This window comes from Bubalus kerabau, chromosome 18 (genome assembly GCF_029407905.1).
Source record: "Bubalus kerabau isolate K-KA32 ecotype Philippines breed swamp buffalo chromosome 18, PCC_UOA_SB_1v2, whole genome shotgun sequence".
NCBI lineage: Eukaryota > Metazoa > Chordata > Mammalia > Artiodactyla > Bovidae > Bubalus > Bubalus kerabau.
In genome coordinates, this window is record NC_073641.1 from 73,289,435 (window position 1) to 73,405,707 (window position 116,273).

A 116,273-nucleotide genomic window follows, 5' to 3' on the forward strand; every position below is an offset into this window, starting at 1 on the left:
GAGGGGGTGGGAGCTGATGTTTAAGGGAGACAAGTTCAGTTTTGCAGTATGAGAAAGTCCCAGATATGGAGATGGTGGTAGTGGCTACTTAACCACGCGTTTATGTGAATGAACACGGCAGAGTATTTGTGGGGCCCCGCCCAGCAGGGGGCTTCCCTGGGGGCTCAGATGGTGAAGGGTCTGATAGTCTTTCTCCTCCAGTGAGGGCTGCTCACCCCAGTCCACGCTGGAGCCCCACCCAGCCCTGTCTAGCTCGCTGTCCCGGCAGCGGTCCAAGCCGGCTCTGGTCCTCCTTCCCGCTGTCACGCGGGCAGGATGGTGCGGCTCCCTCTGGCCTCCCCGCCTCGCGCAGCCCACCACAAGGGCCCACTCGCTGGTCGCTGTTGGCAGGGCTTGTGCGTTGCTTGCAGTGGACCAGCCTGGCCTGCTGCTGGAACACCTGGGTGTCTCTGGGCTCAATGGTGCTATGGGATCTCTGGGCGGTGACAGAGAGTGGTTTGCACACCTGCCCGTCAGGTAGCCCCATGCCCCTCCCTCGCACGCCTGGTGCCTGCCCTTCTGCCTGGAGGTCCTTCCAGGGTCCGCACAGGCCTGGGTTGGCTGCCCAGCCCGTGGCTGCCATGGGCTCTGCACCCACTTTCCCGCCCCAGCCGTGTCTGTGAAGCACAGTGGTGGTCACTGTCCCCAGTGACCACTTAGGGTCCTCTCATGAAAAGTGTCCCAGGTCATGACTGAGTCCCCAGCCTCCACTCCTGTGTGAGCTTCCTAGGAGGCTCAGCAGTAAAGGACCCGCAGGTCCGTGCAGGAGACACAGGAGATATTGGTTTGAACCCCGAGTCGGGAAGACCCTGGAGGAGGTCATGGCAGCCCACTCCAGTATTCTGGCCTGGGGAATCCTGTGGACAGCCCATGTGGTCACAGAGTCCAATACGACTAAGCATGTCTGTGTTTTCCAGCCTTGAGCTCAGGCTGCAGGCCTGGGGCCTCTCTGATGGTGAGCCCCGGAGCTACCCCACGGGGTGTCCTGGGAGCCTGCCGGGTGGCCAGGCTGCCTGCAGCCCTGAGGGAACCCATGGCACTCTGAGGGGTGAGACGGGAGCCTGGTCACCGTGCCAACAGGAAGGCCCTGAGGGGACCCTAGTGCTGCGCGTGGAACCCGACGCCCTTTAGGAGGACTGCTGTTGGAACCCCCTGCACGCAGGGCCCGGGATGGAGGACCGAGCAGCAAAGGGGAGCCGCTGGGCCTGAAGGGAGGTCAGGGGCTCCAGAGTTTGAAGCTGGCACTCCTGTCAAGCTCCCCAGCCTCACACCCCATCCTGGCACTGGAGGCTGGTGCCGGCCCACCCGGGAACTCCCCTGAGAGTCCGGCAAGGGCGGCTGTGCCCTGACCTCGCCCCAAGCCCTCCCGGGCCTGGGCTGGGGGTTGGTGGACGTGCAGGGGGCTGGGGGCTGCCCGGAGATGGCAAAGGGGGGCAGGGGGGCGAGAGCCTGGGTTGAGAGCCCCGAGGCCCTGAGCGTCGCCTCTGCTCCTGGTGGCCGGCCCGAGGGTGAGACGAGACGGGAGCTGCAGACCGGGTTGGATGCGAGGTGGCGTCACACATGGGCATGGCCGAGGGTGGGGGCTACTCCCAGGGTCCCTGCGGGGCTGACAGCCCTCAGGGGGTCGGAGTCTGGGGTGATGAGGGCTCCGGGCTTCAAGGCCCCTCTGGGGCCCCAGGACAGGGTTGGGCGGGGCCCACAGTGACCTCAGGACTGGCCTTTGCACCCCCGGGTCCCACTGCTTGAAAAGCGCCGTGTTGTCAGAGGTGCGACCCTCAGCGTCATGGTGAGACTTGGAGCATCCTGTGGATCGGGCAGGACTTCTTCGAGCTTGCCTGGGACCTCTTAGCTCCTGTCTGCAGTCTGAGGTCCAGACGAGCGTCTGTGCTTTCCCAGGGAGGGTCTCACAGGCTAGATCTGGTTTCACAAAAGAGTGGCGGGGCCGGCCTGCTGAACCAGGTGTCACATGCGGCCCCGGCCTCCCGGGACCCTCCCGAGGTGGGCAGTGGCCACCCCCTTTGAGAGCGCTGCAGCCCCTCTCCTTTTTGGAGAATTACAGCCATGGGGGCCGTGGTCCCTGGGGCTCCGGGCATCTGGGACCCTCCCTCTCTGCCCCCTGGCAGATCTCGGCCCTGACCCTCTTCCCAATAAACCCGCTGGAACGACCCCCAGAAATGGCCGGCATCTTCGGGGGTTTCAGCTCAGTTCAGCCCCATCCCGGCCTGTTTTGGGCCGTGTCCCACCCAGTCCCATCTCCGCCCAGGCCCACCCTTTCCCGGTGGGGGGATCCCCATCTCAGGGTCCGTCACACCCAGAGTGGCCTTCCGAGGCCCTGACTGGCGGCTGAGCTTGTCCAGTCGTCCGAATGTCCTGCGGGCGGAGGGCCAAGAATCCCGTGGGGCCCGGCCAGGCCCGGTGTTTCTCTTTGCTGCCCCCATCCCTTCTCTGCAGGGTTTGGAAAGCTCTTTGCAAAGTCCTCAGATTACAGGGCCGAGTTTCTCAGGGTGGGGACGCCGCTCTCTCATCAGGGGCTCTGGGTCCCCTTGGTGGAACGTGGGCAGGAACCGGGAACCCGAGGCTGTGCTCCCCCTACCCCACCCGCGTCCCACCCTGGCCGGAGCCCGTGAGGACTGTTCCCAGAGCTGACGGCGAACGTTTGTTCGAGATTCATTGAAAAGAGGCTACTTGTGGAGTTAGAGGACAGGATGTGTCTCGGGCTTTAAAAGAAGTGGGAAGCCCTCGGTTGTTCTAATTCGGGAGTCCTGGGGGTGAGGTCGCAATAAGGGTGAGGAGGGTACTCCCCACCGGTGTGAGGGCCCCCCAGCCTAGGGTGCAGGAGGTGAGACACCCTGCCGGCCCCGTGGGGGTCTCCCGGATGGTCTGCCCTGCGACTGGCTCCCAGCCTCCAGCGCTCAGGCCCTGGGCTTCCTTTCCTCCGCCCCGCCAGGTCTCGGGGGTCTGCTGGTCTTCAGCACCACCCGCCAGGGACTTTGCAGGGAGGTGCCACCCGCTGCTGCGTGCGCCCTGTTCCCGGAGGCCGAGGGCAGGGTGGGCGGGCCTGGGACATCCAGGCACCAGGATGAGCCGGCCACTCAGCCAGAAGGCAGCTGACGTCCTCAGCAGGGACAGGCGGGGCGGGCCTCCCCAGGGACACAGAGGGCGTGGAGACAGCGTCCAGGGTCCTGCAAGGCCTCTTGGAAACAGGCGCGTCTGCTGTCTGCTCCGTTGTCTCACTGGACATCTGGCTGATTCACAAAGTTGTGTGGTTTCAGGTGCTCAGCAAAGCGGTTCAGTTACACACACACATTCTTTCTCAGATTTTTTCCCTTATGGTGTATTACAAGACGCTGAGCAGAGTTCCCTGTGCTATGTAAGTAGGTCCTTGATGTTTGTCTCTTTTACATATAGTGAAAAAAGGAAATCTATTTACCGAGAGCTCTAAAGCTATCTTAGTTTGAAAAAATCCCAAACCGACAGGAACTTGCAAGGACCCACATGTGCCCCTGTGCGGTCCCTGCCCGCCGCACGCCCCCCCACCCCCACCCCGCTTCAGCCCTTTCACCTGGAAAGAGGGCTGGGTTTTGTTTGCTTCTCAGGTGGCAACAACGTGATTCAGGAGCCAGGCATTGTTCCATGGGACCCAGAGCCAGCTGGGGCCAGGGCACTGGCCCAGGCTTCGAAATGCAGGGCTCCTGAGTGGGCCGGACTTGGGTCCCCCAGGGGGAGCTCCCAGGTGGGGGGCCTGGACTTGGGGTCACAGTGTGTGGGGGGGCTGGATGCAGGGTCACCAACAAAGGCTTCTGCAGACTCAGCACCGACTGCCACCCCGAGTTACTGCCGCCTGTAGGCATGGGTTGGGGGGTAGGTTTTATTGGCAGGGCCCTGAGGGCAGGAGGCCTGCCAGCCTCCTCACAGCCCGGGCTGGTCTCAGCTCATGGTGGCCCCGGGAGCTTGCCAGGAGGTCCACCCCTCGGTTTTGCAGATGAGGAAACTGAGGCCAGAGATTGCTGGCAGGGGCTGGGGTCGGCCCTTGGGTTTGCCGCTCTCTCCGGGCGGGGAACTTGCTGTCTGGAGGAGGCCCCGGGCTGGCTTGGTGTGTGTGTTGTGGGGGGGTCCCAGGCCTCAGGCAGGGGCGACCCCTCTCTGAGCCACGGTGTGCAGGGTCCTCGTGGGTGGCAGGAGAGGGTCTGTTGCCCCCACCCCTCAGGCCCGCATCCGTGGTGTCATCTTCCCCAGGGAGCTGGCCCTTCCCAGAGAATGTCTGGGGACCCTCCCTGACCTGCAGCGGGGTGGACAGCCACCCAGCACCATCTGCAGCCCGGAGCTTGAGCCTCGGCTTGGCTTTTTCGTGTCGAGTCCTCTCCTTCTCCTCAATCACTAAATACGTCGAAGGTCACCTCGAGGAGTCATGGCCTTTGTGTTTGGGGGCCTTGTTGTAACTGTTTGCCCAGTTTTGGAGGCACACTGGCTGACAGCGTTGTCCCAGTAGGGACTCCGCTCCTAGGGAGCAGAGACGAACGAGGAAGTGCATTTGGAAGCCCGCTGACACTGAAAAAGGCCGGCCTCTGCCATCTGACACGCCGGCCCCTTCCACAGGCCTGCAGAGCCCCCTCTGCACAGGCTGGGCTGCGGGGGTGGCCGGGTCAGCTGCACCCCTCCTCAGAGGGCTGGTGCCGGGTAGGGGTGGGAGACAGGGGAGCCTTCCCAGTGGGCCCAGCGATCCGGGGCTGGGGTGGGACTCTAGGCTGCCTCACTGCTTCTCTCGTCTTCCATAGGGATCGGCTTTTCTGGGCCTGGCTCTCTGCGGTTTGGTTGTTGACAAGAACCCAAGGCAGGGGAATGCACAGCCAGATGCCTGAACAGAGATCAAGATAAAGCCTCCAGGCTAAGGCCCGTAGCAACTCCAGGCCTCAGTAAACAACCCGCCTGCTGTGCAGGAGACCTGGGTTCAACCCCTGGGTCAGAAGGTCCCCTGGACGAGGGCATGGCAACTCACTCTGGTATTCTTGCCTGGAAAATCCCATAAGGTCCCTAGCAAAGAGTCAGACAAGACTGATCAAGTAACACTTTCACTTTCCTGCTGGAGGCCAGGAGCAACCCCAGGCCTTTTCAAACAGGATCTGGGCCTGCTTGACCCACTACAGTGCCCCGACCTCGCTGCCCACACCACCTACATTTCACCTCATTTTTGTAAAAACCTTTCTGGGGTGACCCACTGCATCCAGCAGCTGCAACTCTTTGAACTCATTTCTCTTCGATGGACTTTCAGCCGTTGCCAGATTTCCTGTGTCTTTAAGAGACTACAGGGTGCTTGGAGGCCACCTGGTAGGTGGCACCCTGGGCCTGGCGGCCCACCTGTGCCCTTCATGCCCTAGCTTCCCTTTCCCAGGGGCCTCCCCAGACCACACCGCCAGGGTCCGGCAGGGCGGGCTCCCTGAGCCGGCAGGGATGGGCCTGGGGCCCCGGTGGGCAGGTGCCCCTTGGCAGAGCGCCTGGCGACCTGTGTCCTGCTTGTGTCCCTTGCAGACTGAGCCCTCTGCTCGCGGGGAAGTGCTTCCCTAAACCGAGGTCTGGGTGAGTCAGGCAGCGGGGAGGGGAGACGCCCTCTCGGGTGAGGGGGCAGTGAGGCCGGAAGGGGTCCAGCTTCGGGCAGCGGGCTGGCAGCGAGGGCGCTGAGCGGGCAGAGGCCTGCGCCGGACATTGGCAAAGCGGGCAGCTCCGGAACCGAAAGTCAGCCCCTGGGGCGGGGCGGGGCGGGCCGGGGGTCCGGAGGCGGCGGCGGCCCCCGCGCGCGGGCCGGGGGAGGGTTCTGGGTGGAGGGCGCCCGGCGTGGCTCCGGGCACACAACTTCGCCGGGGCCGGCGGGCCGGCAGGTGCGGTCACGTGGGGGGGGCGGGCTGGGGGCGGGCCGCGCGGACCCCGCCCCTGCGCCCTGGTCCGGCCGCGTCGGCTGGAGCGGGCGGAGCCGCGCCCGGGCGCGCGGAGCCGAGCGGGGAGCGTAGAGTGGCCGGATCTCCGGGCTCGCCATGCCCACCAACTTCACCGTGGTGCCCGTGGAGGCGCGGGCGGACGGCGCCCAGGAGGAGGCGGCGGAGCCGAACGAGGCGCCAGGCCCGCCCGAGGGCGGCGAGCCCGACTGCCCGAGCCTGGGTGAGCGCGGCCGCACCTGCCCGCGGGACAAAGGCGGAGGCCCGGCTGCGCGGGTCGGCGGGCGGGTGGGGGAGGCCGGGGCCGGAGGGGAGGGCGTCTCGGGAGGAGGGGCGGCCGCGGGGCGGGGAGGCGGACGGCGCGCCGAGAAGGGCCGTGGGGCTGCTCTCCGCCCCGCTCCCGGGCCCCGCCGGTTCCTCTCACTCCTCGCTAGTTCCACCACTTTGCCTGCCCCTGCGGTTCTCCTCTCGCCGCCCCGTCTCCTGCCTGCCGCGGCCCCCTCCCCGAGCTTCGTAGTGGGGGCGCAGGGCGAAGGCTTCAGGGACCGTGGGCTCGCGTATGCCGCGCCCCCATGTCCCTCCCCTACGCCGCCCCGGCCCGGGACGCAGAAAGCACCTTTTCCCCCAACTTGGGGAGGGGTCGTGAGGAGGTGCGAGATGCCCTAGGTAGCTGTGGAGACGGAGGAGGGTCTCTTCGAGAGCGTCCCCAGGCCCCCCAGGTGACCTGGTGTGACCTCCACCCCCGGAGAGGCCGAGGGGGGCGGAGTGCCTGCTTGCTTCCTTCCCGGCCGCCTCTGCTCCACTGCGCTCCGCTCGCTCTGGGGCAAAGGGCCGCCAGGCAGATAAGCTGCCGGGAGGACCGGCCCACTGCCCTGTGGGGTCCTGCGCTGGAAGGACAGCAGGTCCCTGCTGGGCGGGGAAAGACCGCCATCGCCCCCCACAGAGCTGCTCAGACCCGGGTCCTCCTGCCCCTGTGTTTCTGGAGCCCGGAGGTCTCTGGCACTTTCACTTTCTCTGTGGGTGGGGATCCCCAGCCTGCTTCTCCATCACTGGGGCTCCAGGCCCCGACTTCCCTACAGCTGGTGGGTGGATCACCCGAGGGCGCCGCCTCATCTCTGGGCTCAGCACCCTGTCGAAGTTGGGGTTACTGCACCATCGGGGAGCAGTAGCATCCTGTGACCAGGCAGGGAAGACGGTGACGCCAGGGCAGGCGACAGGTCCTTTGAGCTGCCTCCAGGAAAAGAGGCCGGGTACCTCCTGGGGCTGTGCACCATCCCGGCCAATGAGGGCGGCTCCGCAGGGTCCTGCCCCCTCCCTCAGGGTCTGCCTGCTTTCCTCTGCGCAGGGGTATGGGACTGGGCAGGGCTCCAGCGGCCTGCAGGCGGGACTTGCAGGTAGAGTCCCTGAGCCCAGCCTCCCCAACTGCGGCTCCGGCTAGGGGGCCAGCGGCCTTCCCAGGTGAGCTGCACCTCCCTGGCCCCCAGGAGCCATCGGGTCCTCAGGGGACCCTTGCCGCCCCCCAGGAGGGTGCCCCCCCACCCGCTGGCCCCTTCTCAGGCGGGACTCAGTGGCTGTCTGCAGACCTGGGCGTGGCTGCAGGGGCCCGTGAGCCCCCTGCCCACCCTCGGTCTGAGGCTCCTACTTTCTCTGCCAAGCCCACTTCAGCCTCTGCCTTGGGCTTGTCCAGAATCACGTTTGCTTGCGTGTTCAGAGGCAGGGGCCCCAGCAAACACCACGTGTGGGCATCTCGCGTGCCTGTCGACAAGCCCTCCAGGGTCTGAGCTGACCCTGGCCTTGAACGAGCTGGCACAGGACTGAGCCCGGGGCTTCTCTGTCCTTCACTCGCGTTGCCTTGGAGGAACGGCAGCAGGGGCCTTGGTTCGCTGGGCAGAGCCCCTGTGGCTCTGCAGGCAGGCATGCTGTTGCCTTTCGGAGACTGCTCGAAGCCGTCAGCCCACAGTGGTGCCCAGAGAGGCCTTGTGATGGCCAAGGCATGGCCAGTGTGATGGGGCGGCCGGGAAGCAGCTCACGTTCTGCTGTTGAGGGGCCCACCCTGCAGCAGGGAACTGCTGGTGGAGCCCCTCGCAGACCCGTGTGCGGGCTCCTTGCCCCCTTGGCCCAGCCTAGGGCCGTGCCTACTCATCACAGGGTCGCTGAAGATCCTTCCCGACTCTGTGACTGGCCCTTGAACCCCTGAGGAGGCGCCTGGCTTTCCAGCTGAGCCTCCTGACGGTGCTGGTGAGACAAGCTCAGGGAGGCCTTCCCGAGCTGGAGCAGGCTGGAAATTGAGGGCTGGGGGAGGATTGCCCCCGGAGGGGCCGGGCTCACTTCTGCGCCTACTTGGCTGACGCGGCCGTGGGACCAGCCCGAGTCTGCCCACCCGAGCCCGCGGGCCTGGCGCGTGAGCCCGTGACACGTGGAGGCCGGCCCAGGCTGCCTTTGCTTCCTGCGCTCCCCTCGCTGCCCTGCACTCCGGGCCAGGCCTGCGTGGGGCCCTGCGGTCAGCGTGTGAAGCCAGGGCCCGCTTCCTGGCCGTCCGAGGCCCGGGCCTCACTGGGGTGTGGTGACCGACACCCGAGTCTTGACCTTGTGCTGCTGCTGCCGTGACCTTGGCTGAGTCGGGTTGGCAGGCCTGGGCTTTAGAGCTGGGGGGAGGCCTGAGGGCGGGGGGGGCGTCCAATGTTTGGGAGGTGTTGTGTGCGCCCCCCGCATATTCGCCGGACCCCACCAGCCCCCACAGAGGGGGTCCTGCCCGTCTCCCCCCAGACTCTCCCCTCCCCCAGCTCCGCTCTCACTTCCCTTTCCTTCCTGGCTCTTCCTCTTTGGATGCCTTTCCTGTGGTTTCTTGCTCTGTGGCTCAAGCCCTGAGGGTCACCTGGGGGCTTCCTTGACTTCTGCGAAGACAGCCCGAGCTGCCGACCCTGGAAGCCCTGGGGGCATCATCTTGGGTCCTGCTGGGACTGAGGGGTCTGGGGAGCAGGCTCTGTGCTGCCCGTTTCCCCGTGTGGCCGTAGCCCTCCAGGGGCTGCTCCCACGGGCTGACTAGGTGAAGGACGTGAGCTCAGCCGCAGGGGCCTGAGATGAGCCTGTGGGTCCTGTCCCGCGGGTCAGGCGTGTGGCCTTGCCCCGTCGCCGGGCTCCAGGAAGGAAGGGCTGCGGACGCTGAGCAGGAAGGGCTGACCCGGGCCGTGTCCGGCACCCCCGCCGTGGGAATCTCTGTGGGCGGTCTGGGCTCTGGACCTCACTCAGGGAGTCTGTGATGCTGGATGGAGGGGGTGGGAGGGCCAGATTCCATCTTTAAAGGCGCAGGACAGCCCAGGCCTGGATGCTCACGGGGCGGGCGGCCTGCATCCTGGCCTCCCCGTGCCTGTCGAGGTTCTGAGGCCACCTCCAGGCCACGGGTCCTTTTCTTGGAAACCGGGAGAAGCGTTCTGAGTTTCCCTGCCGAGCCCTGCAGACCTGCGTGTGTGCGTGTCTGTGTCTGTGCGTGTCTGTGTGTGTCTGTGTCTCTGTGTGTGTGTCTTGTGCGTGTCTGTGTCTGTGCGTGTCTGTGTGGGTCTTGTGTGTGTCTGTGTGTGTCTTTGCATGTCTGTGCGTGCCTGTTTGTGTCTGTGCGTGTCATGTTTGTGTGTCTTGTGCATGTCTGTGTCTCTGTGTGTGTGTGTGTCTGTGTCTGTGTGTGTCTGTGTGTCTTGTGCATGTCTGTGTCTGTGTGTGTCTGTGTCTGTGTGTGTCTCTGTGTGTGTGTGTCTGTCTGTGTCTGTCTATGTCTGTGTGTGTCTGTGCGTGTCTGTGTGTGTCTGTGTGTCTTGTGTGTGTCTGTGTCTGTGCATATCTGTGTCTGTGTGTGTCTGTGCGTGTCTGTCTGTGTCTGTGTGTGTCTGCGTGTGTGTGTGAATGTGTCTGTGTCTGTGCATGTCTGTGTGTATGTGTCTTGTGCGTGTCTGTGCGTGTCTGTGTGTGTCTGTGTGTGTCTGTGCGTGTCTGGGGCGCTGGTTGGAGCACTGCCCTGTGTGTAGGTCCCTGGCAGCCCTGGGCAGAGGGGCGCCTGTGTGCTCCATGGGCTCCATCAGGGAAGAAGGGGCCCTGGAGGCCAGCGGGGCATGTGTGTGGAGGGGCCTCTGTGCCCAGGCCGGGCTCGCCACCCCTCTGCCCCTCACCTGGGTGGGGCAGTGGGCTGGGCTGAAGGGACCCACTGCTGCTCCAACCCCGGGGGCCTGCTGCTTGGTGGCGCCCCGAGACCTGTTGGAGAGCGGGGTCCCCTTCTCACCTTGGGACTGGAGGGGACTCAAGTAATTGACTCTAAATGTCTGCTGTTTTCCCAGGTGGCGCTAGTGGTAAGGGAAAGATAGGAAAGGAAGAGAAGTTGCTATGTCGTGTCCGACTCTGTGATCCCAGGGACTGCAGCCCGCCAGGCTCCTTTGTCCACAGAATTCTCCAGGCAAGAATCCTGGAGTTGGTTGCCATGCCCTCCTCCAGGGGATCTTCCCGACGTAGGGACTGAACCCAGGTCTCCTGCATTGGAGGCAGATTCTTTACTGTCTGAGCCACCAGGGAGTTCAGTGGTAAAGGACCAGCCTGCAATGCAGGAGACACAAGACGCTCAGGTTCGATTCCTGAGTCGGGAAGATCCCCTGAAGGAGAAAATGGCAACCCATGCCAGTATTCCTGGCTGGAGAATGCCATGGACAGAGGAGCCTGGCAGGCTATGGTCCACAGGGTCACAAAGAGTCTGGCGCAGCTGAGCACACCACATCCCCTGCGTGGAGGCAGGCGGTGGGCTGGTAAGCGCTGCCTGGAGGAGCAGGGAATGGGGGAGACTCACTGCGCCGCTGGAGGCCGGGCGGGGACGGTGATGAGCTGTGGGCCCGTCAGGGCCGTGGCCCCAGGTCTGGATCCGCTGCAGCTCAGGGCGCCGCAGGCTGCGCAGCAGCGCCTGGGGCGGCCAGAGGTGTCCGCCAGGCCGGACACGGTGGGTGAGGGGCTGCCCTCCACATCTTGCCTCCCGGAGAACCTGTTCGTGGGGATGGGGCTCTGCCCAGCGGCCATAGTCGCGAGCCGACCCTGGCAGGTCCTGGTGCCTGGCCGGGTGACCCTTGGGTCGGCCTGCACTGCTGCGCGGGGGGATTGCGGCCTCGTGCGGGGCTATCTTTCCCGGGCCCGTGGTCAGGCTCAGGCTGGGAATCGGAGGCACAGGCTGGGGGTGGACGTGTGCCGCCGGCCGTCCCCAGGGTCTCCATCCCCAGCCGCACGTGCGGGAGGCTTCAGGGCAGAGGCTCTGTCTGGCGGTGAGCATGGGCTGGGGTCTCTGCAGCCACTGCCTTCTGCTCGAGGGGGAAGACCCCCCAGCCTGGGGCCCATGAGACGGAGGCCAGGCCAGGTCTGGGGCCTGGCGGGAGTGGACGGCGCCCAGGCATGGCAGCTGGGCCTGGGGCCTTGCGGGCTGCGGCGGGCGGCCACCGTGGGCTGCCTGCTCGGGGGGCCTGGGGCAGCGCTGTCTGCAGAGAGAGCAGAGCATGAAGGGTTAACACGTTTCTTTCATGAGAAAGCGGGCGCCCCCCCGAGAGCCAGGCCTGGTCTGTGCAGATAAGCTGTGCTGCAGTGGGACCAGCCCAGGAATGAGACGCCCTGGCTCCCCCATCCATGGCCGCTCCCCCATCCACGGCGGCCCGCGCTGTGCTGGGCCCGGAGCCCGCTGCAAGGAGCCCCAGTGAGTGCCCCGTCCAGGTGCCCTTGTGGCTGGTGGGGGTGGGGTCTGCAGCCCCCGGAAGGTGGGTGGGAGCTGTCAGTGCGGGGTCTTGCCCGGGGCCTCAGGCGTCTGCGCGGGCCAGCTGCCTGCGTCCCTGCTTGGGCCCAGAGGCGGGGCCCCGCTGCGCGTTCGTTTCCTCTTTTTGGGGTGCTTTCTATTGAGGACAGAGCTGGGGGGATGTAAGCTCCGTTTCTGAGCTTCACATGGCCGGGGTGGGACCTGTGACCCTGCGCGAGTTTCCTGGGCTTAGGTTGTCCTTGGGCCGTGTGCTGGGAGGGGAGCCAGACGGGCCTGCGGGCCTGTGGTTGCCCCTTGCAGCCAGGCTGCCCGCTTCTGCCCTGCCTGCGGCTGCTCTGCAGCCAGGCCTGTCTGGGATCTGCACGCGGTTAGCATACGGCTGTCCCCCAGGGTACCGTCTCTAAGGTGTTCCCCGGAGTGGGCTGTCCCCTGGGGGTCAGGAGGCCCCTCAGAGACCCCGCATCTTGCTGAGGCTTCTCACCCTGCCTGCTCTCCTGCTCTGGAGCCGGCCTGTCCCAGAGGTGGCCCTTGGGTCAGGCCCCGTCCTCAGGAGGCTCGCGGGATGGGACGGCCCCTGGGGAGGGATTGTGTGGGGCCAGCATCAGAGGACAGGAGCCCCAGGTGGCTCTTGGGTTTCCTCCTCTCTCTGAGTGGGGTCTTGACCACAGCCAGATGGAGCCTGAGCTGGTAACGGGAGCCGCCTCGGGAGGCCGCTAGGGTGCCCAACTCCCGCCTTGGGCCCTGGCTGGGCTGGCCCTGTGCCCCACCTAGGCTGGGATCACAGCCGCGGGTCCCCGAGAAAGGAGTGGCCGGAGAGGGCGTGGCACCCACGTGATGGAGGGGTGGCGGGGAGCCATGCTCCCTGAGTCCACCGGCGGCCCTCACCACCCGGCGCAGGGTCGTGTCCAGATGGGAGGAAAGTCCCTGGAACACACTCTGTTCTGGAGGGCCCAGCTGTGCCCCGTCCCACACGCGTGTGCTGACCATGCGTCTGTGCATACCCCGGGTGTCTGGCTGCTCCTCTGTGTTGGCGCCTCTCGGTAGCCAAGACGCCCAGAGCCGCCCCGTCTCAGCAGGGGGTGTCTGCGGCCCGACTGTTGGGGTGGCCGTGGCCTCGGTCCTCCCGCCCCGGAGCCTTCCTGAGTCTTTCTCTGAGTCCACCCCGTCCTTCGTGTTTTGAGGAGCACCTTTGTCCCTGGGCTCTGTGGGACAGTGTGGGAGGCGGCGGTGGCGGGTTAGAGGGCGGTGAGCGGGACACAGCTGGGCCGGTGGGCCTTGCCCCGTGGCCCTGCTGCCTGCTGTGTGTTTTGGCTCATTCCTGGTCGTGCCAGGGTGCTGGTGGCGGGATGCCCTCGGGAATGAGTGTCCTTTCACGAGGGCTCTTTGGAGGTGCCATGAGCTGGCCCTGCCCGCCTCTCCACGCCGAGCTCCCCTGCCCGCCAGGCACTGGCTCCGGGCGGCCAGCCAGATGCCAGGCACACGCCTGTCGAGGGCGCTCCCAGGTGGGGGCAGGGTGCCAGGCCCGCTTCCCGCCCTGCACCGTGGCCCAGGGTGGGACGATGCTGCCTGTAGCTCTGGCAGGGGGGCTGTGTTGGTGGTGGGGTCAGCTCGGGGTGGGGCAGAAGGGCTGGGTGCACAGGACAGAGACAGAATTTGCCAACCTGGGGGTCACCCGGCCAGGCCCCTGGCAAATGGCGTCTCGGCATCTGGTCCTCCCTGAGATGGCACGGGGGCCTCGCAGGCCAAGAGTGAGGGTCAGGGAGACCCGCGGAGGCTCTGGTGCTCCGGGCCCGTCCACCCCGCGGAGGCTCTGGGGTTTGGGGCCCATCCCCCGGAGGAGGCTCTGGGGGCTCGGGGCTTGTCCCCCCCGCAGAGGGTCTGCGGGGCTTGGAGCCCATCCACCTGCCGCCCCCCTCGTGGCTCCTAGCTGTGGGCTGGAGCGTCCATCTCCCACCGGAGCCCCAGGTGGGAAGGCTGGCCGGCCCTCCAGGAGCAGACGCTGGGGGAGATTCCTGTGCCGGAGGCGGTGTCGGCTGGAGGGCTGTGGGTGGCTCTTGGCCTCTGCTTTCCTCTCAGCGTTTCCTCTGTCTTTGCTGCAGGACGAGTTACTGTTTCAGCCCCAGACTTGCTGTGAGAGCAGCGGAGCCCCCGGGCTCGAATGGTTCCGTTTCTCCGGCCTGATCGCAGGGCGCTCCTTCTCAGCCCTTGGCCCTCGGGGCGTGCACTGGCGGCCAGGCCCTGGATTTCAGATCCAGCGTCACTCCTGGCCCCAGAGCGTGGAGGGCAGGGGGCGCTCATTAACTCGGTGTCGAGAGACCTAAAACCCCTGGTTCCAGCCTGGGTGACGTGGAGGAGAGCCCGCCGTGGGGGCCGTGGCCGTACGGGGAGCCCAGGGAGTAGCCGGTCGGGCTCAGCACAAGGTTGGCAGGTGGGGCTGCTGTCCTGGAGGTGCCCTGCGCCCCCGGGAGGGCCGGGTGCCCCCTGTGCAGGCCGCCCATGCTTGGTGGCAGGAGGGGGCTGTCGTGGGCCAGCTGACCCTCAGGAGCGCCTCTGGCCCTGAGCCTTGGGGCCTTTCCCGAGACTCGTGCTGAACCCCAAACACGGAGGCGGAGGAGCTGCTGCCCTCGGGGCCTCGGCGGGCAGGGCTCTGACCGAGGCTCTGCCCCAGCCTGGTCCCGGCCACCCCCCACGCCCCGCGGAAGGCCCTGCTGTGTTCATGACAGGGACGCCCAGTCTCCTCCAGGGAGCAGGAGCCAGAGTGCCGTGCAGACTTCCCGCCCCGGGTCCGGAGCCCTGCGTTCCACGTGTCCCTGGTCCCCACTCACGTTTACTGATTCGGGATTCAGTTTGCATCTCATGGAGCCATCAGTGGGGCATCAAAACTGCTGAGGGGAAACCAGATGCAGGGCAAGTGGAAAGGGTGGAGGCCGCGGGGTGGGTCAGCATGCAGGGTGAGCCCCAGCGGTGGCACGCTGGGGGCTTCTGAGGGGGCCCCGCCTGTGAACTGAGGCAGGCTGTGCAGGTGAGGGGGAACGGACAGACGGAGGGGCCAGCTCTGCTGGGGGCGGTGGGGGTCCACCCCACAGTCTCCAGGCCATTCTGTGATTAGACGTCTGACGTGAGCCTGGCCTGCCCGTTAGAGCAGGTTAACCCGTGGGGCTGCCTGTCCTGAGCGCCCCGGCCTGGGGACGGCAGGGTGGGGCCTGCCCTCCCAGCCGGCCTGGCCCCAGACACCTGATCTGCATCAGGGGTGCCCTTGTCACATAGCCTGAAGGCTGCTGGGCCCTCGGGGGCACCGGGGGCCCCGCCCCAGGAGGATGGATGCTTCAGGGCCCCTGGGATTCCCTCTGCTTGGGCTGGTCCTGGGTCCCTGTCATCATGAACAAGCAGAGTGAGCACGGGGCTGCAAGCCCGGAGCGGGGTCCGGGCCCCAGGAGGACCCCCGCCCTTCAGAGCCCCCATGTGAACGGAGGGCTCAGGCTCTGGAGGTCTTCGTGCCAGGGACTCCTTTGTGCACACAGGAGTTGTACCCTGCTGCTCCCTTGAGAGATGAAAGTGGACGCTGTCCAGAAGTGAGAGTGATTAAGGGTGACGGGTGTTTCCGTTTTGTGGAAACACAGGTGACCCCTCAGGTGGAAACATTGGATTTTTCCTTTAATTACAACCCTGATCTCTGTGCGTGGGTGTTCTGTGTTTTTTATTTTGGCCGTGCTGGGTCTTTGTTGCTGCCTGGGCCTTCTCTGTTGCAGCGAACAGTGGCTTCTCATTGTGGCGGCTCCTCTTGCTGCGGACCACAGGCTCCAGGGCCACGCGCTTGGCTGCTCCAGGGCACGTGGGGTCCCCCCCAGCCCAGGGCTGGAACCCGTGTCTCCTGCTTGGCAGGTGGCTCCTCACCCCTGGGCCACCAGGGGAGCCAGGAAGCACTCTTTGATCTTTAGTCAGGAGTCTCGGCTGGAGCAGGTTGAGGAGGAGAAGGCTGCCCCCGGCCCGGTCCAGGCCCCCCACCCGTGGCCGCCCCTTGCTTGGGAAGGCGCTTGTCCCCACGTGTGCGTCTCCGTGGTGCTGGGCCCGAGCCCCGGGGAAGCCTCGAGGGCTGACTCCCCGCCCATGTCTCCAGGAGGGGAGGCAGGCGAGTCTTGGTTGAAGGATGAGCTGTGAAGATGGTGGTCCCCCGTGGGAACCGAGGCTTGTGGTGTGCTGGGGGCGGCCTCCAGGCCCGGGGTTTATGGAGACGCTTGAGGGGTGTGCTGCTGTGTCTGTGGCGCGTTTTGTGTGTGCCCCGTGTCCTCTGTGCTCATTGCACGTGATGTCTACACCGTGCTCAGAAGCCGCAGGTGGGAAGGCAGAGGCCCCCTGGGCGCCGGGCTTCCAGCGTGCAGGCCCTGCCTGCAGCATGCAGCCCGTCCTGGCCTAGGGGGGTGTTCGCGGCGCCGTCTCCCAGTCTCCACGTCGTCCTGTGTAGCTACCTCATCCGCCTGACCCGGGTCCGTACACCTAGTGGTGGCCTGTCCCGTGCCCCGGCCCCTTCTGTTCCCTTCCGGCCTCTGGTCTCAGAGCCCCTCGGTCTGGGGGACGGGTGGGCTGTCCCAGCTCCCGATCGAGGTCGCCGCTTGCTTTCCCAGCCGTGCCTGGGGCTAACCCCACTGCAGGTGCCCAGCCACCCTGTGCCCAAGGGCGTTCAGGCCGACCCGCCAGAGGCCCCCCCGACCACAGGCTGTGCTTCCAAGGTGGGGGCTGGGGTGGGCGCCCCAGGGCTTTTGTGCTGAGCAGAGCGGAGGCCCTGCCCACGCCAGCCACTTCTCCCGGATGAGAAATACAAGACCCAGGCGGGGGCCGTGACTTTGTGCAAGGTCGGGCAGACGGGGAACCCGACACCCCTCCGGGGGCAGCCGGTGCGGCTGGAGCCGGCGCCCGGGGCTGGGCCGGCCTGCGTGTCCTCCAGCGTCCCGTCCGCAGACAACTCTCTGCAACTTCCGTTTACGCCAGAGCCCCAGTCGGAAATGCCGGCCTCTCGTTACCAGAAAAAGGATTGTTATTACCAGAAAAGCACGGTCGTGGGGACGGGAAAGGACGCTGAGTGACCGGCGGGAAGGAGACAGGGAGGGGCTGGCGCTGCCCAGACGCCCACTGAGCAGGGAGGGGTGCTCGGGCACGGATTCTCGCCCAGGTGAGGGCAGTTGAAGGCAGCTGTGTTTCTTAAAGGGCTTCCCAGGTGGTGCGAGTGGCAGAGAGCCTGCCAGTGCGGGAGACGTAAGACACACAGGTCCGACCCTTAAGTCGGGAAGACACCCTGGGGGAGGAAATGGGGTCCACAGAGGTGTGTTGTGGGCTTTGTTTTGACCTCACGCCAGAACCTCGGCTTCAGAGAACACACTCGAGCGCAGGATAGTGTGTTCCCCTGGCGCTGGCCCTCCCGTCCCGTGCTCCCCAGTGCCCCTCCTCGCGCGCTGCCCCATCTGCCGAGAGCAGGCGGCCGGTGTTGTGCCATCTGCGTCTCCCGGAACAGGCGCGTTTCCTCCCGCGAGCCCTGCGGCCCAGTCACCAGCACCGAGACCTGCAGTGAGTGCAGGTCTTGGGTTTCGCCATCAGCCCAACAACATCTTTCGTGGAAAGTGCCGGCTATGCTCTGCACCCTGACGCCCCATCTCCGTCTTCTTTCTCCCCCCTTCCGGAACCTTCCGGAGCCTTCTGGAGCCAGCCTGTGTCCCCCGTGGCTTCTCTCCTGAGGAGGGTGGTCCCCACTTGGCTTTCAGCTCATGTTGGGGCTCAGGAGCCCCAGCAGGCGCGCCCTCTCCTGGGTGTCGTCAGCCCGTGACCCTCACGTTCACCTGACCTTGGTTTGCTGGGTGGTCGGCTCGTCCGGACACCACCCCTGCCGTGTGGGCAGCTGGCGGGGCCGTGGACAGCCCTGTCCCTGCCTCCAGCTCTCAAGTGTGCTCCTAGCGTCTGCTGGCAATTCCCCCCTGCAAGCACTGACCCCCATCTCTGGGCCCCGTGGGCCTGTGCGCCCACGGTGGTCCCCGGGGCTAGGCAGCGGGCAGTGCGGGTCCATCCAGCAGGGGCCAGGGCTCTGCCCGCTGAGTGCTTTCATGGGCTGAGCCCTGGGAAGCTTCTGGGAGGGGGCTGGGAGGCCTGGGAGTTGGGGCGTGGAGCTGAGTGGGGCCTCTGGATTTTGGGGGGCTCGGCAGGGGGCAACCCCTGGGCCCCAGCAGCTACTGTTTGTCTTGTGGCGAGGTGTGGAGACATGGATGGATGGAACACGCTCGCCCTGTGCGTCTGGGCTGGGCTTTTTCTCGGGACTTGGGGGTCACCCATGAGTCACCCCCCACCCCCCAACAGGGCCTGGTGAGTGGGTGATTCTCTGCCATGGCCATGCTTGGGGCTGGCCCGGGGCCTGAGAGAAGCCTGCTTTGGGTGCCTTTTCCCCGTGTCCTCGCTCAGTTCTTTCAGTAGGGCCAGGTCTGTCGCAGAAGGCCCATGGGTGGCGCTGACGTGCAGGAGGCCCCAGCCGCTCCCCTAGCTCACCTGCGTCCTGGGCGGCACCCAGAGCGGCGTTGACCTTGAGCCAGGGCTGTGCTTAGAGCGGTGCCCACCTGGTTTTTCTGCTTACGTTGCACTGGAGCACACGGTCACGCTGTGTCTGAGGGTCGGGCTGACCCATTATTGCTCTGTGGACGGCTGATGCCAGAGGTCTCCATACACTCGCGCTGGGGTTGGTGGCCCAGGCCTTCCCGACAGGAACAGCTACAGGGACGGCAGGGCCGCGGTGGGCCACCTGCCTGCGGGTGCTCCGTGTGGGCTCCGGGCCCCTCACAGGGCGGGGCTCCCAGCGGGCGGGGTCCCCAGGCCCGGGGGTCAGAGGCGCTGTCAGGGCAGAGCCTCCTTACAAAGGCCGGTCCCCACTGACGCTCAAGGCCAGGCTGGCGGGAGCCGCTGGTGATGAGATACTTGTCCTGAGGGGCCTGTGATGCTGGAGCCGGACCCCAGGCTCTTGGACCCAGTGCTGCCCTCAGCCTTGTCTCTGCCTGGCGCCTTCGCCTGGACGGGTCACCGAGGGCATGAGGGCCAGGTCGAGAGGGGCCGCTTCTCTTGTCCCGCCCCCACCCCCACCCCTCCCCGGGACTCCCGCCCCATCTCACTGAGCCCCGCCCCGTCTGACCTCACCCTCGCCATGTCTGACCCAGCCCCGCCCCGTCTGGCCTGGCCCCTCCCTGTCTGACCTGGCCCCGCCCCATCTCACTGAGCCCCGCCCCATCTGACCTGGCCCCTCCCTGTCTGACCGAGCCCCGCCCCGTCTGACCTGGCCCCGCCCCATCTCACTGAGCCCCGCCCCGTCTGACCGCGCCCCGCCCCGCAGGAGACGGACACCCCAGGGAGAGCAGCCCATTCATCAGCCATGGGGAGGCGGACACAGAGAGCGTCTACGAAGGGAAGAACATGGCGCTGTTTGAGGTGAACCTCACTTCCCCCTCTAAGCAGGTGGCAGGAGGAACCGTAAGAGAGGCCCACTCCCGGCCTCACGGTGAACGGAGGGTCCCAGCTGAGGCCTCAGGGAGCCCCTCGGAGGGGCTGGACCCGGGCCACTTGGGAGCTCTGACCTCGAACCCCTGACCCCTGGGCTGTGTCCACAGCCCCCTGCCCATTTTGGATATGTTGGCCTCTGGGCACACGGAACGGGGACACCCCCCAGGTGGTTGATCTGGTCAGTTGGGTGATATCTCTGGGGTGGGGATGGGTAACTGACTCTATGTCTCGGCCCCAAAACAGGAGGAGATGGACAGTAACCCCATGGTGTCCTCACTGCTCAACAAGCTGGCCAACTACACCAACCTCAGCCAGGGCGTGGTGGAGCATGAGGAAGCAGAGGACAGCCGGCGGCGCCAGGCCAAGGTGAGCCTCACCCCGGGCCCCAGGCCCTTGGGCCCCCCGGCTCGCAACCACCCCCACCCAGCCCAAGGTGCCCCCTCCCCCTGGGCCCCAGGCCCCCAGGCCAAGGTGAGCCCCACCCCAGGCCCAAGGCCCCCAGACCAAGGTGCCCCCTCCCCTGGGCCCCCTGGCCTGCGACTGCCCCCTGCCCCGGCCCCCAGGCCAAGGTGCCCCCCACCCTGGGCCCCAGGCCCTTGGGCCCCCCGGCTCGCAACCAACCCCCACCCTGGCCCCCAGCCCAAGGTGCCCCCTCCCCCTGGGCCCCAGGCCCCCAGGCCAAGGTGAGCCCCACCCCGGGCCCCAGGCCCCCAGACCAAGGTGCTCCCAAACCCCGGGCCCCCGCCCCCCGCGTCCCCCACCTGGCTCCCAGGCCAAGGTGACCCCCTACCTGCGACCGCCCCCTGGGACCCCAGGCCAAGGTGCCCCCCACCTTGCAACTACCACCCCCAGCCCTCAGGCCCCCAGGCCAAAGTGCCCCCCACCCTGGGCCCCCCACTCCCTGGGTCGTCATGGGCCCTATCCCGCTCCCACCTTCCCAGGGGCCTTATTTCTGAGCATTGTCTCTGGGACTCTCTCCCAAGATGAGCCGAGCTGCCTGCGGGTCCCCGCGGAGGCCCTGTGTGCACAGGGGAGATCGTGGACTCGTGTCCCGGGCAGGTGGCCCCGGCCTCCGTCCCCCGGGGGCTGGGAGCAGGTGCTGCAGGCTGCCTGGGACCCTCTGCATGATGTGTGGCCGGGTGGGCGGGTTTGCCAGACGCCCCAGCCACCCCACCGAAGACTGAGCGTGGGTCCCTCCAACTGAGGGGCACTGAGCTGGGGCATCCATCCCCCGAAGATGCCTTCTCCAGGGTCCAGGCGCCTCTCATGTCCTGGGCCTGGGGACCACTCGGGTTGAGCCTTCAAAGCGGCCTCTTTTGCAGTGCTGGGGGCCCTGAGTGGCCTTTCAGGACCGGGCTCTCCTCAGCTGCTGGCCCTGGCTGGGCTGGGGGCTAGCCTTGCATCACCCTTTCGTTTGCTGCCAGGCCGTGAACCCCCAGTCCCCCCAGATTCCCCCCATAACCACTTTGATTGTCACACGCCGACACTCGGGGTCTAGGCTGTGGGGCCGTCCCAGCTGAGCCCGCCCGGCATCTGACCCACCTCCCCGGCCATCGGTGCCCCCCAGAGTCAACTCCTGGGTCATCTGCTCTGTAGGCATTCCTGTGTCGCCCACCCAGTCTTCCCCAGAAGCCCCCCCCCGGCTTCCTTTGAGGGGGTGTCTTGGGGCTGGACTGTGTCTCCCCAGTCTCCATGAGATGCCCCGTTTCAAGCAGCCTGACCCCTTTCACGGGAAGTGTTTTTGCAAGCCGGTCCTCCAGATTTTTCCCTCTTGCTCACCTGAGTTTAAGCTGCTCCCCCTGTTAAACATTCTCTTGTCTTCTCGGCCAGGTGACCCCAGATCCCGAGTGGGCCACCTGACGCTGGGGTCTCGTCGGCTGTTGGCAGGACAGGCTGGGCCCCAGCCCTGACACTGGGGTCTCGCCGGCCGTCAGCAGGACGGGCTGGCTCCCGGCCCTGTTTTCTGGGTGGCTTCCTGGACCATGGTCCGTGCGGGGTCCCGGCCATTCGCATCACGTGCCCTCTTGGGGTTACCTCTTGGCGGGGCGACCCCTCTACCAAGCCGTGTCTGGGACCCATGCGGACGGGACCCTTGGGAAGGGGTGGCCTGCAGGCGGCACATGCCCCCCACACCCTTGCAGGTCCCCCCCTTGCTGGACGTCCACCTCGTGGTCAGGACCCGGCGGGTGCCTGTCGTGGTTTAGGCCCTGGTGGCTAGTGCCTGGTCCTTCCCCCGACCTCTCTTCCTCCAAGTCGGGGTCTCCTGAGGACCAGGGTGCAGGCATGCTGGGCTATCTCCCCACCTTCTCATGGCACCCCTAGGAGAGGAGGGTGGAGCCTGCCCCCGCCCCTGCTCTGGGTTCTGTCTGAGCCCTAGGCGTCCTCTACCTCCCTGGGGCTTGCAGTCCTGGGGCCCGGGGCATGCACGCGGCTCCTGGGCTGAGGGGAGCCGGCCCGGCCCTTTCAGCCTCTCCGTGTCTTCCCGTCCCCCGGCCTCCCTGTGGTCCCGGGGCCCGGGTGTGCATGCGACTCCCGCCCGGCCCTCACGGCACCCGCTGTCTTGCAGAGCCCCGGCATGGGCACCTTCATCGGCGTCTACCTGCCCTGCCTGCAGAACATCCTGGGCGTGATCCTCTTCCTGCGCCTCACGTGGATCGTGGGCGCGGCCGGCGTGCTGGAGTCTTTCCTGATCGTGTCCATGTGCTGCACCTGCGTGAGTGGGGGCGTCGGGGCCCTGTGAGGGTGCACCCACTTTCGCCTGTGCGTGGGGCAGGGGGCTGGCCGTCAGGGTCCACCCGTTGGGACCCCAGCCTCGCCCGTGGGCAGGTCGGCCCTTGGCTGCTGACTGGTGGGCAGGGCTGGGGGCTGGCGGGGTCTCCACAGAAGCAGGGTGAGTGAGTGTCCCTGGACGGTCACCGCTGCCGGCCGGCCTGCGCTTGCAGCGGCTCCCCTGCCCACCGGGGGCTTCTGGGCATTTCCCGGGGCTCCCACTGGAAGGAGAGGCCTACTGGTGACGTATTCAGATCCGGGTGCACCAGGCCCTCTCAAGTGGCCTCTGGCTCCTGCCCTGCCCCTCCCTCCATTCCTGTGGCGAGGAGGGCCATTCAGCCGCCCTGACCGCAAGCGCCACCAGCCCGAGAGGGCAGCGGGCAGATGAGCAGGGCCCCCGGCCGCCCCGCGGCGGTGGGGTCGCGCCGTGCTGTTCTGCACTTAGTGCCCCTGGGAGCATCTTTGGAAGAATTTCCCCCAAAACCCACGAAAGCAGGAGACGGAGCAGGGCCTTGTGAGCCGGAATCGCGCCCGGCAGGACCCGGCCAGCGGGTCGCTGAGGCCTCATGCCTCCCTGGGGCTCTTCCGTCGGGTTTTCAGGTTGTGAAGTGATTGCCCTGCAGCCCGCAGGTGTGGCCACTTCCCTGTGCAGGTGGTGGGGCTGGAGGCAGCCCGCCCTGGATAGGCTCCCATGGTCCTCCGCCCCACGGTCGGGGGTGCGCAGACAGGGTCCTGGGCACGTCACAGGAGGTGTGCCTCCATGGGGTTCCCCTGCGTCCCCCCAGGAGATGAGCATCTCGATGGGGCCTCTTGCCTCCCACAGGGAGTGGGCACCCACTAGAAACCAGCCCTTCAGTGCAGGAGGGCCTTGAGCTGGGGGACCCCTGGGTGATCCCAGGAGCTTGACATTGGAGGTCAAGTAGTCAAGGTCCCGAGTGCTCCAGCCACGCGGCCGCCCGGCCCCTCTGTGGTCAGAAGCTGGGAGCTGGCCTGTAGGCAGCCCTGCGCGGGCCTGGCGCCGTCTGCATGCTGAGGTGGCTGTTGGAAACCCTGCGTCTTCTGAGAGGCCCCCTGTTTATCCTCAGACGATGCTGACCGCCATCTCCATGAGTGCGATCGCGACCAACGGCGTGGTCCCAGGTAGGGGAGCTGCGGGCAGCTGGGCATGGCGGGGCGGGGCTGCGTGGCTCCGTGGTGGACAGGGCTGCGTGGCCACTTCCTGTGACCTTTGCCTGCACCCCGGGTGGCCTCGGGCTTCCCAGGTGGCTCAGTGGTGAAGAATCCGTCTGCAGTGCAGGAGACCCGGGTTGGATCCCTGGGTGGGAAGATCCCTGGAGGAGGGAATGGCAGCCCCCTCCAGTCTTCTTGCCTGGAGAATCCCGTGGACAGAGGAGCCTGGTGGCCTGCCGTCTATGGGGTTGCAAAGCGTCAGACATGACCGAGGGACTGAAGCACCCTCACCACCGGGTGGCCTCGGGGCAGCAGAGAGCGGTCCCGGGGTGGGAGGGAGCCTGTGTCCTGAGGGGCAGACGGCAGGGAGCTCGCCCTCCAGGGGCCCTGTGGGCAGAGACCCTGCGGTTGAACAGGGAGCCCCCCACCCACCATGTCCCCACCCCTGGGCGCGTCGGGGCTTCTGTGAGGCCAGGTGGGGTGTGTACCTGCGGTTCATCCCCTGGAGCCTGCACACCCAGGGTCCCTGTGAGACTGGGTTTCTCCTCCGAGACACCTCTGTGGCACTTGCCGTCGTGTGCCCGCTGCCGCCCCTGGGTGGGGCTGGCGCCTCACAAGCTGTGGCGTCTCTTTGGCCCTGGATTCTGGCTGCCCACAGATTGGGTTCTCTTCCCAAGGCGAGTCATTGCCAGGACTAATCCACCAAAGTGCCGTGGGGCTGGGGGAGGTGGCCGGGGGGTCCCAGGAGGGCCTTGTGGTCAGCCCCCCGATGGGCCCGCCGCTCTTCAGGAGGGGGTGCGCCTTCAGGTGTCCTCCAGCTGCCCCTTGCCACGCACGGTCCCTGGTTGATGTCCGAGTGGGGTCTCAGCCCGCTAGCAGGAGGACCAGGGACGGGCTGGCAAGCTGGCCGCCCCCACGCCCTGAGGTGAGACGTGGAGCCGGTGACTCAGTTTCCTAAATGTTCTCGGGCGAAGTTAAAAGAACGCAGGTGTCGGCCGTCGTGGTCTCGGCCCTGGGCCCTGACCTCCTGCTTGGAGCTGCACCTCCTCAGTCATGGTGTCCAAAGTCGGCCGCCCGCTGGGAGGAGGTGCTGGTGGATACCAGGCGGGTTCCCTGCCCGCCTCCTCGCGCCCCGTTCCGGGGATGAGCCCGCCTGCCCTGGGAGGCTGGTATTCTCGGTCGGTGGTGCGTGTGTAACCTGCCATGTCCCGTTCGGCGTGTCTTGCAGCGGGCGGCTCATACTACATGATATCGCGGTCTCTGGGGCCGGAGTTCGGGGGCGCCGTGGGCCTCTGCTTCTACCTGGGCACCACGTTTGCAGGGGCCATGTACATTTTGGGGACCATTGAGATTTTTTTGGTAAGTGCTTTGTTTCGGGCCGGGTTCCTTTGTCCAGCACATTGGTGGCCATCTGATGCCCCTGTTTGGTGACCCGAGGGTCTGTCCCAGCAGCATCTGCGGGTGTGGGGGCTCATGGGGTGGGGGGGACACCCAGCGCAGAGCCCCTGAGAAGGCCCTCTGGGAGGCACTGGCGCCCCGGCCCCTCCCTGTTCCTGGGGGTCCCCTTGGCAGGGCGGGTGCCCCTCCCTGCTCCCAGGGGTCCCCTTGGCAGGGCGGGCGGCCTTCCCGACCTGGTCCTGTGCCCTGCGCCCTGCAGACCTACATCTCGCCCGGCGCAGCCATTGTGCACCCCGAGGGCGCGGGGGGCGAGGCCGCGGCCCTGCTGCACAACATGCGTGTGTACGGGACCTGCACGCTGGCCCTCATGGCCACGGTGGTCTTCGTGGGCGTCAAGTACGTGAACAAGCTGGCCCTGGTGTTCCTGGCCTGCGTGGTGCTCTCCATCCTCGCCATCTACGCCGGCGTCATCAAGACCGCCTTCGACCCGCCCGACATCCCGTGAGTCCTCCGCCAGGTCCTGGGGCTGTACCCACTGAGCGTGTCGGCCGGGCTGGGGACCAGGCCGTGTCCACAGCCGTCGGCACTCTGGCTGGGTTGAGGACGGGCTGGCAGGCCTGGGACCCGTCTGGCAGCACCGCGCTGCTCCCGGCCGAGGCCTGTCCTCACCGGAGCCCCTGAGCAGGCTCCTTCCTTGTCCCCTTCGGGATTGAAGGCGGCGGCCCTGGTCACCGAGCGAGCGAGCCCCAGTGCCGCCCACACGGGGCTGGTCCAGGGGGCGCCTGGTCGGGGAGGCACTGGCCCTGAGTCCCCCCCCCCGGCTCCTGTGCGCCGCTGTGCACCCGTGGGTGAGCTGTTTGCGCCACGTCAGACGCCCCAGAGCAGAGGGTCACGAGACAGACCGGGGTGTCCCACTCGTGGACGCAGCTCCTCCCCAGAGACCCCTGAGCCACACTTGGTTACACAGAGGGACAGTGGGCAGAGGCTTTTCACTGCCCGCCCCTACCAGGGTCTGTCTGCTGGGGAACCGCACGCTGTCCCGACGTGGCTTCGACGTCTGTGCCAAAGTCTACACCGCCAACAACGGCTCAGTGACCACCGCGCTCTGGAGCATCTTCTGCAACGGCTCCATGGACAGCGCTTCCTGCGACCAGTACTTTCTCCACAACAACGTCACCGAGATCCAAGGCATCCCGGGCGTGGCCAGCGGTGTCCTCCTGGGTGAGTGTCCCCCTCCGTGAGTGAGTGTCCCTCCCTGGTGAGTGTCCCCCTCCGTGAGTGAGTGTCCCTCCCTGGTGAGTGTCCCTCCCTGGTGAGTGTCCCCTCCTGGTGAGTGTCCCTCCCTGGTGAGTGTCCCCTCCTGGTGAGTGTCCCTCCCTGGTGAGTGTCCCCTCCTGGTGAGTGTCCCCTCCCGTGAGTGTCCCTCCCTGGTGAGTGTCCCCTCCTGGTGAGTGTCCCCTCCCGTGAGTGAGTGTCCCTCCCTGGTGAGTGTCCCTCCCTGGTGAGTGTCCCCTCCTGGTGAGTGTCCCTCCCTGGTGAGTGTCCCTCTCTGGTGAGTGGCCCCCCCTGGCGAGTGTCCCTTCCTGGTGAGTATCCCCTCCCGGTGAGTGTCCCCTTCTGGGTGAAAGTGCCCCCCAGGTGAGTGTCCGTCCCCTGGGTGAGCATCCCTTCCCTGGGTAAGTGTCCAGTACGTCTCTGCTGGCTGGGCATCCACTCCCACTCCTTGGGACCCTGTCCTTCTGTCCTGCTGGTGGCCGTGTGACTACATCCCCGGTTGCTGACCCTCTGGGCCCCCCGGGTTGGTGTTCCCAAGCTTAGACGCCCGGTGCGCCGTGGAGGGGCAGGCCAGGCCCTGGGCTTGCGGGGCAGCCGTCTGGGGTTAAAGGGGAGGTGGCGGTGGCCGGCAGGTAGCATGTCGGTGCGCGGCTGCCGTCCGCGATGGGCGTCTTCCTCAGACTCCAGCACTGAAGCCTTTGCTTCGGCCGTCAGGAGACATCATTTTCTCTGGGCTCAGTTGCTCCGAGTCCACATCCCTGTCCAGGCGGGGTCAGCTGAGCCCTGGGCGGGTACCGGGGTCTCGTGAGCCGCCCTTGCCCCTGCAGACAACCTGTGGAGCATGTATGCAGACAAGGGGGCGTTCGTGGAGAAGAAGGGGGTGCCCTCAGTGGCCGTGCCAGAGGAAGCCCGAGCCCGCGGGTTGCCCTACGTGCTAACTGACATCATGACCTACTTCACCATGCTGGTCGGCATCTACTTCCCGTCCGTGACCGGTGAGGCCCGGGTCCGGGGAGTCCAGTACACACCCCGCCCCACTGAGTGGGGGGCCTGGGAGGCTGTGTGGCGTCAGGCAGGTTCGTCCACGCTCTCCTGAGAGGCCAGGTTATTCAGAGAAGCCCTGTGACCGTGGCGTCAGCCGTGGATGTGACGGCTGTCGGAGGCTGCTGTCCTTGTGTGCATGAGAGAGTCTGCTGACCTTCCTGGAGGGACTGGGGTGCAGGCTAGGCCCCACGCCCGTGCGCGTGTGTACACACACACACACACACACACACACACACGTCCATAGGCTCACGTGTGCGTACACGCATGCACACCTGCTCCTAGGAAGCCCTCAGCCTGGCTGTGGTCCCCTGGCCCCCCAGCCGACCGAGCAGCCCGTGGTTGCGTGTCGGTCCCCGCTGCTCCAGGCTCCCTAGAGCCTGTCCACACACACTGGGGAGGCCGGCCTGCCGGGGGCCGCTCCCCTCCTGCCCGTGGCTCAGAGCTGGGGGAGGACAGACATGTCTCTAGCCTCCTCGTGGAAGTGGGTCATGTCTCACTTAGGCGGTAGTTGGGGTGGGGTCCAGCCCCTTGGGGGTCTTTCTCCTGTATTCCTGTCTCCCCGCCTGTTGGTGATGAGGGCATAGGAGCCTCCCCTGTGGGTGTGGGTGTTTCCACGCCCCGTGGCACCACGCCCACGGGCTCTGCTCAGGCCACGCCTGGGACAGATCACAGGCGCTAACAGATGTGTCTCCATGAGGATGTGCTCTGAGCTCAGATGGACTTACTCAGAGTTTATGTGCTGGATAGAGCGATGGGGGTGGAGGCGGAGGCTGCTCCCTGCGGGGGGTGGGGGGGCTGAGGCTGGGCCACGTGCTGACCCAGGCCTGGCCCGGGGGTGAGTCAGCGTTTGGCAGCGGCCTCCCAGGACTTTCTCACTCCTGGCTGCGGGGATTGATGGCGTTCAGGGGACGAGGGCCGAGCTGGATGCTCGCAGAGGCTGACTCGGGCACTGACGCCCGGGGCTGAGCCGTGCTCTGTTCTCTGCTGTGACTTGGTTCGTGGCTGGGCGGCTGATCCTGCGGACACTGTGGGGGACCTCAGGGTGTCCACCCATGTGCCCTGGCAGTCCCATGGCATATGGTGAGGTCCAGCCCGGTCTGTGAGGCCCAGCGTGCCGACAGCGGCCCTGTGCAGCCTGGGGTCTCCTGCGTGTTGTGAGGGAGCCCCCCTGCCTCCCACCGTGCTCAGACTCTGCCCGACGGGGCTGGGCGGGCACCGTCTCCCAGGTGTGCCCGGGGACCATCACCACCCTCTGTTTCCACAGGCATCATGGCGGGCTCAAACCGGTCCGGGGACCTCAGGGATGCGCAGAAGTCCATCCCCACCGGGACCATCCTGGCCATCGTGACCACGTCTTTCATTTGTATCCTTGGGAGCCCAGTGTGGGGGCCCAGTGTGGGAGGGTGGGTGGCTGTACCGTCCTCTGCTTGTGGCTGGGCCCTTGGGGCCTCCTCCATGTGCCCCCCACCCCCTCCTCTAGGTGGCCTCGGGTGGCCCTGACCACACGCCCGCTGTCAGAGGGGCCGGGCCGGCCTCTCCCTGACTCCTGGACTCCAGCATGGGTTGGTTGAACAGTGTGGCTTTGCCTGAGAACCAACCGCATGTAGTGAGCACTTAGCTCCATGACGCATGATCACATGCAGCTACGTGTGTGCTCACACCACGCTTTTGTCCAGCGGGGGTCCCTGGCGTCGCCATGCTCCCGTTTCTCCCCGAGTTCACCCCTTCCCAGCCGGCGAGGGTTCCCACTTGGTCCCAGCAGTGGTCACGCCGAGGGCCAGGCCTGTCCCGACTGACCCGAGGTATCCCGTCCAGGGGGCCGCGACCTGAGCGGGGGTGGGCAGGCGGGGGCTGGTGTGAGCCGGCCTGTGGCCAGTGTGTTCTGCCCGCTGCGCCCTTGACCCCGGCTTCAGACCTGTCCTGCATTGTGCTTTTCGGGGCCTGCATCGAAGGTGTGATCTTGCGAGATAAGTACGTTTCGTTCACGGCTTCCAGGAGCTCCTGGGCCAGCGCTGGTTTCTTTGATGACTAGCATTGAGACTGGGGAGGGCAGGGTGTCCAGCCTCGCGTGTCAGGGTGTCCCAGCGGTCGGCGTGCTGGGGTCGGGCCCGTGTATCCCTCCTGTACTGGAGCCTGGAGCCCGCACCACGACCCTGGGCCCCGGGAGAGCTGGGTGCAGGGGCTCTGGGGGGCTGTCACTCCCTCTCGGTGGGTGGGAGTCAGTCTCTGTCCTCAGCCGCCCTCTGGAAGCTTGCGCCCCGCCCCGCACCCCCCCAGGTTCGGGGAGGCCCTGCAGGGGAACCTCGTCATTGGTATGCTGGCCTGGCCGTCTCCCTGGGTCATCGTCATCGGCTCCTTCTTCTCCACCTGCGGGGCCGGCCTGCAGAGCCTGACCGGGGCCCCGCGGCTGCTGCAGGCCATCGCCCGGGACTCCATCGTCCCCTTCCTGCAGGTGAGTGCCCCCCATCACGTGTGTGAGACCCCCGGGAAGCCTGCCTCTGAGGGCCCGGGGTCTGCCCCCGAGCGTGAGCGTCGTGATCAAAGGCTGGGGGGGGCGCAGGTCCCCGCCTCCAGCCTGGCCACCCCGCCCTGAGCCTGTGCTCTTGTCTCGCTCTGCGTCTACCTCGAACTCTGGGTTTCCCGTCCCGGACCATGTGCGGGAAGGAGGCAGGGGCAAAGCTTCCTCCCGGGAGCCATGGTCCCCATGGGCCCTCCCAGGCTGTGCCCCCAGCCGGCACTTGACGGGAGCCCCGGGCTCCGCGCTCTGGCCTCTCCTCCTGGCTGTGGCTGGGTGGGGTCCATTCTAGTGTTGCAGCCCCGAGGCCTCCTTTGAGCTGAACACAAGCATCTCAGCCTCTTGCCCACACGTGAGCGTTCTTCCGGCACCCACCCCCTTCTCCGGGCAGGTGTTCGGCCACGGGAAGGCCAATGGGGAGCCCACGTGGGCCCTGCTGCTCACGGCACTCATCTGCGAGACAGGCATTCTCATCGCCTCCCTGGACAGCGTGGCCCCCATCCTGTCCATGTGAGTGGCCGCGGGGGGCTCCTGTTCATGGGGGCGCAGACAAGGCTGGGAGGACCTCCCGGGACCCAGCCCGGCCCTCACGGGGGTGGTGGTCGCAACTGGGAGGACCCCCGGGACCTGGCCCGGCCCTCACGGGGGTGGTGGCCACAGCTGGGAGGACCCCCGGGACTCGGCCCTCATGCTGCCGCTCGTGCCCCAGGTTTTTCCTCATGTGCTACATGTTCGTGAACCTGGCCTGCGCCCTGCAGACACTGCTCCGCACACCCAGCTGGCGCCCGCGCTTCAAGTACTACCACTGGTGAGCATGCGGAGCTGCTCCTGCCATCCCGGGGCGTGCTGGGGGCAGCCCTGCCAGGGCCCCAGCCATCCTTCCTGGACCAGGGGTCTCCCAGCCCTGGGGCCCCCCGCCCTTCCTGGACCGGCCGTTCCCCAGCCCCGGGGCCCCCCCACCCTTCCTGGACCGGGGGTCTCCCAGCCCTGGGGCCCCCCGCCCTTCCTGGACTGGGGGTCTCCCAGCCCCGGGGCCCCACCACCCTTCCTGGACCTGCCATTCCCCAGCCCCGGGGCCGCTTCAGCCCTCGGGACGGCCCGGGTGGACGTGCCTCAGCCGGCACCAAGGCTCGGGTCCTTCTGCTGGGGTGGGGGAGGCCTGCAGGGCGGCTGCTCCAGCGCTGGCTGGGGTTCGGGTGGCGAGTGTAGCCCCGCTGCTGCCCCCAGGACGCTGTCCTTCCTGGGCATGAGCCTGTGCTTTGCGCTGATGTTCGTCTGCTCCTGGTACTACGCGCTGTGCGCCATGCTCATCGCCGGCTGCATCTACAAATACATCGAGTACCGCGGGTGAGAGGGGGCCGCACGCCCTTCAAGTCCGCTCCGTGTCTGCTACGACCTGTCGTTGGGTTTGTCTGTGTCCCAATGTAGAAGCCAGGCTGTTTTAGCAGTGTGTCTGTGAGCTGTGAGATCCGTCTGATGACGGCCCTGACGTGTGGTGGATTATAACGTTTCTAAAGGGTTCCCTGTGAGATCCTGAGCAACGGGTGGGTCACTTGCATCTCAGAGCCCCAGGTCCATCACGGGGGCATTTTCCCTGGACACCCTGGCCCCGTCCGGGAGCAGAGGCCTTGGGGAGGTGGGACCTGGGGGCTTCTTGGGCTTGAGGCGACGAGAGGGCTCTGGGGGTGCAGCCTGAAGGCCCCATCCAGCTCTTCCAAGCTTGGAGGGAGGGTCTGGGGGCCTCGACCGCTGCCGCAGCCCCCTGCCCCGCCCGCCCTGTTGGCAGCCCCGTGACTCCCACGCTGGCACCAGTGCTGCTCCCGCACCCCCATTCTGCACAGGTCGTCCCCCGCGTCCTGCTGCCCCATTCCTGCCCAGCCCAGGAAGCCCCCCCGTTTGCCACAGAAGCACCGAGAGACCCCCACGGCCCCGGGCTGGCTGACTGTGGGTCCACCTGGGTGTGCTGGGGGCCGGGCCTCATCCCTGTGCGCCTCCCCCGCAGGGCCGAGAAGGAGTGGGGTGACGGCATCCGCGGGCTGTCGCTGAACGCCGCCCGCTACGCCCTGCTGCACGTGGAGCACGGCCCGCTGCACACCAAGAACTGGAGGTGAGCCGGCCCATGCCCTGTCCTGAGGTCAGGCCTCACGGAGGGAAGGGGTGCACCTCCCCCATTAGAGGCGGTGGTTCCCGAGCGCCAGGACCACTCACCTGACCATGTTCCCCATCCTGAGGTCTGGCCTCACGGAGGGAAGGGGTACCCCCTCCCTTTAGGGGCAGTGAGACCGGGAGCCGGGACCACTCAGCCTGCCGCTCAGCTCGGGTCTGATCTCTGGTCGGGGCGTTGGGTGCAGGGGGTGAGCAGAGCTAGATGGGGCCCCACCATGGATGGAGGGGGCCTGCCCGCCTCCCCACTCCTGGGAGGAACTGCCCCCTGGAACCTGGGCTCTCCCTGGTTGGTGCTGCGATGCTGCGGTAACGCCTCCCCGCCCCCCAGGCCCCAGGTGCTGGTCCTGCTGAACCTGGATGCCGAGCAGCGCGTGAAGCACCCCCGCCTGCTCTCCTTCACCTCACAGCTCAAGGCTGGCAAGGGCCTGACCATCGTGGGCTCTGTGCTGGAGGGCACCTTCCTGGACAAGCACGTGGAGGCTCAGCAGGCCGAGGAGGTGGGCTGCCTGGCGTGGGGGGAGTGGGCGGCCCCACCAGTGTTTCTACGGACGACTGCCACCATCCCTTGGGTTGTTCTGTTCTTGTTTCCAAGCAGGTGTGGTGTCTGAGTTTGAACAGGCAGGGAGGGAACCATTGAGACTTAGAGTACACACCCTGAGGCCTTGGGCGGGGCCAGGCCACGGCTCTGAGGGGCTGGGCAGGGCAGAGGGTAGGGCCGAACGCTGCTCCCAGGGCAGGACTCCGAGTGGGCAAGACCGGCTCGAGTTCCCTCTGTTCCGCTTCAGGGCCCATTCAGAGGGGGCCACTGGGGCCGTCCAGCACTCTGTCCTCCGACTTTGACTCAGATGGGCGCAGCCCAGCCGCAAGGTGTGGGCCACCGTGGGCGCCCTTGTTTGCTGTCCCCACGTGTGGGCTGCCTGGTGGGTCTGGCTTAGCCCTGCCGTCCCTGTGTTTATAAACCAGGCTGCGCTCGGAGGTCCTCCAGAGTGCCTGGGGCGACCCAGCCTCTCGGAGGGTCGCAGCCCATGTATCTTGAGGCGTCCGCCCCCTTCCTCAGCGGTGGGACAGGCACCCGCACAGGGACCCCCCGGGGGCCTGCGCCTCGACGCAGGCTGCTGGGGGCACGGCGAGGCCTCTTCCTTGTCTGCAGGGGCTCCAGCTGTCCTCTCTGGGGTCATCGTGACCCAGGGGTTGGACACGGCAGCTGTTGGTGTGAGCTGTGCGTGTAGACGCCACGGTCATGGCTGTGACCTTGGGCATGACACCAAAGTCATGGCCGTGAGCCTGGGTCATGGCCGTGGGCTGTGGGTGCAGACACCAGGGTCGTGGCCGTGGGCCGTGGGTGTGCACCCCTGGGTCATCTGTGACTTTGGGTTAGACACTGAGTTTGTGGCTGTGACCCTGGGTCATGGTCGTGGGCCATGGGTGTGGACTGGGGTCGTGGCCGTGGGCCATGGCCGTGGGCCGTGGGTGTGCACCCCGGGGTCGTCTGTGACTGTGGGCGTGGACACCGGGGTCGTGGCCGTGGGCTGTGGGTGTGGACACCGGGGTCGTGGCCGTGATCCCGGGTGTGCACCCTGGGGTTGTCTGTGACCGTGGGTGCAGACACCGGAGCGTGGTGTGGGTTTGACCCCGGGTCATGGCCGCGATCCTGGCGTGGATGCCGTGTGTCATTCTTTCTAGCAGAGCAGCTCCAGGTGTTGGCGCTGTCTTCTGGAGCCCCTGCGTCTGGTGTGAAGACGCTCCAGACCCGATCCCCACGCCAAGGTGGGGGCCGGCTCTGTGCTCAGAGTGCCGGGGTGGCCTCCGGCTGCACTCGTGCGGGGCCGTGTGCCGGAGAGCGTCGTCTCTGTGACCGTGGCCCCTTTGGCCCCCCAGTGTCTCTGGGGACGGGTGGGGAGGTGGGTGTCTGGCCAGCACTGAAGGGGTGGGGGTCAGAGCTCAGTGCCGCCTGAAACGGCACCAGCAGAGCTCGATTCACGGCCCCCTTCCAGACCTGAGGGCATCACCCACGTGTCCCTCCAGCCCTTTCTTGGCTGCTGTTTTTAAACAAACGACTCTGTGGAAATACTGTTTCGCATACTCATTTTGTTTTTAACCATTGTTCTCCCAGTTGGCCAGATGCTTGTGGTGTTTTAACAAAGGCCGCACAGGGCTCCTTTCCTGGATGAGCTCTGAGTTCTGTTCTGTGGAATCCGCTGTGGAATCCACTGTCCTTGGCGTGGGGGTGGTTCCCGACGCCCCTGAGGCCGGGCAAAGTTGCAGTTCTCGTCTCTGTGATGGTTTATGGAGAAGCAGGCCGCCCCACTCGGGTGCTCAGCCATCTCTACCTCGAGGGCCTGTCCCATCCCAAGCCGGTGGCTGGATCCTGGCGCTGCTGGGGGTTACCCCAGGTGTCTGGCAGGGATGGAGCTCAGACTCGTGTGGATTCCCCAGAGGAGGGGCTGGTGGAAGCGCTCACGGGGGACTCAGAGGGTGAGGACCGTGGGCAGGCCATGGTCAGGTGCCCCAGGTTTGCTGTGCTGGACGTGCCTGCTGGATGCACCCACGCGGCTTTGCAGGCGGAAGCCTGGGCAGTGCTCGTGGGCCTGCCTGGACACATTATGTGTCAGCCCGTTCGTGGAAGCGGCGGCCTTGCTGGGTGGGGGGCCCTGCTGGTTCTGGGGAGATGGAGCGGCCCACATCAGATGATCTGGTGAGCGGAGGGCCGGCCGTGTGTTGGGGGAGCGTGGGTGAGGCTGGTCTCCTGGGGCAGGAGAGCTCACCATGGACCCTCGGGCTCAGCGTGGGGCTGCTGTCTGAAGCCCCGGAGCGCTGCTGCTCGGAACCCCACGGGGGCTCCTCGAAGCCCCAGCGCAGGTCCGCATTCCTGCCCGTGATCTGGAAAGCCGTTGGTCTCAGAGCTGGAATGCGTGGCCTTTGAGCCCCTCGAGCAGGGAGGCCAAGCCCCCAGACTGGTCTCCGGGAGCGCATGTCCAGGGGTTCTGAGCGGCGGTGCAGCTGCACTGAGGCAGCCCTGGGCCACGTCCCAGCTGCTGGGACCCTTGCAGGTGGTCGCTTTCGTCTGGGCGGTCGAGGGGGCCGTGCTGCTGAGAGGAGACGTGTTGGTTAGAGTTCCCTGGGTGTCCGTCACAAGCGCCCACAGCAGGGGCTCAGGACAAGTGAGGTTGGCTGTCTCGGCTCTGAGGCCAGAGGCCCAGCGTCCACGCCTTCTTCGCGGGGCCATGCTCCTACTTGGGCGGGGCCCACGCCAGGCCCCAAAGGCCAGTCAGCAGGGCTGGGAGGCGGCCGGCAGGCACAGGCTGGGCCATCTGGACAGAAGGCCTCCCATGGTCCGTGAGTGTATGGCCTCCCTGGGCATCGAGCTGCCGTTGGGGGCTGGCGTGTGGTCCAGGAGGCCGGCCTGTCCCTCTTGAATCACCGGCTTCGCGGGCTTCTAGGAGGAGCCTTTGGGCCCCACGCTTCCTGGCCTGGCCCCCAGGAAGCAGGAGCCGGGGCAGGGTGTCCGCGCACGGGAGTGGGTAGGCCGTGACCGCACGGTCCCAGTGATGACCTTTGCCCCCGCGCTCCCATGGGCACGTGCACGCACATGTGCTCACGCACACAGGCAGCGCCGAGCACACCGAGCCCTGGCCTGGGCTCCAGCCGCTCAGCCTCCAGCCTCCACGTGTGAGGCTGTGACGTCTGTGTGGAAGCTGCCCGGCGCCCGGGGTGGGGGTGACGGGGTGCCTGCAGCCCCCTGCTGACCGCCGCCCGCCTGCCCGCCCGCGTCGCAGAACATCCGGGCCCTGATGAGCGCCGAGAAGACCAAGGGCTTCTGCCAGCTGGTGGTGTCGTCCAGCCTGCGGGACGGCACGTCGCACCTCATCCAGTCGGCCGGCCTGGGGGCCATGAAGCACAACACGGTGCTTGTGGGCTGGCCCGGGGCCTGGAAGCGGGAGGACAGCCCCTGCTCCTGGAGGAACTTCGTTGGTGGGTTCGCGGCCCGTGCCCCGCTCGGAGAGGGGCTCATGGTTCCCGGGGAGTGGGGGGCCGGGGGCGGTTCCAGGCCGGCCACCCCAGCCGCAGGGTGGTGGGCTTGAGGACCCTGCCCCCGAGGGGCTGCACGGAGACCCCAGCCCACCCCCACCCGGCTGCTCCCAGCGGCCCCAGGCGGCTGGGTCCTGCGGCCCCGTGACCCATGACCGCCCCTCCCTGCAGATACCGTGCGTGACACCACGGCCGCACAGCAGGCCCTGCTGGTGGCCAAGAACGTGGACCTGTTCCCTCACAACCAGCAGCGCTTAAGCGGCGGGCACATCGACGTCTGGTGGATCGTCCACGACGGGGGCCTGCTCATGCTGCTGCCCTTCCTGCTGCGGCAGCACAAGGTGGGCGCAGGGGAGGGGCACGCGGGGCGCGGGCAGAGGGGCGCGGGGGAGGCCACACGGGGAGGCACGCGGGGTCGTGAGGAGTGGGCTTTACATGGGGGCAGGGCTCATGGAGGGTGGGGTCACCGGAGGCTGGGCTTGTGGGGGTGGGGTCGCCCGAGGGTGGGGTCACCCGAGGCTGGGGTCACGGGGTGGGGTCACCCGAGGCTGGGGTCACGGGGGTGGGGTCACGGGGTGGGGTCACCTGAGGGTGGGGTCACGGGGGTGGGGTCACCGGAGGCTGGGCTTGTGGGGGTGGGGTCGCCCGAGGGTGGGGTCACGGGGGTGGGGTCACGGGGTGGGGTCACCTGAGGGTGGGGTCGCCCAGGCTGGGGTCCGGGTGGCAGCACACAGGAGTGACGGCCCCGCCCCAGGTGTGGAGGAGGTGTCAGATGCGCATCTTCACGGTGGCCCAGGTGGACGACAACAGCATCCAGATGAAGAAGGACCTGCAGACCTTCCTGTACCACCTGCGGATCAGCGCCGAGGTGGAGGTGGTGGAGATGGTGAGGGCCGGGCACTGGGCGCTGGGCAGGGCCTCCGATCCCCACAGCCCCTGTCGAGTCGTCCCCGGAGTCCGTCCTGAGCTCCCGGACGGCTGCGTCTCAGGCTCTCTCTGTCCCTGTGAGCTTGGCTTCAAGGAGGGCTGGGCGGCTTGCAGCGAGTCCCTCAGTGTAGCTTTGCCTGAAGCCTTCCCTGTGGGTGGCTGGGCTGTGAGTCGCCGTGGGAAGACTCAGCTGCACTGAATGTGACCGCGGGGCCGGCCGCTAGTCGGGATCTGAGCCCCGTGGCCAGTGAGGGGCTCTTGTCGGTCCTGTGCGGGCGGGTGGGCCTGTGTCCAGAGCCGGGGTGGTCCTTACTCCTAGAGGGCCTCTCACGTGTCCGTGACCACGGCCCCGGGAAGGGCGAGGGTGTTCAGTCATGACGTTCTGGGGTGGGCACGCTGGAGCCAGGCTCTGCGCCCACAGGGGGCCATGGCCTGTGGTCAGGGGATGGGGGTCAGCCTCGTGCTTCGGGCCCGCAGGTGGAGAGCGACATCTCGGCCTTCACTTACGAGCGGACACTGATGATGGAGCAGCGGTCGCAGATGCTGAAGCAGATGCAGCTGTCCAAGACGGAGCGGGAGCGGGAGGTGAGTAGGCTCTGAGGTCTCCGGTGCGTTTCGCCTCCACGCCTAGCCCTCCCCCTTACCATCCCCCTCCCCACTCTGCCGTGGTCAAGGTCATGCCCTCATGGGCCTGGGCTCAGGGGCCATGTCGCTGTGTCCATCTTGGGTCCTTGGGGCCCGCTGGCTTCTCTCTCCCCGGGGTTGGCTCCTGTCCTGGAGGGCGTCGCAGCCCCGGGCCAGCACCGCGCTCTCGGGAGCTGTGTGTGCCTGCGATTGGGCGGGCTGGTGAGTGAGGCTGCGCTTCCCCGCCCCGCCAGGCTCAGCTCATCCATGACAGGAACACGGCTTCCCACTCGGCCATGGCCGCCAGGGCCCAAGCCCCGTCCACACCCGACAGGGTGCAGATGACCTGGACGAAGGAGAAGCTGGTTGCTGAGAAGCATCGGAACAAGGACGCCACTGTGTCTGGGATCAAGGACCTTTTCAACCTGAAGCCGTGAGTGTCACGCTGCCCCGACCGCAGCTGAGGGGGCCCCGCTGTCTGTTAGGAGCCGCAGCCCACACAGCCCGTGAGTGGGAGGGGGGTGGGCCAACCTAGGGCGCAGTTAGCGGGGATGCTGGTGAGAAGGCCGATGAGGCTGCCGTTGACCTTCCTGGTGGGGGTCCCAGCATCCAGAGGTCAGGGCCAAGCCCCAGTGGGGACCCTCCGAGCTGCCCTTCTGCCTGGGGCCCACACCCTGCTTGGCTCACAGCTGCGGCGTTGAGCTGAGAGCCCTGGGGCTGGCCCCGTTGCAGTGCATGGTGTGGCTGGACCTGGGAGATGGAGGGGGTCCTGGGTGGGAGGCCAGGACAGCGTCTGCAGAGTCTTGGGCAATGGAGCTGAGCCACAGAGCCCTACTGGTCACAGGGTCCGGGGGGTTCGAGGGGCCCGTGCCCTCAAGAAGGACCCTGTCAGCTGAGAAGGGCGGCCTGCCGGAGCTCGCAGCCGTGCGATGCGTGCTGTGTGTTCTCCTGAAGTAACGCGCTCTCTATTTTCTCTCCCGTGTAGTGAATGGGGAAACCTGTAAGTCGCCCCCTTACCCCGGACCTCGTAGACGTGGTTGCCTGGCATGCGCTGCATGCACAACCCCCGTGAACCGCGTGTGCATGTCCGAGTGTGTACACAGCCCCGTGTGTGTGCAGGGCCCAGTGTGTGGGTGCTTCCGTGAGTATGTGTGTGTGCCTGGCCTTGTGCATGCGTGTGTCCATGTATATTTACTTGGCCCCACATGTGGGTCGGTGTGTACCTGTGCAACCCCATGTGTGGGTGTGCTCGGTCCTGTGTGTGTGCATGTCTGTGTACATGTGCCTGGCCTGTGTGTGTATTTGTGTGTATGTGTGTCTGTGTGTGTATACGTGTGTCTGTGGCTATGTGCCTGGCCCGCGTACATGTCCGTGTGTGTGTGTGTACTTGTGTGTCCATGATGTATATATACATCTGGCCCGTGTGCGTGCATGTCCGTGTGTGCCTGCGTGTCCATGTACATGTGCCTGGCCTGTGTGTGTGCGTGTATGTGTCCATTATGTACTTGTGCCTGGCCTGTGTGCGTGCTCGTGTGTGTGTGTGCATGTCCGTGTACGTGTGCCTGGCCTGTGTGCATATCTGTGTATGTCTGTGTGTCTGTGTACATGCGCCTGATCTGTGTGTGCGTGTCCGTGTACATGTGGCGCTCCCTCACCCTGGCTTTCCGTAATTTCCTGTTTAGTTTGCTCCCTCTGTCCAGAGCCGCTCGGGGCGCATACCCAAAATTCCTTCTCTGGGTAGCGCGTGAGGACCGGGCCAGGGTGGCCCTGAGCGGCTCTGCGGCGGAGCGGAGGCTGGCTGTGCCCGAAGCTGCAGTGATTGTTCACCCATGTCCCTGGGGGCCAGGGGTTCGGGCTCTGCGTTCCGGCTCAGCTGGATAGCATATCCTCCCGTCTGCCTGGTGCCGGGCACGCCTTGCCCCCAGGAAGTGGCACCTTCAGTCTCAGGGGCAGGGGTGTGGGTGAACCTCTGGAGCTGGGGCTCCAGGCTGGGGGTGCTGTCTCTGTCTCTGTCTGCCCTGGCCCTGTGTGACTTCCGGGCTGTCTTCCCTCCCTCGGGAGCCCTGGCCACTCACCCTGCAGAGCCATGGGTTTCAGGGCTGCACTTCCAGCCCCTAAATCCAAGTGGACTGCACAGAGGGGACAGGACCCACAGACGAGCTGGGAGCACAGGGCCGAACACTTGCCTGCTGTTCTTTTGTGAATTTAAAGTGCCCTCCATGCAAAGCCTCCTGACTGAAAGACAAAAACAAGTCTGCGGACACAGAGGCGGGCGTCCCCGCAAAAGGCGCTGGGAGCCCTGGGCCCGCGTCCTGTGTGGGCCCGGTGGGTGAGCAGGATGCCTGGGAGGCGGGCTCGGGGACAGGGCCTCCCCCCGGGCGCCTCCTTGGAGTCGGCTGGAGGGACTCCCAGAAGGTGGGTGGTCAGCCCGTTGATGACACGTGCTTGCCCCAAGGGGGGCTCCCTGGGCCCTGTGAACCGGGTGTGTGGTCACCGGTGTCCTCCGGGCCACCATCCGGAGCGAGGATCTGGTCTCCAGCTCTGTGCCCAGGCTGGCCTGAGTCCTTCGCCGTGCATCCAGCTGCCCGCCCCCCACCCGAGCCACAGCCCTGGCCTGAGTGCCCCTCCCTGCCAGGCTCAGCTCCCGGCCGCCTGTCCCCGTCTATGGCCTCACAGCTGGTCTCTGTTCGTGTCCTAGACACTCAAGGGCTGCTTGGCCTCCGCCCTCCACAGGGCCTGTCATCTGGGAGGCGTGGGCCTGTCCGCCCCAGACTCCTGATTTTTAGATTATATGTTTTCAGACCCTTAACCCAGAGAGACCCTTTGATATCACATGCACATTCCTGGGGTCATTGCCCCTGAACACAGTAGTAATCGTGGTCCATCCTGGCAACTAATTCACGGTTCTTGTAACAAAAGAGCCCCGACTGCCGTGGACAGGCCCAGCCTGTAATTTTATCAGACAAAATTGGAGAGAGGAAGCCAAGAGCTCCATTTCCCGGCTTCCCTCCTGGTAATTGGCGGCTGTAATTGGCTTCATTTGGCCGAAGGGCTGTGTTGATCAAAGGCTGTGGTCCACGATTCCTCCACGGGCCTTTCCCTGACCCCTCGTGGGGCGGCCTCTGTCTGCCCACTCCTCTCAGTTCGGGCCGTGGGTGACCTTCGAGCTGTGTCTCCCATGTGTGGCCCCGGAGTTGGCAGAGGTGCCCGAGTGCCCAGCACACAGGGAGCTGCTGGCGCCATGAGGCAGGTGGTCGCAGCTGGGGTGTACTCCATGCATCCCGGAAGGTGGCTTGCTGGGGGGTGCCCAGGAGGGTGGGGGGCATCCCCAGGCCCACTCCCCCGGGGACCCTCCCTCAGGTCCCCCGTGGCTGCTCCATCCGCTCCTGGGGAGTGGAGATGGGGCGGGCCAGGAGGACGTGGGCACAGGGTCCGGTCACCGTGGGCGGGGGGCCCTGTTCCAAGACCTCCAGCCTCGGGAGCAGGTGGAGGGCCAGGGCCCCCCCCCTTACTCGCCCTCTGCCTGGCCCTCTGGACCCCAGCCCATGTCAGCAAGAGCGAGGGGCAGCCTTTAAGGCTGACCCAGCCCCGAGCAGAGGTCTCCACGGGAGATGCCCTGCGAGCTGGCGGGCTGCCCCATACCATCCTGCAGCTGTGCTCAGAGCACAGAATCCAGCTCCCCCCGGGCTTCGTCACAGCCCCCCGTGGACTCAGTGCCCCTGGGGTGCTCTGTGCGGCGGGTCAGACCTGTGCCCACCCGCCCTTTCTCATGGGAGCCGAGCAGGCCTGAGCCCGGGGCCCGGGACGCGGCTGGAGGTGCCCAGTGAGTGTCTTCCTCCTCAGGAACCAGTCCAACGTGAGGAGGATGCACACGGCCGTGAGGCTCAATGGCGTCGTCCTTGACAAGTCCCAGGACGCCCAGCTGGTCCTCCTGAACATGCCGGGGCCCCCCAAGAACCGGCAGGGGGATGAGAACTGTATCCTTCGCTGGCACTGTCCCTGTGGGGCGGGTCATGCTGCGCTGCCTCCTGCTCAGCGGAGGAGCCCTTGCCATGGGCTGAGGGGCGGCCTGGGCAGCCCAGGATGTGGGGTCCTGGTGGACAGACAGGGCCCCTTCCCCTCCCCCAGTCTCCCACCCCGAAGTACCTGGGTCCCAGCTTCCTCCACCTCCGGCCAAGTCCCAACGATGCAGCTTGTGGGGAGTTGGGGGCGCCCTTCGCGTTTGTGTGGGGCCGGCTGCGTCCTTAACTCGGCCCCGCTGCAGATATGGAGTTCCTCGAGGTCCTGACCGAGGGGCTGAACAGGGTGCTGCTGGTCAGGGGCAGCGGCCGGGAAGTGGTCACCATCTATTCCTAGTGCCCTGACCCCGCTGGCCGGCCGGGCAGGTGTGCCGATGGAGCCTCAGAGCGCACTGACCGGCGCTGACATCCTGTGGAAGTCGCTAGAATGCCCCCGGGCGCGCCTGTCCAGGCCGAGCGCCGGCATGCACTCAAGCTTTGCTTGTGTCCACCCCCCCGGGCTCCTCCCCCCAGGAGGCTGGCAGAGACTGGAATGCAGCGGCCACCTCGTGTGGCCCAGCGAGGCGGGAAGCCCCCAGACGGACACTCAGAACTGACTCCCCGAGGCGGAAGCCCCCGGACTGACTCAGAGCTGACTCCCCGAGGCAGGAAGCCCCCGGACGGACACTCAGAACTGACTCCCCGAGGCGGGAAGCCCCCAGACGGACTCTCAGAGCTGACTCCCCGAGGCAGGAGGCCCCCGGACAGACTCAGAGCTGACTCCCCAGCTGGGCCTTTGGGCTGCTGTGCACTTAGGGTTACTCTGAGCCCCGGCCCCAGGTGCCCACGAGGAGCCGCACAGACCCTGGGTGGCCCTGGGCGCGGGGTCTCCCCAGCTGCAGCCCCTCCTGGGTTTAGGCTCCAGGAAACGGCAGGCGACGGCGGGGATGCCTTCGGGATCTGGAGTCCCGCACACGCGAGCATCTGACGCACACTTGTTCCGGCGACCCCGGTTCCCACTCCTCATGCTGGAGGGGGTCGGGCCGCGGCCAAGGCTCCCAGCCACGCTTGGAGCACTGACAGGCGGCCCCAGGCCGCTGACGCGACGCCTTCCGATGGCTGGCCTGTGTCTGCACGTTGCACGCGCCGTCACGCCCACTGTGTGTTGTTGGAGTAACTTGTGTGCCTCACTTTCCTTACGGCTTATTTATTTATTTAAACACTGAGGGGCGGGGGGTTCACTGGTAAAAGCTGTCCGTACAGAGATCGCTTCGATGGAAGGGGCCCGAAATGGCCCAGCCTTGCTGTCACTGGCTTCTGTGGGCTCCCAAGGAATCGGCCTGGTTCGTGGGCATCAGGTCAGGCGGGGGCCAAGCGGCTGTTGGGCAGCGTGCAGTGGCCACAGCTAGTGCCAAATGCCACGGGTGGGCGGGGGTCTGGTTCAGGCCTGAGTTGGGCAGTGAAACCCAGCCCAGTGGCTTCCGGCCGCCTCCTGCATCTGCGGAGGGCCCGCGGGTCCCGCTCCTGAGTCCCGTGGCCCTGGCCGGCGTGGGCCTGTGTCTTCACCAGCGGCCTTTCCACTGTCAACCATGGAACCGCAAGCCATTTAGAGTTGATTTCTTGTTTCCCTTTTTTAGGTTCTTTGTATCATTTTGTTAGCAGAAAAATAAAGTTGTATAGAACCCGAATGTGTTGAAGGATCTCGTGTGACTCTTTCAGCCTAGAAATGAAACACTCAGAGCTGCCTGCTGCTTCTCTTGGAGTTGTCCTCAGGTCTGATCAGCACAGCAAACCCAGGTGCTGGAAGAGTGACTGTGTGAACTGGCTGAAGTAAAGACAGAGACCAGAGCAACCACAGCGGGTACGGGGGCCGAGCTGTCCCCAGACCCGGTGGGCAGCCCGGCCGTGAGGTCCTGCTGTGTGCTGGGCGACTCCGCCTGTAACCCCCCAGCAGAATCAGGAGAGAACCGTGACGAGGGGCCTCTGCTCGGACACATGGGCTGGGCTGCAGCAGCCCTCCCGCCCAAGACGGGGACCCAAGGGAGGGAGACCAGAAGGTGCTGCCCAGACGCAGAGAGACCGCGGGGGCCGCTTCTCGGGGTTAAGCCGGTGACCCAGCAGTTCTGCTGTTGGACACGATAGCTGGTGGACATGGACTCCACGAAGGCGTGGCTGAGCGTGTCCCCACTCAGCCGTCCCCACGTGGGAGCACGGGCAGGCAGGATGCACATGTTCTCAATGGCGCCGGTCAGTCCTGAGATGGCGCAGGGCTAAGCTGCCTGCTGGGAGCCCAGAGCATCCCACGGCGAGAGACGTGGGCGCCATGGTCAGCTGCCCCTCGGGCCACAGAGCTGGGGGAGCCAGAGACAGGCATGGGCGACAGGCAGACATGGGGTAATGGAGCGAGAGGCCGGGCAGGCGCGCAGTCTGTTCCGGTCACAAAAAATGCTCCGAGTAGGACGTGACCCCTTGGCCTCCAGGCCAATTCCCCACCTCTACACTGGGGTCTGTGCCTCCCTGGTTTCCCCAGCAATGTCTGACTCCCACATGCCAGACCCTCTCATCCCTGCCAGACTGTCACGCTCCCATCAGTACACTGCCCCCAGACCCCCTCTCGTCCCCGCCGCCCGGGCTCTCAGGCTCTCATCGGGACGGCCCCCCACCCTCACCCAGGGCGCAGCACTGGCCGTGGCCTCGCAGCCCGTCCGTCCCCTCCGTGTCCCTGCCCGGCTGTTTGCCGAGTCTCCCCACGTTCCCACCCCCTCCCGTGCTGTGTGTGGACCACGGTCCTCCCGTCGCCTGTCCCGTGGGGGACGTGGCCCACCTGTGCGGCATCAGGCTCTTCAGGGGGCGGAGAGGTAGCTGGGGGCCCCGGCCTGTCTGTGTTTGCTCCTCCCAGGGCACTGACCCCCCCCAGCCCCACCACCAACCCTACCCGAGGTGCCGGGGGTGTTGGGTGGGAGCGGAGCTCTGGAGCCTGAAGGAGGGCTTGGTGGATGCCGGCAGTGAGGCTGCCCTTCCCGCCCTTCAGGCCCAGACCAGGCAACTGTCCGGATGTGGAGGCTGCGGGGGGCCGTGTCCTCTGCTCTCCACAGGCTCGCCCGCTCGCTCCCCACACTGGCTCCTGTGAGGGGCCTGGTCCAGGACAAGCTGGGGGCCAGGCAGCAGGCAAGGCTGGCACGGAGTGGGGGCACGTGGGCTGCGGCTCGAGGTCATCTCAGGTGCAGAGAGGCCTGGGGGTTGAGGGTGGTGAGGGAGTCAGGATGGGGTGGGCTGGGGTCATGTGGGGTCCTGTGGGGGTCATGTGGGGTCTGGGGTGGGGTTGGACAGGGTTATGTGGGGTTGTATGGGGTCGTGTGGGGCCTGGGGTAGGGGTCGTGTTGGGGTCGTGTGGCGCCTGGGGTGGGGGTCATCTGGGGGTCGTGTGGGGCCTGAGGGTCATGTGGGGCTGTGTTGGTTCTGGGGATCATGTGGGAGTTGTGTGTGGGTCCTGTGGGGCTGTGTGAGGTCTGGGGGTCATGTGGGGCCTGGGGTGGGGTGGGCCAGGGTCGTGTGGGGTCTGGGGGTCGTGTGGGGTCATGTGGGGTCTCGGGGTCGTGTGGGGCCTGGGGTGGGGTGGGCCAGGGTCGTGTGGGGTCTGGGGGTCGTGTGGGGCCTGGGATGGGGTGGGCCGGGGTTGTGTGGGGTCTGGGGATTGTGTGGGTCATGTGGGGTCTGGGGGTCGTGTGTGGCCTGGGGTGGGGTGGGCCGGCATCATGTGGGGTCTGGGGGTCTGGGGGTCGTGTGGGATCTGGGGGTCGTGTGTGGCCTGGGGTGGGGTGGGCCGGGGTTGTGTGGGGTCTGGGGGTCGTGTGGGGTCTGGGGGTTGTGTGGGGCTTGGGGTGGGGTGGGCTGGGGTTGTGTGGGGTCCTGGCTTGGGGGGCCCTGGGTAGGCCTGTCTTCCGGCCGCACCAGGGGCCACGGGTACAGCTGTGAAGGACTCGCCTCGTCTGTGCTCAGAGGGAGCAGAGGCGGGAGACCCCGGGCTGGGCGCCGGCCGGGCCCTGGTCTGCACGGCCGCACCAGGCAAGCAGGCCACGCTCTGGCGTCGCCTTCCAGCCGGGCAGACAGAAGCACAGGCCCGAGCTCAGGCTGCAGGGTCCAGATGGGTGGCGCTGGCCTGGCACGCCCGCCCGGAGCCACTGACGGAGTGGCACTGGACCCTCAGACAGCGCCGGAGCCTCGCCGTCCAGAAAGGAGGCGGGGGGAGATCAGAGGGGACGGGGGCACCAGAGCTCCTTGCCCAGGACCAGGGCTTGGCGGCCGAGCCGACTGCCAGCCCAGGGGTCGGGCAGCGCAGAGGCCACACTGCAGTCTCGGAGACCTTTGCCCACTCAGCTCTAGGTTCGTCTGGCAGCCGCCCTCCAGAGGAGCTTCGAGAACGTGAGGCAGGTTGGTCCAGCTCTGAGGTCACCCAGTAGCCAGGTCTAAACAAATAAGTTAGCTTTTTTGTTTGTTTCTGTTACAAAAGGGATCTGTCCTCCCTTGACTGGTCACCATGAGGCCTTCCTGGTGCCCAGCAAGAGGGTGGACTTGGCACCGGGGCCTCCGGTCAGCGGGCAGGGGCTGCCTCTGAAGCAGGCCGCACACGGCTCCCCGACTCCCCACCTCTGTCTCTGGCTATCACAGCCTCTTCCAGGAGGGCGTCCACTTCCCCTGACCCAGGTGGTCCCAGGGCCCAGCCCCTAGCCCGAGGGCAAGCCACCGCACCCGGGAGACAGTCCTTGTCCACATGTGGACATTGGTCACCGCATCCATGTGACACAGAACCCCGTGTGTGGTGGCTGTCCCGCGGCTTCTGTCCCTTCTGCCACCCTGGACCCGTGCTGGGGTCGAGGGGTGGGGGTGGGCGTCCGTCCTCGGGGAGCCACAAGCCGCAGACACACTCTGCTTCAGCTCCGTCTGAGAGTGGCCTCTCACTTACGTTTCGTCATTAAAGCCAGCGTCTGGGCTCCGGCTCAAGTGCAGGCCTCCCCATGCTGCTGGCGGGTCGGCAAGCTTGTGCCCGAGGGCGGCGCAGGCAGCGGCAGGGCTGGCCAGGTCTGCGCACGGAGGAAGGCCGGGGCTGGGGAGGCGGAGGGAGCGCAGAGCGGGGCTCACGATGACCGCATGGGACGCGGTCACGAGGAGGCCGCACCCCGCCCGCTCAGCCGTGGGCCTCTGGGCCAACCCGGCCCGGCCTGCTCCTCCTGAGATCCTGAAATGAAACCCCAGCTCCTCCTTGAGTGTGCGGGCCACAGCTCCTGGGAAACCCCAAAGGGTCTTTCAAGCAGCCGTGAACACGGGGTCTGCAGGGGGAGGCCTGGAGGCGCAGGGCGCCGCCTTCTCCAGACATTCTATCTGCAGAGAGCCAGCGCTGCCGACTAACCTTGGTCCACACAGCCCCCCAGACAGCAGCTGAAGAGGCCCCATAGCATGAACGCAATTTCAGGCTTAGGGGGTCTTCTCGAGATGAAGGTTTGATCAGGGGGATCCCCTGGAGGAGCAAATGGCCACAGTCCACAGAGCTGCACAGAGTCAGACACGACTGAAGCAGCAGAGCAAACGCACACGTGTGGCGTGAAGCCAACTTCGGGCTCAAGCTTTTCTCTTTTTCGTTTTGTGAGCAGTGACGCGGGGGAAGAGTGAGCCATACACGCGGAGCTGTGGCCTGCCTGCAGGTCACGGACACGGACACACCGTCTCCCCCAGGAGCACGCCTGTCCCAGCCGAGCGGCCAGCTGTCTGCACTTGTGGCCACACGCGCTGGCGGAGGTGGACCTATCAGCTCTACTGAAAACTCACTTGAAGACGAGGTGTGACATGTTGCCAATGCACGTATTTTATTATGACTGGGGAAACGCAATCACGGGTTGACCACCAAGTCGCTTTATCCGTAAAAACAGCGCCAAGGAGGAAATACAAAACCAGCGGCACAAATTCACAAGTGGCCTGTCTCGGGCTAAGCGGCAGCTGCCTCGGGCCTCAGGGGGATCCACAGGCCGAGGTTCCAGGACGCTGGGCGCACTGCTCCCTGCAGCTCTCGCCCGGCCTCCCAGTGGGAAGGGCGCTTTCCCAAAGCTGAAGCTGTGTGCGGCGCTCCATGGGGTACGTTCGAGTCCACGGAGGACAGGAGGCCACCTCCGCCCAGCTGTCCATGTGCATTATCGGGGGCGCCCACACCTTCCCAACCCTGCCGCGGCCTCTGCGTCCTCTCAGGGTGCTGGGGGCACCCCCACAGCCTGCCTCCTCTGGGCTCCCGGACGACTGAAGGGGAGCCGCCTCCCCTGTCCGCAGGCCATGCACACCCCCAGGCTTCGGGCAGCGGCGGCTCCCTGACCGCCCTCCCGGCTTCACGATGGACGAGCTGTAGGAGCCGCAAGGGCCCCGTCCACCCAGTCCCGGGCGACCACAAGGCTGGCACCCCCGCCCGCCCCCCGCCCCAAGCGAAGCCCCCCCAGCGCTTGCTCTCCGGGGAAAAAAAACAGGCCAGGAGCGGCCGGCAGTTCCCTCCTGCCCTTGGGCCTCACGCCGGAATCACGACAGAAGCAGGCGCAGGCATCTGAAAGCGAACGCGTGTTTAGGGACGACACATAAAGCTTGGTTGGGGGGACACCCAGGGCCTCGGGCCGCTGGCCGAGGAGGGTGGGGCCGGGCCGGGGGCCTAGGCCGCGTGGTGGTGGTGGTGGTGGTGGTGGTGGTGTTCGTGGTGGTGGTGGTGTTCATGCCGCTGGACGGCCGGCCCTGCGAAGGCCTCGCCCAGCAGCGCGGGCGGCAGCTCGTGCTCCAGCGCCGCGGGCGGGCCCGGCGCGGCCTTCAGCGGCGAGTGGCCCTCCCGCGCCCTCTGCCGGCACCGCCGGTGGCCGTAGGGCGGGGGCGGCGGCTGCGGGAGGGGCTGGGCCTCCAGGGGCGCCTGCGGCAGCGGGGCGGGCGGGTGGAAGCTGAAGGACCGCCCGGGCCTGAGCCCGCTGGGTGCGCCAGGCGGCCGGCCCGAGCCCGGGGGGGATCTCAGGAACGGCCGCTCGGGGCCCTTCGGCCGGGGCGGCAGGTCCAGGGCCCGGGGCAGCGGCTCAGCGGCCGGCAGGGCGAACTCGGCCAGCCCCGGGCAGCGGCGATGGTGGGCGGCGTGCACGTCTGACTCCTGCGAGCGGGACCGGCCCTGCGGGTGCGAGGCCCTGGCGGGGGGCTCCGGCCGGGCCTGCATCGGGGGGGACCCTGCAGACACAGCAGCCGTGAGGGCCTCCACGCGGCCGGGTCTGTCCCGCTGGACCCGCTGCTGCCAGGACCCGCGACCCCCAGGCCTGGTGCCCAGGGGCCAGACCCCCGGGACTCACCTGGTCCGAACTTGGATGCATAGTTCTCGATTCCGGCCAGGTCCAAGTAGTGGTTCCTCCGCTCCGTGTTTTCGTCCACGCAGTAGGGCCCCCGCTCTGAGCAGGGGTGGGGGTCGGCGTTGGGCCTCCTGCGAGGAGCGGAGGGGGTTATAGCTCTGATCTCCGGCGCTCTGACCCACGAGGTCGAGGACAAGCAGGGCCCACCGGGCCCCAGGACCCTGGTGCCACCCTGTGGCCTCTGCCACCGTCGTCACCCGGGAACTGGTGAGGGCTCCGTGGCCCTGCCCTTGGGGGGTGGAACCACGGGGCCCAGGTCCCAGCGGGCTGAGGGTCCAGAGAACACCCCCCCGCTGCCCGTGAAGCCCCGCGGCCTCTCAGACGACACTGGGCCTGCCCAGCTCCCACCCAGGGGCCGGCCACCCACCCCATGGCAGGGCGCGCCTGGGGCCACCCCAAGGGGACAGCCCTTGAGGCCTGCAGGAAGCAGGGGTGTGGCCAGGGTTCTCCCGTCCGAGGGGAGCAGAGCCGGGGCCCAGGCCCTCACCGGACATGTGCAGACAGCCTCCTGTCGGCCACCCTGGGGTCCTCGCTGAGCTCCACCTCCGCCCTGCAGCGACTGGACTCGCGGTCTGAAAGCAGGGAGCGTGGCGGGCAGCCTCCACTCACCCGCTACCTCTGCCCACGTGCTCACCAGCCCCCGCACGTTCACGCGCTCTTTCACGCCTTCATTCACTCGTGCATCAGTCCAGTTGTTCATTCGTCACTCACGCATTCATCTGCACATTCAGTCAGTCCCTTATTCATTCATCACTCCCCACTCACGCCGGTCACTCCTCACTCACTCATGCACCTTCAGTCTTGCACGCACGCATTCTCTTCTCACTCGCTCCCGCACACCCAGTCCTTCACCGAACCGTCCCCAGCCCGCGCCTCGCTCTCCATGTTCAGGATGCCACAGAGCCCTCTGTCATGAGGGGGACGCTGAGCGGAGGTCATAGTTAACACCCCCCAATCCCAAACGGTGAGTGGGCCCTCGGGGGAGTGGCAGTGTGGGGCAGGGAAGCAGGGACCACGTGCAGGGCAGGGCCTCCGGGGCAGCTGCGTGGGGAGCCGCCAGCCTGGGAGCCCAGGCCCTCACCCTGGGTGGCAGGGGGCCCGTCCTTCTTCTTGCTGGAGGGCTCGGGGCTGACGGTTAGCTTCACACGGAGGGTCTTGCTGCTGCCCGAGCAGTGGTGGACTGAGGCATCGACGACTTCATAGATGGTGTGCATCAGGCTGGACATGTCCTGGGGTGGGGGTGGCGGGCAGACGTTGGGGCACAGGAGGACTGGGGGGGCCAGCCCACACCACCCACGCCGCCCACACCGCCTGCTGCCCGCCCCCCCCTCCTCTGCACCACGGAGGCACCAAAAGGCTGAGCCGGCAGCCCTGCTGGAACCACCACATCTCTCTGAGCTTTTCAAGTTCAAACTGGGTCTAAGTTCAAAGGGCTTAGCAAGCAAACGATCAGAGCTGCTTTTAACTCAGACACGCTGTCTCAGTCATCCTCCATGTCTGCTTCCTTCTGAGGGCCCCTTTGCGCTCCTGGTCACAGAAGGCAGCAGAGCGGTGTGCCGGGGGCACCCCTGGGACCCTCACGGCCCTGCTGAGGGGCTGCTGGCCAGGGCAGAGACAGGCGTGCCGGGCTCACCAGGAACGGCACAGACAGCGGCTGGCCACAGGGGGGACAGACGAGGCTCCAGCCGGCCCTGCTGGTGACCTGGGTCCTGCCCTGCAGTGGCTCCCTCCCTGCAGCCTGACCCGGGAAAGCTTCCTGCCTCTCCTCGCGCCTGGAGGGCCCAGCCGTGTCCCCACCGTGGGACCCAGGCCTCCTTATGTCTGCCGCCAGCGCCAGACCATCACCTCTCTGGTGGCCTTGCCGCTGTTGTCGAAGCCGTAGAGCGTGAATGTCCACTCCTGGTGATTGTCTTCCTCCACTGAGACGTCGCACTGGACTGCCTGTGGGGTGCAGGGGGATGGGCGGAGGGTCGTCCTCACCCACGCGCCGGGCCCCCAACCCTGCCCCGTCCTCCAGGGACCAGTCCCTGCCCCTCCTGGCCAGGCAGAGAGACGTAACGGTCTGTGCGTGACCCGGCTTCTGGGTCATTCCCGCGGCTCTGGCACTGAAGCCTGGGAAAGTCCCACGGGTTACGTGGGGCCACAGCGGCCAGCTCTGGCCAGGCGCATAGGGACCCCTCCACCCAGCAGAGCCTGCCACCCCGGGTACCACGGGAGGGGGAGCGGGACAAAGACCTACGTCCACATTCAGGCGCCGCTTGCCCAGCCCGCGGGCGCCCTCGCGGCTCGCCGCTCTCTCTCCATCGTCCACGCAGAAGAGCTGTCCTGGCCCCTCGCGGGCCTCGGCCTTCTCAGGAGGCAGCACCACTGCGGGGTTGGGGGGTGGGCCTGTCGTCCCAGCCCAGGGGGACGGGTGGGCGGGCCTAGCGTCCCGAGGGGCAGGTGGTGGGGGTGGGCCCGGTGTCCCCAGGGACAGGGGGGTGGGTGGGACCCCCCAGAAGGGTCTGAGCCGAGAGTCTGGGCACAGGGCATCAGGTGGCCTGGGAGGGAGGCCAGAGCGGCCCTCAGGGTGACCCCGGCCTGGGGCACCCCCTGCCCTGTCCGCCTGACTGTGGCAGCTTCAAGCCCGGGCTGGCCGGGGTCTGGGGGGTAAGTGGAGGGGTGCACGATGAGGGTGGTTCAGGGTGTCCGGGGCAGGGGCATTAGTGAGGGCCGGGGAGTGGGACTCACCCTCGAGGGGACACTGGTTGTCGCGGAAAGGCCCTTCCCTGGGGTCCCCGCCCAGCAGCTCCTGCAGGGAGAAGGGACGGCACAGACCATGGACGCCCACCCGAGCTCGGGGCGGGCACCGGACCTGCCTCCTGGGCGTCACGCTCCTGCTGCAGGAGCACCAGCCTCTCCACGCTCACTCAGCCTCGGGCTCTGAACGTGACACGCGCCCATCCCTGGGCGTGGCTGGCTCTGTCAGAACTGCCTCCAGGACGAGACGCAGGGCCCAGGACGGGACGCAGGGCCCAGGATGGGCCAGTGCTTCTCAGTGCAGCTTGCATCCCCGCCGAGGACACGGCCTTCACCAGAGGGCACGGGGCAGCAAGAACAAGTCTCCCCCCACAGCTTCTGCCGAGCGACGCGGGCACAGACCAGAAGCCGGGCCGTGAACGGGCGAGCTCACTGGCTGGCACACGGCACCTCCCGCCCCAGCTGGACAAGAGCCAGGGAGCGCCCCCGCAAGGCCCAGGAACCGGGTGGCCAGGGCTGCAGGGGGCGCCTCCTTCGTGGGGCTGGGCCAAGGACGCAGACAGAAGACGCCCCCCGCCCCCACCCCCCACGGCCGATCCTGAGGCCAGTTACGGGACCAACCTTCCAGCCAAGCTGGGAAACCACAGAACTGAGTCCCCGGAGCTGGCAGAGCCAACCCCAGGGTCAGAACAGACGCTGGGCGAGCGGGGCTGGACCCAGGGCGGAGGGGGCCCTGCCCGTCTGTCTCCTGGGCTCCCAGGCGCCCCCAGCATCCTCCTCTTGGAGGCCCTGGCCCTAACCGCCCCATCGCCCCGTCACGCCGCTTAGAAGCAGGTGACTTTCACAGTTTCCTCGAAAGGCCAGGCGGGCGGTGTGCCCGAGCTCGCTTTAGTAGGAAACCAAACACCAGGTTACGGAGATGCCGCTGCCTCCGCCATGCAGCCCGCCGCCACGGGACGCACCCGCTGGCCCAGCTCGGAGGGCCCTGAGGTCGCCCCGCATGCCAACACAAGGGCCCTCCAGCCAAACGGACTCCAGCCTGAGCGCTCTGCCCCTCGGACACCAAGATAAATTCCAATCATAAGACCCTGGCTTTCAGTTGAATTTTTTCCATAACATCAAAGTGAACTGCGAAGCAGAGGTTCCGGGTGTCTGCAGGGAGCAGGCCCAGTGCCTGGCCAGAGGCAGGTCAGGTGGCCCCAGGGACTGCATCACAGAGGGAAGCTGGGGCCAGCCGACATCCAGCGGGGCTGTGGGCCCTGCGGTCCCTACCACGCGATGCGGGGCCAGAACACAGACGGACGGGCCCAGGGGCTCAGGCACTGGCAGGAAGTGCCTGGTGAGGACTCCGCCTCCCAGCTTGGATGGCCCGCTCTCACCACGTCCCCCCGCCAGGGGCCTGGCCAGCCTCCCCGTTGGGCCGGTGGTCGGAGGCTCAGATCCTGCGTGGCTCCTGACGACCCCACCCGGAGCAGAGGCCCCGTATTCACCTCCTTAAATCACAGAGGCGAGAAGAGCTGCACGAAGCACCTCCCCGGAATCTAAGGATCTGAGACCAGACTGGGCACAGCCTTTCTTTAAAAGAGCCAGTCTCAGTGGGGAAATGTCCAAGGCCCCAAAACCCGCCTCTGGGGACCTGCTGGAGCCCCAGGGCTGGCGGGGAGGCTGGTCCTGAGGACTCGGCCCCCAGAGCCACAGGGTGGGGGACCCGAGAATCTCCTCACTGCTCACCTGGCTCGGCCGTGTGTGCAAAGGAAGAGCAAAACCCACTCGTGGCCTCTACACGTGAACTTAAAAGAGTCAAAAGTTCAATAATTCCTTCCATCTTTTTGTTTTAAAATAACCTGAGCACTGACTTTTGGTAGGCGGTGCCGTTACAGATGAGATATTAATACGTGCTTTGGGCTGGGGAGGGGTCAGGACAGGGTCTGTGTGAGCCTTCGTGGGACCGAGATGCTCCCAACGCTACAATCACAAACACACCAAGGACAAAACCAAGCAGTCTCTGATCAGCAACGGACGTGCCCACCTCCCCAGACGGTGCCTGCATTCCCTAACGGGGCTGAGGGTTCAGGACACTCGGAACGTTCCTCCACGCACACCCCGACGGGAGGACAGGCCGGTTTGAGATCCAGCGGGTCACCAGCAGTCTCTGTGACATGGAGCCATCAGACAAGGGGGCGAGGAGGCTTGCGGGAAGCACAGCCACGCTCGGCCCTGTGGTGACTTGCATCCATCCTGGTTACACACAGACGCCCTCTCACCTGCGCTGCTGCTGCTCAACAGAAGGGCCAAGAACTTAGACTGCGACGCAGGACACGCAGCGCAGGGCTGCTGGCCAGACGTGCGGCCACCCCGCCGGCGACCTCCTACGTGGCTGGAAAACCCAGGCCTTCCAGCAAGACTGGGGGTGAACAGATGACCTCCCCACACACACACAGGCTCTGCCCAGGCCCCACCCCTCCTGGAAGGCCACCTGTGCTGGCCTCTTTCCCCAGGCAGAGCCCCCAGCTGCAGACGCTCCCCAGCAGCAAACTCCCACCTCGTGCCCTCCCCTACTCCTCAAGGGAGCCCCAGCCTCCGCCTACAAACCCTCCAGCCCCACCTTCCCGCCCCCCCATCCCGGCCGCACCTGGACGGTCCTTGGCACCAATCGCCTCCGACTCTGCTGAGGGACATGGCTCTGTCCCCATGGCACCTGGGGCTTCTCTACCCGCCAGCAGGGGCCTGCGGGTGACCCAGCCCACCACCCAGCCTGCTCAGACCCGGGCCTGGGCTCCTGCTGACCCCGGGGGCCCCAGCAGGGGAAGATCATGCCCCATCCTCCGGCGTCCGAGGGGCCCTCCTTCAGCCTGGTGCTCTGGCTGCCAGGGACAGGCCGAGGCCCTCACACCGGACACTTTCTCCTCTGGGTTGTGCCTCTCCATCACCGTCAGGAGGCCTCTGCCTTCGCTGCAGGCTCCTGCTGCCCTGTCCTGGCCTCTTAGGCTGAGGGGGGTCTCAGGGAGCCCACCATCGCCTCCCCGGGCATGGCTGCCCTGAACCCCAGACACCAGAGGACATCCACCCCACGAGGCACGGCGCAGCCCTGAACTCTCGGTCCCTCCCAGCAAGTGGCTGTGGCCCGGCCAGGTCCCGCTGCAATGCTGGGGGCAGCCCACCTGCCCAGGTGGGGGCGATGGGCACGGAGGTGTTGGGGGAGTTCATGGAAAGGCTCGGACCCCCGCCTCCCCTGAAAAGCCAGGAGGCCCAGCCACACTTTTCCTCGGCCAGGGTCCCCTTCCGCCCACTGGAGCCGGGGCCGCTGGGCCGTCTACCCTGCGGGCGGGCCCGGGGGACACACGTGCCCGTCGGAGGCCACGGGGTGCGGGGTGGTCGGCTGGGTAGGAAGGAGGACGCTCCGTTGGCACTGTGACCACCCCCTGAACTCGTCTACTTTTCCAGCGTCCAGATCCACACGTTCCTTCAAGACTCGGTGCCTCTGCGATCTCAGGAAACGCTCCCAGGCTTCAAGGGCGGCCAGGTCCCTAGGAAGCCCCACTCTTGCTCGGGTAGAGGCCCTCCAGCTCTAGAGTCCCTGAAAGATCCCCGAGGGAGGCGGTGCGTCCGTGTGGTGGCAGAGCACGTGGGAAGATGGCTTTTACAAACCCGCTTCACCGTCACCCCGATAAAGAGCCTGCCCAGAAAAACCGCCCGGGCCCAGTGTGCAGCGCATCTGTGGCAAGCCTGGGGGGGCCCTCATATTCCGACCACCCCCTCCCAATGCTGCCAGGACTCAAAGCCCCTCCCAACACTGTTCACAGACCCTGTTCACAGACAGGCTGGTTCCCGCTCTGTCCCTGGGGGCTCAGTGCGCGGATCTGGGGATTTGGGCTTCAACAGAGAGGAGCCCCCCAGGACCCCAGGGCCCGAGGGACAGTGTGTCTGCGTCCCGGGGCCGTAACAAGTGGTTCCCAGCCAGGCAGCTCACACCTGAAGACGTGCCGCCTCCCAGTTCTGAGGCCAGAGTCAGGACTCATGGCGTGGAGGGGAGCCCCCCAGGCTCTGGGGGCAGGGACCCTTCCTGCCTCTCCGGCTCTGGGGACCCTGGGCTCATGTCTGCGTCCCCAGCCTCTTCTCTGTGGCCGCTCAGCCTCTGGGTGTGCGTCTTCTGTCCAAGGTTGGACCCGCGCCCGCCCCTTTACAAAGACAGGAGGCGACAGTCAGGGCCCCAGGACCACCTCTCATCTCGAGGCCCTTCACTCAGTCACATCTGCAGAGACCCCTTTCCAGTAAGGTCACAGTCGCGGGCTCTGGGACAGGGAGCAGCCCCGCACGTCCAGGAGCCGCCAGCCAGCCGAGTCTGGACTGGCCACTGACCACTGCCTCCACCCCTTTCCAACAGCACGCGGACGGGGTGTGGTGACTCCCCAGGAGGATGGGGTGCGGTGATCCCCCAAGAAGACGGGGTGCAGTGAACCCCGGAGGATGGGGTGCTGCAAACCCCCACAAGGATGGGGTGCGGTGACCCCCCAGGAGGATGGAGTGTGGTGATCCCCCAGGAGGATGGGGTGTGGTGATCCCCCAGGAGGACGGGGTGTGGCAACTCCCAAGGAGGATGGGGTGCAGCGACCCCCCAGGAGGATGGGGTGCGGTGAACCCCCACGAGGACGGGGTGCAGGGACCGCCCATGCACACGCTCACGGGGCACCGTCCCCCTCAAATGGGGACAGACAGGAAGTACATCAGCCAGAAACCCAGAGGAAGCCAGGCCCCTCCTCTGGCCTGAGTAGGGAGAGACTGCAGCGCGGGTCACAGTGCAGGTCATGGCGTGGACGCAAGGACAGACCTCCTGCTCCCAGGGCACGCCTTCCAGACTCAGGGGCCCCAGAGGACAGGCTCAGCTTCCTGTGACACATCTGAGGACTGGCAGCCGTGACCAGAACCCAGAGGGTCCCCATCAGAGAGCCCGGCTGCCTGCAACCCCCAGGAACTGCCCCAGCCCCTCCGCTGCCTTCAGAATGGCCCCGTTCCGTTACAAATACAGGCGGTCCACTCAGAGTCTGCAGCCCCCTTATGGCTTGGGAGCTCTGGGTCCTGGAAACACCGGCCTCGAGGAACCTAAGGTCAATGGTGCTTCCAGGGCCTGTGCGGGATGGATTCCTGAGCCCTGAGGTGAGCTGTCTGCAGGGGGGCAGGAGAGGCCCAGTGTGGATGGCAGTCTAGGCAGAGGGGAGAGAGGGAAGACGGGGGTGGGGGGAGGCTGGGGGACAGGAGGGGCGAGCGCAGGGCAAGGACGGAGCAGGTGGTGAGGGTGTCCTCCAGACCGAGCGGCTCCTGGTGGAACAGCCTCTTGGTGCCCCAGGTCCCTCAGAAGAGGGTGGCCCCAGTGCTGGGTGGACGCTCGGGGCACGGTGGGCTCTCAGGTTACGGGGGACGCTCGGGCTGCAGAGCCCACATCCCGGGTCACAGATGCTGTCCTGAAGGTGTGTTCACTGAGTGGCCCCACATGTTCCCTCCTGCTGGTTCCACCCCCAGCCACTGTCTCCCAGGCTCGCAGCGCCCCTCTCTGGCTGCGCCCCTTGCTGCCCTGCAGGCCCTCCACCCTGGCCTGCTCACACCAGCCCTGCCTCCTGAGCGGTTGGCCATGGGGGCCTGCTAATCAGAGACAGAGCCTGGCCTCACCTCCCACCCTGGCAGGCAATGCTCTGGACAGGCAGAGTGGGCAGAGGCCGGGACCCCGGGGCAGTGCCCACCAGGCTCGTGCTGCCGGGTACCAAGGTCACTTCCAGGCAGTGCCTGGGGCTGGACAAGGGGGTGATGTGTCATGCAAGGGTGACCTGGGGCAAGTGAGGGTCCAGGGGAGCCCCTGGGCTCCTGCTCAGGCTGTCAGGACGCTGGACGGGGCAGGACTGGTATGGGATGAGTGGGGGGGCGGCTGGGCTCCCCGGGCTCTGGAAAGAACTGGGTCGTGCAGGAGAAGGCAAGGACGGGGCACTGGGGGGAGAGTGGGAGGGCAGGGGGGCAGCAGAGGGGAGGGCAGATGGCCGGGGGTGAAGGGGCAGGGCCCAGGAGAGGCAGTGGCCTCGGTGGGAGAGATCGAGGGCAGAGGCAGACCTGCCCGCACCCGTGACGGAAGGCCTAGCGGGGACACATCACAGACACACCGCCAGGGACACAGAGGCTGCTCCACAGGCTGCAGGAAAGGCCCGGCAGCTTAACAGCTGGGGTCGCGGCTTCAGCGGCTAAACAGCCTTAGAGGAGACAATGCAGGTTTGGGGCTTAATAATTCCAGCACATGCGCAGTGAGGCCTACGGAGGGGCTCCATCAGAGGGGCTGGCATGGCCGTGACTGTCAACTCCTGACTTTAAAGCGCAAGTTAAGGCAGATGCAGTGTCGGGGAAAGGGTATGCAGGGTCCCCACAAACCACGGCTCCTACAACAGCTCCAGGACCCGAGGGCGCTCTGAGACTGAGCAGCAGGGCTCCTGGGTGAGCGCCGTTCAACCAGACTTCCTAACAACCAGATTTGGAATTTATGCCTAGAAACTCAGTTCTCTGGGGATCAGAGGGTCTCCTAAAGTAAACACCTACAGACCTAATGGGCCAGCATGCTCCGTAACTGAGGTCCTGGGTGAGGACATCTTACCCACCACAGCTGCTCACAACTTCACTCATTTTGGTCAAAAAAATACAGAATGTATCTGGGGTTAGTGGTAAAGAACCTGCCTGCCAATGCAGGAAACATAAGAGATGTGAATTTGATCCCTGAGTCAGGAAGATCCCCTGGAAGAGGACATGGCAACCCACTCCAGGATTCCTACCTGGAGAATCCCATGGACAGAGGAGCCTGATAGGCTACGGTCCACAGGGTTGCAGAGTCAGACACAACTGAGCGACTTAGCAGCAGTACCGCACACCCACTTGCCCTGGTCTATGGGGATTTCTTTCTTGGCAACCACACACAAAAAGACCCTGACCCCGGAGAGGTCCCCAGGGACCCACTTGTGAAGCTTGTTGGAGAAGGGCTCCACATGTGTGGCAGGGAGGCCTGAAAACACACCACAGCGGCTCAGCCCATAGCCCACAGCTGTGGACAAGTTATGGGGTGGGGTTACTAAGGTCACCCGCGGGGGATAACTCCAGCCTAAGGTGTGTGCTTCCCTGGTGGCTCAGACGGTAAAGCGTCTGCCTGTAATGCGGGAGACCTGGGTTAGATTCCTGGGTCGGGAAGATCCCCTGGAGAAGGAAATGGCAATCCACTCCAGCACTCTTGCCTGGAAAATCCCATGGACGGAGGAGCCTCATAGGCTGCAGTCCATGGGGTCGCAAAGAGTCGGACACGACTGAGCGACTTCACTGCACCTTTAAGGTGTGTGCAAGGAAAACGTAATAAATGCAGAGCCAGTGAGAAGCTGCACAGCGTGAAAAGAAGTGCCAGCTGCTCAGTCATGTTCAACTCACTGCAACCCCATGGACTGCAGCCCGCCAGGCTCCTCAGTCCATGGGATTCTCCAGGCAAGAATACTGGAGCGGGTTGCCATGCCCTCCTCCAGGGGATCTTCCCGACCCAGGTATCAAACTCAGGTCTCCTGCATTCAGGTGGATTCTTTACCATCTGAGCCACTAGGGAAACCCTATATGCCCTATATACAAGCACACACACACACATACATGCGCGCGCACACACACATGCATGTTCACGCATGTATGTACAGACACATGTGTACACATGAATACACACCGGTATATACATGTGCGTGAACACACAATATATTCACAAACACAACATATGCATGCACATGTGTGCACGGATGCACATACATATGCATGAACCTATATACATATACATGTGCACATATGAACATGAGTTTGAGCAAACTCCAGGAGACAGTGAAGGACAGGGGAGCCTGGCATGATACAGTCCACAGGGTCACAAAGAGTCAGACGTGACTGAGCAACTGAACAATGATGTGCACACATACACATTCATGTACACTCACATACATGCATATACAAATGCATATATACACACGTGTGTGCGAGAACACATACATATATGCATGAGCACAACAGACAGATGCACATATATTTACACACACACACACATGTACATATGCACACACATATACGTGTGAGCACACACATATATATGCATGGACACAATAAACACATGTATGTGTGTACACATATATGCGTGAACATAATGAACACACATGTGTGTGCACACACGTGTATATGTGTGCATGCACACCCACATATACATGGATGCACACACAATCTCTACCACAGAGAATCGAGACGTGTCCATAACATATGCTAAAAAACTTCAGTGATTTCAATTCTCAGCATCCTGGAACTTTGCTTTTCATTTAACACAAAATCATTCTGCAGCAAATCTGCAGACTTCATTTTCTCCCAGTCGTGCCCACTCCTGGCTCAGTCTTCAGAGCCAACAAAGAGGAGCTTCACAGAGAAAGGAAGATCCCCGGGATCCACCTCCCGGTGCCTGCCCCTTCCTTCCCCTCTGAGCCCCCAGCCGCTGAGGTCACAGCACACACAGAGTGTCGACAAGACACCCGTGCCCCTGTGCGGGAGCCATCGTGCCCGCCAGCGCACTTGGGCAGAAGAGGTTTCCTGCCGCTGGGTGTGAAATGCAGACCCAGGTTCATCTTCCTCTACCTGAGCTCTTCCTCTGGAAAAAGCACTGGACTTTCATTCGCTTCCATCCGTACTAAAGCCTCGTGTTTCCCATTTCAAAAGCTCAGTTCCAAAGTAGAGAAGAACCCTACGCGTTTTCAGCTTTGTGTTTTTAGCTGAGAAGGCCCCACATGTTCACACGTGACGCCAGTGTCCCCAGCAGAGGCAAGCGTGCTGGAGACGCTGAAGGCTTACACTTGATCGCAGCCCAGGACCCCGAGGGCTGAGCTGCTCTGAGAAGCATGTGGGCTTCCCTACCTCTGGAAGCACCCACATCCTCAGGTGGAAACGCCTGCAGGGAGGCAACACCCGCACCCGGCTCTGTGGCTGCATCCAGACCCCTGGGGCCGGAGCGGAGACCGGCGCCCCCTCCCGGGTTTCACAAACAGGAACCAAAATTGACTCAAGAGCAATTCATTTGCAACGCACCTGTGAAAGATGAGAGCGCCCTGCGCAGACCCGCGCTCGCCTCGCTGAGACCTCTCAGCCGCCCTTCCCCGCTCCTCCCACCCTCACCCCCACCGCCCACAACCAATTCGTTCTCTGCAACGGGGAGCTTGTTCTTTAAACGTATTTACATATTTCTAGTCCTCATAGGTGAGAGGTCACACAGCATTTGTTCTTCTCTGCCTGACTTACTTCACGTAGCACCATGACCTCAAGGTCCATCCATGTTTTGGGCAAGACTTTTTTCTTTATGGCTGAGAAGTATTCCATTGCACGTACACGCCGCGCCTTCTTTATCCATTCATCCACCACCAAAGGACATTTACGTTGCTTCTGCGTCTTGCTGTTCAGTCATTAAGTCGTGTCCGACTCTTTGCAACCCCATGGACTGCAGCACACCAGGCTTCCCTGTCCTTCACTATCTCCAGGAGCTTGCTCCAACTCATGTCCGTTGAGTCGGTGATGCCATCCAACCATCTCATCCTCTGTCGTCCCCTTCTCCTCCTGCCTTCAATCTTTCCCAGCATCAGGGTCTTTTCCAAGCAGTCAGCTCTTTGCGTCGGGTGGCCAAAGTCCTGGAGCTTCAGCCTCAGCCTCTGTCGAGGCCACTGTAAACGACGCTGCGGGGAACGTGGGCCGCACACCGCCTCCTGGAGTTAGTTTTGCTTTCTCTGGATATGTACCCAGGAGGGAGCCTGCTGGGTCGCCTGGCACTTCTGTTTGTAATTGCTGAGGCGTCTCCACAGTGTTCTGCATAGCGGCTGCACCGTTTTACGTCCCCACCAACAGTGGAGGGGGCTCCCTTCTCTCCACACCCTCTCCAGCGTTTGTTATTTGTGTTCTCCTGGTGGCAGCAGCCCTGAGAGGGGGAGGTGACGCCTCACTGCAGTCCTGATGACTAGGATGTCCAGCACCTTTTCACGGACCTGCTGACCTCTTGCATTTATTCTTCGGAAAACATCTGTTACATGATGACCTCATCTCAGAAGCGGCCCCTGGCCCGGGGCAGCCGCGTGGTCTGGGAGCAGCAGACGAACCCCCAGAGCAGGAGGCCTGCTCTCGCCTCCCACCCTTCTCCGGGTTTCCCCTTGGAACCTCAGCGCAGCTCCAGGGGTCCCTCTGTCCCAGCACCCAGATGACGCCCACGGTCCTTCCCCGGGACAAGCCGCAGGAAGGGCCTGGGCGCCCCTCACGGCAGCCAGGAGGGCAGTAGCACCTCGGTGCCCTCCTAGGGGAGGACCCCTGGCGGGAGGACGGAGCTGACTGCAGGCCCTGCATCAGGTCTGAGCCGGGGCCTCCCTCTGGGCAACACTGGGCCTGCGGCTGAGGGCACCCGACCTGCCCACCCCGGGAGCGAGGGGGCTGCGGGATCAGGGGCCATGGGGTCAGGGGCCACAGGGTTCCGGAAGCCACCAATTCAAGGCCGCAACCACCCACCAAGCTCCCGAAGGAACCGGAACTACGCCTCGGGCTGGGGAACATGCCAGAGGACACCCGTGGGTGCCAGACTTGGTTTTAAAACAGTGTTAATCACTTCAGACAAACCAAGGGAAGGAGAGGAAGGGCCCCAGCCCCGTCCTCCAAAGCTGGAAGACACAGGCTGGGAGGCCTCAGCCCCGTGTACTGCGGTCCCCCTCGCAGAGCTGTCTCCCCTCGCGGAGCTGTCTCCCCCCGTGACACCCGCCGCCCTGTGACACCCACCTGCCCTGTGATACCCACCGCCCCGTGACGCCTGCTGCCCCGTGACACCCCCCCTGCATGCTCTTCATGGGCACCTGGGCTCTGGGTTGGACCTGCAGAGCCCTGCCTCGCTCGTGTGCAGAGCCTGGGCCGAGTGTGACTCAGATAAACCAGACAGACGCCTGCTGGGAGGAGGCGCCGTCCCTGGAGGAGCCCTGAGCCCACAGTCCCGAGCCCAGGCAGCCGCAGACGCCGATGCCAGTGGAGGCTGGACCCCCAGATCTTCTCCTGCAAGACACCCTTTCGCCGCCCTTCCTCCTCACCACAGACTCTGGCTCCCTGCAGTCAGGCGTGCATTCTCACAAGGCCACGGGGAGAGCCGTGACCCGGCAGATGGGCGGCAGGACGTCCCTTCCCGCAGCTCCTTCGGCAGCTCCAGCAGGGATTCCAGACCAGGGCCCTCCACCCTGGCCCCACCAAGCCCGTCTGTGGTCTGAGACGGATGCCTGACACATCACACGCTGACCGAGCCAACACTCTGAACCCTGGTGCCAAGGGTCTGCCTTGCTTCCTGACATCCGAAAGGACCCCGGCCAATTTCAAGACCAAAACCTCCAGCGTGTTCGAAAGTGAGCGGGGAGTGCGGGACCCTCCACACCGCTTCTGGACAGTTCCGCAAAACACGTGAGACCCGCCAAGCTGGCTGGGGGCGGGCTCGGGCCCGCGAGGTGTCACACAGAGCGTCCGGAGTTGGGCCGCCCACGTGGCCACTTACATTTAAATTTATGAACGAAGCCACGTTAGACGTCCAGGTCCCATCAGCCGTCACGGTTCAAGCTCCAGCCCGGCTAGCAGTGACCAGCGTGGGCAGCATGGATGCAGACCACGATCAGCTTACCAGGTAAAGAGCAAGCCCTGCAGCAGAAGCCCCCTACGTCACTCGAGCTCCTTCTGCACGAGGGGTGGGGAGGCGGGTGAGGACACCTGCTGCCTGGACGCGTCCCGAGGTGAGCAGGTACCGCCGTCGCTTCTCTTACTTCTGGAAGCTGGTGTTTCTGACCCCCCAGCAGTGCGCGGGCCTCCCCAAGCCGCCCCCGCCCTGTGGGCCCCTCCTCTCACAGCAGTGTCCCCAGCAGGGTGCTCCCGGCACTTCCCCACCCTCCGTCCGAGCACCGGCCCTGGTCTGCATGTGGGGCTTCGCTGGGGCTGCCCCCCAGAGCACGCGTGGAGGCAGGAGGTTGATGCCATGTGTCCACGGGGCAAGCAGTGAGTCCACGTCTCCCACCCATCCTGGGGGCGCTGCCCCTCCTGCCCTGCCCTCAGGAGGGCTCCGCCAGCCTCTGGCCACACCATGGCCGACATGGTCCCCTGGAGCAGCACTGCAGCTAAGGCGGGGGCACCAGCTACGGCCTGGCTGTGTCCACGCCCCAGAGTCCTGGCCGCACCACGGGAGGGTGGCTCAGCACGAAAGAGATGGGCACACACGCTGCCCTGGTGCTGTCCATGGAAGCCTGGGTGGAGTGGGTACTGCATGGGGTCTGGCCCTTCCGGGTGCCCTCAGGCCCCCCCGGGTGTCCAGCACCATTGGCCGCAGGCCCGTTGGTGACCCCCAGCCCTGCACCGCCCCTCTGGTCCCAAGGGGATCCTGGTGAGCATGTCGCCAGGACACACACCTGCAGGCAGCCCCTCCCCGGTTTCCAGGTGAGAAACAGGCAAACTCTAGCCACTCACCCTGGACATGCCCACCCGCAAGCAGCCCCCTCCCAGGGTCCTCAGGCCCCCTCCCTGCCCCCAGCCCCTCCAGGCATTTCCGACAAAGCGGCCTCGAGGTTCCGGGGTCCCCAGAGGGGTGGCTCGTCAGGTGAGGGTTAGTTGGGACCACCCAGCTCATCCTTAGGTTGAGTGGGGTCCCAGGGGGCCATCTGCAACTCTGGAAACCTAGGTAGGGAGAGGGACACAGACGCTGCCTGACCTCAGGGAGGTTCCCCATTCCCTAATCTGCAGGGTCTGGGCCCCCAGGGCTAGGATTGGTGCCTTCAAACCCTGAGGAGCCCCCAGGGCTGCGTGCACACCTGTGCTGGCCTTGCACATGGCCAGGCCACGTCCGAAAGCAGACACCAGGCCCTGGGTGCCCAGGGGGCCCGAGAGGAAACCAAACATGTCTGCTGGGGCTGGCGTGGTGCCCAGATGCCCACACATGCCTGCCGGGACCCCACAGGTCATGCATGTGCTGGAGGGGCAGCAAGGTTCCCCAGAGCCTCCCCGACCCCGCCGCCCCCTGTGACCTCAGCCCCCGCCGCCCCACCTGTGGTAACAGCGTCACCAAATGCCGCACCGTGACTCCGTGAGGCACCTGCAGATTCGGCCGCCCCTCCCAGGACCCTCGGTGCCACCCCCGCCAACGCCCCACAGCCGCCCCGACCCTCTGGGACACGTGGGCTTGAAGCAGCACAGAGCGTTCCTCAGATTCACAAGGAGGACCCTTCTAGCTCGTGAGGCAGCTATCCACCTGCCGGGAAACTAACGTTTCCAGACATTCTGGACGTGCACAAGGGGAGCACTGGGAGCCATCTGGGCTCACTGACTTGTGGGCAAAGCCAGCCGCGTTCCCTTTATCGTGTGTGTGTGGTGGGAGCGGGTGGGTTAGGTGGGGGGACGTGCACCTAATTTGTACAAGGTCACTGGCCACCATTCTTGTGGCCACACAGCGACCCGCAAGGAAGCACACGGTGGCCTTGAGAGAAGGGGGACGTGTCCCCGCGCCGGCCCCAGCTGGAGGTCCTGGGGGCACAGCACAGTCAGGCAGGCCATCCTCGGAGCCTCCCCTGGGAGGCAGGGATGAAGTTGGGGCTGGAGACGGGACAGAGGGAGAGCCGGCCCTAGTGTCCCCCGACCGACACGCTCCGGGGAGAGCCAGGGTGTGCTCGGGGAGGGGACAGCAGCGTGGCAGCAAGACGCCTGAGCTCCCGGGCCAGGGGTCCACACTCCAGGTCGGGGGTTCTCAGCCCACAGCCAAACAAGGAAAGGACGGAAGGAAATGGGGAACAATGACCTGTGCTAAACACAAAGGACCATCCGTTGTTCTGAGGCTCTGCTCTGCCTGCCTCTCAGGGTTAGAAAGCAGATTCAGCCCGCGCGGCTGCCACAACACACCCAGGCCGGTGACTAGTGAACAAGAGGACTCACGACACAGTCCTGGAGGCCGGACGTCCGAGACCGAGGAGGCTGGGCGTCCGAGACCGAGGAGGCTGGGCGTCCGAGACCGAGGAGGCTAGACATCTGAGATCGAGGCACCTGGATGTCGCAGACCGAGGCCCCAGCCACTTCGGCGTCTGGTGAGGGCCCCTTCCTGGTGCGTAGTCTGTGACACCGAGCGCTCTGGGGCTCACACGGGCGCTGATCCACAGTGAGGGCTCAGCCCCCGGGCCCTAACTGCCTCCTCAAGGTATCACATGGAGGGAGGCGAGGCTGAATTTCGGGGTGACGCCAACATTCAGACCACAGCAGAGAACAAAACAAGGGAACTACCCGAGCCACACGCCACACCGCTTCTTCAAACACGTCCCAGGAGCACGGGGTCCATGGGCCTCAGAGGCGAGCACAGCGGCCTCCACCACCTCACGGCCATGCAGCGGGAGCATCGTTTTCGATCTCCATAAATAACACGCATGGGTTACGTGTTGGGACCTGCTGTGTGGTCCACATCCCGAGCTGACGGAGGCTCGTCCACCTGTTTCAAGGCCTGAGGTGCCCGTGCCTGGGAAAAAGCCCCCAGGTGATGGCCCCCAGGAAGCGGAGGCGTAAGCCCAGGACCGCTCTGCGTCACCTGCCGGCATCTCTGACTCCTCACGTGCAGGAGGACCAAGCAGGTAGGAGACAGCACCCCGTCACCAACACTCACCTCCCCAGGCAGACATGATCGGCCCAGAGGAGGGGCGGCCCCGCCCTGGCCCCCTGGCCGAGGAGCACACAGCCTCCAGCCGCACTGTGACGTGCCCAGCAGATCCTAACGGGGTTCCTGCCTTTACAGGTGTGGGATTCAAACCTGACTCCCAGAAAGGAGTTCTGACTCAAGTGGGTCTGATCTTAGGGCATGTCTTGCCCCTCACAAGCATTTACAAACACCTTCCGAGCGTTTCATTTACCAGCTGGCCAGAGAGTGTCCTTCCAAAAAGGGAGCTGCCGTGCCTCTGAGTGGGTGCGCTCTGTCTGCAGTGGACTCCTGGGGCCACTGGAGAGCGAGCGGTGGGCGAGGAGGGGTCTCAGCCATCTGGCCTGGCCATCTACCCGAACCCACTCCACACTGGTGCCTGGAGCCACCCACCCTGGCAGACGGGCGGGGTCTGGTTCACCCAAGGCCCCTCTGGCGCCCCAGGCCTGGATGGACACCGTCCACGCCCATTCACAGGGGCGCTGTGTACGGAATGGGGGCCTTGATGCTGACAGCAACTTCAGTTTGGGGGGGCCAGCCATGCCCCTGAAGCCTGGCTTTCCCGTGAGCCCAGCGGCCCCCGACACAGCAGATGGGCAGCGTGGTGGCTTTTAACTCGCCACCACGGCTGTGCAGCGCATGGATCCTAAAGAAAGTCAAGCCCCAGCCCCGCACCCAGCTCCCGCCTGGGATACGCAGGCCTTGCGGCCACAGGCCCCCGGCCGGGAGCGGGAGGGGCTCCCTAGGCCCCGCCGCAGTCCGTCTGCCGGCCATCTGCGCCGCCGCCTTCTTTGTCCCCGGACCCCGGGTCCCGGTCAGGGGCTCAGCTTCGGTGCTCGCGGCCCAAGGAGCCAGCCGGGCCCACCACGCCTACCTGCTTGTCCCTGGCGCCGTGCTCCGCGCAGCCCCGCCGCTCTGCCTCCTCTGCGCCTCTGCGGCCGCCCATGTACGCAGACACCACGATACTGTCCCCTGCGGGGCCGCGGGCGGACGCGGCACCGAGGAGGGAAGGAGACGCCCGTGAGCCCGCGGGCGCTGCGCCTGGCGATGCCCGCCGCCCTGCGCGCCCGCCCCTCTCCGCGCGGCCTGGGGCACGGGGCTCAGGCCCGGGGCTGGGATCGGGGTCTGGGGCGTGGGCGGGGAGCCCGCGCGCTCCCGGGGGCGCCGCGCCGAGGCCCCTGCCGCCACCCAAGGCCTCGGGGGCAGCACGCGCGCCGCGCTCCGGGCTCGGTCCCCCGCGCCCCGGCCGCTGCCCCGCGCGCTCACCTTCCGGGCTCTCTCTTCGCTTGAAGGCTGAAGCGGCTGCGGCGCGGCCGGAGGGCGCGGGGAGAGGGAAGGGACAGTGAGTGGCCGGCGTCCGTCCGCCCCCGCCCGCCAGCCCGCCGGCCCGCGCCCTCACCGTGCTTGGACTGGATTTTCCCCATGTCGCCTCCCACCCGCCCGCCCGCGCTCCCGGCGCCGCTCCCGGGCGCCGGGCCGGGATCCGCTGCGGGTCCAGGGGGCCGCGGAGACCCGGCGCGCGGGGTCGGGCGGCCGCGGGGCGCGGGGCGCGGGGCGCGGGGCCGGGCGGGCGGGCGGGGGCGCGGCACGGCGGCGGCGGCCCGGCTCCCTCTGAGCGCGCGCGCCCGCGCCCCGGCTTTAACCGCGGCCCCCGCAGCGCCCCCCGCGGCCGCCGCCCGCAGCGCACGGGCCCGGCCTCCCGCCCGCCTCCTGCGGGAGCGCGAGCCAAGCCCTGGGCGCGGGGGTGGCACCGCCCGCGACAAGACCCCCGACAGGACGTCTACAAGGCAGTCGGGGGCTGCGGTGGACGCTGTGGGGACAGCTCCCAGCCCCACCCTCTCACGGCGTGTCCTGGCACCCCCAATTCGAGAGGCACCCCAGCGCCCTTGCCGCTTTCGGGAAGGGACCTTAGAGGGGACGCGCCTGGCTGCTGGTGGAGCTGGTCTCGGGGAGAGGGTGGGGGCCGGAGAGGGCAAGAGGCCTGTGGGGAGGGTCCTTTGGAAGGACAGGAGGTGGGGACCGGGTCTCTGGGAAAAGCCAACTGAGGTCCCTGCCCAACTGCTGGGGACCCGCCGGACTCTTTCTACCTTGTGGTATTCAAGGACAGGCAAGGACCCAGGTGGCAGAGGGATGGACTCCTGGGCAGTGAGGGGTGTCAGCGACCTGGGGTCTCTGGCACCCAGCCCCACCCCCCCGCACCCCCACCAGCTCCCTTCCAGCTCTTCCCCTGCAGCCCTGCCCCGTCCCACCGCCGCCTACCCTACGGGAAAGCTTCTCAGTCTGCCTTCCCAGAAACCGCCCCTTCTCACCTCCTTGAACCCCGGCTTGCCACTGCCGCTCAGCTTCTCCTCTCGATTCGGCTGAGCCCCCTCACTGGCCAGTCGCCTGCGTCTCCTGCAGCAGCTGCAACCCAGCAGGCGCCTGTCGTCCCGAGTCTCGGCCACAACTCCGTGGGTCACCCACATGGCCCAAGGCCCAGGTGCCCTGGACGTGGGTGAGGTCCCTCCCCTGCCCGGGCCTGGCCCACCCCCTCAAGGAGCTGGGCCTCCCCAGCTGCAGCCCCCACGCCCACCAGGCCACCCCACACCTCTCACTGCTGGGGCAACAGGCCTTGACCAGCCCCCGCCCAGCCGAGCTCAGCGACACTCCACACGTACCCTGTGCTCCAGGCTCCGGGCTGTCCAGTTGTGGGCGCTGCTGTTGCCTCGTTTTAGAGGGTCCAGGCGCCCCAGGGCTTCCCTGGGGGCTCAGACGGGAAAGACAGTGAAAGTGAAAGCCGCTCAGTGGTGTCCAACTCTTTGCAGCCGCATGGACTATACAGCCCTTGGGATTCTCCAGACCAGAATACTGGGTGGGTTGCCGTGCCCTCCTCCAGGGGATCTTCCCGACGCAGGGATCAATCTCAGGTCTCCCGCCTTGCAGGTGGGTTCTTTACCAGCTGAGCCACCAATGCAGGAGACCTGGGTTCAGTCCCTGGGTGGGGAAGATCCCCTGGAGAAGGGAATGGTTACCCACTCCAGTGTTCTCGCCTGGAGAACCCCATGGACAGAGGAGCCTGGCGGTCCCAAAGATTTGGACATGACTGAGTGACTGACAGCTTTCCACCACGGGTGCCCCATGGTTCCCACAATCGCACAGCTAGTCCAAAATTGGATGGGAGGCTGGCCTGGAGTCCTTTTCCTGACTCAGGCCGACCGTCAGCCAGGAAGCAAGTTGTCCGTGGAGGTGTGAACGTGTGTCATGAACAGTGCCGCTGGCAGCCTGGCCCATGAGCCTTTCCCACCATCTCTTCTGAAAGACCCCAGCTGGAGGCCAGCCCCAGAGGGGCCCCACCGTTCAAGCAAGACCTGCCTCCCACCCTGGCCCTGGGAGGCAGGGTCTCCGGGGCCCTGCAGGTGGCCCTGCCCTGACCTAGTGGAGGCCGCCTTCCATGTGGCTCCCAGCTGCAGATGGGGGCCCAGGCCTCTCTCTCCCAGCAATGCTCCCTGGCTCTCCCCGCTGTCCTCTGACTCCACCATGGCCTTTAACCCCCAACTGAGAGTGCAGCTGGAGAAGGAAATCGCAACCCACTCCAGTGTTCTTGCCTGGAGAATCCCACGGATGGAGGAACCTGGCTGGATACAGTCCGTGGGGTCACAAGAGCTAGACACGCCTGAGTGACTAGAGAGAGAGGAGAGGGTGCGGCGTTCGTCATCTTGTGGTTTCACGGGCCCTGTCAGTGTCTTTGTGACAATAATAATACTGTTGTGTTACGCAGACAGTCGGCGTGGGGACGGCAGCCCTTCCAAATGCACCGTGTTTATGTCCACACCGGGCAGCGGCTCGGGGGTTGGCTGTGACCCCGCGTGTGGACCCATCCCTGGAGGGGCCCTGGCGTGCCTGCTGGCTCCCCACCCTGCAGTGTGGTAGTGTTGGCGAGGATGCCCGCCAGGTGTGCTGGCAGAGACTGGCGAGCCTTGTCCTTTCCGGCAGAGGCTCTGGTCTTTGTCACGCACGGGGTCATCTAGTCCTGGGAGGGTGGGAGTGAAGCTGGCCTTCTGGGGCTGCCTGGCATTGGCCTCACGGGCACCTTGTCACAGAGCGCTGGGCAGCGGGACCGTCAAGCAGAAGCCTCACCCTGTCCACGTGGACCTGGACTCGCTGGCAACTTTAAACGTTATCCTTTGCACTCATTCTTTGGCTTCCTTGAGCTCAGTGCACACGCCCCAGGGTGCCCGCGAGCTCCGTACGGCCCACGACGTCCGTGTTTTCATGGATGTGCACGACCATCCCTGACGGTTTCAGCACATCTTTGCGCCTCAGAGAGAAACCCTGGCACGCCCATCTTCCTACGCCCAGCTGCCAGGGGCGTGCCCACCCTCCATAGATCACCCTATTCGGGACATTTCACATGAAGGGCGTCCCGTGGCGTGTGCCCTGTGAGTCCGGCTTCCTCCACGTGGCATAGTGCATCCAGGCTTCGTCTGTAACATGTCGGGACTCTGTGCCTCTCGGTGCCTGAGTGGCGTGCTGTGCTGCGGGTGGGCCCTGTTCTGTTGAACCGTGTAAGCCTGGGTCACCTCACTTTCAGTGGGTTCCGGACGCTCACGCATAAGCCTGTGGATGGCACCTGGCGTGGGCTCTCAGGGTCCCTAGGGACCTCTGTTTCACATTGCGGGAAGCGAGCGCACTGAGGTCCAGCGTTCTCCACACTCCCGACCCGCCGGCCGTGGGGGAGGCGCCACGCCCTTGTGGATGCCTGTCCCTGTGCATTTGGTTCATGGTGCAGGCGACGTGGTGTCTCTGTGGTTTTGGTTGCGTTTCCCCAGTGTGTGACGATGTCCAGCATCGTCTTCTGTGCTTGTCTGCATATCTTCCTTGGAGAGCTGTCTGTTCAATCTTTGTCCTTCTAACCATTGAGTTGTGAGTTTATATATTATGGATTTAAGTTCCTTATCAGATATATGATTTGCAAATATCTTTTTCCCATCTTGTGGGCTGTCTTTTCCCTGTTTTCATGGTGTTCTTTTAATTTTTATATTTCCAGTTTGTCTGTTTCATTTTTTGTTGCTCATGGTTTGGTGGCACGCCTCTGCATTCTTCTGGTTTGTCTGTTTGATCCTCTGCCCACGTGTCCGTGGGGCACAGCCAGATATCCTGAAAGCCCCTCGAGGTCACTGGTGCTGGGAACTCTTGACTTGGATTCGATGAACCCTAGGAGGGTCACATGGCAGAGACTCAGGTGAGCGGAGGTGGGGCTTCCCTGGGGCTACTCGAGGGGGGCTCACCCACCAGGACACTTGGGCTTCCTCAGTGGGCGTGGACCCGGCCGGGGCAGCGTTAGCACCCACACCCACACCTAGAAATGGGAGGAAGCCAGGACGTCCCACCCGCTCTGGCTGCCAGGGTCCTGAGGAAGGGCCTGTGCAGTGACCGCGGCCTGCTCCACCTGCACCCCCGTGCTCGGGGCGGGTGTGATGGCAGGAGAGGGCGGGGCTGATGTGGACAATGGCCGTCACCTCACAGGGTCCTGTCAAGGGAGGACCCCACCAGGACTGAGGCCCCGCCCCACCCACCTCCCGGGCCCAGGATGACAGACCGCATCCCCACACCCTCTCTGCGTCGGCCACTGGAAGGGCCTTCTTTTTGCTGTGTCCTGCGTCCTCCACTTGGCCCTGTTCTGGGTGGACAGTGGCCATCATTCCCCAGCCTCACCAAGCAAGGCCTCCAGGTGGCCCACAGTGGGTGCAAAAACAGGGCGTATATTGAAGTTTCCTCCCTGGAAGAAAAGCTGTGACCAACCTAGACAGCGTATTAAAAAGCAGAGGCATTACTTTGCCAACAAAGGTCCATCTAGTCAAGGCTATGGTTTTTCCAGTGGTCATATATGGATGTGAGAGTTGGACTGTAAAGAAAGCTGAGTGCAGAAGAATTGATGCTTTCGAACTGTGGTGTTAGAGAAGACTCTTGAGAGTCCCTTGGACTGCAAGGAGATCCAACCAGTCCATCCTAAAGGAAATCAGTCCTGGGTGTTCATTGGAAGGACTGATGCTGAAGCTGAAACTCCAATACTTTGGCCACCTGATGCGAAGAGTTGAGTCATTGGAAAAGACTCTGATGCTGGGAGGGATTGGGGGCAGGAGGAGAAGGGGACGACAGAGAATGAGATGGCTGGATGGCATCACCGACTCGATGGAAGTGAGTTTGAGTAAGCCCTGGGAGTTGGTGATGGACAGGGAGGCCTGGTGTGCTGCAGTCCATGGGGTCGCAAAGAGTTGGACACGACTGAGTGGCTGAACTGAACTAAACTGTGGCCGCTGCCTGCCTGGTTACCTGGCTGCCCTCAGCCGGACAGCTGACAGGAGACGGGGCGGCAGACTGGGGCCCCTTTCCCTGAGGCCTGAGTCCCAGGGCCCTGGGCGGCAGCTCAGACGGGCTGGCCCTGACTTGGGCTGCCCTTTGTTCGCTGCTCCTGCCTCCTGCCCGCCGTCTGCTGCCATCGTCAGCTCAGCTGGGGGACCCACCTGCTCCTCGGAAAGGCCCCTGGGGCGCCTGTTCCCCCAGTGACGGATGCTCTGCCGGCCCCATGAGGCCCCTCCTGCGTCTGGAGTGAGACGAGCACAGACTCCCTCACCCAGGGTGTGTGACCTCAGAGGTGCCCGAAGGCCATCCAGCCGGGCACCCTGCAGCCCACAGCGCCATCTGCCAGCCCCAGCAGGGACGCCCGCCCGTCTGCCTGGCTTCCAGCTCAGGGCACCTCAAGGAGCCAGAGGGACCCCGTCCTGCTCAGCTCAGCCTCCGGGCCTGGCTGTCTGCACCGTTGGCAACCCCCACCCGGGGCAGTCAGGCCCCTGTGACACGCAGTCCCTGTGGAGCCGGTGTGCGTCCCTCTTTGTCTCCACAGGGTCGAGGGTGTACTGAAGGTCCAGCGAGCCCTAGGGGCTTCAGCAACAGGCCCGAGGAGGCTGGGAGGTGAGGAGAGACCTGCTCCTGGATTTCAGGGTGCCCTCATAACTGGAGCCCAGCCAGGAGGGGCTGGAAGACCGGCTCGGGAAACGGACATCCGCCTGGCGCTTGGGCTCACCAGCCAGAAGGCAGTCTGGCCTCCGCAGGCCTTTTCCTCTGGAGAAAGCACTGGAACTGCCTTCTCTCCGTGCCGGCTGGGTCCTGCGGCTGCTGCCTCCTCAGCATGTGTGTGCTCAGTCGCTTCAGTCCAGCTCCTTGCAACCCCACGGACGGCAGCCCGCCAGGCTCCTCTGTCCCGGCTTCTGTAGCCTCAGCCCCCAAAGGGGCTATCTTGGCCGCTCGCTGACCAAGCCTGCCCAGCCCGGGGTGGTGAGGCTGCGCCCCCCAATTTGGACTCCAGCTGCCGGGCCTTTCTGGGGAAGCTGGTTCAGGCTGGGCCCCCTGTCTTTGGGCTGCAGGCAGAAGACCCCGCCTGGGGCCATACCCCCCCAGGCTCCCAGTCCTGCTGGCTGACACGGGGGCGGGGAGTGGGCCCCCAGCCTAGCCTGGGCTCCTGGGAGAGGCTGTCTGCCTGTGCCGAGGGGCACGAGGCGGGGTAAACAAGTCATCCCCCGCCCCCAGCTGAGCAGTGCGGGTGTGGTTTCAGGAGACACCTTGAGTTAAGAATCTGCAGGTGGAGCGTCATGAGGCACTTGCAACCCCACGGATGGCAGCCCGCCAGGCTGCAGTGCCAGGGGTCTGGCCGGTGTCCCTGGCTGGTCAACTAAGTGCTTGCCACCCACAGGCCCCGCCCCCAGTGAGGCCCTCGCTGGCTAGGAGGGGTGTAGACGAGAAGCCGTGATGGTGGGCGAGGGGCCAAGTGCTGACCCGGAGAGAGGGGCCGGATCCCCTGGGTGGGGGGCACCCTGGGCTGAATCCAGACCTCTGCCCACACCCCAACCCACCCTGGTCCTGGAGGGCTCCCACCCCCGCCCCCGGCAGCGATCCCAGCTCAGAGGGGACCCTGGGACGCAGCAGCCCCAGCCCCTGGGCCTGGCACGGACCCCTGAGGACATGTCGCCAGCCCTCGGTGCCCGCCAAGCCGGTGCTCCCGTCTCGCTGACACTCGGGCTGGAGCCGCTGTGGCGCCGGCTGTGGTGCCCGCAGCGTGGCCGCCCCCCCCGTGGGGCCGTGTTGGCCACCATTCCTGCACTGTGACGTCTGCTGTGATGTCCTCGGTGTGGCCCCCTCCCCGTCTGGCCGTGGGGCTGTCAGTCACCATCCCCGGGGGACGTTCCCTGGGGCCCCTCCTTGCCGTCCCCCTTTCGGTGGGCGTGATGTGTGCCGTGACGGTGCTGCCGCTACACTATGACCCCTGCCAGGCTGCCGTCAGCCCTTCCCACGAGGGCAGCCCAGGGCTGTTTACCCAGGGCCCTTCCTGTGGCCCCGACGGGCATGTCCTCACCACGGCCTGCCTGTGGGACCCTGTTAGCCTCCTGCCTGGGGTGCACACTCTGTCCTGGGCTCCCCGCTCCTGCTGCGGGCCTTCCGCCACTGGAGTCAGTCTCCCCACGTGTCCCAGCCCCCGGGGAGGTGGGTCACGCGGGGCCACTTGCTGTGTCCTGTCCGTCCTCTGCAGGAGGAGAGTGTGGGGCCGCCCGGCAGCTGAGACCAGCTCAGGCTCACTCAGAGGTCTAAGCCTGGCATGGGGCCGCTGACCGCCCTGCCCATCCGGGCTCCAGGATGGCCATGTGGGAGGAGGCGGGCAGGTGGGGTCCTTGCCCCGGCCCGTGTCTTCCCTTCCAGGCCCTGGAGCCTGCGGGACAGTTGCTCTGTTGATAAAATCAGTTCTCAGAGCTTTCAAAGAGCAGGGCTGGGCTTAGTGGCGTCCTCCGTGATTACTCTGCCACCCTGCAGCCTCTGAAAGTGCCTCCCGAGATCGCATCAGGTCCCAGGCTCGTCTTCAAGGCGAGGAGACGCGTCTGCGGTGGGGCTGAGCCCAAGGGGGGACACTTGGGCCCTGTCCCGTCCTCCCCACCGCCCCCCACCCAGCAGGTCTGTGGGCAGCTGGCTAACTGGGAGAGTGTCCTGTGGGAAGCACAGAGGAGGCCAGACTGGACCCTTCCAGGGCAGGGCGCTCCTGCTCTCAGAAGCGGTCACAGCCCCGGGGACAGGCGGCATTCCCAGGCTGCCCGCCCGCGGCTGCCGTGGGGTCTGGTGATGGGGTGGGCGCTAGTGCGCCCTGGGATCCCCTGCTGACCCCCTGCGGGACCCGCACCTGAGGACAGGGGCCCACACCACAGTGCGGAGGGGTGGTGTCCCAGACTAAGTGCTTGGTCGGGCAGCGGCCTGGGAAGCCACCTGGACCTTCCCAGGACACGGCCGGGAGCCTCCTCTTTCCCCTCCTCCTTCTCCTCCTGTGCAGTTTCCAGACACCCACGAGGCCGGACTGGAATCAGTAGGTTCCTCCGCCGAGAAGCATGGTCACCTCCGGGGCCCTGAAAGAGCCTTCGGCCAGAGCCGAGGTCAGAGCAGAGGTCAGCACGGAGGTCAGAGCCGAGGTCAGAGTGGAGGTCAGCACGGAGGTCAGAGCCGAGGTCAGAGTGGAGGTCAGCACGGAGGTCAGAGCCGAGGTCAGCACAGAGGTCAGAACCGAGGTCAGTATAGAGGTCAGAGCCGAGGTCAGCACGGAGGTCAGAGCTGAGGTCAGTATAGAGGTCAGAGCCGAGGTCAGCACGGAGGTCAGAGCTGAGGTCAGTATAGAGGTCAGAGCCGAGGTCAGCACGGAGGTCAGAGCTGAGGTCAGTATAGAGGTCAGAGCCGAGGTCAGCACGGAGGTCAGAGCTGAGGTCAGAGTGGAGGTCAGAGCTGAGGTCAGAGTGGAGGTCAGTACGGAGGTCAGAGCGGAGGTCAGCACAGAGGTCAGCACGGAGGTCAGAGCCGAGGTCAGCACGGAGGTCAGAGCCGAGGTCAGTATAGAGGTCAGAGCGGAGGTCAGCATGGAGGTCAGTATAGAGGTCAGAGCTGAGGTCAGTATAGAGGTCAGAGCGGGGGTCAGCATGGAGGCCAGTATGGAGGCCAGTATAGAGGCCAGAACGCAGGTCAGTACAGAGGTCAGCACAGAGGTCAGAATTGAGGTCAGAGCCGAGGTTGGAGCAGAAGCCAGTGCCTCCAGGCAGAGCAGAGGCCAGTGTCCTTGAGAACAGGGGGCAGGGCGGGGAGGGGGCTGCAGATTTCAGTCTCTGACCCTCAGGGCCCCCACCTTCTCTGTGGTCGCCTCCACGTGGGGCTGACCCCCACCTTCTCTGTGGTCACCACTGCTTGGGGCTGGCCCCCTCCTTCTCTGTGGTCACCTCCGCATGGGGCTGTCCCCCCCATCCTTTCTGTGGTCACCTCCGCGTGGGCTGGCTCCCTCCTTCTCTATGGTTGCCTCTGCGTGGGCTGGCCCCCACCTTCTCTGTGGTCGCCTCCGCGTGGGGCTAGCCCCCCACCCTCTCTGTGGTCAGCACCACAGAGCTGACTCAAGTTATCGTAAACGCAGCCTCGTGGATGTTTTTGTCCAGAAAGGACGACACGGGAGAGGACCAGGGATCTGGAGGCGGGATTCCCACCGCAGGTGCCGAGTGCGTTGGAATCAGCAGAGCTGAGCGGAGCTGGGTGTTTCCACTCAGGCCGGATGGCGAGGAGTGGAGGGTACATGTTTTTCCAGCACAGAACGGCCAGCAGTGCCCCCACCCAGGTATGTTCCCACCTCCTGCCCTGGTCACCAGGGGCCAGGCGAGGGCAGTGGACCCAGAGCCACCCAGGGCCCAAGCCGTGCCCAAGGGCCAGTGCGTTGGCAACGCCTGGGGTGTTTGAGATCTGCCCATATGGATCAGAGAGCTTCTTAATATTCACAACACACATCGTGCACGTTCATCAGAATTATTTTTCCAGGTTGTATTTTTGTAAAAAGAGAAGTTCATTACCTTTTCTCGTTATAAAAGTTCTTACCACTATGGAGAATTTAGAAAATGTAGAAATTAAATAAGAAGAAGGAAATGAAAATTTCCCCAGTGCCGCCTCCCCAAGATAACCACTTCATTAGCCAGAGTTTTGTGTCTACTTGTTTTACTGAAAACTTTTCATGGTCACTCTCTGCACAACCAAAGGTTCCTTAAAAGCAAGATCTACGTTCCTGCCTGCAGCTTCTCGGCACAGGATGCGCACTGGTTCCCACATGCCTCGGTCACAGCGTTCCCGCTCTATGATTGAAGGTGCTGAGTCACGCCTGTCCTTGTCACAAATCACTGACCCTTTTCCAACTGTGCCCTGAGCTGCCTGGCAGAGGTGTGGAATCGCTCCCACGCTGGTGACGTCCCGAGCTGCACTGCTTTTCAGAACGCCCTCGCCAGTTTACACGTCCCTTAGCACTGGCGACCCACTCCAGTGCTCCTGCCTGGAGAGTCCGAGGGACGGGGAGCCTGGTGAGCTGCAGTCCATGGGGTCGCTAAGAGTAGGACATGACTGAGCGACTTCACTTTCACTTTTCACTTTCATGCATTGGAGAAGGAAATGGCAACCCACTCCAGTGTTCTTGCCTGGAGAGTCCCAGGGACAGGGGAGCCTGGTGAGCTGCCGTCTATGGGGTCGCACAGAGTCGGACACGACGGAAGCGACTTAGCAGCAGCAGCAGCCTACAGGCAAGCCCCTGGCATTCCGAAACCAATGAGAAACTGAAAAAGTCTCATTTTTGTTTAGTTTTTATTTTGTTTAGTATTTATTTCTTTGGCTATGATCAAGATTGACTTCTATATTAATGCTTACATTAATTACATTTCTATAGTTATTACAGTATAATTTTTATTCGTGGGTGAGAGCTTTTGCTGGGCTTCCCTGGTGGCTCAGTGGTAAAGAATCCGCCTGTCAGTGGGGGAGACAGTGCAGGTGTGTTTGATCATGGGTCGGAAAGATCCTCTGGAGAAGGAAATGGAAACCCACTGCACTATTCTTGCTGGGAAATCCCAAGGACGGAGGAGCCTGGCGGGCTACAGTCTGTGGGTCGCAAAGAATCGGATGTGATGTAGCAACTAGACAACAGGAGCTCTCTGCATGTGAAGGACCTGTCTGCCCTAAACAGCAGGAGCTCCTTGCATGTGAGGGGCCTGTCTGCCCGTCTTCTGCTGCGAACACGCACCCAGTCTGCTCTCAGACTTGCTTTCTGTTTCTGATTTACGGAAGTTTAATATTTCTATATAGGAAAAAAAATCCCTGCACCTTCTCTTCTTCTGTGATTGGATGGTGTTTATCCTTGGCGAGTCTTAGCGCATTGGAGCAGCTGCTTAGTCTGCTGTGGACGGCAGCTGCCCGGATCCCCAAGCCCCCGTCCATGCCTGGAGCGGCCGGAGGTCTGGCAGTACTGAGCAGGCGCCCGGGTCCTCCACTCCCCTGGACTGGCAGCCTCGACAGGATGGGTGAGGGTGACCACCTGCTGCTCGAATCCGGCTGGGAGCGCCAGGGGCCTGGCCGGAGCGTGTCCCTGGGGTGGGGCGCCTGGCTGAGGGGTCTCCCATCGTCCTGCACGTGCTTGCCCAGCCCCAGCCAGCAGGAGTCCCGAGGGCATCTCCTGAGGTCCCAGAGGGCAGAGCTGGCTCAGAGTGGACCCACAGCCGGGCCTCAGGATGTCCAGCCGGAGGGAGACCCCTGTGAGTGGAGCCCCCAGACCCCAGCTCCTGCAAAGCCCCCATCAGAGGAGATGGGGAAGTGGGGGCCTTCCCTGAGCTGCCTGGCACGGACCCCCTCCCATCTGCAGAACCAGCCCAGCCACCATTTCCCTGAAGGAAGGAGACCCTGCCGCCCACCCGGATGCCGGACGCCCTTAGAAGCCTCCCCCAGCTCCTGTGCTGCCGGGGGCCCAGCTCTCCGACTCCAGGGGAGAAGCTCCCAGGGCTGGGTGACGGGTGGGGACCCATGCTCCCTCCCCCAGGGCCGTGGGGAGTGGTCACAGCCCTACTGGTCCGAGTCATCCTTCCTGGCTCCAGGGAGGAGGTCCGGTCAGCCCATGCCCTTGGAGCCACTGGCAGGAGGTAGGCGGCCTGGGCTCAGGCCCTCTGGACAGGACCAGGCCCACTGCCCAGCCGAGAGGGCCGCATGCGCCTCTCCAGTGTCTGCTCTGGGGCCTTTTCATGGCCGGCTGGTCAGGACGCCACCTGCTCACGTGACGCCCGGAGGTTCCGTGTGTCCCCCGCAACCGCGGCAGTGCCTGCGCGACCTCAGTGAACCCCAGCGGCCCACATCGCCTTCTCTCGGGTGACTGCCGGGGGGCCCACATGGTGGCCTCACCATGTCCTCTTCAAGGTCCAGGAGCAGAAGGGGGCTGGAGGAGGACCTCTTCCTTCCACCCCCCCAAGACGCTCACACGCACACACGTGTGCTCACACCCGAACAAGCACACACGCGTTCACACGCCTGTACACATGCCTGCACATCTGGGGGCCTGGGGGGGCGGGGCTGCCAGCGGGGCTCACAAGCACGCGCGTGCACGCAAGTGGAGCAGCGCCCTGGCGCTCCCAGGGTCCCCCGCCCTCTGCACGTTCCCCGGCGCCCTGGCCCTCGCTTGTTCAGGGCTCTGCAGCCACGGTCTCGAGTCCATGGCGGGGTGCTCAGCCGCCTGCCCGCGGGGCCCACGGGCTTGCTGAAACGCGCGATTTCTCTGAAATGCAGAATCGACCAAGAGACCGGAGCAGGCTTGAAGCTGTCAGCACCTCGGTCCAGCTGCTTTTCGTTGCGCAAGGTCGTTAGGAAATAACCACAGATTCTGCCCCCCGCCTCTGGGGGAGGGCGGTGGTGAACTCTGACCTCCTCCTCTGTCTCCCCAGTGCTATTCCAGTGATTTTCTGCCAGAGCGGCCTGGACTCGGGCAAGGAGGCAGCCCTGTGCTCGGCCAGCTGGTAACAGCTGTTCAGCCAGGCTGGGCCTCCAGAATCAGTTCCTCCATGGATGCAGCACGGACCTTGACCCCAGACCCAGGAGTCTGTCGCAGGGGCGGAGGCAGTGCCCTCAGCCACCAGCCCTGGAGTCCACGGGACACGTGGCATGTGACAGGGGAGGTGATGGTGGCTGGGGGCGGCGGGGACCTGGGCAGGGGTGCCACTCAGCCCCCTCTGTGGGCTCCCCGGCCGGCACCTGGTGACTGTCACCCCTGAGGGCGGAGCCTGGTGTTACTCAGGGCGACAGCAGGGGCCTGGTGGCTGACCTGGGCTCTCCTGGGCCTCCCAGGTCCTGGCCAGCCCTGGCTGTCGCTGTTGTGCCCCCCTGGTCTTGCTGACGGGACCTCTGTCAAGGGCTCTGCATGAGGACCCCCAGGGCGGGAGGGCTTCTCCCTCTGCGCCCCCAGGAAGGGGGTTTCAGCCCTTACCCGCTGCAGCCTGACTGCTGGGGCCAGGTACCACCCTCCCTGCCCATCAGGCCCGGGAAATGGGGTGCTGACTGATGGCCCCACTCACCGCTGAGAGCGCCCAGGGGCAGGAAGGTGGAAGGCACGCTTCAGACCACCGTCCCCCCAGCCCGCTGTAAACCTCCCAGGGAGCCGGGGAGCAGCTGGACCCACCCCTGACCTGCGGGTCAGCCCCGGGCCAAGCCCCTCCTATGGGCCCCCTACTCTCAGGAGGGGTGCTCGTCTCAGGTGCGAGGCCAGAGCAGGGCTGGAGATGGAGTGGGGGCCACTCAGGCCAGCATGGCGGGAACAGCAGGACAGGCCTGGGCTGGAGGCAGCTGGAAGTCTGGGGGTACAGCCTGGGGCGGGGGCAGCCCCTGAAGGGGTGCAGGATGGGTGAGAGTGGCTTTCCGTTTGTGATTAGAGGGCTGATGCCGCAAGAGCTGCAGCCGGGAGCCTAACCCTAACCCTTCTCTCTCCCACCTCCCCTGCCTCTGTAGAAGGGGGGCGAGCTGGCTGAGTGGACACTGAGGCCGCCCTGGGAACTCAGAGAGCACCCAGGGCCCAGAGGAGGTGGGAAGCCTCTGCAGCAGAGGATCCCGGGGAGGTGGGGTGGGGGTGGACGGCCGTGGGGGGCAGGCCCTGCGGGACGGGGCGGGTCCCGGGCATGAGCTGCACAGGGCAAAGCCCCCTCGCGCTGTGGTTGGGAGCACGGGGTCCTGAGGCCGGTCAGCTTGCTGCAGCGTGCTCCAGGTCTCCAGCCTTCCGGAGCGTCGGCCTGGACGGTGCACAGACGCGTGGAGTTAAGGGCAGGCTGCCCCAGGGTGGCACCAGGTGGGGGCTCCCTCATGCTGCTGGGACCCCCTCCCGAGGCCGCCGCGTCTGGGTCCCCCAGGGGGAGGGGAGCCCCCAGAGTCTCAGGACTCAGAGTCCATGGGTCAGAGAGCTGGGCCGCACGCTGTTTCTCACGGCCCCAGGGTGCCAGGGTGTGCGTGGCCAAGTGTGTGGAGGGGTGTCCTGGATCGGGGCTCCCCATGGCCCTGGACGCTGGGCAGACCTTGTCACCCAGGGACAGGTATCGCCATGGCTCCTCCAGCCAAAGACGGGCGTGAGGATGAGGGGGCAGCCGTCAACAGGCAGGACCCCTCGCTGTGGGGAAGGCGGGGCCCAGAGTGTCTCCCTCACACCAGCGGAGTGTGTCCATGGGAGTGTAGGGCCGGGGAGCCCCAGTGCCCGGCTGGCAGCCCTGTCCCCCCCCAAGGCCCCCCAGCACCCAGCTGGCAGCCCTGTCCCCCCCAGGGCCCCCCAGTGTCCAGCTGGCAGCCCCGCCCCCCCAGCACCTCCACTGTCCCAGAACCCCCAACCCCAGATCCTCCTGTGCCGCGTCCTTGGCCCCTCCACTCCAGCAGCACCAGCTGCATTGCTGGCTGATGTGTGCCAAGCATGGTCCTGCCTCGGGGCCTTTGCACAGGTGTCCTGCACCTGGAAGCTCCTTGCACACACCTCCACGGCCCCTCTTGCTTCTTCTCCTCAGGAGGTGCATCCCTGGTCCCGGGAAGCCCCCTCATCCCTGCATGTTTCTTTGCTGCCTGACTACTCACTCTGGCCACTCTAAGTTCCACGGAGCCTGGTGAGTGTCTGGACCTCTGCCCGGACAGGACAGGTTCTCAGAAATCACTTGCTGGATGGGTGGACGAGTGACTGGATGAACCCGGAGGGGAACACAGCATGCAATCCATGGCATGTGGTCAGTATATGATCTGGGGGGACACAGTGCCCAGTCCACGGCACATGGTCAGTATATGAACCAGGGGGCACACAGCACCCAGTCCACGGCACGTGGTCAGTATATGATCTCAGGGGACATGCAACCCAGTCCACGGCACGTGGTCAGTATATGATCTGGGGGGCACACAGCATGCAGTCCACGGCACGTGGCCATAGAAATGTTATAAATCAAGTAGTTTAAATGCCAGAGGTGGGGGTCTAGGGGAGACACCGAGGATATTTCAAATCCAGCCTAGAGGAGGAGTCCCCATGTGATTCCGTAGGAGAAACCTGGACTTACCAGGCTGATTCTGGTCGGGGCAGGGAGCTGTCCTGGGCGGTTTTCAAGTGGACATCAGCCTTCATAAGGGGGTGGGCAGCGTGAGGAAACCACAGCCGATGGTCCCTGGACCTGAAGTGTCCTCTCAGGGGCCTCAAGGGTGTGTTCCGCCCCACTGTACCGGTTTCCCTGTTTGGGGTGACGAAGCGGGGCTCTCAAGAGGTGTGGCTTCCTCACGTGTCTCCTTCCCCCCACACCAGGGAGCCAGGGCTGGAGGGGTGGTGAAGGCCCACGGCTCTTGTGCGTCCAGGGAAAGGCTGGTCTTTTCTGGCCTGGCCCTGAGGTCAGCGGGGAGGGGCGGGTCCTTTGTGCTGCCTTCTGCTCGCTAAGGTCCTCAGTCTCCTGCTGGACACCCTTGGCCGAGGTGCTGCATCCTGTGCTCAGTTCTCCTGGAGAAGGCAGGACCTTCTCGGGTGGAGATGGGCCTCACTGGGAGCCCCTCAGACTTTCTCTGCAGTCTCGCTCCCCGGGGCTCCAGGAAAAACCTTGCTCTGGGCTCTCACCGCCTGGAGGCTGGTTTCTGGGAATTATTCAGCGAGCACTGCCCAGAAGAATTCCCTGAAAGAGGCAGAAAGCAGAGGAGGATGACCATGGGGACGAGGAGGCCGAGGGAAGCGTCCCTCCTCCCTGCGTGTGACAGGGAGCAGAGTGACCCCGGCAGGGGCACGCTGCCCAGCTCCGTGACTGTCAGGCCACCTGCCTCTCGATGGCTGAGCCCTGGGGCCCTCAGGCCCTCGGAGGAGTTCCCGGGGGGCGGCCACGTGGGTCCCACTGAGGGGCCTCCTGACCCCCTGAGTGGTCAGGGCCGGCCCCTCAGACCTGGTGGGCTTGCCCCGGGGTCACAGTGGCCGTCCTGATGGGGACACTTGGAGGGAGCCTGGCGGAGTTCAGCTCCAGGTGTCACATTCACCCTTGGGCACCAAGAGCTCATCTTAGCCCCACTTTCACGGCCACCTGGGAGGAACCAGGGGCGGCCCGGTGCTCTGTCCACCCCTCAGAAACCCACATCCTTTGCCCGGCGCTGGCCTCTGACCACAGTTAAGGCCAGTGACAGTGAGTGCCGAGCCCGGGGCACTCGGTTGATACTGGTGATGAGCCATCGAGTCCAGGGTGGGCACCAGACTCGACGTGATGGGGAAGGAGGGGGCCTTGGGGCTCGATGACCCCTCCTCCCAGCAGGCCACCTTGTCCGAGGGGGACACTGGGGCTGGAACACGATGGCCTCATCAAGCCCAGCACCCCAGGGAGAAGCAGGGGCCTGCTCGCGGGCGCTCCCACAGACACACTGGGGGGGTGTGCACAAGTGTGTGTGTGCACAAGTGTGTGTGCACGTCCGCGTGTCCTCGCCGCAGCCCTGCCTCTAACAGGTGGCCCCCGGTGGGAACCAGCACCAGGACCCCCGCAGGGTAGGACCCCCACCCCCTACCCCCCAGCTCCTAAACGGTCAGGATCTGGGCTGACTCTTGAGGAAAAATGTCCAGGATGCCTCGTTGAGTGAAAAACGCAGCCGGTCTCATAGCGTATTTTTGTCATGATCCCACTTGTGCAGAAATAATTCTATCTGCATTTGCGTGGAGAATGTCTGGAAAGACCCCCAATAAATTGTTAGCAGAAGTTACTCCTATTGTGGAGTTGGGGGGAGACTTTTGTTTCAGTTCTGGACTTTTTATTCCTTTACAATAAACACATGTCTTTTTAACAGATGGGGAAAAACTTTAAAAATCGCAAGTTTGAGGAGAGGCCTGTGCAGAATGGGGGCCCCTCTCTCCAGGGAGTGAGCCATGCGGCTGTGGGGCTGGAGGCAGGGCCCTCTGCGGGGGCACCTTGCTCAGAGGACAGGTGAGCTGGTTAACTCGTGCTCAGTGGTCCACTTCGGTTCTAAGGGAACCAACCGGCTCTGCGGCTCCTGGCAGGGCAAGGGGCCGAGGAGAGGGGTGTTCCTGAAATAGACACCCCAGGGAAGCGCTTCAGGCTTTGCTTTCTCCAGACCAGCGCATGGGCCGAAGGCGGTGGCCGTGGTGGGACAGCGTTATCATTCACCTGGTTTCAAGTCCCAAAGAGAAGAAGCACCGAGATTCCCCACTAATGCACAGGGTGCGCGCTGACACAGAGGTCATGACGCCAGGCCACCAGGCCAACGTCCTCCCCAGCAGCAGGCTCCGGCCCCCGCCCTGCCCAGTGACCACGCCTGAGCTTCGGGGGCTGGAACTCGGACCCCAGCCGCAGGTCTGCCTCTGGAGAAGACCCTGGAGTTGGGGTGGGGACTGTCTGCAGGGATGGCCCACGGCCAACCTCTGTCTTCAGAGGTGGTTCTGTAAACCAGCCATGCAGGCCAGGCTGGGAAGGGTGGGCTTTCCTCTCTCAGTAGAGGGAAAGAAGCAGAGCCTCTCTCTGGCTTTAAAGACACGAGTAGTCCAGACCCAAGAGAAGCAGGAGGGAAAGAAAAGCAATCATTTCCTTCTCAGCTGCAGATGTGCTTTGACGGCACCTTGTACACAGTGGGGGCGGGGGAACAAGGGGCCTGGGTAGTGGACAGAGACCCCAGGACCAGAGTCAGATGCCGAGGATGGGGACTCCCGGCCCAGAGGCTGGGAGAGTGGACGGGGCGAGTCTGGAGTGCTGTCTCAGCCAGGAGAAGCTGGGCGGTCCCCGGCCCCCTGTACCCCCCACTCCCGGTGACTGCTGTTCCGGGCACTTCACAGGCGGGGAGGGTGTGCCCAGCTTGTTTCCCGACGGCTTCAGGTTCGTCCCTGACAGGGTCTCTCCAGAGCCTGCTCCTTTCTGCAGCTAAGCGCTCCGTGCTTATCCAAGCATCAGATGGCAGACGCTGGGCTGTCAGCCAGGTTGGCTGAATGAATCCATTGCCCCCTGCGTCTCCTGGGGCTGCCCCCACCCCTGCGCCAGCTGGAGCCCAGAGCACAGGGTGGACAGGGGGCCTGGACTGGGTCGCAGTGCGGCTTCGCCCTCCCCGCAGCCCTGTGGGACGCCCCCTGGCAGCTGTGGGCTCCTCCGAGTCCCGCGAGAAGGGGCAAGCCGGGGTCGGAGGTTGGCCAGGCCGGGCGGTGTGGGCCTCTGACCCCTGGAGGGCAGCCCCGCAGGGCAGCTCCCTGTCCACCAGTGGCAACTGCAGAGCACGTGGGACCCAGAGTGGATGCGTGTGTGACACGTCAGGGCATGTGGGGACCGCTGTGGGCAGACAGGCCCCAGGGCTCAGTTGGGCGTGGGGCCAGGCGGACCCTGGAGACGGAGACCCTGACCCCGGGAGCCCACTGAGCCCTGGGCTGGCCTTGCAGGAGGGGCCTCGAGGCTGGACTGGGGTGGCTCCCGAGGGGCGAGGGCACGCGGGGCTGTCCTGGGCCTCCCCGCCCACCTGGCCCCATCCGGATGGGCTGTAGGGCCAGCTCCTGGCGACCAGTGGTGAGCGCCCGGGGCTGCTGTGAGACAGCACGTCTCCTGCCCCGCGGCTCCAGAGGCCACAGGAAACAGGGCTCATGGGCTCCGCTCCGGGTGTGCTGGCTGGACCCCGGGGCTCCCGCCCAGCTTCTGGACACCCCTCCCAGCCCACGGCTCACGGCCCAGTGTCTCCTAGACTCTGCCTCCTGTTCCCCCACTGCCCGCACGGACCCCCGTGACTGCACCAGACCACAGAGATGACCCAGGGTCACATCCCCCTAGAGAGATAGAGACAGAGAGAGAGACAGAGAGAGACAGAGACAGACATAGAGACACAGAGAGACAGAGACAGAGACAGAGACAGAGACGAGAAGAGACAGAGGGCACATGCAGTGAGCGTCCCGGGGCTGAGCCGTGTCTGGGGATAGCTGCTGCCGGCTTCTGTTTAGGGGACCCCGAGGCCAAGGCTTGGGGTGCAGATCCCTGGTGCAGCGAGCAGCGTGGGTCGGCTACCTGCGGCCCTGGGGGCCCTGATCTGAACACGGCAGGAGGGGGGTCTGCCCTTGAGAACGCCTACGGCTTGTGTTTTTGTTTCCCAGTCGTTTCACCTGCAGGAGCAGCTCAGATCCAGAAGCAGCCCTGCATGCAGGGTGGGGCGGGGCCGCACTGCTGGGACACGGTGATGCTCCCCGGGAGGACCAGCAGACCGAGCACGTCCGCACCTGCGGCCCCCGGGTGTCTTGGTAACTGGACACGGGAGTGGTGTGGGCTCCCGGGCCCCGCTGTCAGTGGCCACCGTGGGCCAGCCCCCGGGACGCGGACCCGGGGCTGCTCTGTCCATCCCTCCACCCTGGCCGGCTGGCTGGCCTCTACTGTGGTTTCCACCTGGGGCCGTGGTGCAGCCCCCATCTGGAGGTGCAGCTTCCATCTGCGGGTGCAGCCCCGGGGGGGCACGCCAGCTGTCCCATCCGGGGACCCCCCCATTCCCGCCCCTGGGGCTCCACCAGCCAGTGGCCTCTGCAGAGAGGACCACTGAGGTCCAGGCCACATCCTCGGGTGACTAGGACACAGGGCCCTCGCTGTGGGCTGGAAAGACCCAGGAAGAGCCACGAGCATGCCCACGGGCTCTGGCCGCTCCTCAGACCGCGTGTCACATGTCCCTCCAGCCTGGGCAGGGCTTCCTCCCTGGGGTCTCAGACAGACAGGAGCTCTCAGCTCCCATAAAGCCCTGTTCGTCCTTCTTTTCTTTCCTGAGTCATGCTTTCTCTGGTTTGAGAGATGTGCCTCTGGGCCATGAGGGCCTTTTCCTGTGTCTTTCAGATCTCTTCTAAATTTATTTTTGTTTTTGACTTGAAGTACGGGTCAAGGTTCACGTTTCCCTCTGGCACCTACATTCAGTCCGCAGGGTGGGAAGGACGTGGCTGCCCCGTCCACACCGTGGCCCCTGGGGCTGTGACCCCCTCAGGGCCTTTGCCACACCCGCTCCTTCTGCCCCGAGAGGCCTGGGCAGCCCACAGCCCTGCACCTCCACCCAGGGTCTGCAGCGGGAGTCAGGGCCCTGCGCGTTGGGGTCTGCCTGCGGAAGCTGGGGGCAGGGAGAGGAGACGGTCGTGCCCCGCTAACCTGCCTCCCGCCACCCGTGGGTACAGCCCCACAGAGGGCCCTTTGTAAGCCACGCCAGGGCAGCCGCAGCACTCCCAGGAGAAGAGAGAAGAATGCATTGTTTTCCAGGAAAGTGTGTAACGAGGCCCTCCAGCCAAGACGGCACAGAAGTAGATGAGCACAATCGGGCCCTTTATTTGAAAACATCCCGCTCGGCAGTTTTTACAGACCTGTCGCCTCGGCTTCCCTGGGGAGTGGCCGGCAGTTCCCCCGACGACACGTCTCCTACAGCCTGTCAGTGACGAGAGGAAATGACTTCCACCAGAGTCAGGAGAACCAGGACACTCCTGACTTAATCCTGTTCTCAAAGGCAGCATAAACAGGTCGAGCCCACAAAACAAGCAGATGACCCGGCCGGCCACAGAGCTCATGGCTTCCCCACTGAAGGCCATTCAGGGGAGAGTGGACGGTTCCCTGAGAATTGCCCTTGTCATCCCTGCTGTAGGGAAGGAATGCCTGACATGTCCACAAATGCACAAGAAAAAAGAAAACCCAAAGCAATTATGCCGTGAGAATGTGGGTCCCCAAGAGCCCCCCCGAGGGTCCCTGTGGATGGACTGATGGGGAGGGTCCTCACCCAGCTGGTTCCTCCCCTCCAGCAGCCACACCTGATCCTGGCTGCTGCTGCTGCTAAGTTGCTTCAGTCATGTCCGACTCTGTGCAACCCATAGACAGCAGCCCACCAGGCTTCTCTGTCCACAGGATTCTCTAGGCAAGAACACTGGAATGGGGTACCATTCCCTTCTCCTGGCAACTGTCTGCAGAAGCGCCCTGACTGGGGAGGAGACCCAGTCTCCCACCAGCAGGAAGCGGGCTCCTCGCTTCTGAGCTGGGGGCTCTCTCACCCACCCCCAGGCACCAGCATGCCCAACCTGAGACCGTGGTGCCCCCTTCTGCCTTCCACTGGGGCTGCGTGGACAAGGACGGGGTCTTGAGCTGACTAGGGGCCCCAGTGGCCCCCCACTGTGAAGAGCTGCTGTTTGCCGGAGGTGAGAGCACAGGTGCAGCCATGGGGTCCACCACAGGGGCTGGGCCACGGTGAGCCCACCCTTCAGAGGCCTTGCTGTCATGGGAAGGAGGGGAGTCTAGCTGAACACCCTTCAGAGAACCAGTAAAGCCAACCCCAAGGGGCACTGTTGTAAACTTGCAACAAAATAATTAAGTTTATGTTAAAAAAAAAGAAAAAAGAAAGAATCCAATAATAGCCAAGGAATCCTAAAAAGGGTCAGAAGAGTGACTCTCCCTAAAAGGTGTTAAACATAAGAAACTCCGTGGGGCAGGACTCTGAAGTCAGCAGTGGATCCCAGGGCTTCCGGAGTTACTGTTGGTAAAGACGGCATTTCAGGTTGGGCGTGAAGAGACAGAGCTTTTTAAAACCGTTTTGGGGGAAGGTAACACCGATCTCTTCTTGGAGTCTTCTGCCACAACCAGTACATTGACGGCAACGTCTGTATTTTGTTCTAATCCCGGTGGTTTAGCTTCTGCCCTCTGCTTACTTCCCAAGCTTGGACGCAAGGTTCACTGAACCACTCAGGTCTGGCCCGTGTGCTGCCCCCTCGAGGGTCACCTCTGGCTCAGCGACACTGCTTTGCCCACCCCCATCCATCCCTCCAGCGAGTCCCACTCACCCCCACCCTGCGACCGGGCAAGTCCTTGTTTGTGTATGCTATGCTATGCTAAGTCGCTTCAGTCGTGTCCGACTCTGTGTGACCCCACGGACGGCAGCCCACCAGGCTCCCCCGTCCCTGGGATTCTCCAGGCAAGAACACTGGAGTGGGTGCCACTGCCTTCTCCGCTTGTTTGCGTAAGAACCATGCACACACACCAGGTGCCGCCTGACCTGATTCTAGTGCCATAACTGATGTCTGTGATTCATCTTACTCTTAGTGGCTAATTTTCTAAAGTCGACACTATTTTAAAGCCACGTCCAGATTCGTGTAGTCGTCCACTCAGTTGGTTTACTGATTTCTCAGACCACCGTGTCTGGGTCAGCCTGGGGTTTTCGGAGCAAACCTGTCTGGTCCTAGCCTGCAGACGGTGGCTGGCAGGGCCTGGGGCTGCCCCTCACACAGGCTGGGGTGCCCCCTCCTCACTGCCCATGTGGGTGGGTTAGGCACTACCTTACCTGTCCCTTCAGGCGGGGACCCCACCCTCCTCCCCCCACAGAGAAGGCTGTGGTGACACCAGCCACCCCCCACGCCTGCACCCCGGATGGTGCCCCTGGCAGGGTGAGCACCCTCTGCCCAGGTCTGCTCAGCTGCTTTCCAGAAGCTGCGATGCCCGTCCCCACTGGGCGATGCTCCCCACACCCTGCAGGGCTTCCCCACCCCACCTCCTCCCCTCCCCACCCTGGCCAGTGGGCATGAAATGACCACCACCCTCCACTCACCTGTGAGGCTGCTCACCCTCCTGAAAGCCCGCCTGTGACCTGCCCACCCGCGTCCTCTGCCCACGTCCCAGCTCCTCCTTGCCTGGTAGTGGCAGGAGCTCTGGAGGGGTCTGGGGGGCAGACCCCCCCCCCAGGGTTCTGATGCTGGAAACAGCTCATTCATAGGCTGTCCTCCATGGAACACACACATCTAACCTTGATGCCGGCAAACGCGGTAAGTTCCATGTTGCCGTTTGTGGCTTTCAGGTGGTGAAGACAGGCTGACATCTGTTAGCTGTGAGGATTGTGCCTTCCCCTTTGGGGCTCTTCCACACTCCCCATTTCGCACAGGGTGTGAGGTGGGGGTCCTACGGGGGCAGCGGCGTTCACACCGCTGCCTGGCCGGGGCAGCCTCCTCCGTGGATGTCCGCCATGCCCCAGGACAGAGCGGGCCCCCACGCGGGGCTGCGCTTGGCTCCCCCTGGTGCAGGCTAGCCCCGGGCCTCATGTCATGCCTCGTCTCCGAGCCGGTATCAGCAAGAACGTCTCCTTCTCTGGTCCCGCTGCCCCACAGAGCCTGCTCCTGTCTCTCGTTCCCGGCAGAGGGTGACGTGGCAGTGCTGTCCTGGGTCAGTCCAGACAGCTCACCGACTGACCCGTGTGCTCTCTGTTCAGAATATGGTGTGACCTTCACCTCCACCGTCTCCACCACTGTTCACCTTGCACAGCGGAAACCTTTACCCTTACACGGTAGCTTCCTCTGCCCCCTCGGCTCCTGGCCCCTCCACCTGCTTGCTAGCCCCAGGCGTCCGCAGCTCCACCTGCTTGCTAGCCCCTCGCGTCCGCAGCTCCGCCTGCTTGCTAGCCCCTCGGCTCCTGGCCCCTCCACCTGCTTGCTAGCCCCACGCATCGGCAGCTCCGCCTGCTTGCTAGCCCCACGCGTCGGCAGCTCCGCCTGCTTGCTAGCCCCTCGCATCCGCAGCTCCGCCTGCTTGCTAGCTCCACGCGTCAGCAGCTCCGCCTGCTTGCTAGCCCCACGCGTCGGCAGCTCCGAGAGCCTCGGCGCGTGGCGTCACTGGTGTCTGCCTTTTTAGGACCAGGGCGTTTCCGTCAGTTGTGTCCTCAGGCTTCACCTGTGCTGCAGCAATTCTTGCTTGATTTCATATGATTATATATTGATTTCCTTTTTAATGTTTTACCATTCTTGTGCCTCTGGATTATAATTCAGTTGGCTGTGGTGTATTTCTGTATAAAACACGCCACACAGCCATCTCTATTCTGCTGTGATATGCTCATCTTAAAGCTCTTTCATGTTTGTGCTCATGTCAGAGATTGCCATGATATTCCTATCTGTGGTCAGATATTTATGAAGCTATTTTGATCTCATAAATCAAGTTGTGAAGTATCACATTTTTCTTCCCTCTTCCCTAAAACAGTGCATATAAGACTGCTGTGATTTCTTCCACAGCATCTGGAAGAGTTCACTCCTAAAGCCAACTGGATCTGGACTTTTTGTGGGAATATTTTTAGTAGGACTGTATGGACTTAATTTTTTTTCTTGTATTAGTTTTGGCGAGTTGCATTTTCCAGAATTTGCTCAATTTGTCTAAGCGGTCAAGATTACTGGCATAAATTGTTCAGCAGGTCCTTTCATGACTGGACGTCTGTGAGACCCTTAGTGATGTCTCCTTTCTCATCTTTGACACTGTTAACTGTGCCTCTGCATTCTCCCTTGATTAAAGTTTCCAGGAGTTTATAATTTTGTTTTTATCATTCTGTTTCAAGCAAGTAACATTTGGCTATTGATTTTTTCTCTTATATGTTTTGTATTTCATTAATTACTGATTTTATCATTGCTGTATTCTTTCTAATTTATTGAGTGTAATTTTTTTACTTTTCTGTCCTTTTCTCAAGTTCTTGAGCGAAGTAATTAGTTCTTTGATAGTCAGCATTTTGTCTAATATACACAATTAAAAGTCAGACACTTTCTTTCCAGTACTGCTTTAGTACATCACACAAGTTTTTATATCATCCAATTCAAATAGTTCCTAATTTCGTTGAGACTTCTTTTAGACGAATGGATCATTTAGAACTTTAGCATGTTATTTTCAGACATTTGAGATTTTCCATACGTATCTTTCAGTTATTGATCTCTAGATTAATTGCAATGTGGTCATTGATCATTGTATGTTTTCAACACTTAAGAATTCGTTGAGGGATTTTAATGACACAAAAGGGCATCAGCTTTGGCGACCGTGCCTTGTACACTCAGGGAAGCAAGTGTGCACCACAGCCGTCTGTTAGACGCGGGGCTCTGTGCACGTCAGCCAGGTCAGGTCTGCTCACCGTGACTCTCACGCCTTCACCGTTTCTACCATGCAGTCTGCTTGTGGTGCCTCTCCCCTCTCCTCCGTGTGTGCTCACACTTACGTGTGCTATTGCAGAAACAGTTGCTATCTTCTTTCACTTTTGTAATCCAGCCTGACCATCTTTGTCCTCACTTAGAGCATTACTGTGCTTTATTTAGTAGAACGACAGCCATGTTTTTTGCTGTAATAAACGATGTATTCGTGTCAAACTTACCGCGTTACAATTTGCTTTGTAGGATCTTCTCTGTCCGTTTTAAATCTTCCTCTGCCAGATTTTGGCTAATCAATTAATTTATTATTTTCCCCACATACGTTTTCTATTTCTCTTTCAATGATTTCCCACATGTATCCTTGATATATTAGAGTTAGTACTCCCAGCTTTCTGGAAAGCAACCACACCTCAACTCTTGAATCCCACTCACCTATCCCAGCTTCTTTTTTTTTCTGTACCTGATTTTACACATATTTAGTGTCTACATGATATTATTGTTACAGTCAGTCAGTAGCCATCTAGGTTTCCCTTCACATTTATTCTTTCTATCGTTTTCCATAAATTTCTCACCTTAAAAAAAATCAATATTTCCCTTCTACCTAAAAATTTTCCTTTAACATTACCTTTAATGAAAATCACTATTGACAAATTTTCTCAATTTTTATTTTAATACATCTTCATTTTATGTTTATTCTCAAAGAAACGTTTTACCTGGATAGAGAATTCTGGGTGAGCTTATTTCCCCAGGATTGTAAATCCACCCTTCAGTTGTCTCCCACCTTCCATCATTGTGTGGAAAAGTCCGCTGTCTGTCGCCCTGTTCACAATATTCCCTTTACTTTCATTTTTGAAGTTGGACTGCAATGTGCTCGGGTGTGGTTTCCTTTGTGTTCATTTTGCTTCATTCTTCCACATTTTCACAAATATATGGCTTGATATCTTCCATTGGCTTGAGAATTTCTTGACCAGCATTTCTTCAAGTCTTTCTCTTGTTCTCTCTGCTCTCCTTTGCAAAAGTTATAGCTCTCCTTTGAAAAGTTATAGCTTTTCACTGAATCTCAGGTGTTTTTATGTTCTTACTGATTTTTTCCTGCCAACCTATTTGCTGGCTCACTGGCCTCTGTTCTGTGCTCTAAGTCGTCACTAAATCCACATCTCAAGTGTTGCTGTCTTTCAGTCTCTAAGTCATGTCTGACTCTTTGCAGCCCCATGGACTGCAGCACACCAGGCTTCCCTGTCCTCCACTACCTTCCTGAGTTTGCTCAAATTCACATCTATTGAGTCACTGATGCTATCCAACCATCTCACACTGTCGCTGCCTTCTCCTTTTGCCTTCAATCTTTCCCAGCATCAGGGTCTCAACCTTTCAAGTATTTAATTTCAATCAATGTAGATTTCAGTTCTAGAATTTCTACCAATTAAAAATATGATTCCAGTTCTATTAAATTGTCCATCTTGTCTTACCTCTGTGTATATGTTAGTAAACTGTTAATTGCTAAAAACTGGTCTAGAAGGAATGAAAACAGTTAACTAAAACCCACATCTGTAAGTCCAGCATCTGTTCGCGTCTGACTCTGCTTACATTGTCTTCTCGTCTTGTTGTACTTGGCCACTTGGTCCTTGGTGTGGCTGAAAACGTTGGGTGTATTTTGGATGCAATGCATGGAAACAGAGGTCTTGGATGATGTATTTTCCTCCAAAGACCGTTTCGTTCACTTCTAGGGGGACGTAGCCCTGAGTCGAGGAATCTAAACTCTTGAGAAGTTTAAAAATCACAAAGGGAAAGCCACAAACCAGCAAGCTTATAACATCTGAAACAGAAATATTAGGACGGACAAATTATTTGAAATTAGCATGACAAATATCCTCTAAAAATAAGGGACAATATTAGCAATAGGAAAAAGGAAAATATCCTGAAAAAGGAAGAAAGTAGAAATAGTAGGTACACAATAGTTGAAAAGACAAACTATTTTGAGAGCATAATAAAGCTATTCTCATAAGATTTCAAAGGACTTGCCAACGAAACCCACAGTGAAAATATTTTTGGAGGAAACCTCAAAATAAAAAGAAACAAACCCAGAAAAGCTGTAAGAGATATGAGAAGAAAAAGAGAAAGGTTAAAACTATACCTTTATATAAAGTTTATTGTTGTCTTAAGAAAAAATTAAGACCAAAGAAAAAAAACAAGCTCGAGCCCAGAACTAGAACTCTCCGTAGTGTTGGGGGATGAGGGGCCAGGACTTGGAGACCAGGGGCTCTGAGAGGCCATGAGACCCTCCTCTGATCAGGTGGGCATTTGCTGTCAACCTGAATAAAGGCAAAAATAAGAAAAATGAATGAGAAAAGCAAATGGAAATTTAAGAGATGACAGGAAATGTCCAAATAGTCAGTGAACTCTGAAAACCTGAGTGGGCTGGCAGGTCTGTGCCCAGCCTCCAGGCTTGCTGGTTGTCCCCGCTCTCGGTTCCCATCGCCTTGCTGACCACTTCTCCTGGTCCCCAGCCTCTCCAAGGTCCCACATGTGATGACCTTGGGTCCTCTCCCTGGGACTGCAGACGTGAATTTTTCTGACATCCTCTCTGGGTGCCCCTCTGGCACATCCACTACACACATCCACCCACAGCCCTCCCTGCTCCTGGGAACCAGCCCCTGCCTCCTTCTGGGCCTCCGGATGAAACCCCAGGATGGTCCTGGCCGCCCCCTCATACTCCACCCATTGGCAGATGCTCTCAGCTCTTCTGTAGCCCATCCAGGACGCAGGAACCCCCACCCCTGCCCTGTCCAGGCCCCAGAAGGTGCTCTGGGCACTGACCACCCTCCTGGTGGGTCTTGCTCTTATGCTTCCCATAGTGTATCCATCATGGGGAGCCAAAGGACCCCTAGAACCAGGCCCAGCCACCCCTAAGCAGCTCCCGCAGGCCCACACTTCAACCTCCCAGTAGGACTAGAGTCCCCAAAGCGCCCACAGCGCAGGCCACTGCCTGCCCACCTCAGCTTCCTCCAGCCAAACCCACTGGTCCTGCCCCAGGACAGGGGTTGTCTGCCTGAGAAGCGCAGAGGCCAGGTCCCACAGGCCTTGGGTTTCTGCTAGGAGGCTGCACTGTGGGCACCCCGCCCCCTGGGCCCTGCTGAGAGCCGCCGTGTGGACGCCGCACAGACGTGCTCATGCCTCCCAAGCCTCACCAGGTGGCTGCACCCTGGGCCCAGAGCTGGGCAACCCCATGGGCAGGCTCCAGCACCCAGGGCAGTGGTGATGGAGGAGACTCCCTGCAACCCCCCTCTGGGGCCGTCAGGCCATTATGCTTTGTGGGGCCCCTCCCAGATACGTCCTTGTGTCCCATGCCCTGTTTTGGGGTCTGTGTGTGGGGGACACCACACCTGCTTCCCTTCTCTGACCCATATGGGCCCCGCCAGCTCACGAGAGGCAACCTGTGCCCGCCGCATCCCCTGGAGGACTGACCCTCTTGAGGGTGGGGACATTATCTCATTGCTGGGTACCCAGAGCCTGGAAGAGGGCTTCCCAAGCAGGTGCCCCAAAAATTGTTGAGAAAGAGAAAAAAAAAGAAAGAAAGACTATGGATTGAGTGAGCAAGGGCGGCTGCTCCATGCAGGCAGGGGAGGTGCCTGCCAGGATGGACGTGGGGGAGGGGCCTGGCCTGCCCCCTCCGGGGGTGGGGAGAACTGGGAGGGGGTGCTTCCGTCGCTGCCTTCCTGTGACCCCAGCGCATGCACCCCGGCTGGATCTCAGCTCAAGAAGACAGGTACCGTGGAGAGTGGTCCCTGGTCTCCAAGCCCGGGCACCCTGGTCAGGCCCCCAGTTCTGTCCTTCCGTCCAGCTGCTTCATATGGAAGTAACACTGGGCCTCGCACAAGACCCTAGTTCTTGCTGCAGCTTATGAAACGCCTTCTCCCCAGGTAATACCATGGCGGATGTGAGTGAGGTTTCGAATTCCAGCTTCAAGAGGAAGTTAAATTAGTCCTAAATCGCAGCGTGTAAGTTTGTAATAAATTGGATGCCATCTTCTGCTGCCAATTAAAAGAAACTATTGGACGCATTCCTTTGAATTATTTGAATCTCTGTCACATTGTGCCCTTTAGAGCCTTCAAGTCATGAACAAAAGTATGAACTTCAAAAATAATTAATGCAATTTAAAACAATAAATAAACTTCAAAGCCCTGAAAAATAGCAAAACTTCATCAAAGCAGAGAAGACAAATCTGTTTCCAATTGGGATCTGAAACCCGACCAGTGGCCCAGGGTCTAACCTTGAGGGGAGGCTTGCGAAACACTTTGGGAGGAGGCCGCCCCACCCCCCGCCTCCACACTCACAACACAGCCGCATGCCCAGGAGGACGAGAAGGACGGCTGTTTACTCTGTTCCAAGAAGAGAAGCTCCCACTGCTCAGAGCGGAGGCTGCCCAGCGCCCAGCAAGATGCTGCCCAAACGGCCACCTTAGGAAACATCACTCCCTTCTTCAGGTCCGGACCTTTCTAGCAGCGTGACCTCAGGGCCTCCCTGCTGACCTCGGGCCTCCCTGTGATGCCTGGGAAATGAAAAGCAGATGAGTATAGTAAATCCGCTACAAACGAGTGAGTTCCCTTCCAAGAGCACATTAGTAAGTCCAATGTGTTCGTAAGTCCAGCAAAGTTAGCCCAGGGACCCAACGAACACAATTGGCTATATGATACAATACTGTAGTAGATTTGGAAGACTTTCCGCACAAATAATACATGAAAAACAAGCATGAAAAAATAACAAAAACGTTTTTAATCTTACAGCACAGCACTTTGAGAAGTACAGTAGTCCAGGACAACAGCGGGCACCCAGGGGCTGGCATCCATGAATAGGTGAGAAGGGTCACGGGCTGGAGGAGGGGGCGGGGGCAGCAGAGCTGAAGCGTCGTGAGCAGTGGGGATGGAGGGCCAGCCGCAGCGGCACTCACACCGAAGTCAAAGGCATAGGTTTCAGTTCCTTGCTGCATTCAACTCCATCTACTGTCTTGAAAAAATAATCCAGTGATGTCTGGGTAGCAGCGCTTTTTTCCTTGCCATAAACGACACCCTAGCGCTGGGCTGTGCTCTGAACGGCTCCTGCAGTCTTCCTGTGCTCTTCCCGATTCAGGTTCCATGCCTTAAACTCCAGCACTGCCTCCTCACATTCCTCGCCATTCCCTGTGTCCTGACCCTCTTTGGTTCTTCAGTTACTTCTGAAGAACTGAACCAGTTGCTTCTGGATGTCCCGGGCTTGAAATAAGGGTCCTGAACTACCGTACGCTTCTGCTGCTGTTCACTTGCTTGGCCGCGTCCGGCTCTGCGTCCCCAGGACTGCAGCAGGCCAGCTTCCTCTGTCCTCCACCATCTCCTGGAGTTTGATCAAATTCACTTCCATCGAGTCGGTGATGCCATCCAACCATCTCATCCTCTGTCACCCCCTTCTCCTCCCACCTTCAGTCTTTCCCAGCATCAGGGTCTTTTCCAGGGAGTCAGCACTTTGCATCAGGGGGCCAAAGTATTGGAGCTTAAGCTTCAGCATCAGTCCTTCCAATGAATAGTCAGGACTGATTTCCTTTAGGATGGACAGGTTGGATCTCCTTGCTGTCCAAGGGACTCTCAAGAGTCTTCTCCAGCACCATTATTTGAAAGCATCAATTCTTTGGTGTTCAGCCTTCTTTATGGTCCAACTTAACTGCTCAGTTTCTGTACACAGACCTGTAAAGTACACGGAATCACACCTGCCTGTAGATGCCGCGTGCGTGGCAGTGAACTCCAGACAAGGGAACGGATGACAATACACATTTGCATCTTTTAAACCTCACAACTTGAAGGTTCATGTGTAGAGGACTTATTGTGTTCACTAAATGTTAGTCTGTCAAAAAGATGAGCTCCATGTTAAAATGGGCAGAGGTGGGCTTCCTCGATGGTCTAGTGATTAAAGAACCTGCCTGCCAAAACAGGGGACACGGGTTTGACTCCTGGTCCAAGGAGATGCTGCATGCGTGGAGCAGCTAAACCCATGCTCCACAGCTATAGAGCCTGCGCCCAACAAGAAAAGCCACTGCGGTGAGAAGCCCTCAGACTGCAGCAAAGAGCGCCCCTGCTCACCACAGCCAGAGACAGCCCACAGCAGCACCCAAGACCCAGCAGAGCCAAAACTAAAATATAAATACATAAACATGCCTCTTAAAAAGTTTTAACAATTGGTACAGCCTTTAAAAAACAAATAAAATAAGATGCACAGAGGTTGACTCTAAGTGTCCATCATGAAGCCCTACTGTGTGACAGTTAGTCCTCGGCTTCATGAGACCCCCCCACTGCTCCTGAAAGCACGCACGATCCTTCAAAATGTACCCGTCAATGCTGGCTCTCCTTTCAGGGGTCCGGGGTCCAGAAGGGCAGAAGCCATCCTAGTTAACGCTCTCAGCTTCTTCCCTGTCTTCCTCCGCCCTGAGTCCTGGGCCTCCGGCCCAAACACCCTGCAGAGTCCTGGGGGCTGGGGGCCAGGGAAAAACAAAGGCTTTCTCGGGAATCTATTCTTAAGTTTAAGCTCCGGCCAGGAACTCACTCTTTGTCAACGTCTCCACAACACCACCATGTTGAGTCAATTAAGGGAAAAATGGAAGCACCAGCCCACGTGGGGCTTCTCTGTGGACTGAGCTGATGGGCTGTAGGATGTGACTGTGGCCCTGGATGGTCCATTCCAACCTGCGTGCCTTTGAGGTCGTTTGGGCCCCTGTTTCTCTGCCAGTTCTCAGCTCAGGAGGCGAACGGTTTGCTGCAGGAGCCTCCTCCGCCCCTAGAGCTGCAGGGCGGCCTCCCCGTGTCTCCCAGGAGAGGAGGAGATGGCCATACTGCCCGTCACCTCCTCCCTCACCTGGTCTGTGCTGGGTGATGCCACCTGCCCAGGTGAGGGAGGCCAGCCCTCCCTGCCCCGTTCTCCTGCAGAAAGGTTGGCAGACCTGAGCCTGCACCCTGCCCCCAGTCCACTGTGGCTGGGAGCTTGGGTGAGGCTGGGGCCTCCTGCAGGCCCAGCCCCCGGCGGCTCACCACTCCCCTGAGGCATCTGCCGGGTCCCTGCTGTGTGCAGGGCGCTCAGCCGCTGTGGGGGCCTTGGGGAGGCGGCTCCTGTTGTGAAGTTCTGGAAGCCTAGAGGGGAGGGAAAGTGATGTGAAAGTTGCTCAGTCGTGTCTGACTCTTTGCGATCCCATAGACTATACAGCCCATGGAATTCTCCAGGCCAGGATACTGGAGTGGGTGGCCTTTCTCTTCTCCAGGGGATCTTCCCAACCCAGGGATCGAACCCAGGTTTCCTGCACTGCAGGAGGATTCTTTACCAGCTGAGCCACCAGGGAAGCCCAGAGAGGAGGGAAATTAGATCCAAATAGGAGAGAGAGAAGGGCGGGGGCTCCTGGGAGGCACCTGGAGGAAGGAGGAGGACCCCCCAGCCATCGCTGCCTGCACCCTGCGGAGCCTCTTGTCCTCCCTGGGTCCTCCCTCCCACCGCAGAACCTCTCCCGACAATCTGGGGCCTGAGAGGCTGCTCCCAAGACCCAGCAGAGCCAAAACTAAAATATAACGCGTGAGAGCACGGAGGACTCAGGGCCCCTCCCCCAGCACGCGCACCTTCTCACACGAGACCATGAACCCTTCCCGGCCGGACCACGAGCTTTAACCAGGTGTCCATCTGGCCTCCTCTGAAGCCCTTTCTCCTCACATTAAAGGATGCAGACTCATCGCCTGGGTGGCTCTCTCTACCTGGATCAGCGCCAGCCAAGCCGCCAGGATAAATACAGACCTTCAAGCAGCTGTATTAAAGGAATCGGAAAGAAATAGACAATACTGTTAGCAGTACAAGTTATTTAACCCCAGGCTCCCTCCACCTATAACAACAGTTAACATTGTTGCTGAGCTGCCCTGCGTCCACGCCTGGCACCTTCACACCCGCAGCGCCTGTCTCCGCAGGGGTGGCTCCAGGTGCCCGCAGGCCTCCAGGTCAGCCGCTGCATGCCCACCCCGGGTCCCCTGAGTCAGCTTCGATGCTGCACTTGGTCTACACGGCCAGTGGGGGAGACTGTGTCAGACCAGTCCCTTGTGGAGTCGGGGGGCATTCGGGGCCCAGGGCGGGGCAGGGGCCATGCAGTCAGGACTGGCGAGGACCCAGACTCTCTGCTCTGGGACCCAGAGCCCCATGTGAGTGGTAGATGCCCGGCTCTGAGGGCAGATGCTGTCCTGGGCTCGGGGAGACCCCTTCCCCTGCCCCTGGGCAACACCCGTCACACCCAGGCCACAGGCCAGCCTCCCGGGGACCCCCGCACAGCTTGTCCACCCTCAGGACACTTTCCCTCTGGCCTTGTGCCTTGTTCATTGAAAAGGGATTGATCTCCAGGAGTTCCCTGGGAAGTCTCGAGGGGGCTGAGCGACCCTCACCCCCTTCTTTGACCTGCTGCAGTGTGAGGGGGGAAGAGGTGAGGGATGACGGCAAGGACAGAGCAGGCCTGGAGGGTGGGGTGGGGGGTGGACTCGGCCCCCAGGCAACAGGGGACGCTGCCCTCCAGCTTCTCCACAGGAGGGCAGGCGGTGAGCCGGTGGGTCTGAGTGACCAGGGCCCCAGGCAGGGGGCAGGGTCCCCGTTCTGATCACTGGGGAGGATTGTCCTCACCCTGTCCTCTCGGTCACAGCATAAGCCCCAGAGAACTGAGGTCACACGATAGGCCACCTCCCTGAATCTGGGGAGGGGGGGGTCACAGACCAGGGGGCTCCTCCAGTGGCAGACAGACTTCCCCAAACCTCCGTGGCCTTAGCTTCAGGAGCCCCACCAGGGTCTCATGCTGAAGATGCAGAACCATCCCCTCTGGATGCTGAAGAACGGCAGCGAGACAGCCCAGAGAGCCAGTCTCCACCGAGGATGAAGTTTGATCACAAGGTTATGGGTGCCCGCCACTGACCACCGCACCATCAGGGGCCCACTGTGACCTAGGGGTCATAGTTGAGAAAGCCGAAAGATGCAGACTCCACACAAGGAAGGGCTCTGGGGACCCCAATGAGCAGGGGAGATGAACGTCAGGACCTGGGAGGGGCTGCAGCCAGAGAACTGTGAGTCTTTCGGGGAAGGCCCATCCACCTCAGTTCCCACGACCCCACACAGCAGGTCTGTTTTCCAGCAACTCAGTACAAGGCGGGAAAGGGCCAAGGGAAACATGGTGAGGAGAGCAAGCGAGCCATCAGAGCAAGACCCAGCAAGGTAGAGCAGAGATTTGAGGACCTTGAGACGAGGGGTTTAGAACACCTGTGACGACCCACGAAGGCCCCAGGGAGAAAACGACAAGACCACGGCACCGGGTAACGTCAGCAGAGAAAACTCTCAGAAAGATCCCAAGGAAATGCTAGGAGTCGGCCGCTACAGGAATGAAGACAGGCTCAGCAGTAGTCGGCCATGGCGATGGAAGAGCCCACGAGCTAAGGCGGGCTGACGTCATAGAGAAAGGAGGACGGGACACCCAGAGGGCCGGGGGCCACAGGACAGTCCAGCAGCGCAGCCGGTGTGCCCCTGGGACCCCGGGAAGACAGGGTAGAGCGGGGAGGGAGGAGAATTTGACACAACAACCGCTGGGAACTTTCCGGAAGTAATGACAGGCACCAAACCACAGGGGCACGAAGCTCCTCAGGGCGCAGCAAAGAGAGTAAATTCCCCAAATCCACAGGCAGATGCGTCCCACATGGACAGGAGGAGACAGAAGGGACAGGGACACGCTGTGAACAGAGGCGGGGGACGCTCGCTTCTGCAGGGGCGCAGGCTTCTCTCCAAGACAGTGAAACAGGAGGAGAAGGGAACCGTATCTGGTGGTCTTCCTCCAAATCACGGAGCCCAAATCTGATGCCAAAACACTCAGACCAGTCGTACTGGAGGGACGGCTACACGACACCTGGCTCGTCTCCCTCAAAGCGGGCCACGTCTGAGAAGCTGTCGCGGTCGAGAGAACCCATGCTGGGTCATCCTGGACAAGGTCCTGGGACGTTCGGGAAATACTAAGGCAGTCTGAAAAAACTGTGGACTTTGGAGAATAACAATACACAATGTGGCCGGTAGACAAATGTCCCGCACTAACCCACGTGAGACAGTAACTCAGGGAAACAGTGCCTGTGTCCAGGGATTCTCGGTGCCACCTCAGCAGCTTCCCTGTAACTTCAGAACTATTCTGAAATTAAGTTTCTTTTAAAAAAATATAGAGTGAGTGAAAAAACGGTGGAATATTTTGACAGAGAAATGAGCATGCTCAAAAAGAAGCACATGGAAATTCTACAAGTGAAAAGTACAGTAAACATAAAAGAGGTGAAAACCTTTTTAAGAAAACGCTCCTCCCCTGAAGGCAGCCTGCGAGTGGTGAGGGGTGCGGGAACCTGCGAGTGAGAGGGGTGTGGGGGAGGGGGGCTGAAGGGGGCCTGGCTGGGCACTGGGTGGGCGGGGCAGGGACTAGAGCCCTGGTTCAGCGTGTGAGGTGCCCCCACTGGAAATAATTAGGTTAGCTCTCCCTTGGCTGGCATCCAGCTGGGCCCCACATTTTCTGGGCAGCCCCCAGACCCACTGGCCCACAAGGACCAGAGAGTTCCCTGCCCCAGACGTCACCTGCCCCCTTGAGTCAGGGTTCCCATGGTTCCTGGGTCAAATCTGGGGAAGCAGCTGCTTGGCCCCTCAGCCCAGGACACGAGTATCCCTCGTGGAGGTTCCACAGGGCCAACTGGCCTGGCCACGTCCTGGGCGGAGGCCCATGCCCTGATGACCTCGCAGGCTTCCCCGGCCCCAGCCTCCCGTCCTCAGCCTCCCGTCCTCAGCCACCAACAGCCCCAGGTGCCTGTTCCAGACAGGACTAAGGCAGGGTGCCCAGACAGCGCAGCTTCTGGATTGGCCAGCTAGGGTGGGGTGTGAGCTCGTGGGGGCGCCGTCCACAGCCTGGATGAGAGCCCCTGGTGACCGTACTGTCCCCACCTCTCGAGCGTCAGGGGCAAGCAGAGACCCCCAGCTCTGGGTGCATGAGAGCCTCAGTCAGGAGGCAGAAACCTCCCACCCACACCCCCCACCCCGCAGCTTGTGGTAAGTCCATTGCCCTTGGGTGGCACAGATGATTCAAGACCAGCCCTGCCCAGGCCAGGTTCCAGACCCTGCTGCCCCAGCTTCACCAGACGGAAGGGCCTAGCCCCTTGCCAGCTGAGTCTGGATGCAGACAGAGGTGTCCGGGTTTCGGCCTGGAGTCAGCCGCACCCTGCGATCTGGGAGGAACCTTCCCCACATCCCACCCACAGCCTGTGCTCCTGGCACAGAGCATGTGTGTCTGTGTGTCTACAGGTGTGTGTCACGCTTATGTCTCCGTGTATCTGTGTTTCTGTGCATGTCTCTGCGTGTCTATATGTATGTGTGTCTCTGTGTGTATATGTGTGTCTGTCTGTATGTGTCTCTGTGTGTGTCTATATGAGCTGCTGCTGCTGCTGCTAAGTCGCTTCAGTCGTGTCCGACTCTGTGCGATCCCATAGACGGCAGCCCACCAGGCTCCGCTGTCCTGGGATTCTCCAGGCAAGGACACTGGAGTGGGTTGCCGAGCAGTGTGTCTATATGAATGTGTGTTTGTCTGTATGTGTCTGTCTACATGCACACGTGTCTCTGTGTGTCTATATGTGTGTGTCTGTCTATATGTTTGTGTGTCTGCGTGTGTCTGCATTTCCATGTATCTACGTGTCTGTGTTTCTGTGTGTGTCTCTGTGTCTACATGTGTGTGTATGTCCGTATGTATGTGTGTACATGTGTGTGTCTATCTCTGTGTATTTGTGTGACTATGTTTCAGTGTATCTCTGTGTATGTCTATATGTGTGTGTCTGTTTGTATGTCTATATGTATATGTGTCTGTCTTTGTGTGTCTGTGTGTGTCTACGTCTCTGTGTATCTCTGTGCATCTCTGTGTGTGTCTACATGCATGTGTGTGTCTGTTTGTCTACATGTATGTGCGTGTGCATCTTTGGGTATCTACGTCTCTGCATATCTGTGTTTCTGTGTGTGTCTGCGTGTGTGTGTGAAGGTGGGACTCAGACTCACAAGGTCCCTCTGGGCTGTGGCAGAGGCAGACCCTGCCTGTGGGTGTCTGCTCTGCCAGCAGTCCAGCCCTGTCCCCTCCTGGACAGGCTGCTGGGAAACGGCTCCTGCCTTTGGCACTGGCAGGAGTCAAGCCATGTGAGCGCCCTGTGTGCAGGGCCCACCCCTGGCCCCACCCGACCACTGTGAGGGCCTTTCCCAGCCCCTCAGGCTGTTTTCAGACCCACTGGAGCTGCCTGGCTCTCCCCCAGAAAGCCGTATTACGTGAGAGATAAAGATTCTTACATCCTGTTCTCATGTGCGTGGTGGGGCGGTAGGGAGGGAGGGAGGTCACCAGTCTCAACCAAACCAGGCAGGCAGGCATCTGCCCCTTTTCTGCAGCATGGGCACCACAGGGGGCCATCAGTGGCCCCTGATAACGGTGGGCGTGGCCCGCAGCCCTGTGTGCCGGCAGGGGAACTGGCCCTGGTTTCAAACCTCAGACTGTAAAGACCAGGCATTTTGCACTCAAAAACCTCTCCTGGCCACTCCTGACTGTGTGACCCCAGAAAAGTCACTCAGCCTCTCTGGGCCCCACTGATACCAGCAATCCGGAGTGTCTGAACTGAAGAGGCCTGTGGTGACCTCAGCGTCAAGAAGAGGAGGGCTGGAGAGGGCCTGGGCCCCCGCGAGGCAGCACCACGATGGAGAGCGCCTTCAAGGTCTCGGAACCCGGAGCCCAGGGCTTTGGGTCGGGTCCCCGCTGGTCGTCTCCTGGTTGTAGGAGGCCTGCCCTCGAAAGCTCAGGCGGAGGTCAGTGCCCTGGTGCTGGTCTGGACTGTGGGAGCCCGACATCTGCCTTCAGGAGCAGGCAGCTGGGCCCTGGGACGGCTCGCAGGGCTGGCCACTGTGGGGCTGCGCCCCGGCCCTGGCCCTGCCCTTCACCTCCCCCGCTGGCCTCTGCATCTGCCCATGGCGAAAGCGCCCTGAGGACAGAGGCCCTGGCAACTCTGAGTCTGAATGAGGCAGAAAGGACATGTGGACGGAGGTTTGCATGCAGAGCCTGGGGAGATGACAGCTTCAGGGCAGCCGGCAAAGCCAGCAGGGAGAGGCACAGCCCAGACACCAGCTTCCCTGGGACTTGGAAGAAGGGGGACCCCTGCCGGGTCGACACAGGAGGGAAGGGGGACCCCCACCGGCTCGACACAGACTGCGCTCAGAGGCTGAGCCTTCCCCGATAGAGGGGCCCATTCAGTTAGAAACGGCCTCAGGGGGCTTCCAAGGTGGTCCAGGGGTTGAGCGCCCCCTGCCAGCGCAGGGCACAGGAGTGATCCTGGACTGGGAAGGCCCCACGTGCCTCAGAGCACTGAAGCGTGTGCGCCACAGCCCCTGAGCCGGTGCTCCGGAGCCCGGGAGCGGCAGCCGCTGACGCCGGGGAACGTGGAGGCTGGGCTCCACAGAGGAAGCACCACCCCTAGAGGGGAGCCCCGGCTCCTCACAGCTGGAGCTCACAGAGACCCGGCGCAGCCAAGACAGTAACGACAACAAGGGTCCCTCCTGGATTTGCTCCGAGGAAGAGGCTGCGAGCCGTGCAACTGGGAACAGGAGGCTGTTTTCCTGGCGCGATTTCCGTGACCCACTGTTGCTCGGGGTGCCAGGCGGCTGGAGGGCTGGCGGGGCGGGGGGCACGGGGCGCAGGGTGGGGGCCCTCGCACAGCCCAGCCCCTGCCTGGTCGCGTCTGCCCATGTTCGCGCCTCTGAGCGACCGTCTCCCCAGGAGGAGCAGGGTGGCCCCATCCCCCGATTGGCCCGTGTGGATGCAGGGCCTGGGCTGACTCAGGCGGCCCTGAGGCCCTGGCGATCTGAGGCCCGTCCACGCGTCCTGCTTCACGCAGGCCGGCTGTGAGGGGGCCGGACGCTGGACGCAGCCACACGCCCCACTGACGGTGGGGGGCGGCGGGGTGTGCAAAGCACGCCTGCGCCTGCCGTGGTGTGGCGTGGGCGTGGCACCGATGCGGGGGCGGGATTTCCACGCAGCATTTTGCATCTGATGTCTCGCAGGAGATGGACAACATGGGCGAGGGAGGCCAGGCCCACCCTCCCACCCGTGCAGAAAAGAAGGGGAGACAGGCTCGGCGGGTGGGGCCACCATCCCCCCACCCAGGGCCAGAGCAGAGCCCACGAGGCCGGGGCCTCCATGCCACCCGAGGCCCACGAGCCCTGGTCACCTGGGCCCGGCCGCCAGCCGCCACGCCCAGCCGGACCGCTGCCTGGTCTCTGGTCTCTGAGGCGCGTCCTGACGGCAGGCTGCCGGGCCACGCCAGCAGCGCTCTGTGTCAAGTTGAGGGGAGGCGGATGCTCCGCTTGTGTAGGCTGACGAGGGACCAGTGGCCGGGGGTCAGTGGGAGTGTCCCTGGATGCCTCTGTCTCAGGTTCAGCAGAGACCCTCCCCGGATCCCCAGGTCTGTGCCCCGATCCTGGGCTTAGAGCTCCACTTTCCCGACACCCTGAGCTTACACTGTGGTCCCGGCACGCAGCCCTGTGACCCGTGCTCACACCCGAGCTCACACTGGCCCCGGCACGCAGCCCTGTGACCCGTGCTCACACAGTTACTTCTTTGCGAAACTTGCGAAAGAAACATGCTCCAAATGTTGGTCAAGACCGCAGCCTCCGTCCGCTCTGAGCTGGCCTCGAGGTCACCACCAGGGGCCCTGGCCGGGCTAAGACCATGGAGGTGGGGGCGGGGGCACCGGCCATCTGCTCAGGGGCCATGCTTAGACCAGACACCTTCCTGTTGTACTGGACACAGGCCAGCCATCGTGGGATGGCCGGGAGTCCCAACATGGACCAGTGTTGTTATGAAAAGAAAACCCTGGGTCAAACGAAACACAGGTCACGCCTGGCGAGTCCACCGCTGGAGGCTTTGACACCTGCGTGCTGCCTGGAGCTGCCCCCTTGACCCTAGCGTGGCCATGGGCCGTGCCCCCTGCCCCCTGGGTGGCAGGTCACTATCACTCCAGGTCCCTGCAGGCCCACCTGGCCGTCAACACTGGCACAGAGGCCTCAGTCCTTGGGCGCTGCTGCCCTCTGACTTTGCCCCCTTTGCGAGGACTCCCGCCTGGTTGGGTTGGAGTCTCCTGGGTCCCTGTGATGCTCAGGTGGCCTCTGAGAGGCATCGACTCTGGGAGAGCCTCTGCCAGGGGAACGCAGGGCCTGGGGTCTCCGGGGCTGAGCCCTAAAAACTCTCCCGCCTGCCCAGGGGACACCAAACAGCCTTCTGTTGCCCCTCGATGTGGGGGAAGGATTGCAAGCTCCTGAGAACCCTCCACCCGCCTCTCTGGGAAGCCGACCAAATGGTTTTCCTGGAACCAGTTCCCTTCCCAGCCCTGCCTCCCGTGGTCCCTGCTTTCTGGACTCACCCCAAGCCAGAGAAGGAATTCGTCCTTTCCGAGGGGACCTCACAATGGGCCTGGGCCGCCGCAGACGCAGTGGCAGGGAGTACGGGGCGCAGAACCAGTGCGGGGCCGGCGTCCCGCCCCAGCCGCGGATGCTTACTCTCCCTGCTGTCACAGACGGGGCTTTCAGGAGAGACGGCTCTTGAGGGAAACTTCCTGGATTTTCTAAAGTCTGAGACGCACTGGATAAATATGAGTGGCCGTGTTCCAGGACCAGAGGAAATCTAGCTCCTGGCCCCAAGGTCTTTGCTGTGAGGGTCCGCTGGAGTGGGGTCTGCTGGAGAGGGGTCCACTGTGAGGGTCGCTGTGAGGGTCTGCTGGAGTGGCGGGCGCAGCCCCTCTCCCCAGGCTGTCTGAGGATGGAACAGCCATCCCCGGGGCTCTGGTGGCTTCTGAGGGACAATAGGTCACATGTCTGCACTGATCTGGCCTCCAGGTCACCACCAGGGCCCCTAGCCGGGCTCTGTAAGACCGAGGAGATGGGGGTGGGGGCACTGGCCATCTGCTCAGGGCCCTGTTTAGCCCGGACACCTTCTTGTCATCCTGGACATGGGCCAGCCCCCTTGGGACTGCTGGAGCCCCACCTCCAGGGCCTGCGTGCACAGGGCTCCTGCAGCCAGTGTGCCGCACCTTGGTGACTGCACAGAAGCGAGCGGCCGCACGACGGGCACATGTCCAGCCCCAGGACACAGGCCCGGAGGGCTCAGCAACCACAAGAGGAAGGAAAGGAGCCTCTTTCTCAAGACGAACCCAGGGAGCCCAGAGGAGCCGAGCCTGTTGACTGGTGTGGCCCCCTCCCCCTGGGGGCACACCTCCCTAGGGCCCAAGCTCTGCCCCTCTCCCCCCTGGGGGGCACACCTCCCTGGGGCCCAAGCTCTGCCCCTCTCCCCCCTGGGGGGCACACCTCCCTGGGGCCCAAGCTCTGCCCCTCTCCCCCCTGGGGCACACCTCCCTGGGGTCCAAATCCAGCTCTGGCTCTTTCTGGCTGGCAGCCTCAGGTGGCTTCAGTTCAGTCGCTCAGTCATGTCCAACTCTTTGTTGACCCCGTGAATCGCAGCACACCAGGCCTCCCTGTCCATCACCATCTCCTGAAGTTCACTCAGACTCACGTCCATGTCTTCCTCTGTGCCTGTGTTTAATACGTTATCCAGACCTCCACCCCCAGCTTCCTCATGCCCATCACACTAGGTTTGCCTGGAGGCGGGGAAAGGACAGACACAGGGGCCACCCTGGCCCAGGGGTTCTGGGGGTCCTGGCCCCGCCTCCCTGTGGGCCTGGGAGCCAGCACTGAGGTGGGGGTAGGTGGGCTCCAGGCTGAGCAGCTCAGCCCCTGTGGACGGATGCTCCAAATTTCGATAGCAGGACAGTCGAGCGAGTAGGCTGGACTCTGCCCAGAGACAGGGCCCACATGTTCCTCATTCTGAAGTCAAGGAGACTTTCCTGACTGCACAGGAACACAAACGCTCTCTGGAGGTCAAACGGAGGGTGTCACCTCAGAGTACGTGGTAACCCACCCACGAGGCCCTTCACTGGAACCCATCTTGGCTGAGAGACAAGCACACACGTGGGAGGACCCTGAGATAAACCAAGTATCCAAGTATGGACCCAGAACCAGGCAGAGCAGGACGACTGGCCAGAGGAGACCCGGAAGTGGACCCAGAAACAGGCAGAGCAGGACGACTGGCCAGAGGAGACCCGGAAGTGGACCTAGAACCAGGCAGGGCAGGACGACTGTCAGAGGAGACCCAGACGTGGACCCAGAACCAGGCAGAGCAGGATGACTGGCCAGAGGAGACCCAGAAGTGGACTCAAGGCCAGGCAGGGCAGGACAACTGGCCAGAGGAGACCCGGAAGTGTACTCAAGGCCAGGCAGGGCAGGAGATTGGCCAGAGGAGACCCAGAAGTGTACTCAAGGCCAGGCAGGGCAGGAGATTGGCCAGAGGAGACCCGGAAGTGGACTCAAGGCCAGGCAGGGCAGGACGACTGTTCAGAGGAGACCCGGAAGTGGACCCAGAACCAGGCAGAGCAGGACGACAAGCCAGAGGAAACCCAGAAGTGCACCCAGAAACAGGCAGGGCAGGACGACTGTCAGAGGAGACCCGGAAGTGGACTCAAGGCCAGGCAGGGCAGGACGACCGGCCAGAGGAGACCCGGAAGTGGACTCAAGGCCAGGCAGAGCAGGACGACTGTCAGAGGAGACCCAGAAGTGGGCCCAGAACCAGGCAGGGCAGGACGACTGGCCAGAGGAGACGCAGAAGTGGACTCAGAACCAGACAAGGCAGGACGACTGGCCAGAGGAGACCCGGAAGTGGACTCAAGGCCAGGCAGGGCAGGACGACTGTTCAGAGGAGACCCGGAAGTGGACTCAGAACCAGGCAGAGCAGGACGACAAGCCAGAGGAAACCCAGAAGTGCACCCAGAAACAGGCAGGGCAGGACGACTGTCAGAGGAGACCCGGAAGTGGACTCAAGGCCAGGCAGGGCAGGACGACCGGCCAGAGGAGACCCGGAAGTGGACTCAAGGCCAGGCAGAGCAGGACGACTGTCAGAGGAGACCTGGAAGTGGACTCAGAACCAGGCAGAGCAGGACGACAAGCCAGAGGAAACCCAGAAGTGCACCCAGAACCAGGCAGGGCAGGACGACTGTCAGAGGAGACCCGGAAGTGGACCCAGAACCAGGTAGAGCAGGATGACTGGCCAGAGGAGACCCGGAAGTGGACCTAGAACCAGGCAGGGCAGGACTACTGGCCAGAGGAGACCCGGAAGGGGACTCAAGGCCAGGCAGGGCAGGACGACTGGCCAGAGGAGACCCGGAAGTGGACTCAAGGCCAGGCAGGGCAGGACGACTGGCCAGAGGAGACCCGGAAGGGGACTCAAGGCCAGGCAGGGCAGGACGACTGGCCAGAGGAGACCCGGAAGTGGACTCAAGGCCAGGCAGGGCAGGACGACTGGCCAGAGGAGACCCGGAAGGGGACTCAAGGCCAGGCAGGGCAGGACGACTGGCCAGAGGAGACCCGGAAGTGGACCCAGAACCAGGCAGGGCAGGACGACTGTCAGAGGAGACCCAGAAGCGGACCCAGAACCAGGCAGAGCAGGATGACTGGCCAGAGGAGACCCGGAAGTGGACCCAGAACCAGGCAGGGCAGGACGACTGGCCAGAGGAGACCCGGAAGGGGACTCAAGGCCAGGCAGGGCAGGACAACTGGCCAGAGGAGACCCGGAAGTGGACCCAGAACCAGGCAGGGCAGGACGACTGTCAGAGGAGACCCAGAAGTGGACCCAGAATCAGGCAGAGCAGGATGACTGGCCAGAGGAGACCCGGAAGTGGACTCAGAACCAGGCAGGGCAGGACGACTGGCCAGAGGAGACCCGGAAGGGGACTCAAGGCCAGGCAGGGCAGGACGACTGGCCAGAGGAGACCCGGAAGGGGACTCAAGGCCAGGCAGGGCAGGACGACTGGCCAGAGGAGACCCGGAAGTGGACCCAGAACCAGGCAGGGCAGGACGACTGTCAGAGGAGACCCAGAAGTGGACCCAGAACCAGGCAGAGCAGGATGACTGGCCAGAGGAGACCCGGAAGTGGACCCAGAACCAGGCAGGGCAGGACGACTGGCCAGAGGAGACCCGGAAGGGGACTCAAGGCCAGGCAGGGCAGGACAACTGGCCAGAGGAGACCCGGAAGTGGACCCAGAACCAGGCAGGGCAGGACGACTGTCAGAGGAGACCCAGAAGTGGACCCAGAATCAGGCAGAGCAGGATGACTGGCCAGAGGAGACCCGGAAGTGGACTCAGAACCAGGCAGGGCAGGACGACTGGCCAGAGGAGACCCGGAAGGGGACTCAAGGCCAGGCAGGGCAGGACGACTGGCCAGAGGAGACCCGGAAGTGGACCCAGAACCAGGCAGGGCAGGACGACTGTCAGAGGAGACCCAGAAGTGGACCCAGAACCAGGCAGAGCAGGATGACTGGCCAGAGGAGACCCGGAAGTGGACCCAGAACCAGGCAGGGCAGGACGACTGGCCAGAGGAGACCCGGAAGGGGACTCAAGGCCAGGCAGGGCAGGACGACTGGCCAGAGGAGACCCGGAAGGGGACTCAAGGCCAGGCAGGGCAGGACGACTGTCAGAGGAGACCCAGAAGTGGACCCAGAACCAGGCAGGGCAGGACGACTGTCAGAGGAGACCCAGAAGTGGACCCAGAACCAGGCAGGGCAGGACGACTGTCAGAGGAGACCCAGAAGTGGACCCAGAACCAGGCAGGGCAGGACGACTGTCCAGAGGAGACCCGGACGTGGACTCAAGGCCAGGCAGAGCAGGACGACTGTCAGAGGAGACCCGGACGTGGACTCAGAACCAGGCAGAGCAGGACGACCGGCCAGAGGAGACCCGGAAATGGACCCAGAACCAGGCAGGGCAGGACGGCTGGCCAGAGGAGACCCGGAAGTGGACTCAGAACTAGGCAGAGCAGAACATCTGACAGAGGAGACCCGGAAGTGGACCCAGAACCAGAGAGGGCAGGACAACTGTCAGAGGTGACCTGGAAGTGGACCAGAACCAGGCAGGGCAGGACAACTGGCCAGAGGAGACCCGGAAGTGGACTCAAGGCCAGGCAGAGCAGGACGACTGTCAGAGGAGACCGGGACGTGGACTCAGAACCAGGCAGAGCAGGATGACTGGCCAGAGGAGACCTGGAAGTGGACCCAGAACCAGGCAGGGCAGGAGGACTGTCAGAGGAGACCTGGAAGAGGAGTCAAAACCAGGCAGGGCAGGATGAGTGGCCAGAGGAGACCTGGAAGTGGACTCAAGTCCAGGCAGAGAAGGATGACTGGAAAAACCATAGCTTTGAGTAGATGGACCTTTGTTGGCAAAGTAATGTCTCTGATTTTAATATGCTGTCTAGGTTGGTCATAAGTTTCCTTCCAAGTAGTAAGCGTCTTTTAATTTCGTGGCTGCAGTCACCATCTGCAGTGATTTTGGAGTTCCAAAAAAATAAAGTCAGCCACTGTTTCCACTGTTTCCCCATCTATTTGCCATGAAGTGATGGGACTGGATGCCATGATCTTAGTTTTCTGAATGTTGAGCTTTAAGACAACTTTTTCACTCTCCTCTTTCACTTTCATCAAGAGGATCTTTAGTAATTCTTTACTTTCTGCCATAAGGGTGGTGTCATCTGCATATCTGAGGTTATTGATATTTCTCCCAGCAATCTTGATTCCAGCTTGTGTTTCATCCAGCCCAGCATTTCTCATGATGTACTCTGGATATAAGTTAAATAAGCAGGGTGACAATATACAGCCTTGAATTACTCCTTTCCCAGTTTGGAACCAGTCTGTTGTTCCACGTCCAGTTCTAACTGTTGCTTCTTGACCTGCATACAGGTTTCTCAGGAGGCTGGTATGGTGGTTTGGTATTCCCATCTCTTTCAGAATTTTCCACAGTTTGTTGTGATCCACACAGTCAAAGGTTTTAGCTTAGTCAATGAAGCAGAAGTAGACGTTTTTCTGAAATTCTCTTGCAACTGAATACCTTTCTTTGCCCAGTGCCTACAAAAATAAGCACTCAGTAAATAGAGAAGTAAGATTTGAAGTCATATATTATAACCAAGGTGATAGAGAAAGAAAACGTTACTTCAGAAATGATCATTCAGATGTTTGAGGCTAAAGTTCCAGTCATAAATAATTCAGAAAGGTTTCCAGTCATAAATGGTAAATCAGGTGTTAGGAAAAGGGTTCTAGTCCCAAATCATGAGTAAGGTGATAGTGGTTTCCTGTCAAAACATACTCAGGAAACGGAGAAAAAAGATGTGCAGCCAAAAGGGCAGCACAGTTGACTGAGGGAAAGTCTGCCAGGCGAGAACAATGACTCGGAGGGTAACGATTTCCGGTCAAAAGTGTTAGCTCGGGTGATAGAGACCGAAGATCTCCAAGTATAAATGATAATGTGATCGAGACCAAAAGTTTTTCAGTAATAACAACTCAAGTGGTGGATGAGTTTCCATTCATGGTGATCACCCAAGTGCTAGAGAAGCAGGCTCTGTCATAAGTGCGAAGGCAGGGGGTAGATGAAAAGGTTATTCAATTATAAATGAAAAATGTCATGATGGAAAAGGTTTCCTGTTATAAATTATGATGTAGACCTTGGGCAAAGAAAGGTATTCAGTTGCAAATGATAATCCAGGTCATGAAAAAAGAAGTTTCCTAATCACTAATGATTAGAGAAAGCAGGACTTCCAGGCATTGGTGGTAACTCAGGTGGTTAAAAGGGAGGTGCCAGTCATAAGCTACAACTTAGAGGTTTTTTAGATTTAAGTGGTACCTCAGTAATAGATAAAGAAGGCTTCCAGTCATAAGTAATAAGTAATGGAGAACAAAGATTTCCTGTCATAAATCAGTTTATTAAAAAATAATGTTTCTAGCCATGATAACTCAAAGTGTTTCCAGTCACTAATGGTAACTCGGCAGATAAGAAACAAAGTTTCCAGTCATAAATTTTACCTAAAAGAGAAACTTAAAAATAAGCAGCATCCAGTCACAAATAATAACCATGGTCACAGAAAAAAGTATTTCCATCATACATGATAATCAAGATATAGAAACAGAATCCCACTCGTAAATGGAATTCTAAGGGAACGACAGAGGATGCGATGGTTGGATGGCATCGCCGCCTCGATGGACGCGAGCTTGCGCAAGCCCCAGGAGGTGCTGATGGACGGGGAGGCCTGGCGCGCCGCGGTCCGTGGGGTCGCAAAGCGTCGGGCACGACTGAGCGGCAGAATGGAACTGCACTGATGAGGTCATAAAGCAGTTTCCCAGTACTTACTGCATGACGACTCAGGAGACGGAGAAAGAGGCTTCACGTCATAAATGAGAAGTGAAGCGATAGAGAAGGGAAACCGCGGTCCTGAGGGTAAAGCACACGAGAGGAAGGTGGTGACATAGAGGCTTCCCAGCCACAGAGCATAAATCAGGCGGCAGGAAAGAAAGGTTTCCAGCCGTAGATGATAACTCAGGTGAGACAGGAACATTCCGTCATAAATCATGATTCAGGAAATAGAGAAAGAGGATTTCCAGTCACAAATGGTAACCGTCAACAGTGGTTGACGACAGAAAAAATTTTCTACGTTTAATTGATTGTGCAGGTGATAAAGAATGACTCAAGCCATAAAGGATAGGTCATGTGACAGAGTGTTTCCAGTTATAAATAATAACTCGGGTGATACAGACATCTATCAAGTGAGAGAAAAGGAAAGGTTCTCAATCAAAAATCGTAACTCAGGTGATAGGGAAAGAGCACTTCCAGTTTTACGCCATAACTCATAGGCTAGAAACGAGGGTTTCGAGTCACAAATGAGAACTTACAGAGAAAGGTTTCCAGTCATAAGTAATCATTCAGGTGATAGAGAGAGGGTTTCTAGTCAAAAAAGAGAACTGAGGTGAGAGAGAAAAAAGTTTTCTGGTCATAAATAAGGCGGGAAAAAAGGTTTCCAATAATTAATGATTCAGGTGACAAAGAGAAAGTGTTTCACTCATAAATGATACGTCAGTTGAGAGAAGGAAGCTTTCCAGGCCTAAATGTTGTCAGGTGATTAAAAAAACAGGGTAGCTTGTCATAAGTTATGGAGAAAGAAGATCGTTCGGCCATAAATGGTCACTTGGGAGAGAAAAAAATTCAGTCGTGAATGGTAAGGCGTCAATAGAGAAAGAAGGCTTCTAGTCATACATGGTAACCGATATTATAAAAAGCCTTCCACCATAAACAACAACTCGGGTCACAGAAAAAGACTTTCTGTCACAAAGGTAACGAGGCCACGGAGCGGGAACTGTTCCGGGCTGGGTGCCGACGCGACAGGACAACGCTGTCCTGTGGCAAAGGAGGCTTCGCGTGCCAGACGAAGCAGGGAGCAGTCGCAGGTGACGGCTCAGGCGGCAAAGCTGGGCTTGCTGCTTAAAGCCAGCAGAAGAGGGCAGTGTGCAGCCGGGAGTGGTAACTCAGGTGACGGTGACGGACGGCTTCCAGTCACAGTCACAGCCCCGGGGGGAGAAAGAAAGATTCGGTCACAAACGCCAAGTTGGGAGCCGCATAAATGCGGTTTCCAATCCTAAGTGGTAACTCCAGGGACTCAGGGCAAAGTTCCAGTCACAAACGGTCACCCAGGCAGCATAAAATGATTGCAGTCATAAAACCCAAGTTGGGTGACACGGAAAGAACTTTCCTGGTCATAAATCATTAAGTCAGGTGGTCCAGACGGAAGCTCGCCCATCACAGAGGCACATCGGGTGACGGAGAAGGTCATTTGCAGCCACAAACAGCCCAGGTGATACAAAATGAAAAGTTTCCTCCCCCTATGAAGTGATGATTCTCTGGAAGAGGAAAAAGGTTTCACGTTGTGAATGATGTCAGGGCATAGAGCAAGGTTTGCGGTCAGTAATAATGACTCAGGTGACTGGGGAGGAAGTCTTCTTTTCCTAACTTATGACGTAGG

The 116,273-nt window shown here is 62.7% G+C and overlaps 2 protein-coding genes across 4 annotated transcripts; one reads left to right on the forward strand and one right to left on the reverse strand.

The window, feature by feature from the left end:
- The first annotated feature begins 5,985 nt into the window (after positions 1-5,985).
- SLC12A7 (solute carrier family 12 member 7) lies at positions 5,986-42,854 on the forward strand. Of its 3 annotated transcripts, none has more exons than XM_055554753.1 (25): positions 5,986-6,189; positions 19,091-19,185; positions 19,501-19,623; positions 21,824-21,970; positions 23,112-23,166; positions 24,425-24,555; positions 24,854-25,095; positions 25,604-25,815; positions 26,697-26,864; positions 28,178-28,276; positions 28,827-28,884; positions 29,191-29,365; positions 29,820-29,938; positions 30,138-30,236; positions 30,656-30,775; positions 31,431-31,535; positions 31,923-32,091; positions 35,371-35,566; positions 35,795-35,964; positions 36,378-36,509; positions 37,028-37,135; positions 37,429-37,607; positions 38,160-38,174; positions 41,018-41,151; positions 41,439-42,854. In XM_055554753.1, the coding sequence occupies exons 1-25, from the start codon at positions 6,066-6,068 to the stop codon at positions 41,528-41,530; spliced, it is 3,267 nt and encodes a 1,088-aa protein (XP_055410728.1). In that variant the 5' UTR covers positions 5,986-6,065; the 3' UTR covers positions 41,531-42,854. The 3 variants fall into 3 exon arrangements, with proteins under 3 accessions (XP_055410728.1, XP_055410730.1, XP_055410729.1); XM_055554755.1 differs by having other exon boundaries at positions 36,420-36,509; XM_055554754.1 differs by lacking the exon at positions 38,160-38,174.
- A 4,060-nt stretch (positions 42,855-46,914) lies between these two features.
- Positions 46,915-67,599, reverse strand: NKD2 (NKD inhibitor of WNT signaling pathway 2). The gene is made up of 10 exons (XM_055554666.1): positions 67,457-67,599; positions 67,324-67,359; positions 66,932-67,029; positions 51,312-51,372; positions 50,821-50,948; positions 50,427-50,522; positions 49,663-49,810; positions 49,069-49,153; positions 48,525-48,652; positions 46,915-48,405 (listed from the first exon to the last, which is right to left on the reverse strand). The coding sequence occupies exons 1-10, from the start codon at positions 67,479-67,481 to the stop codon at positions 47,855-47,857; spliced, it is 1,356 nt and encodes a 451-aa protein (XP_055410641.1). The 5' UTR covers positions 67,482-67,599; the 3' UTR covers positions 46,915-47,854.
- Positions 67,600-116,273: the final 48,674 nt, after the last annotated feature.

Bases quoted from the DNA above. Each gene is read 5' to 3' on its own strand.
- NKD2 (XM_055554666.1), bottom strand. From the start codon at position 67,481: ATGGGGAAAATCCAGTCCAAGCACG. The intron at 51,373-66,931 runs GTAGGCGTGGTG...TTCTCCCTGCAG, and splicing joins ACGGCGCCAGGGACAAGCAG to GAGCTGCTGGGCGGGGACCC. The intron at 49,154-49,662 runs GTGAGGGCCTGG...CCCTGCTTTCAG, and splicing joins CGGGCCCCCTGCCACCCAGG to ACCGCGAGTCCAGTCGCTGC.
- SLC12A7 (XM_055554753.1), top strand. From the start codon at position 6,066: ATGCCCACCAACTTCACCGTGGTGCCCGTGGAGGCGCGGGCGGACGGC. The intron at 25,816-26,696 runs GTGAGTGTCCCC...TTGCCCCTGCAG, and splicing joins GGCCAGCGGTGTCCTCCTGG to ACAACCTGTGGAGCATGTAT. The intron at 30,776-31,430 runs GTGAGAGGGGGC...CCTCCCCCGCAG, and splicing joins AAATACATCGAGTACCGCGG to GGCCGAGAAGGAGTGGGGTG.